General features: G+C 47.2%; 1 protein-coding gene across 5 annotated transcripts; it reads left to right on the top strand.

Moving 5' to 3' along the window:
* The first annotated feature begins 24,302 nt into the window (after positions 1-24,302).
* On the top strand, positions 24,303-139,058 carry LOC135255178 (SH2 domain-containing adapter protein F-like). 5 transcript variants are annotated; one of them, XM_064336006.1, is made up of 7 exons: positions 24,303-25,434; positions 46,526-46,655; positions 107,389-107,604; positions 118,428-118,577; positions 124,753-124,922; positions 125,611-125,730; positions 134,793-139,058. In XM_064336006.1, the coding sequence occupies exons 1-7, from the start codon at positions 24,994-24,996 to the stop codon at positions 135,123-135,125; spliced, it is 1,560 nt and encodes a 519-aa protein (XP_064192076.1). In that variant the 5' UTR covers positions 24,303-24,993; the 3' UTR covers positions 135,126-139,058. The 5 variants fall into 5 exon arrangements, with proteins under 5 accessions (XP_064192076.1, XP_064192077.1, XP_064192078.1 ...); XM_064336007.1 differs by having other exon boundaries at positions 24,304-25,434; positions 118,431-118,577; XM_064336008.1 differs by having other exon boundaries at positions 24,305-25,434; positions 124,748-124,922; positions 134,793-135,119.
* The last annotated feature ends 1,619 nt before the right edge of the window (positions 139,059-140,677 follow it).

Here is a 140,677-nt window from a genome sequence, read left to right as displayed (position 1 = left end):
TGACTCTGGCCCTTCTCTCCGAGCGCACGAGGCGCGTAATTAGAGAGAAACATTTCCGTGCCTCCGTCTCTTTTATTTATATATTTTGCTAAGTTATTAACAGCCTTTCTTCCCTGAACGACACACTTACGCCGCTCTGATTTCGAGGCCTTCCATAATGTCCTCTTTCCCCATTAAGTGTATTTGATTACCACTCAGGGGAGAAGGGTTGGGGAGGGGGGGGGGGGGCGGTAGCGGGGGTGGGGTTGGCAATCAAAGGAGGAGGGGCGAGGGGCGGGGCCAGGATGGTGCCACCGTTGCAATTGGGTTTCGGAAGCCACGACTTTTTCCGCCAGGCCCCAGATGTCATGATGTGCTCGAGAGGAGATGAATCGGAGACAGAAAGGCTTATGCTGTGTGCAAATGGCTGTCTGTCCAAATTGAATTTGTGAAAGTGGTTCCAGGGTAGCCCTTGGAGAATACTTCATTCTCTGGTCTCATTCACTCCAGTGCAAGTAAAGGACGTGATGCCCCATAACTTTGGGAAAGGGAGACGTCTCACAGCGGCAAGTGATTCCAGCTACGAAGCCATTCTTCATTTGCAATAACTGATAACTGAGCCAGGCCATTGAGAGTTCTTGGTATGCATACCCGTCAGGTTCCTTTGAGGCTCGGTTGAAGGACAGTTGTTTATTTTAGAATCTGGTACAGCAAATTGACTGAGGTTGTGAGGAGCTGCGTTCTTATGTTATTTAGCTTCCAGCATTTCAATTAAGTGCGTTTCATGTGTCATTCTACTTTAGCCTGGAGCAGAGCTGTGTGTGGGTACGTGGGGGTGGGGTGGGGTGGGGTGGGGGGGGATTAGAGAGAGCAGAGGGGGGCCGAGAATTAGAGAGAGGGAGACCAGAAATAATGGCACTGATACTGTTCTCCAGGAGAAATGTGACGTGCACAGTGGGAGGCAAACCTTCCAGGGATGTCAGCTTGGGCCGGATGCTAATGACCCAATATGGGTTAGCATGGTATGTTTTTTTAAGGTTAACTCCAAACACGTTTGGGGACGAGAAGACAACGAAGGTGTAGATTTGTGCTGCTGTCATGATTTGGAATCTTTTTTTTAAAAAGCACTAAAGGATGTTTTGGGATGAGAAAATAAAAAAAAGCCAGGAGCAGATCTATGCTGCAGGTTTCTGGAAGTTTCTACATAGCATATACAGCAGGGATGAACAATACACTGAGCAGCTATGGGGCCTGATGGCTTCTTGTTTTTTTTTTACCTCACATCCTTCTTGTTTAACTGAAGCTACTGTTTGTATTGGAAGTGAGTCCACGAGATCCATTAGGTATAACCCAGTTGCTAACTAAGCATCAACAGTAAAGGCTTGCAGGAATTGGCCCTTGTGGATGAGAACTGTCCATAGCCGATATACCATTTGTATGAAGTGGTGGGGTATTGATTTACTGTGAGTGACAGATTTATTTATCTACGGGAATGAAAGAGTGAGGTAATTACACAGCACTTATGGGAAAGGGGATACACTGCCCTCCGCAGTTGCCCATGACATCATGTGATCTGATTTATATGTTCTAAATGGACTTTTAGGCTAGATTAAAATTCTGGTGTCCTTGCTTTTTTCCTGTCGGCTGATACTTTCAAGGTCGTCTTTCGTAGCCGCAATTAAAGAAGGGAAAATATTAAACCGAACAGAGATGGATATGATTAATCAGTCATTACTGATATTCACGGCCAAATTGCCCATTTCATCTTGTTACGTTTTTTCCAGAAGTTTCTCCCCCTGGATTCTGGCAGTTGTCCCTTGCTCTCAATTAACAAGTAAGGTGGGGAGGTTGCACTTTGGCTTGATTTATTCACCAGAAAATTCTTTCTCTCGTGACAGGCTGCATGAAATGAGATTTGTTTAAAATGGCGTATTAAAGCTTTGTCCTTCACCCACGATGCCGTCTGCACCCGATTGTAAAACCGTTATTGTTGGTTTTAGTAGCTGAAGTCAACAGCTATATCTTTTGTTCCCTCACTGAGGGGAGAGACACACGCAGCTGCATTTTTCAGAACTGTGCAGCCGATGCTTAGCCCACAATTTCAACAGTGCAGAAGGACAGGGTAGGAGAGCGGGCGGCAGAATCAGTGGTGCGATGAGGTCGGCACTGAGAGAGGTGCTGGGACGAATCTGGCCTGGGAATTAACAGATAGGACGGCTGTGTCAAGAGGCTGCTGGGAATAAGCATCGTAAAGATGAGCCCAGAAGGACATAGAGGGGCACTTCAGAGCACAAACACACAGAGTACACATACACACACCCAGTACACACACACAAACACTCACATGTGTGGACACACGGAGTACACATACACACACAGTACACATACACATACACATACACTCTCGTGTACGTATACACACACACACACACACACACACTCACAAACAACAAGTAATCACAAACAACCCACGGGTGAGAAAGCTGCAAAGTTGAGAATCCAGGCACAGCCAGACATTACACTGAAAGGCTTTTCACACTGCCCTGGCTTTTACTGCTGGGCTCAGCACAGGTACTTTTTCAAAAGCATGTCTGGCGTTGCAGTGGTGTGGGCTCTTAATTTAGTTGGAGTCGATTTCCTGGCTCGTCTCACTCAGATAAAGTTTGTTTAGACTGAAAAGTTTGCCTGCAGTATAACTGCAAGGTGACTTCTAAGGATATGAAGGCTTTTTGTAGACTGTTACATCTTATTGTACTGAGAAGGACTATTACAACGGTCATTGTTTACTGCAAACAAACATTATGTCTTCCTGGCTTCTGAGGCAGCCTAACTGTAGCTTATTGGCGAACATTTTTGTGGCGAAAATCTGGTGAAACCGAACGCCGTCTAGGCATTCAAATGAAAACCCAGCTATGTTTGGTTAATAAGTGAAAGTTTTCTAGCTGTATAGGACGTTGCCACGCTATATCTGGTTAAAACCTGAGCTATATTGGGGTTAACTGAGTCTGTTTATGTAAAAACATCTTTCAGCCGAGATTTCTACTTCTCTATACATCTGGATTCCAGCTCTTTGCTCTCCAGGTTGACATAAGCTTACTAACTTACAACACGTTTTAATGTTAACTTTATTATTTCATCATTATCTCATGAAAGTGAATCTCTTCACAACATGGCTCCCATACTGTGCCTTTTGACTGACAGATATTGATGAGTCATAGACTTCCCTCCCCGACTGTCTTCCCTCTAGAGTCTGTTACGGCAAGCTTACATAACGATCAGTTGCGTGTATGTTCTGTCTCATCCAAATGATTCTCTTCAATGTTTTTTTCTTTTCTTTTTTTAATGTATTCTCCATTCCTGGCTTCCTGCAAATCCCCACAGGAGCGCTTTTCAGACCTCAGATGCTATCCTTGCAGGAAAGCTTTTGAATTGTGGGGGAAATCAAATGGCAAAAACAGCATTGTCCCGAAGCTAAAATAGCCTAATTAAAGTAATTGGGTGTCAGACATGCTCGCGCCTGATATTGTAGATGCATTGTGAGGGAGAAGGGTGGTGGTTTCCCCTTTAATTTGATTATACAGTGAGTGTTTTGCGCACCTGCCTCTACATGCAGGTGTGATCTACCCTTAACCAAAAAAGCACTTCCTTCCAAACCCATTGTTCCAGGACTGGCTCTAAGGCAAGGGCTTTGCTCTTCGTCGATAAAACAACCCGTAGACCAGCTGCGGTAAATACGCCGGACCGTGTCACACAGCAGCCACTGAAGTTTGCTACTGCCAGAATTCAAAAAAGACGGACAGACTAACTTCTCGCGATTCCCTACCTCGCACTCGCGTCCGAGAGCCAAATCTCTCATGCCGAGAGCAGCTTGTGGATTCGCACGCCTCCTTCCCAAATGGGCATAATTACCTCAGCGTGTTCCCCTCTCACGGTCACCCTCTGTTACCCGCCCCCCCCCCCCTCCATCCCATCCCGGGGGGAAGACGGACAGCTGGCGACGGGCGTCTGCGTGCGATCGGGGGCCAGGACGCGCTGAACGGCGCGACGAGCACGTTTCGCGGGGCATTGGGACGCCCTCGTTTCTCTGCCCCCCCCCCACCCCTCCCCCAGGGTGAGTCGGTATCGCGTCCTCCGCGTGGGGACTAGTCCAAATGGAGCAGAGTCCGCTGCACGTCAAGAGTGCGCGTCTTGCTGTGAAACCTCATCTGTTTGCCAGGCACGGAGAAGGGCCCTGTTAGTTCATGTGAATTTTCATATTAGGCTAATGCCAATGTCGTTTTCATCTTCCCAGCATGCTCAGTCCCACCCACCCAGCATCCCTTTGAAGGCAGGTCTCCTCTCCTGGTTGAGTCTCTGTGTACAGTGAGAACTCCTTTATTATTTTTTCAACCTTTATTTTACCGGGAAGTCCAAGTCGAGATGACAAATTTCCTAGGGAAGGGAGACCAATATACTGTAAGTAATTTACAATAAAACACAACCAGGTGCAATAAAATGACCTAAATGCAGTTCTGTTGAAGGAGAATGCTTGGGGATTTGCTGTGAGGACCGGTGAGCTGAAGTCATCCTGGGGCTGTGTCTTGGGCTGCCTCACTGTGTTTTTCAGGTGGGTACAAAAGCAGTATCAGGGCAAGAGGGCAAAATATCAAAAATAGGTCTTTTAAGGGACCAAAAACAAGTCAAAACTTCTTACTAAACTGGGGGAAAAACCCACCATCAATCATCACCTGTGCTTTTTTTTTAAAACAAATTAATGCGCAGTAGATGTGTGCTTTTGTGATAGTCCCTAATCTCTCTCATGTTTGGATGTCTGCAGATTTTCAACTTGTAAATCATTTTACAGTTACATATTGTGTTTTTATATTTTCTATCAGGATGTTTTTTCTAATACAAAGAATACACAACCGTGGTGCAGGGCTCATCCCTCTACGAGACGTCTTGTACGTTGAAAGAGATCCACTGACTCCTGGTTCAAGGAGAAATTTCTGCAGTTAGGGTGGCTGAATCAGAGGACCTGTCAGGTTCATTTACCAGAGTGCCTTCTCAGCCGCAGTGATTACAGTGCAAACTGGAGAAAATAAAGTCAATGCCAATCTTACTCAAGCCCCTTAAATCCTCCCCCCCCCGATCCCCGCCCCCCCAAAACCTGCCCCCACCCCCATCTCCTGCTCCCTTTTCTCATTCCCTCCCCATTATTCGTGTTCCAGGAAAGGAATCGCTCGCTCTGTTTCCATTAGGTTCGGCATTCCATTCTGTTTCTTAAACACCTTGTTCAGCGGAATAAACTAAGAGATATGGGGACACTATGGTCATAACACACCTGTACTGTCTTAAATATCATAAGCTCAAACTCACACAAACAAATATGCTGCAGTGCCTAACCTGTCCAAGGAGACTTTGGGCTTGATGTGGAAAAGCCTTGAGCTTGTAACATGTAGCTTTTGCTGAATGCTATTGCATGGATTAGCAAAACTGGCTGTCCCCAATTTTAAAGTATAGTTTTTTTTCTTTGTTATGTGAATTTTCGGTGTGATGGCTGTGTGAAACATTCATACGTTTATATTTCAATCAAATGTGGGCCCCCCCTCCCCTGATCTGTGCTTGGTCATCCTGGTATTTAGTGAGGTTGGTCTTTACCTCCCACTACCGCCCCCCCTTTCTCTCACCGAAGGGGATGTCTTTGCCTGCCCTTGGAAGAGAGCAGTTAGGGAGGGTGGGGGTGGCGGTGGGAGAGAGGTTCTTTTTTTTGTTTCAGGGACAGGCATTTATATTCCTCTCTTGTCTGTGACAGAGAAGAGAATGGGGGGGATGAGAGTCACAGAAATGCTAAAAAAAGGGTGCCCAAATCTCTCTCTCTCTCTCTCTCTCTCTCTCTCTCTCTCGGTCTGTTCAATGGTGTCAAGTGCATTATGGAGAGAAACATCTAACTTGTTGGTGTGTGATTACAACTGTATGAACACACGGAGAGCTCATATTTAAATGTCTTCATTTTAAAACAGCAGGATCAAAAGGGCCTTGTTAGCAGAAATGTACATGTCAGTTCATGATCAAACTGCAAGAATGGACCTTCACAGTCACATAACATGTGGATACATAATGCAGATAATTAATCTCTTGAGATTAAAAACAAAAAATAACAGACTTTCAAAGTCTCGCCTGTATGGGCACACACACACACACACACACACACACACAGTATTCACAATCAAATCAGTCTGGAGCCTGAGATAATTAGTCCTCCAAATGAAACCCATGTACGTAAGACTGATCTCAGTCACTAATGAAGAGCTACTGTAGATGCTGATGACATGTAAACATTCTCATGAAAAGGATATTGATCACGGAGGAGCACAGCAAATGAGCTTTAAGTGGCATGGAAGCAGCCATCTGTCTCTTATATTGCATTATTATCTAATCACTTACGCTATCAATGCTCGGCTCTACTGCCGTGGGCCAGAGCTAAGACTGGCACACATCAAGAATGTCAATGCAGCCCTGCAAAAGGCTGAACCGGAGGTCCAGGACGGCTAATGTTTAGCCTTGTGGCGGTATAGGTTGTTAAGGAGAGGGCTGCTGCAGTTCCCAGGTGAGGCTTTGACAGCTGAGGTGGACGAAGGTTAGTTGAAAGCTGAGGGAGTCGGTTGGCCAGCTGGGAGTTGTGATTGGGTCAGCACTTCACCGCAAAATTCCCCTCACCTTCCGCGCCTTCTGGGTGAAAGGCTAGTAGTCACGATGTGTGTGTTTGTATGTGTGTGCGTGTGCGCACGCACCTACGTGTATGTGTTTTTGTGTGTGTCTGTGTACATTCGAGCCTGGGTGTGTGCGCATGTGTGTATGTTTTAGGGATTGTGTGTTTGTGTGTGCGTGCCTGTGTGTGTGTGTGTGTGTGTGTGTGTTTGGCAGGTCAGCGAAGGACACGGGGCAGTTCAGGAGAAGTCCTCAGCTGATCCCCCAGTCTGTGACAGGCCGCGGCGGGCGAACTCATCCGAACGCGGGAGCAACCTGTTGGCGCTCCGTCTCGAAGGGTCGCAACCTCACCCGCGCACTGTCATAGCGGGGACCTCGGCGCAGAGGTGAGTCCGTCAACGCGGGGACGCGGGATGCATTAATACGTGGGTCTGTGTGACCGTAATTGCGCATTCTGTAGTCAATGCACAGAACTGTTTTTTTTTTTTATCTGATGAACTTGAAAATGCGAAATATGGCCTGTTTATTATCTCTGCCAGTAATTTATTTTCCCTGTCAGCGCCACAGTGATTACGCTCGATTTATCTTTCCTGATCTTTCAGTTCAATTAAATATATTGTGAGGGCATTGGTCCCCTGGGCCTTCTCTCTCTGGGCTCTAATTGTGAGTGGCTAGTGAGAGGAGAAGACTTTAAAGTACTTTTTTCCCCCCCAATCCATGTTGTTACATTTTGAACAGGTGCCTCAGAGCTTCATTTGCTGCCTAATGTTGAATACGTGGGGTGTGGAAATGTGGTACTGGGAGAGCATGCGTTTCACAGAACCGTAAGATTAATCTCCGTCTTCTCTGTCTCTGTGTGACTTCAGAACTCCTGGGGCACACCCATCACACACGAATATAGATGCACACACACACACACACACATACACACATGCTCCTGTTTGGTGGGAGGGGGGAAAGAGAGGCATTATGTGTATGCCTATCAGTATATCTTCATCTACTTATCAGTCTGTCTGTCTCTAGTCAACCAGTTTCTGAATTTAAAAAAAAATTATGAGCCTTGTTTGTGGGCTCACACACATCTCTCTGAGACTGAGGCCCAAGCTCCTACAGAAGGCTGAATGGTAATAGGGAGGTAATGGGGAATCTATCTGGCCAAATAATCTTAGTGGTTGGACAGATTACAGCCTGAGGTAACTACCTATCTGAACCATATATAATATGCAGTTCAGCAGAGCAAGGCTAGGCCTCTAGGTTGCATCTTGGCATGGGTTTGAACCAGGAGAGAGACCGGGCTGGAGTGGTATGTGAGTGGGGTAAGGAGGCAGAACAGTAGAAGAGAACAGAAATGAAGATGGGTTAGTATCACAGTGATGTATTTTATTACAGTACTGCATTAATCCTAGCCATTTCAGCCCAATGAACACCCTACCACCGGAGGTGAAGCAGCAAGCTCTCACCCACGGGGCAGTCTTCCATTTAATTAGGAGCTGTCTTTGTCTAAATATCTTTTTGATGTATAATCCTGGACTTGAAAGCTATAATTTCCAGTCAGCAATTTAACATGGTTTTCACATCATTAACGTCAATTTAAATAGATCTTCGGCGGGTTCATTTCCAGCAGAATCCCAGACACCTTGTCATTCATTTCTCCCTCCTGTGTGACGCACCATTCTAAGGAACTGGTGAGGAAGCAAATCTGACACACAAGGAGTATTTTCTCAATGAGTATCTCACTCTCCTAGGAAAAGCTTTCACCTTGGCAGTCGTAGCATTTAGAAACTATTAGCATATTGCTGCTCCCCTTGGACCACAGCTGCTTTTCTACCTACTGAATAGAAGAGAATTTGGAACCGAGGCAATGCTCAATACCATAAGGATGCAGATAGGAACTGTCAGAGAAGCAGGGGTGTAATGTAAGCTCAGATCTGCTTAATAAAGTGCAGCGAGATCTCTTAAAATGGTCCTTCTGAGCGGTTTACACTGAAGGGAGGCTGTGTGAGAAGAGATATTATATTACTTAATATTATGATAAATGGAATGTCATGGAAAACTTACAGTGTGAAACTAATACACCTCCATTATGTTACAGCTAGTGGACTAAGCTGGAATTTGTTTTCAAATGTATTCAGGCTCAATTAAACATTCCTGGTCTGAAATAAAACACCTAAAAAACCTGAGAAAAGTAAGTTTGTTTAAAGTGTACCCATATGTGCATGATTTAGAGAGTGCATTTGCATAGAAGCGCCTTGATTCAACATCATAACTTGCCAGTGCTTATGTTTAAATATTTTGTAAGGGAGCTGTACAGGCGCTTTTATGAGCTGGTCTCAATACGAGTATCTGCTGAATTTTTTATCAGGCACTCCTTATTCACGGTGAAAAATTGAATAAGCTATTTCAGTTACTATTCATGTTCTGATGAAAGCGTAAAAAAATATAAGTACTGAAAATACAGGGTCCAATCTGTTCCAATATCGCGCTCTGAATGTGACTTTGTGAGAACGGGGAGATGTGGAGTTAATTGAAACCCTGTGCAGATTGCTGAGCGGGCGGAGACGAACGCTGAGAAACCCCATCTCTCCGGGCTGTCTCCACACCACTCCACGTTCCCCAGCTCATTAATTTCAATAAGTTCTGCCGCAGACTCCATGCGAGCTGACAGCCAAAGACAGGAAGCCGTGTGTACATCGTCCTAATCAATCAATCCATCTGCGGTACTGCGCGGAGGTGTCCGCCACGCCTTGTCGCAGCGTATGAGCGCGCGCAGGTGATTCATTAGCCGTCCGCGGCCGCGTGGGGAACCTGTTTGTCAGTGTCTCCTCCTGCGCTTCCTGGTTCAGCACAGATTGTCATCTCTGCGAGGAGCGAATGCAACACACGCCTGGCAGTGAATTATGGGATACCAGAGCACTGTTCCGTCGAAGGACAAGTCTTCTCTCTGCCCTGTTAATCTGTGTCACAGGGCTCTGTCTCTCGGGGGAAACCAGGTTCTTAGACGGAGAGGAACTCGCTTTGATTTTGTGTGCGCTTGCGTGTGTGTGTGTGTGTGTGTGTGTGTGTGTGTGTGTGTGTAAGTCCGTGCGTGCGTGAGTGAGTGCGTGTGTGTGTGTGTGTGTGCGTGTGTGTGTGTGTGTATGCGTGTGTGTGTGTGTGAGTGTGTGTGCTTGTGTGTGTGTGTGTGTGTCTGTGTGTGTGCACGTGTGCATCTGTGTTTGTGTTTAATCATTCATTGAAACTGTGAGGCTAAACCTGAGAAATTCAGACATTTTTCAGTTCAAGAAAAAAATAAAACAAAGCTTCAGAAGCACATTTTAATTAGTTTGGCAATGATTCCTGTCTCGTTGCATTTATAAGTAAGTTCATTGTTCATTAAACAAAGAGTATGACAATAATAAAAAATATATATTATTGTTACTAAGCAGCCAGTTCCTTATGCTTATAAATCCTTTAACATTTGCTGGAGGGGCAAAAAAATGATCTCCATTTTATGTTGAGAAAAAGACAAAACGGCTCTTGATGAACACTGCAGATCTTTTATTACTTTTATGAGGCCCATCTATCACGGATGGCTTTTTGCAAGGCCACTGTCAGCTGTTCACTCAAGTTTAGCCTCTCGATGCGTCGGAGTAGTTCTCCGGGAGCTCATTAAACGCTGTGTTCTCATCGGATAAAAACTGATTCCGGCCTGAAGGAAACAAACGACGAGCCTCCTTCCTGGTAGGGCCTTCCCTGCTTCTCAATGACAACTCTGACAAACGCCATTCGTTGGCTCAGCTTTCAGCCCCGCCCCCACAGAAATCCGCGCGATAAACTACCTCGCTGCCGGCCCTCGGAGTTACAGCTTGTGTTCGGTGTGTCATTACATCACATTACAGGCGTTTAGCAGACGCCCTTATCCAGAGCGACTTGCACAACTTTTACATAGCATTTTACATTGCATCCATTTATACAGCTGGATACATACCGAAGCAGTGTCCGTCCTGGGAATCGAACCTGTGACCTTTAGGTGACAAGACCAGTTCCTTTCCCATTATACTACACTTCTGCCCGTGAGGCACGTACTGCTGTCCGGTGTCAACTTTCAGGGTTTATCGGTATCGAACGCGAAACCGTTTCAGAGGCCTCCAGACGGTTTTGGCTTCCACCTGAGCTTGTGGCACGAAGCAACAGTTCTGTTTTTCTCTTCTAGCTGAGGAAATAGCAGCTGTAATTACCTGGTCAAGAGTTTAACCGCCGGCTTCGGAATAGCAGTAATCCAACGCGGGGGCGAACTTCATCTCTGAATCTGCCAGAAATGATAAATTTCACTTAACTGGAAAAGCATACTCTTCTTTTTTTTTGTTCCACCTCTCCAGGAAGGATGCGCCAGTGCAGGAATGGGGTGATATTTTCATCTGGGTTTTGCATATATCCGACTTTAGTCTGCGGGACAGCATTTGAGCCGAAAAATGGTGCAGAGGTCATATGGCTAAACTGGATGAAAAAACAACTAAAATGATGTTTACAGCCATTGATTTTTCAATGCATTACACTTCCCCATTGCAACTGTAGACAGATATGCCACACTATGCTGGCCATTTGAAAGGAGTGCATGGCTGCTGTTGGGTATAGAATTTCCTCTTTTTGTACATGTCGTATTGCAATCGGTTAAAGGAGTCAGGAGCTATAGCGGTGACACAAGACCAATCGGCAATTAGTGAAAGAGGCTCCCTCTGCTACTGTAAAAACGGTTATCAAAACTGACATCATTGCCGCTGACGAACAACTGTTGTGTTTTCAGTCATGGATAAACAATGAATCACTCTGGTGTCATTGTAGCGGCAGCCCTTTTCCAATGCTGGCCTTGTCTGAAGTAATCTATTGCGGAAATAAATGTGCGCACGCACCCAGAGTCAGGTCTGCTGTGAGCGGGCATTAATTAAGACGTGGACTCTTGGGACGCCGCAGAGGATGTAATGTATTTTCTCAGGTTTGAAAAATGAAATGGGCTGGGACAGCAGAGAGATCTGGTCAATAAAGGCGTTTGCCCAGATTGAAGGTTGGGCAGTGTCATTAGACAATTATCAATGGGAGTTTGTAGTGGCACGATTTATTTTGTAATTCCAGGATTGGATGCATACAAGGCATCCAGGGCCAAGGTCTACTTCACATTTTCAAGAACCACTATGAAATTAAATGAGGAAAAAAATTGAAAGTGGACTTAATATGAAGCTGATTACTACAGGCAGTATCACTGATCAGTGACCCTCCCCTTATACAGACAGTACAGACTCTACAGCGAGCTCCATAATGATTGGGACAAAGACATATTTTTAAAAAGCACTAAAATTTATATATGGTTAAAACAAAGTGAATGATAAAAGCTACCAATGTGACCGCATGTGAATTGTTTGATAGCAGATCTAAAATTGTGGAGTACAGAGCCAAATTAAGAAAAAAAAAAAGTGTTTGTCCCGAACATCATGGAGGTCACTGTATATATTTTGCGCACTGAGTATTTCTATTTTCTAACAGAAGTCTTTCAATAAACATGACATTTGCAATGGAGAAAATATGCGGAAGTTGTCCCACTTTTTGAACCTGCTGTTTCGACTCGTTTTCCATGTTTTCTGAGTTTGCGTGAGTGTGTGGTAGTCCTCACTTTTCAAAAACCTATTTTTTAAATTGTGGGCTCTGTCCATCAGAGCCATACAGCCATAGCACTGGGTTTCTCTCTAAATCATGCTTTCACTGAACCTGAAGTGATTCCTTTGGTTTTGACGTCCTGCATCCTGAATAATTCAGCATTCAGAGTCGGTGTCACTGTTAAACTGAGCGGTGAAGATGTCACTGCCACACGTGCCGAGACGAACACAGTTTACCCCACGCGGTGTGCAACGAGCCTGTCCCGTGACCAACGGCAGCGGCTTTTTGCTGAGCGACTCCCGTGTAGGCTCCGGAACCTTCCGCCAGAGCCATCCGTCATCTTCGCCTTCGCCCGCTCCCCCCCCCCACCTCGACAGGGAGCGCCTATTGAGTCATGGAGCTGTGCTCCCCCTGTCCTGGAAATCTCTCCGGGACACGATCAATTTATCATTCACGGCCTGCTGACCGAAGCACGCGCTCACAGGTCCTTCACAGTCGCCGTAAAAGGAATATCCAAACTGTCTCTGTTCGCCCCTGGGCCTTTTCTCTTCACTAAAATAACTCTCCGAGGGTCTGGTCCATTAAATCCTGCCATTGTCTAATTTGTCTTGAAGGGTGTTTAAGAGGTACTCAAGAATGCTGCATTTTAGTATTAAGTGGCAGGGGAAAATATTGCAGCATTGGGAACGTGCAGACATAGGCTTAGTGAAATTTGAAAAAAGGCAGAAAGTGAATATCCGTAGACATGCTTTAGCCTTTTGCATCACCTATCACACTGGTTCAGTTTGTTTACCATTGTCCATTCAACTAAAATATCAGTCTAACTGCACTGCAGAAAATGTGGAATATGTTCATCCATAGTTTAGGAATGTCATTTTTTATTTTTATATTGTTTTATCATATTATTTCGGTTTAATTTTCATTTTTCTCTACCAAGACTGTAAAGGGAGAACAGCTCTAACTGACGCTTAGTCTTCACTAAGTTTGACAGAAGCTCATAAGCTTTTTAGATTACCAAGACCAGCCAACGGGAGACCTGCCCTCCTGGAATAGTAGCAACGATACATGCAATTTTCCAGTTATACGCCAGGAGAAATGAAGACTGCACTGCACTGCGGCCGTAAATCCTTGAAGCACTCTGTGGTCGTGCTACACAGAAAAAAAAAGTGACGCGGCCCCAAATAAATGCGTGAAATCAATAAATAATTACGAGACAAACAAGTTATTGATATATAAACAGGAGGCCTGTTATTCAGCCATCCAGAGCGGGAAAAAAATCCAAGCAAGAAATTGGAAAAATAATGAATAAGCCCCGGGAACAGTATAATATCTTTGCGTCTTCCACCTGCCCTGCTGGGTTCAACGAATCCTCGTGTACACGTGTGTTCAGGCACGCAGACAACAGGCCGTGTGGCGTGGCGTCGTATTTTAGAAGCTAAGGTGACGGGTAACGGTAGTGCGCGCCGTTTGACCGCCCTCCTCTAAAGGAGTTCATCCCAAATGCTGCTGCTCATTTGACACCCACCCTACCGGGCTCACCAGCTTAGCTGTCGGTTTCTGTGGCTCTCATTCACATCTACCTCAGTTTCTATCCTGTCACTTCATAGCGCTTGGTTAGCACGGTGAGGCAATGGGCTGTGCAATCAACACCACTCCACTCTCACAGATAAGTGCATAACTGTGCATCCTGCCTCTGCAGAACACAATGGAGACAATTGGAATTCATGTTTGTATAAATAGAAACACCATCTCAGTAAAAGGCAATGTAATGACAGAATACTTTTTGACTCCCTTTGGCCACTTATCACCGACCATAAGAAACGATCATGCAATGGCAGTTCAATCATTTGGATGACATTGAGAGTAACTAGGTTCACAAAAAATGCTTCTCTTGAATTTCACCTCCCACCATCCTCCCCCCCCCCAAAAAAAAAAAAAAATTGGAAAAAAAAAAATAAATAAACCTTTGAGAAGAGTCTTCCATGGACCTTAGCTTAGCTTTTCTTAAATAAAACCCATGTTTAACATTCTTCCAACGAATATGATTTCCCACTTTGACAGTATAAACGCTTTTCAGAGAGGTGGCAACATTTTAAAATATCAATATAAATGTATTTCAGTATACATCTGACCCATCCTGAAAAATATAAAGCACTTAATGAATTAGATTTTATATTACATTTACACTGTGGTTTACCAACACAGTGTAGGAACTAAGCACGTCAGTAATAGCCCATCATAACACATAGAGTTCAGTGGAGGGCAAGAGCATTCACCCCCAGAAGAGCATGTGATTGTTGCACTATGACAATCATGAACGTAACCAATGGCAATGCTTCCTTTCAGAAGCTACTTGTGCATAAGAATAATCAAATCATTAGACGGGCGCTACCAGCGTAATGGGCCTTGTTTAATTATAATTATGGAGAAAAATTTACATGGAATATGTGTGAAAATTACCCTGGCCTCCTGCTTTTTTGTTCCACAACAGGCATTAAGGTTGGAATACACAGTGGGGGTTTGTTAAACAGCTGGCAGAGGGAACCAAGCGGAATGAAAGTTGGCTGCAAACTTCCATTTGTCAGCTGCTATTGAATGAGTCAGGCTGAGCGGAGGGGCAAGGCCGTGGTCAATGCCGATGTCATCCATCACAGTCAAAAGGGGAGCGTGAGTTACAGTGAGGGGGCGGGGAGCGAGGAGAAGGTCCAAACGCCGCGATACCTTTTCACTGCGGGGAAAAACATTTCCAAGAAGACCTCGAGGCCGTGGCTGATTCACAACTGTTTTACGTTACATTCGTTTAACAGACACTCTAATCCAGTTTGACTTATAATATAGAACAATATAAGTGTGGAGAATACATAGTGGGTTGTATGGTTTGAAGATTGAAGGTATAGTAGAACTGTCCTATTCCTTGCCCTGCAGGCTAATACAAAAGCTTTAAACTTGATGCAAGCGAGCAGCCAATGCAGTGATTTTTTTCTGCAATTTGTATTACCTGCATGCAGACCTACATGGGTTTAGTGGGATGGACAGAAAGACTAGCAAGAAGGGAATTGCAATAGTCCAGGTGGGAAAGCATCAGGGCCCGGACTAGGAGCTGTGTGAAATAGGTGATAAGGGAGGGGCGGATTCTTTGTTTGTTGGATAGAAAGAATCTGCACATCCATCACAATTCCACTGTTTGGAAGGAGAAGGAGACCGATTATATAAGGTTACCCCTGGTCTTCTTACAGTAGAAGTACTCGGAGTGACCTCATAGCACCAAGGCTGAGGGAGAGGACGTACAGTGATGAGACCTGTAGGGAATGTTAGGCATTTCACTTTTAGCCAGGTTGAGCTGTAGGCAACAGTCTACTGCCAAGCATGAGATATCATTCAAGCAAGCTGGGGTGCATACTGAGTGCAGATATAACATCCTGACTGAAGTCACAGCAGAACAAGAGCTGGTGGTCCACTATGTCACATGTTATAGTAAACTCCATTAGGATTAGGAAAGGAAAGAAGGAAGATTCTAAGCTGAATGAAGTGCTTCAGTGATATAGAGAAGGGTAGTCTTAGTGTAGTGAACAGCCCTGAAGCCAGACTGGAAGGGGTTGAGAAGGTTATTGAATGAGAGGAGATCAGGGAGTTGGTTGGAGGCTACGTGTTCCAGGGTTTTGGAGAGGAAGAGAATTAGAGAGGCTGGTAAATAATTCTGGACTGCAGATGGGTCCAGAGTCTGTTTTGTCAACAGGGGTGTGCCTTGGGTCTCCTTGAAAGCTGTCAGCACACAATCAGTGGGAAGATATGTGTCAGTCATGGGGTACATGAATGGGAATATGCTTGGTTAGACTTGCCACTTCTGCAAAAATGGGGAGGGAATGCGATTCAGGGCAAGGGTGATTGAACAATGTTATCAATAGAGAATTGTGGACATCTCTAAGGTGAGAGAACTTTGAAAGAGAAGGTAGGTGAAGGGGTTGTGTGGAATGAGGCAGTAACCTGGGGGGATGGGGCTTGTGACATCTGGAAGGAGTTGTAGATGTCTGCAATCTTCCTGTTGAAGTGATCCACAAAGTAAGCCTGCATTAAGTGCAGAGGGATGTGGAGAAGAGGAAAGGGAGAGTTGAGAATTGAGTGAGGTGGAAAATGGTGCGACTGATCTCATTGTGATCTCATCGTCGACATTGCTGCTTTTCGTCAGCACATCATAAAAAACCATGAAGCACACATACAAAGTGGCCTGTTGTAGATTAATCTGCTTAAACAAAGTGCCTGATGGATGTCAGCTCTTGTTGCTTTAAACATGTCGAGCTGACTCACACAACACAGGAGTCATAAAGGCTAATAAACATTCTCTGTTCAGGATCTGATTCTCTCACTTAAATTAGCAACAGTCCTTTGCTGGTATCTCAAAGCTGGTTTTTGGAACTAGTGACCTGGTGTTCCCTGGCTGGCTTGCCCAGCATCCTTAAGAAAGATTGTGGCAAGGTTCACTGACTTCACCGGTCAATCACTTTTTGTTTTTTACTTATATGTCAGAGTAGGAACTGTATACTTATCCAACCATTAATTTTCAAGAGTTTTGACACAAGACTTCAAATGAAGTCACATCTTTGCAGTTTTCAGGCCATACATATCGACTACATCTCAGAACGGCAACATAAACTGTCATTTATCCAGATTAGTATTCAAGTTGACAGAAGTAGACTAAGACTTATGCGTTTCTTGAAACTGGCTGACATACTTCCAGGGGGTCGATAAGTTGCATATCAGATTCTGTGCAAATGCAGTTGCTGCAGCATAAAAAAAAACATGGAACACCTGCACCAGTGGGAAAATACGAAAATAAGGTCAGCAAGAAATTGTTTTGGAGAGATAAGAAATGCGTCTCATGAATAATTGACTTGATGCCTAGCATAACTTTGATATGCAGTCAAGATGTGAGAAGAAGAAATAGAAGGAGAGAAACTATAGGGATGAAAGCTGGTCGTAAAAATGTAATTTGTACCATGAGCCCAGAGGGGAGTTTAGTTTGTAACCTGAACTACAATACTAAAACAAACAAGGTCCCAGTACCCTAGAGATTAATTTGATGTATTCAGTTTATTATGTAGAACTTAAAAAACTCGAAGTTCCCCATTTTAAAACTTCACATCTCAGAGATTTTTTAAATGAAAATTCAAAATGATGGAAAATCTATCTGCACATTATACACCCTTGAGGCAAATGTGCTAAATGTATTATGTATGCAATAACCCATTAGACTTATGAAATCTATATGTGAACAAATGTTATTAATGGTTGTATCATCTGCAGAAAATGTATTTTTTTCTCAATGAAAATTACAACATATTCAGTTAATGTAATGTTTTTTAAATGTACCACTAAGAAAAATATAAGAATACTTGACTTGTTCTTGTACTTGTTCTCCATGCATCAATATATGCTTTTTAATAAACATGATGCAAGCCTTTAAATTATCTTATAAGTCATATAGACAAAAATTTTAAAAATTTGTTTCATGCACAATTTTATATGGCACATACAGAGATCAACTATCATGTGTTCCTTACAATATATTAAATCATAATAAAAATGTTTTGTTTTCGTTGATTTTGTATATGATGTTGAATATGAAAGTGGTGGAAAATATTTCCATTTCAAACATGAAATATGTGTACATTTTTTGGTTTGAGTAGGACTGGAATGTTGGACACCAGAAAAGCAATATACAGTATCTCGGAGAAATGACATAGACAAAGATTGACTAAAAGAAAGTGATCTAGTTCAGATAAGAGCTTCTGCTGCAGTGGCAGTGTCAGTTTCTTCACTTAGATGCTGTCGCTCACATATAAAGTACGGCCCTCCCGCAATGGACAGTCAGTCAACAAGTACATTTGTTCATTGACTGCCTGTCATTGTGTGTCTTCAGTTTGCACATATTGGCCCAACTGCAATTGCTTTCTATGGATACATTTTTATAGTATTATATTATATTATATTGTATTTTATTAACCTACTATAAATGGAAGCCCATACTGGTGGAAAAAAATTGTTCATGTCCAAAGGAAGGTGGATCACGTGTCCTCTCCAGATCGGCGCTAGCTCTCCTGTAGTGCACTGTGTGGACTGTGGTGTGTAAAGTAGCCTGGCTTTGTGGGTGAGTGCGATGCAAATCCTCAGCATCAGTCCCCCATGTACAGGCTAAGGTGGCAGGCGCTGATGTAAGACGACAATTCATTTGAATTCAGAAAACAGAGGAATAAGAGGGGTATTTAAAAATAGCCACTGCAATTCCCTGGTGGTTTTGTGGTCATCTGACCAATGGCACATGGTTGATTGATGATTGCATGGAGACTGACTTTGAAGATAGTTAATTTTACGGTGGCTGTGGGTCCAGAACAATTAAGAAACGCACTGACCATATCTGAATTTAATTCAGTACTGTGGTCTTTGACGTGAAACATATTGCACATTGGATTTATAATTCCCCATTTATGACTCTGGTCCTCAAATTCTTGAATGGACATTGCAGAGCCACACGCAGTGTAGATCCAGAGCTTCTAGCGCTAAACCTCATGTGCATTCGTACGTGCCTGCACCTGCGTGTGCACTCACGGTTGCATGTCGGTATATTTGCGCATTTCTTGCTGGAAGGTTATGAGTAAACCTACAGGGGCCTGGTTATTTATATGTGCCTCACAGTTGAGATGGCTCCATGCATGAAAAATAGGGAATGGGATTTGTGGGAATACACCCAGAGCGAGGCGGAGGAGCCTGGATCTGAATCGGAATAGCGATCCATCCCACGCCTCTCCCCTCAGGTTGGCAAAACTGTAATATTGCATTTCACTTAATCTCTGGGTTAGATTTTAATGAAAGACTGCAGGTGCCCGGGATGATGGAATTGCATGAACTGCAAGAGTCACCTGCCCTTAACTGACAACATGTGCCCCCCCCCCCTTACCCCCCACCCCGCCCCCCCCACGCTTGATTAATGGGAAAGAGAAGCTAACAGAACCGCACAATCAAACAGCAGGGCCTGCGAAAAGGATTGTCTTCCCGGGCTGAAATAAAAGGTCGGAAATTGACCCCGAATCTCGCCGTACCATTGATGTATCGCCGGGGGGACGCGGGAGGGGAAGGGGGACGGACAGTCCAATCCCGGTGATTTGCTATGCACCCTCCGCATTTTGCACCCTCTCCAGCCCGAAAGCGCGGCGGTGCTTTTTCGGCGACCGCGGCTTGATAGATGGGTTGGCGTTTCGGGGGCCCGGGCCCCGTATAGGGGGGTATATGTTTCAGACGGGGTCCGTGCTTTTGGACGCAGGCCCGTGCTCGGTGACTGATGGGCGGGGTGAACGGGGTGATGTCGACGCCCGACCGAGCGTCTGGGGGCACAGCTGCTGAGGGGGCTTTTCAGCACATTTATAGAATATCTGCTTTCCGCAGCCCCTCACATATTACATTACCGGAACATAACATGTGCAAAACGTATCACGGTTTTTTTTGGACATCTGTATTCGCTGTTACTTTTTTTTTTTTTTTGAGTAACAGCTAATGCAAGTTTTACTCTTACTTGACTGCTTTTGTAAAGGCCCCGTAAGATCAGCGTTCAACCAAACCAAACTTTTTTCTCTATGGAGTCCATGAGTATTTGGACAAAGATAATTTTTGTTGCTTTGAAACCACGTAGGAATCACAGCCCTTTAATACATACTCCCCCTGTCTTTGAAAATATAAGGCATGGCAAGTACTTACATGCATAGCTATGGATTTTGAAGCGTAATACCAGACCCTCATCCAACAGTTGAAGATGCTAGCTGGCCTTGCTTTGAAAGACATACCAAAGTGTCTTAAAATGGTAGTCCCCCAATACACCACATCTTACCGAAAAACAGATTCCTTATTCCTCTGAGGATTTTCTCAAAACATTATTCAATTATAATAGTGCCACACAAAGACCATATTTTTGCCACATATACAGTAGATTGTCAACATCACTAATGGACATCAGATAAGAACCAGCCAAATGACTGCCTCAGAATGACAAGGATGCTCAGCATTTCACTGATTTAAAATATAAATATGAAATGGGCACAATCTTAATGTTAGTTCACAAATTATATGGATAAGCAACTTACAGTAATGTGGACTCAACTGATCCCACTCCGTACAATAACAGACGGGCATTCTTTGGATTTAAACTGTGGATACAGTACAGAGGTATGGAACTGTAAATGTCAATGGTGTGCACATAAAGTCAATGCAGTGTATGCCCCTTGCCCCAAGGCGGAGATGAATCGATGACATTTGCAATACATGGCATAAATATCAGACAAAAGCCAGTCAGCCAGACAGACTCACTCTAAATTTTATCTAAAATGGATTGTTTTCAAGCACGATATCAATCTGAATTAACAGCATTAAAAACAAGTGCAAAAGTGGCCCCTGGGGTCACAGAGTGATAACCATTCCTGGCACAATTCCTTGTCTTGATTCAGCGTCCTCCAAGCCAGTAATAATCGGCATTGTGTGAGACTTCAGGCTGGACATGAAACAAAGTCAGAGAGCACATCTTTGAGCCTCCGGTCAGTATTGTTTTCACAGGACTACCTAACACAAAACAATGGTGTTAAAAGATAAAAGAACAAAATGCACGCTCTCCCTCTTCCTCTCTCTCTCTCTCTCTCTCTCTCTCTCTCACACACACACACACACACACAAACACACCCACTGCTTAAAGGAGATAAAAGGGGGGCATGAAAGCCGATCGACTATTGGATAAGATTCTTCTGATTTATCCCGTTTTCTCCTTCAGGCATCAGCAAGGTCAAATCGAGCTTTGATCTGGCAAACGCTTCCGAGTGACTGCTGTGTGGGCTGACCATTTATTACGAGCCTCCATTTTTTGGAAACACTTTCGTCAGATTCTAAACACTTGGGGATTACCATTTATAAAGCCTCATTAGAGAATCCGGGAACTGATCAATTGCAACCAATCAAAGCACTCTGCTGTGGTAGGCAAAGACTGCTGATTGGCACGAACCAGTCAATGAATGAAGCAATCAGATGAAATTATTGCTTTGTGACATGCCTGTGCTTATCTCGACTTTATACTCTCTATTGATCTGTGAAAGCATGAAAAAGCATGATGATCCTATTAGACCAAAGGATGACGCATCCATCACATTCCATTCTGTCACCATTTGCCAAGGTGATGTGAATAAACCCTTAACTTAACCTGACTGTTTTCTCCTACACTACACAAACTACATATAATAATATGACGACTAAACAAATGCACAAATGCATTTCTGTAAAAACACACCATCTGAATGTATAATCATTCCTAGGATCTGTAACATGGGGATGGTCATTTCGAGAATTCTGTGCTGAAATTTCAAGGACAAGCCTGTTTGTCTCCTCCATACCCCCAGAATCAAGTTGATGCATTTGCATTTAACAAGTACATAAGTTCCCAAACCAATGCCCCGAATTCTGCTTTATTTACAGAGTGAGCCCCCATTTGTCTGTTATAAGCACTTTCTTTCACAAGATGAAGCAAAAGGCCATTCACCTGCCTAAAACCTGAAGGGACTTACCACAAACCACTGTGATGTGGTACAGAACCCATAATCCCTCTCCAAACGTAACCTTTTCCTTTTAATGGACATCATTGCGGAGGCTGGCCGTAGCCGTAGCTCTCTGTCTGTATTGTTTATTTCCCAGTGTCATATTTAGTGGTTTTTGATACTGACGGTATTGCTTGTGCAATGAAGTACAGTGACAGTAAGCCACTAGGATCAGGACCATCAATTCGCTTCAGCCATGACTGTAGGGAAATGGAGGCGCACATCACCTGTTGGCACTTTTATCCATCAATCAAACAGACAGCGACCGCTGTGAGCTCCACGGTAGGCTCCGCCCTACAGCATTGCAAATGTTACACGGAGAGCTCTCACATCGCAAAAAATGCTCGGGAGAGTGAATTATAGCAGCTCTTTATGTACTCCACAGTGAGGCCGTAATATCGAACACATGTTGGCATGCAGTGGAATGCCAGAGCTCTAATTAAACCTAGACTGACCTGAGACACGAGACAACGAAGCACTTCATAGTCCAATAGGCTTCACCCTTTCCTTCGTGTTCATCTTCACTTTGATGTCCTCTACAAAATGTTTAAGGCAGTGGAGTGGGCCTTGGGTGTGCACAAGCGATGGGTATTGTGCACATTTAAGTATTTTGTCAATACGAAAAACAACACGTTGTCATTCCTGTTTTCCCAAGCAAATGTACTAAGCTAATGTACTTCAATCTCTAGGCCGGGTAGTCTTCAGTGCTGCCAGAGCTGTCTGAAATTGCTCACCATCTGCAATGCAAATCTGCCATGACCCAAGTCTATAAAGCCTTCACCTGGTGGCGAACCTGTGATTGATGATGTTCAGCCTTGGCACCCTCGTCTGGAACGGACTCATTAATCTCAGTACGGCTCCTCTTTCTGAGAAAAAGTGGGTAACCATCCTAAGCTAGCCGGTTACGACTACTGCTGCGGAGGATACCAACGTGTCTTGTAGCCCTCTGATGACTAAAATGACTAAACACAGCCAAGTGTGTAGACCTGTGAATGTACACACATGCACACACACGTACACATGCACACAGTGCATTCACAGTTTACTGTTGAAAGCACATAGCATGTATTCGGTGCTGTGCAACTGATTATGTGCTATTGCACCAAAACCAGAGTTATGTGATCCTTTCCCTGGGAGTTGAAAGGATACAGCAGGGAGTTTGCCACTGTTTAAACCTACAAATGCATGCAGAATAGGAACGAATGGAAAAAGCAGTTCAGCCGAGGAAATGATTAATTCTGTCAGGTGCTAGTGTCTGTGGGTCACAACCCCGTAGATACTACAGCTACCCTGGACAAGGCTTTGCTACAAGACACATAATCCTACTCTGAACATGCTCTAAGCAAATAGTACATTATTTACTTAGCAGTTGACCTTATACGGGATGATTTACATAGCTTACATACTTACATGTTCCATTTGTACAGCGGGATATATCATTAAAGCTGTGTTGGTTAAGTAACTTTGAGGGGTACAACAGCAGTCTCCCACCAAGGATTTTCAAGCCCTGTGCAAAGGTAGAAGATGATGTCCGTCACGTGTGTCTGTTCATGTTTTTTTCCATGTTTATATGTGCAAAATATATGCTATGTTCTGTGCTATAAAATATTATATTATTCATCATAAAATCCAAATCCTGTTCTGGAATGTGTATGTTTGTTCTTCACTATGCAATTCTATGAGTCAGCAAATTGTCAGTTTATCGCCTAGCTTCATTATTTTTCTTTAGCTGTAGCCTAAGCGTGCGGCTATTAAAAAGAAATATTGATTCATAAAAGCTAGCTTGCAACAGCCCTGGATTCTCATTTTCATGTAACTGAAGGAATTATTATCGTCTCCGTATAAAGTATAAGAAAATGTAAGTTCCATGGTGAGGCCAACTATTTCTGAGACATTGATGGCACCGATGCACTTGAAGCACACGGTACTAGGCCTTTCTTCCCTATATAATATGCAAGTTATGAATGTAATTGAAACGTTACTGACTTGTCAAAGCTGCTTGGAGAAATTTCATAGTGCTAGGCTAAACATTTTCTGAGTAAATTAGCAAAATCCAAAAATGGTTACATGTACGGCGATTCTCAGCTAATGCAGGAAACACGTTCACTAATTCAGCATCGTAACTCATATACAGGCTAAATATGAACGCAAATACGAACATCAAGCATTTTAGTTATTTTAAGTAAGTTATGCTTTTCACGCACATTAGTTTTTAAATGTATATTCTTATCCATAGTGAATATTCCTGAATTATTATTATTATTATTGTATAGGTTCTTCTTAAAGCGCTGTACATACATACAGATAGTGGCTTAATTAACTTGGGGACCACACCTGTGGAAAAGCACCTGATTTCAATATAGCCTACATTGTGTCCCCCATTTATCCAAGTGATTCCACCTTTTTGGCTACTGCCGGTACAAAATTGCTCTTAATGTGGTTACATCGTCCGTTGGCATCCGAGATGTATTTATGGAATTATCGGTGAATCAAGTGCCTTGCCAGAGCTGCTTCAGTCACGACATAAGGCTTTTATGAAACGTGAGCGCGCATACTCATTGTCCTTATATCGTCAAAATGAATGCATGGAAATGATCCAACCTATAATACGCAGCTGGCCAATATTGTCATTATTATTGATGCCAATGTCATCGTTGTCCACTGCAGCCAAGCGCCTGGACGTTTGCTGTAGCCTACTATACACAGTAGTAGTAGCAGCTGATCTTGTAGGCTGCAACTCGAATCTGTCCGGTAGGTGGCAGTGAATGTGCTCATGCAGCTTGTCATTGAAACCTGTAGTATCCCACAGCCAGATGCCTGCTTTCCCATATTGCTGAGTGGAGTTTGAGCGCAGAGCGGTCTCCCTGTCAGTGCGATAGGGGCAGAGGTAGAACAGCATTGAGGGGCTCGGGCTCTGCGCTCTCCGTCAGCGCGGAGTACACGAACGGAATTTGAGCTGGAGAAACAGGCGGCAGCAAGCCGGGGAGAGCCGAGGACTCACAACCGCGCAGAAAGAGGACCTCGGCAGGAAAAGTGGAACGAAATATTAAAACTGACTTGTGAGCAATGCACTGGCAGCATGGCCAAATGGTTCAAGGAACACCTGGGATTCAAAACCACCAAGGCGCCACCTCCGGCTCCCCCAAAACCCGACTACAGACATTGTCACCCCGCTGTGCCCGGAACGCCTGGGTACCATCAGCAAAGCTCTGGGGCTACTTCACACTACCCAAGCCCAGCTCAACCGGACATTCTAGCTGCCTACAAACTACAGAAGGAATTGGACTTCGAGGACCCTTACACGGGAGGCGGAAACATTTCATTCTCAACAGGCATGAGTTCTGTGGGGTCGCAGGACATAAAATACGTATCCCCGAAGCACCGGCTTATTAAGGTGGACACGATCGAGAAAGGCAACCCTGCAACTGGCACGAACATTATATCAGCGCCTGCTGTTTCTGCTGGGAACGTCAAATCTCCAACTTCGCCTCCCGTGGAACAGGACAACAAGCAAGAGAAGGTAAATGGCCCTTTCTGAGAGACAACTTCCTAGTAGACAATATACGAATTAGACCACGAATATAGGAAACCAGTTTACAAAACGGTCAAAAGTAGCCTAACTTTTCAGATTTTCTGAACTTCATGTCTACTGTAGCCTAAATTAACTTAAAAAACTGAAATAGTTGATAAAGCGTAGACGAATTCGAACTTACTGTACTAAAACAAAAGCTAGTTTGTATCCACGCTGCACATATTCGTTTGCCAACCTCATAACGTAAGAACCGGCAGAACAAGTTATTTAATTGCGCCCTTAACAGCAGACACAAATCCGGGCTAGACAGCGCACACTTTTACCCGGTAGTGACTGACATTCCGCTTTGACACGAGGCAAATGTTTAGGACACGATTGACACCGCGCGCTGAAATGCGGTCACATCTTTTTCCGACGTTCGCCCTTGATCTGAATAAATAAACACGTTTAGAAACAAATAATAATGGAGGGATAGGAGAGATTAAACACCTTTTGGGCCTGTGTCATGACTCATGTCCCTGCGCTCTTAATAGATTCTCTGTGAAGCAACTTTTCATTCAGTCCAACAAGATAACATTATTCAGTACAGCTTTAACTGATAACAACAACAACAATAATAATAATGAAAGTTCAACCGTGATATTCAAAGCACGTTAAGCTTCAGACACCATTTTTATAATTCCTGCACTGAATATGACAGAAGAGCTGTAGGTCAACTTAATGTTACAGAGAGGCATGTACAGGTAGCCTATATCATGAGGTAAGCTTCTCTTAAAATGTGGTCCATGCTCATATGTCTGTCACTGCCCCCTCCAGTATGATTATTAAATGGCTTTCTAGATTAAATGTTGACAATAGTCTATACATGCCAAGCCTTACTTCAGTCATTAATTGTGTGTATGACATTGATCCGAATGGTAGTTTACACAGCTTGTAGGCTACATTTTACCTTCGTATTTCGTAGGCCTCCTTCAAGGAAATTTTCTCTGTGGCCTTTAAAATAATTTTCTTAGATTTGGTGTTCTGTGATAACAATACAAACTTTGAAATTAAGAATAACATTTATGTCATTTGACATGCCAGTTTTTTTTTTTTGCAACCAATTTTGTGTTGTTAAAATAATAGAAATTCATGATAGCCTAATTCTTGAAAAAAAAAAAAAAGATTACATTGATAAGAAACATACCAAAACTATAATACATAGCGCCAGAGCTCACGAAATAAAGAATCAACTTCAAATGTGGGAATGGATAGATAGTTACAAAGATGATTATGAGGTATATTGTTCTACTCAATTTCAAACTGCCAAAATCTGAAGGGACTGGCATGTCACTTGTGATATGCCAAATTTGATATTGTATTCTCTGCAGTCTTGGATGCGTGTTGAATTTGTGGCCTTGCAGTCTTGCATGCAAAATAACTATATTTATTCGGCAGTATACGTTAATCTAATTTAAGGTCAGTGTTCATTGGTGTCGTGGCTTCAGACCTGCTCGTGTCTTTTACCTCTCACCCCACGCGGGTTAAGTGGTGCCAGTGCTGGACAATAATGTGGATTTCTTTTTACGCATTGCAAATGGTGTTCATGTTTCCCTCATAGTACGTTTTCCTTTTCTTTTCAACAGAATTTGAGCCATGCTTAAACTGTCTTGACCAAACATCTACAAAAACAAGATGTTGCAGATTGGTGTTGAAATGTTTTAAAAACGTAACTGAGTGTTCTGCTCACTATCTTATGTTTGTTTGGATTTCTTTCACGTGTATATTTGCATGTGAGCATAGCCCTGTGGCATCTCTGATATCTGTATGCTTTCTGGAGGTTCTGTTGATACAGTTATATGTATATAGCACACAGCGTAATGCACTCTTTCCAATGTGTTCATTTGGAAAGTGAGGAAAAAGAGGACACAGGTGCTACACACATACAATAGGGAGTGCTGAGGTATTGCCCAATACAGGCAACACCCTATCTGTATAACTCCCCACATAGTTGCTAATCAACAGACAGGAGTTGCTTCACCGGTGTTCGTTTGCTTGACTCCGTGTGTCAGAGTTGACCGGAGCAGTTTGAAAGGAGGAGGAACCTGAGTGTGGAATGTTGTCTGAGCGCTGCTGGTCATGTTTAGCTTGATTGGCTGTTTGCAGTACATTTCATCACCTCTACCAATGAAGTGATTCCTTGGTGCTTTACATCCCTCCCCTGCTGCTTCTGCTGCTACAGGGGCAGGGTTAGCAGGGAGCTGAAGGTGTGTTCAATGGTTAAGGCTAAGAAGTGCTGTTTGAGGTAAAAAAAATAAAATCAGGTTTTGCTTTCTTGGAGCAGGCTTGTTTTGTAAATGCAGGACAGTTTTGTAGAAAGTATTTTTGGAAGTATTTCAGTGTTTGCGGTTTCTTACAATTACAGGGTCATTCCATGTTACTGCAAGGCCTTTTTTCTTCTTATAAAGCCAACAGAAGGACAGGACTATTGCTGCATGGTGTTGTTACATTCTCTGAGTGAGCAGCAGCTGTTGTGTTCTGTTTATGTCCCCTTGTTGATTCTGATGACTGAGCAGCATTTGCATTTGCGTAATAAAAAGGTTCTGAAACAGTCCATCAGATAAAGACAATGGGAAACTCAACGCTGAACTGTTTTTCCAGAGCGACTGAACCAGCTACTCGTTTAATTAAAAGGATTACTGCTTCCTCTAGTTAATTGGGGATTATTTCAGTCTCAAAAGTCAATTAGGCATGGCGTATTCTACGCCTCCTCCTCTTCTCCTCCACATTCAACATAGGACTGCTTGCGGACTCTGCTGTAAGATTTGAATGGATGCAACAAATAGGCCTAAATGAAAGCATTTTTAGCAAGAAAGGCAAACCTAATTTTTTAAATGCTGAAAAGTTTGTTTGAGGAGAAAAAAGCAAATGAAAGCACACAAACTGAAACAAACCCCCATTAACAAGATCACACTATAATCCAGCCAGTGTCTGTGCCTTTATTGTATCAACACAAGATTACTTCTTTCAATATCGTATTGCCTGCTTTATTTCCCACTTACGAACATATTAAATTCTTCAGGAAAAATATTCAGCTTGCTTGAGTTTCATTTTCAATGGACCAGAGATGCCTGCTTTTATCTGGCTACACGCCAACACCAGACACTACAGAGTTACATCCCTAAAACACCTGTGTACAGCAGGGCATGCAAAGAGTTTTGACCCCTCACTTCGGAGGTCAAGGCTGGTCACAGAAACTGTAGCCAGCTGAATTTAAGTAGATGTTGTGGTATGAAATGTAATAATAATAATAATAATAAAAAATACAAACGGGCACACTAGAGGCCTTAAATGGATGTTCAGTTCTTACGGACCAAAGAGGACAAGTTCTGTATTAACAGGCAGAGCTCGAATTCTAAAAATGCACGGAACTCAATTTCAAATAAATTTGAGCATAACCGCCAATTATATGATTCATGGTGAGTTTGACAAAAGAGATTGAGAGTCTGTCTCATGCCCGGGGGGTTGCCATGACAAACAACTGTACCAGAGGGGGTCCATCATATGTGACAGCAGGACAAAAATTGATTCCTGAAACCTTCTTTTTTACCCTGTCAGTTCTCAAATGCGGACGGACCCAAACTGAGTCAGTTGTTTTCCTTTAACGTTTGTTTGGCTCGCACAGAGATATGGTCGTGGGGACAATTGAGAGAAAGAGAGAGAGAGAGAGGAAGTGAGGCTATTATTTTGGACCTGAGTGTGGTACCTGGCTCTCCGTGATTCAGACCTCTGATTGCAATCAGGGGGTGGAATTTCAAGCAGCCATCCGCCATCGTGACAGGCGTCAGCCATTGTGATCACAGTGTAGGCGCATATGCCTTGCGCCTACACTGTGATATTTATTTTTAAAGGGTGTCAATTCCACTGCGTAAGCCGAGCATCTCAAACCACCACCGGAGCATATTTTAAAACGCACAGCGGTGTTTCAATTTGGTTAAGATGTTTGAACCATTCCTGTCAGCATCTTCCCTCATCACACATTGAAAATTGGTGTCCTAGAATGTGTTTTCAGTGTTTGAAAAATATTCAGGTATTTGAATATATATATATATATATATGAAAAATATATGCACATAGATAAAAATTTATGCGAATGCACCTGGGAATACAGCATAGAGTAAATCATATTTGTGATGGAATGTAAATTTATTACAATATTCATATATTTTATTTATACAGTACAGGCCAAAAGTTTTAGGCCACCTGTGGTTTTTTAAGGAAAAAAAAAACGTTAGGTAGAGAAGAATTCAGTTAATATATGTGCATTTATTGAATAACAATCCCATGTATAAACATTATAAACAGGGAGGTGGAGGGTTGTTAAATTGACCAAAATCTTATCTACATTAAGTTTAAAAAAAAACAAAAAAACACAAGTAGCCTAATACCATCGATCTGTAGTGTAAATAGAAACACTAAAGCTGCAAGAAATATGGCAGAAGAAGAAGCAGTTTTCAGTACACACTCAGAAGGGTCCAGCTGATGGGCAGTGATGTTAACAGGAGATTACCAGGAAGATCAAGAGGCAGTAGACCAGTATATTCAGGTGACATTTAATCCCACTCACTGGGATTAACCTTCTTTCCGCAATGTTTACTTGGCCATACTTTGCCATATTTCTTGCAACTTTATTGCCTATTTTACTTGCACTACAGGCTAAATGTATTAGGCTACCTGTGGTTTAAAAAAAAAAAACTCTCAATTTAATTACCCCTCCACCTCCCACTTTCCAAATGATTGGATAGACTTCCAAAAATTAATTTAATCATAATAAAAGCCAAAGGAGGCTATTTCGAAGAAAGCCGTATCGAAGATTATTTCTAAGTAAAATTGATCTTGTTGTGTTATTGTAGGTAGAAATTGAAAAAAAGTTTGTGCTTTGGTCTGTTACTCAATGAATGTGTCTATATTAACTGAATTCTTCTCCACCTAAAGTTTCTTTTTTTAAACTCCAGGTGACCTCATACTTTTGTCCTGTACTGTGTTTCCATATGTCCAATGTCCAATGTATTTCATGCATTTTCTCCTCACAGAGGCCCTGCTGCCAGCTACACACTAGGAAAGACAACAGTTTCACTGTTAAAATAGCATTTATGAAATGCATGTATTGCTGTGTTCAGCTCTGATTGTGTAACGGAAGCCGCACATGGCTAGAAGTGACGTGCAGGCGTTTTGTTTAAGGAATACCTAACTGGCTGGTCAGTCGTGAAGAAGCCAACTCTGTTTAGAATGGTGCGGAGAACAAGAGAAGCTAGCAGTCATCTATTAGGCCCTGAGCCAGGCTGATGTTTTAATTACTTCAGCAGCGGATGCTAATTGTATAAGCGCTTACCTAATGCCTGCACTGCCAATAAGTTCGTCCAGTGTTTTGTCGGATGGTTAGCTTCAGAAGCCCATTATTTATTGTTGGGAGTCCTTGGCTGTTAGAACAGCTGCTGTGGAGAATTAGTCCTGTGGCTGTCTTTACGAATGAGTCATTGATTTCATGCGTAGCACGATATGGCTAGCCCGATTTTTTTTAAAAAAAGGCTCCACCCGGAGGCTGCAGTATTTAACATTTTGAACGATGGAAGCTGTAAAATAACAAGCGTGCAGCGGGAGGGAAAAAACGACTTTATTGGCTTTGATTGTTATTGTTGTTCCTTCTCATTTGTATTTTGTTTATAATGACAAGCCCTTCATGGTACAGCGAATGGAGGAAATGATCAATTATTTTCCCGCCGTACAGCTAATTAAATCCTCCCTCTCCTGGCACTTGCTCCCCCCAGAGCAAAGTTCTCAAAGACTTTTGAAAGTGATGAGTAGAGGGAGAACTCTTGATAAAATCTTTAAAAAAAAAGAGCTGCAGAAGTGCCATGACTGAGGACATGTGGGGAAAAAAAGCTACTCTTCACAGGATTTCCTTTGCATTACATGACATTACATTACATTACAGGCATTTAGCAGATGCTTTTATCCAGAGTGTCTTACACAACCTTTTACATAGCATTTACATTGCATACAGTTATGCAGATTTGCATCCCTATAAATGTGCCTACGCACACCAAAGCCTTTATATGAGTCAGAATCAGGTGAATTTATATTTTTTGCGGTGTAGAGTAACAGAGGTTAGGTGAACCAGTGGGAGGACTGAGAGGATGTGGTGGCTGTCGTGGGAGAGCAGCCGTGTTCTCTGAACTTGCCTCGCTTGCTCTTGTATTTCGCAGCGGTGCTTGCGGTATATGACCGACACAAACGCGAGCCGTCTGTATTTTGGCGATGGTGATCAATAAAAAAGTGCTGCTGCATGTCTCTTTGTTGATGAACTGCGGCATTACCTTCGCTTATGTTTCATCTGGTTTCCTTCTCCCTATCTCTGAATAGCAGATCCAACCTGACATTGAGATGCTTCTTTATTGAACTACGCTATTAAATGAAACATCTTAGTTAAGTACCCAGTTGGTTGAAAGACACGGCTCGTCAGTCTGTTTGCATCCCTGAGAGGAACACTGATATTCTGCACTACTCTCTGTCATTCTGGATAAGAGCATCGGCCTACTGATTGGAAAGTAATGTAATGTCTTCTCTTGCACTGTTAGTCTGTGGCCAAGCAAGGCATGCTTGTTTGACAGATTTGCCTCACTGGGATTTTGAGTGTTTCCTTATATCTTTCTCCTGTATCCTTTTTAATTGTTCCTGGCCAAGATGCTTCACTCCTTGGTATGCAGTTGTGGTTAATCACCTTTACTGTTGGTTGTTGGGGGAACAATTCCCACCCAAATGCAAACCCCGTTTTGAATTATTGAATCCGATGGAATCCAAAAGCACTTATTTCCCCCGAAACTCATTCAGCAATGTGCCTCACTGAGGGGAAAAGTGCCAACCCCAAAAGGCCATTTCATTTCTTTGAAAAATAAGAAAAAAAAACATTCTGTCTACCTGTTATCCGGCAGAGAACTATTTCAATTTTATTTTATTTATTTATTTTTTTTACTGTTTGTTCTTTTCAAAATTCAATTTCTTTTGCAATGTTTTGGCTTGCCAAAGCATGGGGCATTAGATTATATATTCATGTGAGACTGTTTTGTCCTTTTCATATCTTCTCAAAATGTATGCAAGGAGCAAGCAACAGCTGCTACACCTTCACTGTCGGGATTGCATCCCAGATAATAGAATGAAAGGGGACGGACGCGCCCAATCGGATTTCGTCTGCCGCAGTCCTTCCCTTGCAGCCTCTCGCGTGTAATTTGCTTACCAGAGCAGTTTAATATCACGTCTGGGTTTGATCTCGTTTGTTTCCAAAGGAATTGACATTGTGGCACTCACAATGGTTTCCATTGTCTGTTGTTATAATCCTATTTAATCAAATACCTTATTTAATTTTGCTTTTCCTTTTCTACCATTGTAATTATGTTAGCCTTATTAATTGTCTGGTTATCGAGTGAGTTATAGTTATATTCCTGCCAATGTATATATTCTCACCTTTCGTAAATTCAAAGGTGAGAATATATGTTTTGAAATGAGCTTTGCCCTTTGTAGTTGATGTCCTCTGCGATCTTGAATTGCGCCTTCTGTGTGTTTAAAATGGAGAATCTTTCAATCATCATTCAGAGTGAATGTCTTTGGTACATTGATTTTGTAATGCCCCCGTTCATCACTGTGAATATGTGCTGCTTCTACAAAGTGACTTATATTAGCTTAATTCCTAAAATAAACATGAATTTGTACTTATAGATAATGCACTGTTTCACATGCTACATACAGCAAGTCTATTTTAGTACTGTTAGACCCCTCTGTAACTGTCGTGTCAGAATTAATAAGCGGTTTTGTTGAGTTTGAAACAAAGCTAGGACCGGCCTTGGCTCTCCACTTCCCCGTGACCTGTCGAAGCCAGGTTACACAATATATGCAAACAGTCAGTCCCGTGCTTCTGGAGAGCAGGTTTACGTAAGCAGGCTAACGCGGCGAACTGGCCTTTGTTCCCAGTGCTTCTGTAGTGGCAGAGCAAAAAAAAAAAACACAGAGAAGGGAGGGAGGGTTTGTGTGGTTCACCGAGTTTTATTTCCTTCCCAAAATTGGGCCTGCGCTCTGCAATTTACCGAGTACGGTTTGGGGTTCTGTGCCGGGGCGGGAAAAAGATTGGTTAGACGGGCAGCGAGGCGTGCACTCTGACACACTCTGACCGCACTGGAACATGGGACTCTTCAGAATGTTTGCCCCAAATCCCAAAGCCTGCTTCGGCAAATTGCAGGCATTTGAAAATACACCAGAATCTTGCACCTGGTTCCTTTGTCGGAATTTTCCAGAAGAAAGCATTTATTATTTAAGCGGTACAGTGCGTAGGGAACTGGCTACATCATCTGAAAGCTATACGTTCAGTTCCTAGGTTGGTGCACCTTTGCTGTTCAACCACTTTCATGACTTCAGTGGATGTGCGATGGATAAATGTGTAACAGTGGATAACATGAAATCTATGCACGTCAGCCAGACTGACATGCCCACCAGATATTATCTCATACATGTTGTATCTGAATCTTCTCTCTTTAGCAAACCCCATGTGAACAACTCTTGTGTCTAATCTTAAAATGTTGTGCACACCTACAACATGGACTGTATGGAATGCTCTTCATTATAGCCCTGACCTGTTGTTATTGGTGTGCTGATGGTCATATAAATATCTTTGTCAGTGGCTTAGGCACGCAGCTGCAATGCTTGACGTCACTCTTCAGGTACTTTGTGTATAAGAAGCTATCAGAGTATTTTCTCTAGCATTCAGGCCATACATCTTTCAAGGTATTTTAGGTATCCCAAATATGTTCCACAAGGCAGGACAGTCAATGTAGAATTTTAGAGTGTTTGAAATATCCTGGCTTTGTAGCCTTTTTCTGTGAAGTTTTGTCTTGTGTTTTCGGGTCCCAGTGCATTACGTGCAAGATATTCAAGCCACCGAATGTCTGCTCTGAAGAAATGTGGGCCTACTCCACTAAGCAGATGAACGTCCTGAGTAAAACTGATTTGATTTGAGGATGCTTAGTCCTGTCAATAACAAACTTTCTATATATATATATATATATATATATATATATATATATATATATATATATATAATTTGAATTAGAGAGGGTGCCAGAAAGTACTGAAAGCCCTAAAATGGTGTTCATGTCTCAGATTATAATGGAAGTTTTGAGTGAAACATTGCTTTGAGATCGTGGAGGATCCCCTCCCTGCTGCTTTTTAGTTCAGCTTGTTAGTGCGCGTCTAAATCAGGTTTTAAGTCCAGGAACTCAGGACATCCTCGCAGGAGGAAGGAATTCGGGCGTTTGCTCAGTCTGCGCCAAATCTGGCCACGTTGTTTACAGCCAGCCTCGGGATCTGGGTGACGTAATGCAGAAGGGACGGCCGTCGGACGCGAGAGAGGAATTCTGCCGGGAAGTGTAGCACACGCACGCACGGTAGGAAAAGGGAAATTTTGCGCGCCGATACTGTGGGCGTCACGTTCCAAGGCGGTGACTGTAAAGGTGGATTTATCTTTGTAATTCCGTGAAAGAAATGGCAGTGCGCCTGTGTAATTTCTGTCTTTTCTCCCGTGGTTCATTTTGAATAAAAAAAAAAAAAAAAAAAAAAAAACAAAGATTTTTCTTCGCGGTGTGTAACCCTGGGTTGTTCTTTTGAGCCACCGAGCCGTGTGCCGTCACTCTAAACTTAGTAAGTGTTTTGCGGTGCAAATGGCGATGTCGGTAACTGCGTTCGGGGAAGCCGTGGACACATGACACAGTTTATTTTAATGACCGAGTGAAATGCCGCCCAAAAAGCAGGACTGCTGGGAAACTAGGGCATCACAGGCTGATTAAAAGGAAACAAATTGAGCCCTGAGGTTTCGTGCCACCCTGGGTAAGTATGCGTAGGCCGTTAAAAAAAAAAAAAAAAGCCTGGGTATTTTTAACTGCTTCCATGGTAAAAAAGTTGGAACACTCTTTGCTCCGAGTACACAAAACGCAAGTTTTCACCCATAATTGACAGTCTTCCTTTCCCAAGACTAACCCTGGATTCTCAAATACTGTTTTAGGTTTTTTTTTTATTCTTCCCTCTGGTGTTTAAAATGCAGGAATGACCTTTCGTGGTTGCGGACACAGAGCAGTAGAATCCATGCTTTCTCCCATGTATCCACGAGGACGGGTCCGAGGCCTGTGGTCTGTGACCCCCACCGCTGGTGCTACCACAGATTTGACTAACCAGACTGTCAACTCCTGTGTTCCTTCCCTCCCCTCTCCTCCCTAACAGGATGTCCTGATTTGTAACATGAGTTTCTGGTGCCGTTTGACAGCACAGAGCATGTGCCGCTACAGTATTGTCCTCGGTCCCGCCCCTTAACGAACTCGTATTCCCAGGTCGGAATGCTTCTGCTCCGACGGGAGGCGGAACTCGCAGGCTTAGGCACACGAGACCGAGCGTCTGCTGGGTCCATAGAATGTTTTTCACTACCTCGTTATCCATTTTAGCTGCTGGATAGCTGATGTTTCCATTAGCCCCATGCTGAGCATGCCTACCCTTTAAAAGGCTCTTTAAACAGCTATGGTCCTTCAGCGGGGCGAAGCGCTGGTTCGCCTTGACATTCCACTGCGGACACTCTCCCCGTCCGGGGGAAGGGCGTCTGGTGTCGGAGGAGGCATCGGGAGCTTTTTATTCTTAACTGCCACTCATCTGAGGCTTGGGTCATTCAGAGTCAAAGTGGTGCTCTTCCTGACTGAGTTTTATGAATGCGTGCAGTCTTTAAACCTTCGAAATTTAACCATGTGTTTTACACACAGTGCGTGGTGTAACCAAATGTTAAAACTAGCTATGAAAGCTACAACTCCACTGTAGTGTTATAGTTGTGATCCCTCTCTACTTCCCTCTCTGCTGCAAAACACTGCTTCTTTTCAGCCTGCCTGGGAAGGGGGGGAGGGGTGGATTTAATCTGTTTAAAACATGTGGGAATAGTTTATTATACAATGAAATCCTATATTATCCTGGCTATGTTTATGCCATATGCAGACCAAGTTCAAACAATTTATTAATTGTATACAAAGCAGAAGTTAAGGGAAAATATCATCGTGGGCTTTGATATGACAGCCAAATTCCATCTGTATTATGTGCAGATAAGGACAGGAAGTTTAAGTAGCCACAGAGAAAGGCTTATTAGCTGCAAACGTGTCTAAAGGTAACTATTAGCATAAGCTCCAGGTGCTGTCACCTGCTGGGCCAGGGGTAGGGTGCTCCACGTAATTTCAAAGAACAGGCCTCTGTCTGTCAGGGGATCAGGCCTGAGGTGGAGAGGCAGGCAGCAACTGCTTTCATTATGCCAAACATAAAGGCCGAGAGGGCTGTTTCAGGATTAAGGAAGTGCTCCCTTCCTGACAGGAAGTGTTTACAACTTGGCGACATTCCCTTTTCGCCGGGCAAGTCTGTACTCGCCACTTGAAAATCTGGGAGCCTTGGTTTGCTTTCTCTTTTTTTTTTGTGACTCTGGTGAATTTTAGAAAAAATTTTTTTTCTTTTTCACGCCTAGTAGTCTGAAAAATATTTTACAGAGGAATTAGGCTCTCACTGGACACTTGGGGCCCCCCCTCCCCTACCTCGGTCATGTGGAAAACCTTGCAGATGACTGCATGATTCTGGACCCCACCTCTCTCTGTAATCAGGGTGGCCAAGAGTCCAGGGTTGGTAGTGCTCTCCCCACACAGAGGCTATCTGAGGAGACGGCGCGTCTGAGTGGCCCAGATTAAACCTTTTTCTCCTCTTCTCCTGTCCTTTCACTGGCCTGCCGCCCGTCCCTCTCGTTGTTTTCCTCTCGGCTCCCTCGCTCATCCCCACTACGAGACAATACTCTGTGGTTTTCTGCCTTTTTAGCGATGTATAATCCAGCCTTCTCTCTGAAATCCAAAGTCTATTTTTGGTTTGTTTGTGTTTTTTTTTTTTTAAGTCGAACCAACTGTGCTTTTCATAACGCTTATGCCTGAGCAATCGAGGATACTGTCTGACAGCGTTCAATTTCCTTTTCAGCTTCCTTTCAGATTTGAGTCTTTGAAGTCAAGAATAAGATGTCAAGGCTCATGCCGAAGTGTGTGTGTGTGTGTGTGTGTGTGTGTGTGTCCACATAAGTGACGTCGTGTCTGTCTGTATTGCTGCTGTTCAAACATAATCCAAAGGTCAAAAAAAGTTTACTGAAGTTTACTGTGCAAAGAACAGATGCATATTTGAATTTGTGTGCTTTCAAATGTCTTCCCCGGCTGAACCCGCCGCTTGTGTAATCTCAGTGCTCTGATAATGTCTTCCTCGGGAGTCGCTGTTTGTTTACAAGTGCGCCAGCCAGCACTAGCTGCAGCATAATGGATCGAAAAGTTGAACAAACCCGGTCCGTGATAATATTACCTATCTATTAAAATCTAAGAAATAATCTTTGGAAAGTATCCAGATTCTGTGCAGCTAATGGGAAGATTCAACAGAAAGACACAGTTGTTTTAGAATTTGAAAAATGGAAATTTGATAGTGCTTGACGGCTACAAAGCTTAGGGCTCACTTGAGTTTGCAGAAATAACAAAGTCAGAGGCACCTGCTTCTAAACAGCCAGGCATGACTGTGTTTTTTTCTCTCCCTCATCCATATATGCAGTGCCTGCTGAACACCCAGAAAACATTGTGCAAAACAAACCTGATAAACGTGTGCATACTGGTTGACAGCGTAACATTTTTAAGTAAAGAATATTCAAAAAGCATTTTAGGGGCGACTGACAGACCTAGTTGTGTATGTAGGTGTAGGCCTGTTCAACTGGTACTGAGGCTCACTTCATACATTTTTCTTTCATAAAACTCTCAACTTCAAAAGCTCATATCTCAGCGAGACCAAGATCAGAAAAGGAAATTGCATTTGGTCGGACGTATCCTAGTGCGCTTAACCTACAGTGTGTTAAGAAGACGTTGATCGGGTGAGGAAATGCTTCAGTCTCAGGTCTCTTTCCAGACGCGTGGTTGGTTGTTAGGGAAAAGATATAAATGATTTGTGCTAGCTGATCTCAGTGGCAATGTTGGTGACAGTGACAGCCATGAGAAAAGGAGGACAAATTCATAATAAATGGGAAATTTTCAGCTGCAGTACACAACTGGCCTCTACCAGGGATAGGGTGGATTGGCAGGGGGGGGTGATGTTATCTGGGGTTAACTTGGGTTGCCAGTTCATTCCCAGTGGGAGACCAGGGGCTTACAGGCTTCTTGCTGTCTTCATTCTGAAATGCACCTTCTCCCTGACCGGTACCAGATTTATGACACCTGTCCTGATATGTGTAAAATAGTCACTGGCTTTTAGATGTTTCATCTGCAGTGCTACTGGTGTAAATGATTGGCACAGTGGCTACTCAATAGCTTCAACAGCCAATATCACATTTTTAGAGAAAAAAGGAAAAATTACAGGAAAGTTTTAGGTAGTAGCATGTTATGTAATTGTTTTTTTGGTTTGAATCACCACCTCCAGTAGGAGCTGCACAGTAGGTTATGGCTTCATGTTAAGAATTAACTGACCACTGGCTTGTAGTAGCAAAGACATCAGAGGTTGTGTTGGCTCATCTTGAATCAGGCTTGGTCAGGCTTGTAGTACCATGTTAGGACCCTTACAAGTGTAGCTTGAGTGGGCCTCATGGAGTCCCATTTGGATTAAAACATTAACTTTGTTTCATGATTATATGTTTTGTCATGGACAATAAAGCGTGCAGACGTCTTATTTTTCATGGAATGCAGACATATAGCTACCAATTACAGTCAAGACACCAGCTATGGTGTGATCTGGTGACCTTTGCTGATGACCTTGGCCGGACTTTTGTTGGATTTAAGGAATTTTTAACAGTGATACTACCTCCTAACCATGCCCTCCTGCGGCTATCCTCATCAGTTCCAACAGCAGATTTTTGCAACAATGTAGAGATATCTGGGGCTGTGGCTACAAAACAAGCATCTCAAATTCTCACCACACATACCAGCTGGCTTTCAGAGCTGCCCTTTTCCCTATAATTCCCTTTATCTTTAGTTGTTTCATTATCTTACCCCAGTGTATATACTGCGCGCCACACTGACACACAGGTTATGGTCGTGTAACTCTTAAGCATTGAGGCTTTACTACCGGCCAGTTTTAAACGATTTTCCGAGTTTGCATTGCAAATTACGATCAATGACTGACCGCTAATGCCTGCTGTTCATTCCGGAGTAATCTTTTCCTGACTGCCCAGGGAACTCAACCCCACGTGGAGCCTGGGAAATGTTCCACCCTCAAAAAAAACCAGGTCTCAATGAAACACAATCGTACGTTACTTTTTTTTTTTTACTACTTGACAAATATCTTATGCTTTGCTTTTACATTTTTGTTACAAAATAATGCAAGCTACCGTCGCTAATGATGAAAGGATACAGACCTTCCGTGTCTGAATGATGATGCTCTTCTCATAAAACAATGGAAAGCAGTACGCGTGAGCGTACGGCGGCAACAGATAAATGGAGTGTGTTAAATCTGGCCAGTGTGACATTCTTGTGTGGTTTAAATTAATTGCCCGAATATCTAACCGAACAAGATAGCAGAGCCTTGAAACTAAATGTGCTTTTACGCCTAAATTGCTGTTCCCAGTGCTCCATATTACCAATTGTTTTTCATCCATGGCTTTCTCTGCAGTATTATTGGCGAGCCATAGCCTAGAATATTGAATTAGACAGCCTTTAATAAGGCTAAAAGCAAAGCTAACTGATGAATTCACCCGAAGACAAATATGCTTTTCTTTTCTTTGGAGATGTGTACTCTAGATTGTTTGTTTGTTTATTTATTTATTTATTTTTGCCGGAGACCCATGACTAATTTAACCCACAGCAGAATCATTACATTAGCTGTGTGACTTATGGGCCTTTTGTGTAGGCATCGAATGCTTATAAATCTTGGTTGAGACCCAGTTTATTTCAGGGAGTAATATTTTGAACCACGGGGGCCGGTCTCCCACCAGCCTGAGCATGAACCTACCGTTTCCCCGAGAGGTTACCCTAATATAAACCCTCCTTCGCCAGTGTTGTCCTCGTACTCGAGACACAACCACACTGTAGGTGCACCGGAAATGAGTTCACCACTGATGAACTGCTTGGCGGAGGCTTCAAGCTGTGCAACGCGCAACCAGGCACTTATTTTGGAAGATGCGTCTCTAAGATTTTCATAAGAACTTTTCCCTCTTGCAAGGGCTCTGGGGGGGTGGTGAAACCTGCCTTTTGTATAATGATATAATAATATAATATGCAACATAATTAAATAATAATAACTACTGAAGTGTTTTTTTCCCCCCTCAGTACAGGCCTGGATGCACTTTCAAAGGCTTAGTGCAGCTAGAAAGGCCCTGGCACCTGTTTCCTTTATGTTTTGCTTATCAACCATTTTCGGTAAAAAGCGCTCAGATGCGCTCCGTCTCCGTGGACACAGCTCTGGAGAGCCGGGGGGGGGGAGCCCCTGTTTTCATTTTCGGTTTGGCACCTGCTGCAGCTGTTTACGCCCGGCTCCGAGACGGCTTTCATTCGTTCCGATAGCGGGCTTTTTTATTAAAGAACAAGAGCAACGGCCACACAAAAAAAAGCCCTTTGAAACTCCGTAATGCAATAGAGCTGCTAAGCCTGCAGTCGTATTAGGTTATCCTGGACCGAAATCCCCCAGTGGCATGAAACATAAATCACAAATGTCAGGTTTTTTTTTTTCTTCCTTTCCCCCTCCTCCTCCTCCTCCTCCTCCTTCTTCTTAGCCCTCATTGTTATCTGGCCGCCTCTCGGGTTTTTGAGGGTACGGTGCAGACACGAGTTTTTCGCCTGCCCCTCGTCTCCTAGGTTGGTTTGGAGCCTGTGAACTGATTAAGGGGAAGGAGGCAGAATATACTTCACTCAGAGAAGCCAGCTTTTTGTGGATTTCTTCCAGTAATGCATCTCCACTGTGTTAATGATTGAAGCAGTAGTTATCTCTATGGAATGATGCAGGTCAGACCTAAGATCACAAAGGTGATTAGAATGTTCTCAACTCAACATTCTAATGCTGAGCACTACTGGTAATTGAAAGCAATGGAATTCTAGAACGCTGACTTAGAATTTAGGGGGGGGGGGGGGAAACTTTCCAGAAAGCCTGCTCTTCCCAAGGGTTAAGATGAAGGATGGAATGCGGAAGCGTGGAACGGATGGAATGTTGAAAGCGATGGGCTCCGGAATCAAACTGGTGCCAGTGACTAACTGGCAACTTTATTACAGAAAATTGAGATAAGGATTTGCATTTTTTACTAAGCCTGCTGCTTTAAATGTTAATTGCGTGCTAGATTCATTCCCCTGTGATTGTGTGTGTGTGTGTGTGCGGTAGATTCACACTGCCTTAATGGACGTCTGGCAGACAATCGAATTTTAATCATCGAGGCTTTGCTAACAGAGCAGAACGCTGAGCTGGAATGGCAGGTGCCTGTTATATTCCCCCCCCCCTCCCCCCTCACCCCTTTCCTAATGCACCCGGTTACCTGGGACCCCATTTTGAAATCGACTTCGTTCCCTGAGCAGCGTAATGCATATTAAACAGCCCCGATGTCTTTCCAAAACGATCGCAGGTTATCTGCGGGCTGGCAGGTGTAAGACATGGCGAGGCTCGGACTCCGAGGGACCAGAATGGAGTAATTGAGAATGTTCTTTTCCCGGCTCTGTGTAGAGAGGGCAGGCAGAAAGCGTCGGGCAGGAAGCCTCGTGGACCCACAGGCCGCCATTGCAGGATTCTTTATCTCCAGTGATTCGCTTACGCTTTTGAGGCACAGTGTGGATGCCGCACGCTGTCTGCCGTCTGCTGTCGGCTCGTCTGCCGAATCGCATTTACCGAGGTAGCCACGGCGGAATCTGCGGCGGACGGAAGGCGGCGGCTCCGGCAAGAGAGGAGGGCCCCAACCAGACCGCGCCGCCGTCGCCTCGTGCAAATCGCTCCCCTCTTTCACCTCCTCCTTCTCCTCCTCCTCCAGCGAGCAGAATCTCTGCTAATGAAGTCCCCGCTCGCCTCTCTCCCTCTGCTCAAGCACAGACGCGCGGCGTGAAAAGCAGATCAGAGCAGCGTGAAACGCTTTGGCGACGACGGTGAAAAAGGCAATGGGGACAGCGAAGAGGCAGGTGATGATGATGGTGGAGATGACGATAACGATGGCGACGATGATAACATTGAAACGTACTGAACCTACACCGTGTCCACTCCCCACCGACGGTGTCCATGCAGCTGTGCTCTAGGATTCTCTAGACACCCTTTTACATGGGCAAAAAAAGAACATGGATGTAGGTGTGGTAAAAAATCCCCATTGTTATGACATTGGATCCATTTACTGGACAGCAGTGGTAACTGTTCCAGCATTAATAGAAAGGTGCCTTTAGACTTCAGGCGCGAGCGCTACTGAATTCACGAGCGCTGTGCGGCCGACGCTCTTTGACGTTCAGCTCCTGGAGGGCGCCTCCGTAAAACCTTAACACCCACCGGGTTACTGAACACTCGCACATGTAGTTGTCAGAAATGTCCTAGAGAAGCCAGGTCAGAAGCTAAGTATGCATTTGATTTGATTCAAGAAACAGGCCTATTATACAAACCATTCCACTTTTACTTGAGTTTATTGAGCTGTAGAGAACCTCACGTAGTGTCTACGGCAGAAGTGAGAATGCTGTAGCTGGTCGACCAGGGGGCTCGAGTTTTACCAGTCCCTGTTAGCTTTCCTCTTCCTCATTTTTATTTGACAAAACTACTATATTTTTTTTACAGCGTGTGCTCGTTACGCAAACAGATGGCTGTCAACACATGGTGCCCTGCGCATACATATTTCATGCAGTCAGACGCACGTGTGTGTTTCCCGTCGTGTGGAATGTCGCCAGTCCCACTCTGTGGCTAATGTTTGTTCAGTTCCTCTCCTCTTTGCTGGCTCACGTCCTTTGTTAAACATTACCCTTAATGCAATTAAAGCATTACCTTTAGCTGTTGAAGTGTTATCTTGAACAAGCTGCAAACTACACAAAGCCAGGGTAATGAATTATAAATCCCATGCAGTGTGGGCTAGAAAGGTATTGTTGTGGTTTTTGAAAATGTTTCATTTTTAAACTGTGCGCAAAGTTGGGGTCTGGCAACTAAAACACTTAAAATTTGAGTGGCTTTAGTTAATTAAAGCTGTGTGTGAGGTACTCACATTTGTGGTACGAAAAACCATTGGATCTATTCCCTTTTAAGTAAAAAGGCAAAACACTGCAATTATACTGTGCTAAAATGGTCATAGTAATTGGGTAGAAAAGCCTGTACAAACTTTTTGCATTTAACTTGCTCATTTTAAATGGCTCTTCTAAGCCTGTCTAATTTGTCTATTAGGCCTATTGAGTATTATGTGGTTTTGTGGAAGGTATTTTAGTTTGGTTCGCCATTTGAGGCTGTGACCTCGTCTTTCCCACTGAGCTGCTTTGTAATGAACGGAGAGGGTTTTATTCTTGAAACAAATGTGCTGATTGAATTGAATCCTTTGGCTATTTCACATTTGTTTGGTTTGCTCACTGTCCAATTATTAGCAGAACAGGAGAGCTGGAGCTTTTCAAGATGAAAGTGAAACCAAGGTGTGCAGCCTACATCATTAAATTTGCATGGGTTGGAGGTGTGGGGTGCGTGGGCATGCGATTCTGCTGCCTACTTTTTGCTAAGAAATCGGTGGGTCGTTACTGGTGGGCTGTTGACAGTTTGGGTTGACCTGTTGGGTTCATTGGCATGTGAAATGCAGGTCATTGGCAGATTTAAAGGTCTGGCCCAGTGCTAGTTTATTGGGTCCTGCCCCTTGGCAGTTGGTTAAAGGCTCCTCATTGGCAGTTTATTAGGCCCCTCCCCTTGGCAGGCTGGTGTCTAACTCATTGGCAGTTTTTGAATTTCAAATTTGTGAGGGACATGCTTTGGGGGGAAGGGGTGTTGGGTGGTCAGAGAGGTGTATTTGGGGGAGAGAAGGGTTAATGGCCTGGGCGAGGGCAGGTAGGAGCTCGACCTCGACACTCCCGTGCCAGCCATTTTGTTTTCCCGCGGAGGAGCGTTGAGCTCTTTGTGAAAAGTAATAAACCCTACTCTCCTTAGATATGACTCACAACGAGAGTAGCGCCCACCTTTTTTTTGTCCCTTCTCTCTCAAAACATTGTTTTTTCTTTCTTTTCCTTCCACTCTGTCTTTCTTTCCCTCCTGTCTTCTCTCCCTCTTAATTAGAGGTTTCTTTTTTAGAGGAACCCGGCGGCGATTTTCTGCCAAAGGTTTTTCGAGATTTTCCGCGTTCTTTAGCCTCCACGGGGCTCGCGCGACGCAAGTCCCCGGAAAAAAACATTTGCGCGGTCTCCAGCTGGTCCTCGATCCGCTTCGTTCGAGATGGCAGCCTTTTAAAAATACCCGCGAGAGAGAGAGAGTGCGAGAGAGAGAGAGAGAGAGAGAGAGAGATAGAGAGAGAGAGAGATAGAGAGAGAGCGATAGTGTCCTCCGTAGCCGCGGTCCTCCAAATCCCCGGTCCCCGCGGTCGTGCTGCAGATCGACTGGCACCGCCTCATTGGTTTTCTGCCTCGCCCGGTCGTTCCGAACGGAGGTCCAAATGGGCCGTATGGTAATCTCCGCGAAGCTGCGGTAGACCCGAACGCGTTCGCAGCTTGTTTGTAACCCTTCCAGCTCCGCCTCCCAGATCGACTGAAGAACGTTCGCCGAGTCACTGGACGTTTCATTTTATTGTTTTTAAAATGTACGTCTTTATGACTTATTAATCGGTCATCTGTCATCATATTCCAAACTGTATTGATTTTTGTATTTGGTGTGTGTGTGTCAATAAAAAAGTACAAATGTTTTGCATTCATCCATGCCTGCTTGGAGGGAAATTAGAAAATTGCCTGTGTATCTTATATTACAGACAGAGGTAGTTTTGCACAGAAATACCATCTGTTACTGTATTAGTTGCTTGTCCTGGTATTCTCAAGGTTTTCATTTGCTGTGCAATTTTCTGAATGTAGATACACGACGGTTGTAATTCTGAACGAATCTGGGTACTAGAAAATTACATTTAAAAAAAAATTATTTGCACATTCTCAGAATGGAATGACTGAATGAAACTGAATGCCAGCTTTTAGTTTTTGTCTTTTTGCCTACTATATATTTCTGTAATGCTGTTTATATCGACAACTCTTTTTTTCTGCTTGGCGCTGTTCTCTTTCTGGATTTTATCTGGGAGCCAGACACAGTCTGCAAGTATGTAATTGCAAAAGGCATCATCAGCTTAGGCAATATTGACAGAAGAGTAGAGATGCAATGGCTTTTTGAAGTGTGTGGAGAAGCTAAGTGGTCATGATGTAAGAGGAGGGCTTGGTGAGCTTTCCTCCTCTCTTCCTTCCTTCATCTTGTCTTCTCCACATTCTGCTTTTCTCCAGCACTCTCAGCTCTGCTGGTCTCCTACCCTCCTTCTCCCCTCCACTCTTCCCTTCTGCCCCTCTGCTTCTCGGCCCCTCCTCCTCTTGTCTACTTTCATTCCTCCACCCTGCCTTTCCAGGGTTTTGTGTTTGCATCAGCTCTGAAGTGGGTCACCCAGTCATCCAGTCATCTGTCCAGCTGAGTCCTGTTCCTCAGTGGTTCAGACTAAGTTGATCTCTCTTTCTCTCTCTCCTCTATCTCTTCACTCTCTGTTTTCTCTCTCTGTCACTCTCTGCTCGCTTCCCTCTCTCTCTTTCTGTCTCTCTCTCTTCTCTCAAATTCAAATAAGCTTTATTGGCAAGACGTATGCATATTTCCAAACCGTAGGCACAACAAACAATAAACATATGAACGGAATAAAACTTTGTGTGTGTGCGTGGTATTTGTGTATGTTAGTCGGTGTAATTTCAAGTGAAAATTAGATGAAACAGTGATGAAATAATAATTAAGAAATGTGTACGAAAATTAATTTGAAAAAGAAAAAAGGTGATTGTGCCATTGCTTATGTGTTATAATTACAGTAGTCTTACTTATTTCTCTCTCTCTCTCACACACCCAGCTTGTCATCCTTGAGGACTATGCAGACCCCTTCGACGCCGAGCAGGCTGGCGGGACCCAGGGTTCCGCAGAGAAGGCCACGGAGAACGACGGTTACATGGAGCCCTACGAGGCTCAGAAGATGATGGCAGGTAGGCCGCACGCCTCGGTGAATCCTCACCTCACCCCCCTCCCTGCTGTACACTGTCTTACGCCTGCGCGTGTGTCTGTGCTGTATATCAGTGCTCGTCTCTGCGACCTCTGCCGTCAGCCGGGTGAGCGCAGACTAGCGTGGCGCTCTCCTTCGAAGCGCTCCGCGTCGAGCGCGGCTTCTCAGCCCGTCGCGGTTTGCGAAGTTTTGCGAGTCGACAGGCGTGAGCCGCGCGTGAAGTGCCGTGTGTGTAGTTTAGCAGGCGGACGTGCGGGCTCCAAATCGAGCAGCGAGGATCCTGAGCGCTTCAAATTAATGTATACCTGTATCAGTCAGAGCTGTATGAGTGAATCAGTTCAGAGATGCTGTTTGAGTGAATCAGTCCAGAGCTGCTGTATGAGTGAATCAGTCCAGAGATGCTGTATGAGTGAATCAGTCCAGAGATGCTGTATGAGTGAATCAGTTCAGAGATGCTGTATGAGTGAATCAGTCCAGAGATGCTGTATGAATCAGTTCAGAGCTGCTGTATGAGTGAATCAGTCCAGAGTTACTGTATGAGTGAATCAGTTCAGATATACTGTATAAGTGAATCAGTTCAGAGCTGCTGTATGAGTGAATCATTCAGAGTGCTGTTGATATCATTAGAGCTGCTGTATGAGTGAATCAGTTCAGATATGCTGTATGAGTGAATCAGTCCAGAGATGCTGTATGAGTGAATCAGTCCAGAGTCTGTATGAGTGAATCAGTTCAGAGCTGCTGTATGAGTGAATCAGTTCAGAGCTGCTGTATGAGTGAATCAGTCCAGAGCTACTGTATGAGTGAATCAGTTCAGAGCTGCTGTATGAGTGAATCAGTCCAGAGCTACTGTATGAGTGAATCAGTTCAGAGCTGCTGTATGAGTGAATCAGTCCAGCTGTATAGTGAATCAGTTCAGAGCTGCTGTATTGAGTGAATCATAGCCCTTTATGAGTGATCAGTAGTGAGTGAATCAGTTCCAGAGATGCTGTATGAGTGAATCAGTCTAGAGATGCTGTATGAGTGAATCAGTCCAGAGATGCTGTATGAGTGAATCAGTCCAGAAATTCTGTATGAGTGAATCAGTCCAGAGATGCTGTATGAGTGAATCAGTTCAGAGCTGCTGTATGGGTGAATCAGTTCTGAGCTGCTGTATGAGTGAATCAGTTCAGAGCTGCTGTGTGAGTGAATCAGTCCAGAGATGCTGTATGAGTGAATCAGTCCAGAGATGCTGTATGAGTGAATCAGTCCAGAAATTCTGTATGAGTGAATCAGTTCAGAGCTACTGTATGAGTGAATCAGTTCAGAGCTACTGTATGAGTGAATCGGTTCAGAGCTGCTGTATGAGTGAATCGGTTCAGAGCTGCTGTATGAGTGAATCAGTCCAGAGCTGCTGTATGAGTGAGTCGGTTCAGAGCTGCTGTATGAGTGAATCAGTCCAGAGCTACTGTATGAGTGAGTCGGCCCTTCTGTATAGGTTTTATTTACCATTAAGCTCCCTTTCTAAATAGTAAAGTCCCTGTAATTCAGACATTTATAGTCGCTGTGTTGATAGTCTGGGGCACTATTTATAGGTGGAAATACCTTAGGAAGGCCACAAGGTCGCACGCACGGTATGTTCGAAAGGTAATTTACGCACTGGCGTGTTTATGAGTTTATACAGCGCTGGCGTTGGGACAGCCAGGCTATTATGTTTTCATCTGCAGCCGTGGCCCATGTGACAGGGGCGGGCTTTGTTCTGGAGAGACCACGGCTCTGGCAGACTTTACCGAGAGCACAGCTCAGCTAACCTCTCGAACTTCTATCGTAACTGCGAACAAGTTCTTACAGTTTCCAGAAGTTCATATAGAGAGGGGAAAAAAAAGTATTTTTGTGTCTGGCAAAGAAGATGTTTTACATCAAGGAAAAGCAAACTTGATATTTGAAGGAGCGCCCTGATCGTCACGGTGATATTCATCTGGAGTGCTCGTACTCGTCTTCACCTTTGTTGTTTTAGAGAGGAAAAGCGATACGTCTCTTCTGCATAGCTGCAGACGCTTCGGGTTTTCTCTGCTCCGACTGGGTTTTTGAGTTTCGCCTTTCGTAGAAAAAGATCGTCGGTTTGTTTTGCCGCGGCTCTTCTGACGAGGGTCACGACCTTCTCGGAGGAGCGCACTTGTGTGCGAGAGAGAGAGAGAATCCGAGGCGTTTGCGGAGACGAGTAGAGGAACGTCTCGCTGCGAGATAATCACTGTCGAAAAATAGATGCGGTTGTGCTTCCGTCTCTCTTAATGAGAACCTAGTTTTTTTTTTTTTTTTTAACACAGCCTCCATCTGTTCATTCAAGATTAACTACATTATATTCCCAGGGCCTACGCTGGCCATCTCAAAGGCAGAGTGATTTGCGTCTATGGTTTATGCATCTATGGTTTATGCGTCTATGGTTTATGCGTCTATGGTTTAGCGACCGCCGGAGCTTTGAAGGCCATGTGGCGCACCGGCGGGCTCTCAGGGACTCCTGTCGTGTCTGCGGCGGGAGCCGCAGCCCGTTCCGCGAGGTCACCTCCCCACGGCTGCAATCGCATCGGCCCGCTCCTCCCCCACCCCCACCCACACCACTAATTCTCCAGTCCGCAGGCACGGCCATCTTAGAGAGCCTCCCGCTAGCCAGGAGAGCGTTAGCGGGCTTTGCGTCAGCCTTCCCCGCTCCCCCGGTCCGTGTAATCGGGTTTGACCTCCGGCCCCTTCCGGACGCTCCCCTCCGATGCCGCCTGTCGGTTTTCGCCGCTCGATACTAAGGCTTAATTGGACGCATCCCAGACTGCGTTGTTTTGAAGTGCCACGCCTTCCCTGGTACGCGCGCTTCGAGCGAGACGCGCTGTCTCAGCCGCTCGCGGAAGAGCCCAGACACCCGCTAAACAAACACATTGTTTCTCCCCCCCCCCCTTAAAGACGCCCCGCTCCAGAGGGTGCTCGAATGCTAGAGACAATCGACTGAAACGCGAGCCTGATTTTTGAAATATGCAAAAGGACCAGCGACATAATGAGGGATTTTCTTTAAACCAACTCGACTGGCCCGCTTCATTATCTGTCAATCATGTGATTGGCAGAAATGTTTAAAGTACACAAAGCCTTTGTCCCTCGTAAGACACACACACGCACGCACACACACACACTCACACACACACACACATATGCAATAGTGGATACTCAGTGTAGCTATTGTTAGTGTGGTGAAGGCTGTGCAGTCACTTAATGATTTAAATTTTGTTGTCACTCAAATGCAGATTTGCTGTCTCCATGCCCATTTTCTCATGATTATCAGTGGTACAGAAGCTAGCGGGAGAGCAAAGGTACATTTTGTTGGCTTTATTTGTTCTGTCAAGCTAGTGCCAAACTGGAGCAAGACCCCCGTGCAAACATGAACACACTACACAGCCGTCTCTCACACACACATGCGCGCACACACACACACACACACACAAAAAATCTCAGACAGAAGGAGAGTTGTAAAATGTTGCTGTTGCCCACAGCCATATTATTTGGTCCGCTAGTCTAGCTGCAATAAAAGCATTTCTCATTACTGACTGTGTCTCTGCTGCGTTGCCGCTGACAGCGTTTGTCTTGCCCAGCCACGTCTTTAGATGGCAGCTAGGCTGAATGGGAGAGAAACGTGGGGCAATTGGCAATGGCCACTACTGGGAAATCTCATTCAACTCTGATTATGGACATTTCCCTTCACCGCCAATAGCGGGAAAATAACTTCGTCATGGTTCCGAACCCCATACTGAGTCCGGAAGAGGGGCAGGAAGTCCTTTGACTTATTTTTTGCAGGCCTTTGCAAGTTGAGTTGGCTGAACTTGCCAGACTGTGAACAGGCCAAATTTAACACACCTGCATCTTTACATTAAAATGAAGGGAAAATGTTGATTAGATCCGGACCACTGTGTAGGTGTTTGTTAATAAGTACTTACCTTTCTTGTGGCTTGTCAGTTCAATCAAATGGAACAACATTGATGGATTTTATTTCTTCTTAACGCCAAAATAAACCGTTAACATTTCCGTGGGAAAATGACTTGTTTGTGAAAATATGAGGGTGGTGATTTCACGGCTCGTTCTGGGGAAAAAAATGGAGCCAATTAATTGTTTCAGGACTGATAATGAATCAAGGTGGCATTTTATATCTATTAGTAATGGTGTATTACCCTCTGTCATAATGCCTTCTCGTTCACAATGAATGATCACTGAAGGGTGAGATTTCCTGGCGATAGCTCATAGTTTGTCATACTCCCCCCGCCCCCCCTCCCCCCCGCACGTCTCAAAAGCTGTTTTTTCTGTTGCTGTCACCTTCCTTGCGATTTTTAAACTGCTTACTGAGACGAGAGGTCAACGGACATATGGATGTCAACGTTTCTATTTCTCTGCCAGCCTTGGCACGTCCGACGCATGGTTTGCAGTTAGTTTTTTCAACCTTGCGGAGGCTGTGTGGTTGGGAGTGGTTGGTTGGTGGGCAGGGGTGGGGGAGGGAAGAAAAGTACAATGCTAAGTGACCGTGTCCCAAACTGCTCTCGTTCAGCCACTCCCTTGATGCTGCACTGATCTCAGATCAGTTTTCTGCACACGGGGCATGCGTGCCCACTGGGTGTGCGTCAGTCATCACTGATTTGAGACCATGGTCAGAAGACAGAACCAGTGCTGTTAAGCACTGTTGTGCTTTGCAACACTGTTTGGCCCTCTTGTGGATTTAAAGCTTTTTTTAAGATTTTACTTTGGTGAATTACAAATTTAGCTATAGCATAGTATAGCATAGCATAGCATAATATAGTGTAGTATAGTATAGTATAGTATAGTATAGTATCAGTTCCCAAACCTTGAAGCTAGTAGCCTGTAGTCTAATATAAAACAAGTTTGAGTAGATTTTTTGCTTTAATTCAGCATACTGAGTAATTTTGTAGGTTTTGTAGCTTTGTGTCTTCATGAACTATAGCTTTGCTTATCCATTCATCAAATCTACGTCTGTTCTTGAATAAAAATGTAGACGTGATGTGAAAATCTCAGCGTCACCATGAATCATTGCACTAAAATCCTCTTAAGTCTGAGCATAGCACGCCTTGAACAGAGCAGCATGTGGCTGAAGGGGCGGTGTCAAGCCACATTTTGAGGAAATGCCATTGGAAAACACCAATGAGGAAATATTACGCTTGGAGCTCAACCACCTGCAGAATGCACCAGTGTGAAAAAAGCAGTTTTTGGTGTGTGTCAGCACTTAAGTTCAAAGGTTATTGGTGGACTGAAGTGTCCAGACACCTTGTTTTCAAGGCCTAGATTATCTGCTGAAAGGAAACCATCAAAAACCTGCTGGTCACATGGTCCTCCAGGACTGGGGTTAGAGATGAGATGTAGCCTATAAGATAACAGGGTCATAGTGACAAGGAAATGAACCATGGGGGAAAATATTCATTTTAATTGACAGACTGTTATTTGTTAAGCGGATAAATGCTGAAGCCATCTATCAAGATCACCGTCCACTCTGTGTAATCAATTTAAACAGCGGTTCTTTAATAATTTATCTCATAGATGGGCATATGGTAATTCTTAAATTGTCTAATAAATTATTGACCGGAATCGCGGGTGGTTCTGATGCATTGTATGCTGCTGAGTTATGGAGAGACATGTAGTATGATTGCCACAATTTCTATCAAAAACAGGGGAACACGGATTCAGGTGAAAACCAGGGCAGAAAGTGAAGTCACACAGAGAGAGAAAGCGAACAGCAGAGACCATGCGAATGGAAGCTAACGTGAGCCCTGGTCACGCAGAGAAAGCTATCAGAAACAACAAGGTGGCAGATTTCTGAAGGGAGGACACATTGCTATGAGGTCACATGCAGCGTGCACTTGCTACATTGTGGAACAGTGATGTACGTTTCCTCCCATGCAATGAAAATAACTACCATTTCACCTCAGTTAGGATAACATTAATATAGGGGTGTACAATGTGGAAATTAATTTCAATAACCAGTATTTTACTGCCCATAGGCTTGTGCTGATACCTCCCTGTATTCCATTATAGGAAAATGCAAACTGCGACCACATTTCCACATTCAAATAGATGAGTTCCGATGGAAAAATGTAAATAATGTAATCTGTGTAAAAACAAATCTTTGCAGTTTTTAGGCAGTGAGCATGAGTCTACAGAGCTACTGAGTCTCTGTATAGTTTTGCTTGTAAGTTTGGGTAACAATAATAAATAAAAATAAATTACAACTCTTTAGATTACTAGATTAGGCTGTAATGTGTGTGGACCCTGTGATCACCTTTTAACTCCTGTTTTTTATCTATTTACTTTATTTATTATTTATGTTTGTTTGTTTATAAATTTTAAATTTTCACTTTTAACAAGGGTTTTACCATATTCTGCCATGTCATGGAGAAGCTTTTCTATTGCACCATCTGCAACATCTGCAGAGACAAAAATGAAGCGTTTTATGCTAATTCGAAAATCCAATGAATTCCTAATAATTTTAATATTAAGAACCAGCAATAGTAATTACCATGCAGAATTTAGAGGAATCGCCTCTTAGTCTGCAACAGAAGGAAGCAGCCCAAGGAACAGTGGCATCCGTCTCTGTCTCCCAGTCCTTGCACTTTGACTGAACGATCGGTCCAACGCGGCGGCCCCCCGCAGGAGGACCTCCTGCCGCTAGGGGGCCTAAAGGGCGAGCGGATTCGTTGCAGGGGGCCCCCGAACCTCACCCAATCACATTTCGCCTCGGTGATGTATGGCCCGTTTGGTCGCGGGCCAAGCGCGTGATGGATCTCTCCTTCTCCCGGTGCGCTAATAGAGTTTTTCTTCAGAGGTGTTCCGTCGGGCTTTGCAGCATGCTTTGCAGCTCCTCAAAGGCACCGTGACCAGCTCTGCATTATGAAAAGCACTTTTTGCCTTCCTGCACATTTTGAGCCAATAGTCCTATTTAAAGGGAAACTCAAACTAAAACTGCGGCACATAGTATTTTTTTTAAGTATGTGTTAAAAGATGCAAATAAACTTTAAACTGTCCATTGACATAAAATGGAAGTGCGGACGTGAAGATGTAATCACCGGAGGGACAGAGTTCTTAGTCCCCCGGGAGGCGCTCAGCGGGCAGGTGTTTGCAGGGGTGAGACTGAAAGGGCTCTCAGTAATCCAGCTCCTCCGCCCGCAGTCAGCAAGCGGAGGGCCGGGGCAGGTGATTTATTAACCTTCTGGAGATGGATGCCGCGACTCGCTAACCCGCCAAGGCCGGCCGATAATCTCCGCGCCCCCCCCCAGGGAGGCGGCCGGCACCCCCCTCCGGGGCCGGGGGACATCGGGACCCGCTGTGACTCTGAGTGCGCTCAGCAGCTCCTCCGGTTTTTATTGCACAACAACCCAGGTGTTCCTTTTCCTTGGATTTCATGTGTGTGTGTGTGTGCATGTGTGTGGGTGTGTGTGGTGTGTGGGTGCGTGTGTGTGGTGTGTGTGTGTGTGTGTGCATGTGTGTGTGGTGTGTGCTTGCGCGGTGTGTGTGTGTGTTTGTGTGGGTGTGTGGTGTGTGTGCGGTGTGTGTGTGGGTGTGTGGGGTGTGTGTGTGGTGTGTGTGTGTGTGTGTGTGTGCTTTGTGTGTGTGGGTGTGTGTGTGTGTGTGTGTGTGTGGTGGTGTGTGCTTTGTGCGTGTGTGTGTGTGTGTGTGTGTGTGCGTGTGTGTGGTATGTGTGTGTGTGTGTGTGTGTGTGTGCGTGTGTGGTATGTGTGTGTGTGTGTGTGTGTGGTATGCGCGTGTGTGTGTGTGTGTGTGTGTGTGTGTGCGCGTGTGTGTGTGGGGGTGTGTGGTATGTGTGTGTGGTGTGTGTGTGTGTGTGTGTGTGTGTGTGCGTGTGAGAGAGAGACATGGGCCAGAATGCCGTGTTCTTCTCCCCCTGTCTGCCGCTGTTCTGCCTGGCTGGTTACTCTCGGTCGCGCTCGTGTCAGAGATCCTGCCCCGCAGCAAACCGCACGGCCGTCCCCTACATCTGTCACCTTTTCTTCAACCTGCCATTTTCTGACCATTCCAAGAACGTCCAGCCACGGTCACCACGGGCGCGGTCGCCAGCGCGGTCGCCAGTGGCGACAGGGCGTCTTTGCCGCCGCCGAAGGCGCCTCTCTTTCTCTCCCTCCTCCGTCCTTCCCCCTCTCTCTCTCTCTTTCTCTCCCTCCTCCGTCCTTCCCCCTCTCTCTTTCTTTCTCTCCGTCGCACGCCTTAGGTGTTCAGACTTGTCAGAAACAGGCGAGGCGAGATGGGGTAGTGCTTAAGGCCAGTTCTGTCCAGGTTCGCTCCCCGTGCGCATGTCCTGGCAACACGGATGGGCACAGGCAGGTCCTCCCCCTGCAGGCAGACGTGAGACTTTTCCCACGATGCGAAGGATGCCGGTTGGCCGACCTTTAAGCATGACGCAGCCCATGTAAACAAACATGGCTGCCCGGTGAATAGTCAGCAGGAGAACCTTCACGTGTTCAGTTCCACCCTTTTCCTGAAACTTCACATCAAGTGGGAGGGGGGGGGAAACCAAAGAAAGGAACTTATGTGCTGCTTAGCTTGGCTGTGAAATTATTTATGTGTGTCAGCCATTCAATTTTAGGATATGACACTGCTTTAATTGATTTTAAGAGACTATGAGTCAACATGCTTTGGAGATGAAGCCGCCGTTTCGCAATTGGTCACAACCTCTGCTTCCTGTTGCCGGCCAGTCATTCCCACTTTATTTTGTCATAAAAGATGGTTTTCCTGAATGAGGGCTGTTGGTATCGGTTTCTGTTTCCTGTGACTCACTTTAGAACTACGTTTCCATAGTGCAGTAACCGTAAAATGTTTTGAAGTGCTGGGAAAGGTTTCCTCATTGCTGGTCTCTGCTGTGTTGCAAGCTTCCTTTTTGCCGTGTGTTTATCAATGTAATTTACTGGGGGTGGTGTGGCACTTCAGACTCGTTGTAGGAAAAATACGAGCGTGTGGGTTTATAGCGCGGCTTAGAGCCGGCGTGTGCATTAGTTAGATTGGGGTTCCTGCTTAAATTTCATTTGTTGCATAGTTTTTCGCTGGCGCTTTTATTTATTAGGGCACTTACTGAGGGCCTCGAGGAAGCAAATTATGCAAAGTGGCTTCTATGCTTTTTCATTTGTGAAGCCGCAGACTGCAGGCTGTGTGTTGCAGGTGCAGACAGATTGCCCACCCCACCTCCCCCCCACCCCCGACAACTCACACTGTAGTGCTTCACTTCACAATAAACAATGAACAAACAGAAAATGCCGTACCGACATCAATAGTTGTAATATTTTTTTTTCTATGAATGGGAAGAGTTGTACCTGAACTAATAGAGACTCCCCTAACCGGCGTCCATTTCAGTACCTCGGGCTGGGGAAGACGCACACAACCTGTCCAGAGTTGCATTCAGCATTGTGCTTACGCAAGACGTCTTCCTTGAATTGAAAGTAAACGGATGGGCGTTCACTGAATCCGTCCTCCCTGAGCCGTGATGCATTCTGGGGTTCGGAGTGCGGTTACGCCGTTCTGAGTCCCCCGTTTATTCCGGCCCTCCGCCCTTTCGCGTAGCCGCCGGCGCTGAAGCTCGAAGCTCTCTCACCCCTTTCACGGAACGTCGACCTTCCGTTAGCATGCAACACGGGGCCGAGGGATTTGTCTCTTTTTTTTTTTCTTCGCCGTCCGCTCCTCGCGCGCCGCACAAATTCGACGAAATCGCCGAATCGAGGGAGCCGAAGGGCCGTGAAGGGCCCGGGGTTTGGCGGTGTGACGACTCTGCCGATTGGACGAGGAAAAGGGAGAGCTCGCGCTGGCGAGAGGCGGCTCGCCTCGGCCCGCTCAATTACCGACGGACCGCTGCGGAGAAACGTCGAAATCTCCAGCCGCCGAGTCAACCCGTAAAAAATCATATTATTTTTGCCGCTCCGCTGTTTTCTCTTACACCGGAACTGTGTGTCCCCCCCACCTATGACTAGCATTATGATAAAATGGCTTTTTATTTCTCCGCACCGCTCAACAGATATTCACGCGTAACCCGGGTTGCCGTGGTGACCGAAGACACCTAAAAGCGCTGCCCTTTAAAGCTGTTTCCTGAAAACATGCCAGCGGTTTACTCTCCGGTTATCGTTTAGCGAGTGTATCTAATTGGAGCTCGGAAATCGATGCGAAAAGGAAATAAGTGCTTTAAGCGAACCAAGGGCGAGCTTTGTGCGACAACCTTTTCAGAGAATGCACGTTTGAATCCGATGCCACGTTTTTTCGGGTTATGCATTTTTTAGTATTTAGTTTATGGAGAAGGCCGCTCGGCGAGTGCGTCTCCTGAACAACAGCACCCGTCTGCGCTGAACGGATAGTATTCAAAAATGTAAGCAACTGGAATCACCTTGGCCAGGAAGTGTGTACGGTTTGAATAAATAATGGAATTGCCCCGCGTTCTTTTATTCAGTGGCCTTTTTGGAATTAAGGGAATCAAGTTCCTATACTCTAAATTCTGCCTGCGTTTTGTTTTTTTTTCCAGAAGCTCTCTCTGTCTGACAGCCGTAGCGCGTTTCAAGGCTGGGAGCATTTGAAATAATGTTTTTTATTTTTTAACGCGTGCGGCGTGTGACCTTGTAGCTCGGAACGCTTGTCGCTGCGCCGTCCCTCTTAACGGGCGGGCCGCCGGGGGAGGGTCCGTCGAACCGCGCCGCGCGCTGTTTCTCCCGTAAAAGGCGGGGCTCGTTTATACGCCATCTGTCCGACCCGCTGCAAGCGGCACGCCAGACCTCCCTGCCGAGCCAGCGCTTCCTGTCGTCGGCCCAAACCGAATGTCCTCCCGTGTTTACGCACCCCCCCCCCTCCATCCGGTCCTCGAGCCCCGAGCCGCTCCAGTAATACCATGGCGATGGCGGCGGCGTCCATCACGATTCGCGGCTCGTGACCTCGGTAGTTTTTGGCCACCTCCGATGGAACCCGCCGGGGCAGCAAATAGCAAGTGCAGCAGAATTGCGGGCGGGGCACGGCAAGCGGCGGCTGGCCGCGGACGTCCGCGGAACCCGGCCTTCGCCCATCCATCATGTAGCCGGCGCGCGGTGGCAGCGCGACCGAAAGCGAAAGGGGAGCGGATCTCCGCCGAGGGGCAGGGGGCGGGGGGGGGGGTCATTAAAGCCCTTCGTTCCCGTTAAAGATTAATGGCTCGATTTTTCTCCCAGTCGCATCTAACTGCGACGCGCGCCACCCTGCAGAATCTGAATCTCCCCTTCAGCTCACCTCATTGGTCTAACGGATTACATTCAGAACAAAAAAAAAACAATGTATGTTCATCTCAAACGGTTGACATACTAATCTCTGCCAGAATTTAAATAGTAAAACTGTTTTGTGCGCCGGTGATCGATACTAAACCATTTCTGCTCTGTTTCGGGCCGGGCTCAGTAAATGTAATAGGAAGGGAGATTTTTAATGCTAATGGATTATTTTAAATTGGCTGCTCTGAAAGATCCATATTTTCCTCTCCAGTCAAGTCTTCTAATTTTGCCACTTGCATACAGAACAAGGGTGACGGCGTGTTCTGCCACATCTAAACGCATTAGCGTGACCTAAAGCTGCTGCAATCACGTTTTCAGTGTAGAAGCATAGGACTGTGTATGGGAATGTTGGGTGCAATGGCAGTCCGATTTTACATTTTCGGAATTATAACTAATTTTCAGAGCCAAGCTCTGTCTGTGGTGTTCATTCAGAGGAAGCTAAATATTAGATCAGTCTTACCAGCGAAAGATTCATCACATCATAGTTAAGTTCATTGCAGTTCATTCTAAGTAATTGCCGGTCTCCTTATATGTGAGTCATAACCACATCCAGTGATGCACCATTTCCCAATCTCGATCCTGAGGGCGGAATGCATAAAGCTTTCTCTTGTTCCAGCAGGGATCTTAGTTAATTAGGTATGATTGAGCTGTTCGGTGCTCATTGGGTTTGGTACCGCTTAACACACAACACTGTTGGTTCTTATCACCGATGTGAGTTGTTTGCAGTCCATTCTTTCAACACAAATCAACGTGTCTCGATGTTATTGATATTAATATGAACTCATGAATGAAGTCAGACAAAATATTGTGTATTCAGTTTCATAGTTTTAAGGGTCATAAGTGGGGCCTAGAGCAGTTAACTGCACTACTAATTGGAAGTATTCAAGTTTATTCAAGGGACAGATTTTAGTAAAGTGGAATGAGCAACTACATATAACTGCAAACAGTTCTTCAGCAGCGAAAGATTCGGTAGGTGTCAAATAAACATTATTGTTCGGTTAGCATTTCAGTCAAGCCCACAAATGGCTGGAAGGAAAACCAGCAGATGTGATGTGCCTCTAGGGCCAGTTTCGGAACCATTACATTTCAAAAGACCGTTACAGGTGGCGCTGTGCGTGCGTGTGAGACGGACGTCCAGGGTTGAGAAAAATGTGGTTTTTCCTGGTGCGTGATTCAGTTACTGGGAGGGAAAGTAGGAAATTGTGAATCATGAGTCAGGAAAAAGGGTCTGACTTAAAGGGCTTCTGGCACTAGGCAGTACGGTGACGCCCCATGCTGCCCTGCCCCTTGTTATTTCAGCGGGCTGGGGCTACGAGGGATATTTGGACACGTCTAATAATCCCAGGCCCCCCCTGTAACAGGCCTGTTGTCTTTTGCGCGTGAGCTGAAGGGCCCCATTCTTTATCTGCCTTTCCATTTTGAGCTAATTTATATCTGACATTTACACAGCGGCGACCCTCTGGGATTCTCCGCTCGCCTGTCACTGTAAAGCGAATCTGGAAAAATCGCTCGGTTCAGGGGACCGAGTAAAAGGATACCGTCGTGCCGACGTGCTCGTGCGGACAATATTGACCCGCTTAAAAAATCCTACATGCCGTACGGGCTGCTCCGTGCGCGGGCCCCTCCTCTGGACGAACGGCGTCCGCGCGGCGCTCCCACCCGTGCGCGGACGCGCACGCACGCACGCACGCACGCTCTGCCAGAATTGGGTCCATTAGCGGCGCGCGCCGGCGGCCAATGACAGGCCTGCGGATGACTTATTTGGCACTTAATGAGATGACTCTGTCAAAGACCCGCCAGTGAGCGGGGGAGGGGGCGGGGTGACAATTGCGGGCACTTCAAAGGCAGAAGTGTCACTGCAGGTGGACCACTAACGAAGCGCGAGAAAGGGTCGGGCTTCGTCACTTTGAGCCGGCGGGCCAGCTCGGCTAATGATGTCCTCGCGAGCGACGCGTTTATGAACGCAGAGGAACAACTCCGCGCTCCGTCGTTCCCTTTTCGCGACAGCGCGGAGTTTGTTTATCTTTCTCTGCGGAAAGTCTTTTTCACGGGCTTGCGCATTTTAAACAACCTGCAAATTGTGACATATAGATTTTAAGTTTAACTGGCAAACAAAATGTTACCCGGACATATTTACAATTATGTTATCATTCCATTGTTACAGGCAAACTGAGCAGTGGACAAAGTCAGGCTGAGTATACAAATGTTCAGGTGATTATCGTTGTGGGGAAAGAGCTCCTGCTGAATTGTGCCTTTTTGCAGTGCGGGCACGGAGGCCTGCGGCCTGAGGCCAGTCTCTGGAAGCGGCGTTTTAGTGGTTCTGAGGCTACGGCGGACGCTTTGCGTGTGACGGCTTGTTCGTCGGGGTCAGCGACGTTTGTCATGAGTATGCCCAAAGAACCTAGTATCTTGTGGCGGTTTGTAGCAATTTTGCTTTTGTTGGTGACGGCTAGCGTTGACGTGAAGCAGACCCATGACATCGTAGCGTGGCTGTGGTTCTATTGTGCGGTGTAGCGGCTGGAACATCTGGGGATGAATGGAGAATGAGCGTGGTTTTTGCATGTGAATGTCAATACTGCCATCGTTTGCGTGATCGTTAGGAAGGCGTGGTCTTTTGGGATTCTGAGGTATAAGTCCACTAGTTCAAAAGCCTCATTTTTTTCGGGTCCTAATCAGAATCACTGATTGCTGATTTATTTTATTTTCATGCTGCTGTTCAGTAGTAATTACACAGTGGTGGGCTAGGTGTTATTGTAAAATAATTCAGTAACTCGGAATTTTCAACAAAATTAACAGGCGTGTGCTTAAGATAATGTTATTAGCATGAGGAATTGGCTTTGTCAGACAATGTATTAGTTAGCCTAATTAATGCAATGTTTTAAATTATGATGTATGAATGTTGAGATTTTATGGCATTTGCATTGCATTAAGGCTAAATGAAAGCGCAACAGAATCGTTTATTCGGCTGAACACTGGGATAGGACCACAAGCCTGACCAATCAGCATGGTGAAGGGCTGAATACACCGCAGGGTAACCGTTAAGAGCAGGGTGCTGTGGGGCTTCTCCTATCATGCCATGTTATTCTGCTGTATCCATCTGCGGCTAAACGCACTCTCTCTCTCTGTTTCTCTCACTCTCTCTCTCTCTCTCTCTCTCTCTCTATCTCTCTCTCACTCTCTCCCTTGCTCTCTTTCTCACTCACACTCTCTCCCTTGCTCTCTCACGCTCTCTCTCATACACTCTCACTCACTATCTGTCTCTTGCTCTCTCTCTCTCTCTCTTCCTCCCACTACATCCCCCTTTCTGCGGGATTTGCCGAATGCAGCGTATTAATCAATAGCGGCGGACCGGGGGCAGCCAGTTTGAGCCTCATCCTCAGCCTGGCCAGTGGGCAGCAGCTGTAATTGCTTTCTGCTGACCGTTAATTTAATGTAGTATCTGACCGAGGGGGGTTATTAGGGACAAGGGGTGGAGGGCAAGGTGCTCTTCCTGCTGAGAGGGAGAGAGGGAGGAGGAGGTGCAAGGAGAGGATGAGAGAAGAAGGGAGAAGAAATAAAGGGTCCTTGTACTGTCAGAGAGGGAAGGAGAGGAGAAACTCCCACATGGAAGTACAATGATCGCTCTCTGTGGATGTCGTAAAATGCAGAGATATAAGTTGTTTATGGGCTGGGTCAATTATACATTTTTAATGTAAACTTTTTATTACTTATTATTCTTGGTCCTGCAATATTAATGGACTCTTGCAGTTATAGTCTTGTTTCATTGCTGAAAGATCCTATGTCGATTTCACTCTTGTACACCATTTGCTTCTTCCCCCCTATGTGATCCACTAGCTTAGCTGATCAGTCACTGTACCAGAGTAGGTCACAGGCGAAGGATTAACAAGAAGACTCATTATTGTCTAACAGTGCGGGATACATCCTGCTTAGAGGTTCCCCGGGAGACCTTATGGCCAATCACACGTCACTTAGTAAAACTCCCAGCCGCGATTGGCCCCAGTGAGCCGGGCCGCGGAGTGCATCGCTGCGCTAAGGGTTCTTGCCCGGATACGCCACCCAGGAGCCCCCCCCACCCTGCTTCCCATTTATAGATATTTAGATGTTTTTCCATAGATATCTTTTTCACAGCAGAGCGGGTTGACGGGCAGGTCAGCCGCGTACGCCTCCGTCGAGCGTAAGGACCCCGGCGCGCTCGCCGTCCCGGAGACGAGGCCGTCCCGCGGCTCCTGCCCTCTCTCCTCCGTAATTGACTCGCGCGGCGCATCGACTTTTCGGTTAGAGTGATTAAGCGGCCCTAGGCTCAGAAGCGGAGCCCGCGTCCGTGGTCGAGCCCCCAACCCCTTCCCCCCTCCCGCGGAGCGTCCGTCCGTCCGGCGCCCCTCGTGGGCCTCCGCGGACGGCGCCGAGCGAACGGGAGGTCGATTCCGACGAATAACTGCCGATCGACGGGGCGCGCGGGCTGCAGCTCGGAGGTGGGGCCGGAAGGGTTGGTTGGTTGGTCGGCCGGTCTCCTGTTCTCCGGCTTCGCTTCCTTTGGAGCCACGCACCCCGGCCCGTCTCTACAGTGGCACGCCTCTTATGCCCACGTGGCGAATGGGCAGGTACCGCGAGCGGCTTCGATGGCGTGGTGCTGTGAATCCTATTGTCCTTTAAAAACTTTATTGTTCAAGAGGGTGCATTGTCAATTAAAGGTTATTTTTTTGAGGAGCTAGGTAGAAAAAGACTAGTAGGCTATTAAGAGGGGGTTGAAAGTCCAGGGGTCAGAAAGTAAAAGTCACGCCAAGTGTTTCTTCTACCCGTGAACTCAGCCGGCTGGTTTGACTAATTAGTTCTACCTCCTGGTTGAGGAATTATGCTAATTAGCAAATCCAGGTGATTGGAGCAAAATACTGGGGCGGACTTACTGAACCTGGATTTGCCTCGTCTAAATATCACGTAAAAGCAGCAGTTGCGGTGACTGGCAGGCTCTGTGTCTCTGACTGACTAACCTGCCCTCCTCTGCCCCCCCCCTCCCCCCCTTGCAGTTTTCTCCTTGCAGGGCAACCCTTGAACTGTTGTTCCAGCCTGAAAGTCTAAACCAGCTCAGCTGCTGTATAACAGATGCAGCATTTAATGCCTCATGACAAGACTTCTAAAAATAGAATTTCGATTTTGATGAGGGAGGGAAGAGAGACACAAAACGACACAGATGCACACAAATACACGTGTGCACACATACATTTCACATTTAACATACATCCACATGCACACAAATACACATGTGCGCATACACACACCTCACATTTAACATGCATCCACATGCACACTAATACACATGTCCACACACATACACCTGACATTTAACATACATCCACATACACACAAATACACATGTCCGCACACATACACCTGACATTTAACATGCATCCACATGCACACAAATACACGTGCACACATAACCTCACATTTAACATACATCCACATGCACACAAATACACATGTGCACACACATAACCTCACATTTAACATGCATCCACATGCACACAAATACACGTGCACACACACACACCTCACACTTAACTCTCATCTACGGAGATACAAACTCACACACAGCTCAGCCCAGGTCATATGTAGGAAGTGTTCATTGCTATCGGACTTGGGAAGAGAGTGACACGGCACCTAGAATTAGCCAGCTGTGCTGACCGCTGTTATTTCACAGAATGGCGTACAGGAGAGTAGCAGCGAATAATATATGTCTTGTACTTGATGGGAAAAGACACGTGAGCGTGTGTGTGTGTGTGTGTGTGTGTTTGCGATAAGCAGCGCTGGCCCACATTGCGCTGGCTGTCCGCGACACGCAGACGGTGGCCATCCAGGCAAACACAGGCATCTCCCGAGAGGCGGAGCGAGAGCCCGGACTTTAAATATCACGGGGGGTGGGGGGGTGGGGGGGTTAACGCAATGACATTTCGGTTTTGTGGCGAGGGGGCGATAACAAGGGTCAATTACGATCCTATTTACAGCTTCCTTCGCGCACAAAAGCCCCCGGTTTCGCGGTTGGACGTAAAAAAAAAAGGGCCAGAAGAACGACGAACCGGCCGCGGAGACGCCGGCCTCCGTCCCCGGCGACCGGGTTCGGCGGCGGCTCCGATCGCGCGTCGCGCCCGACGCTCTTCGCTAGCGAGCCGAACGGCCGGCGCCGGAGGGGCCAGGCCCTTTGTGGAAGCGTGGGGTTATCGCGTGCGGATCGCGACGGCAGGTGACCCCCGTGACACGCCCGTCCAGACGGAGAACATTTGGCCTGCCGGCCCGCCGCGTGTCCTCAGGCAGGCGCTCCGGGTGAACGTCCGTCTCAGCTGTGTAAGCAGAGGGGCGGTGGGCATAGGGCATAACAGGAAGTCAGCTGGTTTGTCATTTAAACAGAATAAAAATGTTCCTTCTGCATTCCAGCGAATGGATTTTCAGATGTGAGGGTATTATGTATACAACGGAAACCTCAGTGTTACAGACTGACCCGGTCAACTGAACAGGGTATGAAGTCGAAGCAGCACGTGCACTCACGCCTTTTCAAGGTTTTTATTATCAATTGTTTGTGACAAGAAAGGGCAAGCAATGCAATTGAAAAGGGCCACACCATCAATAATTTATGAACATATTCCTCCCAGCTATAGCTGTATATATGGGTCCATCTAAAAATCTGCGCATTTGCAAATTCTCTAGGAGCCCAAGTATCCGAAGGCACGTAATAAAACAAAAAAACTGCATCTACTCTACAATAAAACATGTTTTAATGCATTGTTTGACACTTTGACAGGTACATTTATTCTTGAGTGCTACAAACAATTCAAATACAGCTGGGTAGTCAGAAGCCACCTGGAGACTTGGAGACTGTTGCTCCCTTTTTCAAAGTTTTCTCGCTGATGCAGTAACTCCACAGCAGCTGGTACAGGCCTTCAGAGCGCGTACGTGTGTGTATCGCCCTATTGCTCTTCCAAGATTATGTTTAATCTCATTTTCGCTCGGAACTATTTCATATAGTACGTGCAACCTGAGAAAAAAAAACACTGCACTCTGGGAAAATTGTGACATGGCTTCCTTTATCAACATTACAGCGAAGGTCTTTGGAAATGAAGCACTTGTACCGAGAACTGAGAAGGAGCACACAGAGAAAGTACCACGATGTACAAACTTGATATTTATTTATTCTTAGAATTGTGAATAAATGCTGTGAAATTAATCTGTACATATGTACCTACCTCTGGAAAGATAAATTTGCTGCTCAAGCTGCTCTCTGGAGTTAGGCTACTTGAAATGGATTTTCTTGCTTTAAACTGCGTTGCCTAAATGTCCCCATAGCTGCCATGGTATACCTTGCTGGTTGTTAGAAACTGCTGTGAGCATCAGAAATGTTGTTTTTTGAACTTTTGAACAGCTACTAAATATGAAATAATATTAAAAAACCCCAAAAATGATCTCACTTGACCAGTGTTTGTTGTAGAAGGCCAGAACAAAATCAAACTGTTTGCAAAAGAAGGCTAAGAAATGTACTGAAAAGGGGTTGTACTCTAGCCTATTGTTTAGAAATCCATTGAAGAAAAAAAAAACAAAATGAAAGAAGATATAAAAGGTTTGTTTTAAAAAAAAAGGCCAGAATAAGTAGGCCTGTGTGTGGTGAAAAGTTTTTCCTCACAGCCAGAAAATCCCCCCAGAGGTCACCCTGAGTTTTGTCGACTCCTAAATTCTGGGGGTCCCCCGCTCGGCGGGCGGAACAGACACCTGCGCCCACAGCCCTTTTATCGGAGCGGAGGCATCCATCACCCTCGAGGGCGCGGGCGAGGGGCGCAGATGTCTGGCGGCGGGCCGTGCCCAATCAGACGCTGGCGGTCTCCGCGGCAGCCCGTGTCCGCCGGGCTGCAGAGAAAACTCCATCAACACCTCCCGGGTGTGTCCGGCCGCCGACCGGCTATCGTTTTAGCGGGAAAATGTTGTCGTTGGGGGAAGGGGGGGGGGGGACTCGGGCGGTGAGGGCACCGCAGGCTCTTCGTGGCGTCTCCGTGGTGTCTCCGTGGCGATCGGTTGCGCCGCGGGCGTCTGGGCTCTGTCTCGGTTCGGAGCATATGGCCGGAGAGAGGCTGCATTTCTCTCGATTCAATTAGCCGTGAAGCCGGGAGCGCCGAACCGGGGCCATTGTTTCCGCTGGCGAGCGCGCCGGCGGGCAGACCGGCTCACCTCTGCCGATGTGGAAACGGGGCGGTCGTTTCGTTTTCGGAAGGCCGCCGGACCCCCGTGGCTCTGGGGGGGGGGACGCGGCCGGCCAGTACAGAACGGACTGCTGCGGGACGCGAAGCTCCGTTTTGGACGAGCGTCAGCCGCCCCCGCGCGCACACACGCAGAAGGGAACGGGCGGGGGCCAGGGGGCGGGGCTTGGCTGAGGGCTGCCTGCTCCGTGCCTGCTCCTTTCCTGGCCGCTGCCCTGTTCGTGGGAGAGAAGGAGAGAGAGATGGCCAAGTCCTCACAAGATGGAAAAATGGTACATAAAAATAGCTAGCAATTTTAGTTCAAGTTCAAGCAAAGTTCAATTTAAGCAGGTTAAGTGGTAGTGTGTGTGTTTGTGTGCGTATGTGGGTGTGTGTGTTTGTTGCTGGGTAATTAGTTAACAAAGGGAGAAAGGAGTACATAAACTAGGCAACCAGAGATGCCAAGAATGCGGCCTCACAGATGCAAGGCTTTCTTCTGCTTTTCTTTGACCTGCTGGTTACAAAAGCCGTTTCTGAATGTATGTAGGGAAGCGGGTCGTAATGTGATTACACCGTACGGACAGGCCGCCCAACACTTTTTACGAGCGGCAGTCCGGCAGCTTTCCAACGAGATGAGGTGGAAGAGCGAGCCACTCGCTCCGGTTTTTGGGGAATTTTCCCGAACTGTTGAGATGCAGGACCCGCGCCGTATCAGAAATTGAAACGTATTGACCTCCGACTGCCATCTCTGCAACGCCGCGTCAGCAAGCGTTTCGTTTCGAGCGCCCTCCCGCTCGATCGCAATTTTTGCCAGAAATAATTTCGAGCCTCCATTTTGGAGCGGGGACGCGATCGATCCCCCCCCCCCCCCCCCCGCCGGAGCATCGCCAGAAGTGGCGGCGAGCGCTCTCGCGGCGTCCACTTTATTTCTTCGAGAGGGCCGCCCGCTCCCGTCTCCAAATACTCGAGCAACAGGCAATCAGCTTTGAATTGCCCCTGATGGGCCGTTTCCCGGCGTTTGCCGAACGTGCTCCGAAGCGTCGTTGGAATAACAATAAGGCCTCGGCGCCCGCCGGCGCTGCCGCCCGGAGACACGGCGGAGCGCCGCGGCAACAGAGCGGCCCTAAAGCGGGCGGCGCGGGGGGAGGCGGCGGCGCTTTGGTGAATCGGCCCGCTGAGAGATTTCCTATCTGACGGAGGCTAGCTCCGCGCGGCGCGCGCGGCGCGGGGGGGAACGCGGACGCGGCATTGTTAGCGGCCATCTGCCGCAGCCAAGGTCGCGCGGTAATTACTGTTAAGGACGGGGGAGGGCTCTGTTTGTGTGTTTTAAAGCAGGGCCGACGGATGGGTATTGAGTGACGGATTGTTCCGGAAGAGTAAACCGGGGTCGTAAACGCGAGGCCTGCCCCGGCTGTGGTTAAGGGGCTGCAGTCGCGCATAAGTTAGCAGGCGCTAGCTGCGGGACACCTGGGTCCACAGGCATTAGCCTTGTTAGCAGCCCGTATCGAGCTAAATTGGCCAAGGCCTCGGTCCTTTAACCTCCCGGAGTTGTCGAAACTACATAAAACCGGCGGCGGTTCTTCACGCATTCTGAACGAGGCCGCGTCCTCGTTCGGGGTGTGGGGGGGTGGGGGGTGGGGGGGGGGGGGAAGAGCGCTGGCTGAATATTTACGGGCTTTTACCTTTCCCCAGCGTCAGCTCTTCAGCTCATTTGCTTCCCCTCTCTGATGTCTCACGGCCGTGTTGGGAGTTGTCTGTTTATTCACCGGGTTTATGAAAACGCATAAATGTGCGGGCAAACAGGAGTCGGCGGGAGGGCCTGGGAATCGTTAGCGCCGCGCACTTTAATTGTGTTTTAAAAGCTTTCGGCAAGTGGAACGTTAAGGGCCTTCGTGTCTTCTCTCTGGGTGACTGATGTTCGAGGAGCCCTTCATTTCAGTCAGATTCGAAGGGCTGCTATGCTGCAGCTTTTATTTTATCTCTTCTTGTTTCGACATTTTTTTTCGAACAATCATTTTGAATGACAAAACAATCATTTTGAAACCCAACCCCCCCCCCCCTCTCCCCCCCCCCTTTTATTTGCCCTGTGTCTGTTACCTACAACAGAATCCTGATTATAGAAATCTCGGCCCTTCTCCTCTGGTGTACCAGAGCATAATTGAAAAGTAGAACAGGGGACGGAAAGCCATTTTTGTATGCAGGTCTGTCTCCCCCTGGACGGGAATGGAAAAATACTGCGGAGGAGAAGAAAGTGAAATGAAAATCCTAAAAGGCCTGATTAAACAGCGCGGAGGGTGTTGGTAGGGTGCACGGCCCGTCTCTGAAGTTTTTGGGTCGATGCGGACGCCCTCAGATTATTAAAATAGAACGGCTCTGAGACAAAGTGACTTCAGTCTATCGAAATGCATACGCTGAAATTATACTTTTGTTTCTACTGCAGAAGTGATGTTCTCCCCACGTCCGCGTGGTTTTGTCCTAGGGGTACTCCGGTTTCTTCCCGCAGCAGAAAGACATGCAGGTTAGACTAATTGGAGACTCTAAATTGCCCATAGATATGAGTGTGTGAGTGAATGGTGTGTGTGCCCTGCGATGGATTGGCGACCTGTCCCAGGGCGTATTCCTGCCTCTCGCCCAATGCATGCTTGGGTAGGTTCCAGCCCCCCCCGTGACCCTGACTATGTATAAGCGGGTATAGGTAACGGATGGATGGATGGGAGTCGTGCTGCCAGAAGCTGCGGGGGTGAGTTTGTTTGAGTAGAGCAAAGTACAACTGTGTGTGTGTGTGTGTGTTTGTGCGTGTGTTTGTGTGTGTGTGTGTGTAAGTGTGTGTGTGTGCGCTTGTGCTTGTGGTTGTGTACATGACAGCAAGAGAGAGACTGAAGGAGAAAGAAAGCCAAACAATGAAAAGGCTTACGCAAGGTTAGTAGATATGTTGAAGATCTGAATAAAACAGGTCATTGCAATTATCGAGCGTAACAGGCTTAGAAGTGTCTTTGACAGACAATGCTAGATAAGATTATGTGGGACAATGAAACAGGGCTGCGGTGTGGCATTGGTCTCAGGGTGATTTATCGATCTTAAAAAGCCAAAGAGAAGGATTTGCATGCGCGCCGAGGTAGCACCGTGCCAGTGAAAAGCTACTGTATTGCTAGCGCATTAAATGCAGGAAACATACCTGGTTGATATCGCACCACGGTGCTTTTTCCTCATTCATTGATTTTATACCGCGCAATTCTTTTCTAGCTAGACCAAATTACAGTCTGCCCGCATGTCGAGTCGGCGCAATTGACTGTGTAGTGCGCCTCATCTGAGTTTAATTTCCTTGCCCACTCAGGGCCTCTGACAGATAGCCTTTGCAGGAAGCCGGCAGAAGTGCCAGGGTGCTGTTTAACATGTCAAGCGATATCTATCACGGCGTCTGGGACACTCAGCCATGCACAGCCAGCCCAAGGATCTCATCCTGTGGGTGGAACAATCTCGAGGCGGCTTGATTATTGGCTTGAGATCTAGCCAATCACGGCTGTGCACCGTAGGCCACAGTGGAGTCTGCTACACTACATGGCCAAAAGTATGTGGACACCTGACATCCAACACCTCATCAAAAATTATGGGCATACATATGGAGTTGGTTCACCCTTGGCTGCTTTAACAATCTCCACTTTTCTGGGAAGGATAAATGTTGTATGTGTAATGTTGTAGATGTATACTAAATGTTGGAGCAATACTGCAGTTGCTTCCATTCAGCCAAATGAGCATTAGTGAGGTCAGGCACCGATTGGGTGATTAGGCCTGGCTCACCGTTGGCTTTTCAGTTGATCCAAAGGTGTCGGAAGTGGTTGAGGTCAGGGCTCAGTGCAGACCAGGCAAGTTCTTCCACACATTTCTATATGGAGCTTGCTGTGTGCCTGTCATGCTGACAATGCTCCCGGGACTGCCGATGAAAACTAGCCTTTAGGCTAACTCGGGTGCATTTACATTTGTTTAAATGTTGATTCATGTACATTGTCCCTTTTCAAATAAATAAATAAACAGAAAAGGGCCTTCCCCAAACTGGTGGGGAAGCACAGAATCATCTGGAATGTGATTATATGCTGTTGCATTAATATTTGCCTTCACTGGAACAAGGAGCCTTGCCCAAACCCATGAAAAAAATCTCCAGTCCAAGGGGTGTCCAGACACTTTTGGTCATATAGTGTATGTCAGTGGTTACAAAACTTTCTAAGCAAACCAGTTAATGGGTGAATACATTTTCTGTGACTCACTACGTTTTGACGTGTAGCCTGATATTATGTTCAAATATGGAATTGTGTCAAGACAAATGTGCGTACACCCTGACTCAGGTGTTATCTGCAAAAGGAATTATAAACATTTCTCAGAACAAGCATTCACTCATGATTTATTTTTGAGTTACTTTGGCTGTGTGACTTCCATTACAGACCCAAAACTTGCACTTAGCCACGTTTCTACAGTTTTCAACACTATAGAAGATAAGCACACCCCATTTAAGCAACAGGTGGGTGTGCCTATCTGCGATAGCGTTAAAAACTGTAGAAAAGTGGCCAAGTGCTCCATTCAAACCCAGAGGGTAAAAAAATAGATCAAATCCATAGCTTTCAATGGACCACACTGAGAGATTTCACTAAAGAGATAAGCCATGGTCGCAAGCCAGAGAATCTCTGACTCACTGCAGGATTTGCTTGCTTTCAGGCGACTCAGAAATAAATGTATTACCTCGATTAGAAAGGACAAATCAAATTATCGCATGGCTTCTTTATCCAACAGTAAAGGTGATCCATCTAAATTTCGTAGAACTGTTAAATCATTAAACCTCAGCATCACCCTCACTGCCTCTGTTTATTCAGTCTAACTCGGGTCCTGTTGATGATAAACACAAAATTGCAATGTTTTTGATCATCGTTTTATTTCAGGAAGAAATGTGTTTGAGCGAAATGGGTGAGCCGTCATACTAACTGCACAGCCTGATCATTCTTTTAGTGTGACTAAAGATACCAGGGCACAATTCTCTTTTAGGAAATTCACAGAGAAGAAGGTACCATATGCGCCGGTGTCTGTTGATGCAAAAAAAGATATTTAACCACTGGTGAGGATAAGCTAGATCCTGGCCTTTTATGGCTTGTGGCACCACTAATTACCAGACCTTTGCTTAACATTTTAAATGGTACACTTGATGCTGGATGTATCCCGAGCATATGGAAAGCAGCCCATATTTTACCATTATTTAAAGAGGGTGATACTAGCGAAGTGAACAATTACTGTACGATTTCTAAATTGTCCTGCTTGGCAAAGATTCTGGATAATCAAGTATGTGCTTTTTCACGTAAGTGCTTTTTTAATTGCAGATAATATACTGAATCCATATCAATCTGGTTTTAGTCCTGTGCAGAGCACCACCTCTGTTGCATGACTTGTAATCAATGACATAGTGAGCACACTCAACAGGAAACTGTACTACACGGCCTTGTTTATTTTCTTTTCTAAAGCGTTTGACCCAGTAGTCCTTCAAATCTTATTAAATAGATTGGACACCATTGGTCTTGACACCAATGTACGTAATTCCACAATTACTTATCAGGCAGAATGCTAGCTTTGGTGACAGATGGAACACAGTCAGACTTTTTGGAAATCGACAAAGGCGTACCACAGAGCTCCATACTTGAACCTTTGCTATTTACAATTTATATAAATGAAATTGCTAGCAAAATGAGTCATTGTAATGTACATTCCTATGCTGATGACATAGTTTATACCTTTATACCTCTGCCCCTTCTGTCTATGTCCTACATACAGGCTGCATTCAATGCCATACAGAATGCACTGGCAAACCTTGAACTAGTTTTAAATGTTGGGAAAAACAAATACATACTTTTCTCTGAGGCAATGAATTCAGAAACAGCAGGGACACATTCATCCACTTTAAACTGTGATAAAATTGAGCAAGTCTAGCGCTATAAATACTTAGGTATTTGGATTGATGAAATGTTCTCTTTTAAAGTGTATGTTTCAAATTTACAAAAAAAAACTCAAAGCCAAAATTGAATTCTACTCAGAAAGACGTCTTGCCTCACAACTGAAAACCACCAAAAGATTGTGCAAGCTACAATCTCACCAGCTCTTGACTGAGGGGATATATGTTGCAGTCCTAAAAGGCTGGTTTGCAGGGCTCCTCTGCAAGAGAGCCATAGTCTCAGTAGGCCACCCTGCTTAAATAAAGGTTAAACAAAAAATAAATAATTAAGGCAGTGCAGGTAACAGATTCAGAGTTAATTTACCTGATCTAAATGTCAAAGGGAAGGGCATTATATACCTTCTGTTAGTCATTTTTGGCATGTGTGTCTTGCAATCCACCTCAAGCCCTCTTACACCATTTCGTCCCGAACCCAGTTCGGGAATCGCTCTGCTACACTACGCGACTCCATCTCAGGCACCGCGCGGAGAACTCAAAACAGTTAGCGGCTTCTACGAACCTGAGGTCCACTACTTTCATTTGTTACCTTTCGATCTAGAGCTAATGCTGCGCTAATACTGCATAGAGAGGACTCCTCTGTGGGGACGACAACCGAGCGGTTTGGTTTAAAAAAAATGACACGTGGGCGAGGAAGAAAGCGCGACTTTGGCTGAGCTCGTATCGCGGTCTGACGATAGGAAGGGGGAGGAGGGACGGAGAGGAGGCCGAATGGGAAACGGGGGCAATCGGCCAGATGGAAGCCCTTCTGCGCGGCTCGTCTGCGGCGTCTGAAAGCAATATCCGCTCCATTCAAACCGAGGACCCTTCCTTCCCTTTGTCTCTCTGACCATAAGGGAAGCAGAACGGGCTAAGTCACTATGTCAATATGCAACAAGTATCCTGGAAAAAAAAAAAGGCTGGTCGTTAGGAATGCCTAATGAGCGAGCAACTCTAAGGCCCTGTTCTGTGGGACCACAGGGCCATTTGCTTTAATGCTTATGATTTTAAAGATGCCTGCCATAGGGCATCTTTATTTTTGCAATGAAAATGTGCCTATAACAAATATATATTATTAAACAGTATTTTTCCCCACTGTGTCTATTATTCAGACATAGTTGTGGTACGCATTGCTAGTTACCCCTGCTGAGTCTGCTGATCTTCTTCCTCCCCGTCCTTCTAACACCTTCCTTATTAATCTTCGTATCATATCCCTGACGATATAATTGCATTGCGTTATTAGCATCAGCATCATTAGCATCGTTATTAGCATTATTAGCGGTGATATTCAGAGGTCATCGGTGAAACGTGCGCAGGCGGTTCGAGGAGGAGCGGCCATGCCACCGGCCCTTCTCTCGAGCTCACAGCCTTCCTCAGGTTTAGCAAGCGCGGAGGTATCTGCGTGTGGGAGGGAACCCCGGGCTCCCGTCTGTCCTTGGTGTGTGCTGAGGGGAGCGGGGGGTAGGGGGGCGGAAAGGGGACGGACAGAGACGGGCTACCGTGATCAATGGCTGCATTAGCCTCCGGGTCTCGGCCTCGCCGTTCGCTCATCTTAGCCTGCGTGCGCACGTGTCGCGCTCACCTCGCCAGGGTATCCATATTTATGTCCCCCCCCCCCCTTTTCCTCCTACATCATTAACAGGCCTTTTATGATTGGTTGCCTAAAGCAGCGTAGGGCTGCGGGGAATTCGGCACGTTTAATCTGTTTTTGTTTTGAAGTGGGCTTAGCTGAAGCATTCCAATAAAAGAAACTCATTATAAATTGTTATTAACATGCACCGAGACTAAATTCCTGTGGAACTGGCCCATGGGAGGGGAACGTAATGATTCTCCTTCGCGTTGCATTATCAGGCGCCCGTCCTCAATATAAGCCCATTAATTGCGAGCAGCCAATAGTGATCAAGCGCGGCTGAGAAATACATCACAGCCTCCCGGAGTAATATCGCGCGGCGCACGCGAGCGGTTTCATATTCGGCCCAAAAGCGAAAAAAAAAGGGGAAGAGTCTTCTTCTCATTTTTCACTCCTCTACAGCAGTTTACACAACACTTTATCTCTCCTTAGCCTACATTTCAGCCCTGTCCCGAAATGCGGTTTGATGGGACTTGGACGGCCGTCAGCTGGAAGCTGTTCAAATATTGATGTAGGTGTTTCGGCCCAGAGCTGGCGTTTATGCTGGGATCTAAAGGGAGGCTAAAGGGCGGGCTACAGCCGCTCGGCGCCGGGTCCCGTTCCATTTTGGCTTTATTGCAGGTAGAGTCTCGGGCCGCGCGAAGCTGGCCTGTCTTTTCCCCACGTTTCCAGAACCCTTATTCTTCAGTAGCTCCAGACAGCTTGTCTGTGTGTGTGTGCACACGCGTGTGTGTGTGTGTGCACGCGCATGTGTGGATGTGGGTGTGTGTGTCTAGGTGTGAGAGATAAGTGCCTTAACTTTGAAGGTCCCGGTAAAAAGAAGCATTCCGATTTGGAGACAGCCTTATTTATGTGGTTCTCTACTGCTTTCCGAGAAATGTCCCAGTTACCTACAAATCTTTAAAAGAAAGGATTTGTGAATCTGGCTGCGTGCTTGAATTTGTGAGAAGCGCTTTTACTCTGACGGACCGCTCGGTCTAGCGCACTGCAGACGAAGGCCACGTCCTCTTATGCGCCCACGAATGGATGAATTTTTCGGCCGGCGGGCCGCGTGGCCTGCAGACACCTGGCGCTTCACCGGGGGGGAGCTCCCGCCCCCCGGCAGCCCACGGAAACCTGGCCCGCTCGGGCCAGCCCTACCCCTGGCTGAACGAGGCCGGTCACGGTCTGCTGCTGTAGACATTACACTACAGTATTCTGCCGTTTAGCAGACGCTGCTATCCAGAGCATTTTCACTTACAGGTACTGCATGTTTACTGAAGCAATTCGGGTTAAGTACCCTGCTTAGGGGTGCGACTGTAGTACCACTGCTGGAAATCAATCCCCCCCCCCCCACCCTTTCAGTTTCAAGCCCAGGTCCTTAAAAGCGACGCTCAGGATGAGCTTCTTTACCCACTAAGACACGCAGGGACTCCTGCGTTCTTTCTGATCGGAGCTGTGCGCGGGCCTAATTTGGCTCCTAGATTCTGTTTTTGAGGCAAGTTTTTTTCCCGAGTGAAGTACTTCATCTCTCATCTCTCTCCCTTTTAAAAAAACCGATGAACCTTTCTGCAGTTCTGGGCCTTTTATGTTGCAGAACTGAGGGGGAGGGATTCCATCTCAGGCGGTAAATAGCAAGCTGTCTGCGGCGTCGAATTCGCGCTCTCAAATAGGAGATAAACAACGTCGAACGAGACGCCTGCGAAAGATCGCTTTGTAGGATTTTTTATTTATTTATTTTTAAACACGAAGTTCAAATTTGAGGACTGTAGCTTTCATGTTAGCAGGCGGTTAACGGAACTCCTTGCTCTGCGTTCGCAGCTCCGTAACCGTCTTGTGCGAACACACTGTAGTCTGGTTATTTGGCATGCGTGCCAGAAGTACAGCTTCAAATTTGGTTGAGATCCAGTTCTCAAAATGAAAATGAATATATAATGCATTCCCCATGATTTAGCTAGGTGTGAAAGTCACCTTAGTGAAACTTAATACAATTTTCAGTGCCAAGCAAGAACAAGGGCTCAAACAAAATAATAACGCGCATGGCTGTGTACACCTGGATAGACTTTCGGTGTGTTCGAGGAGCACAACAGATTGCCTTTTCTTGTTTCATTAAGCAGTGTGACTGACTATTAAAACAAGAAACGTGTGGAATTAGACTTGCTATTTGACTAAAGATTTTCCAGGGATTATCTTCATTTGCAATGAAAACAGGATGTAGCATTGGAAAATGAGACATCTGAAATGCTCACAGGCACTGCTAATGCAGATGACATTTTGTATATCGCAGTAAAAAGTTGAATGAGATCCAATTAGGCTCTGGCATTCCCTCGCAATTTGAATACGCCATGGGTCATTTCCCTCAGGTACAATTAACGTGATGTGTAAGATTGCAGCAGGTCTTTTTCTGACGTGCCATCATTACCGAACCCCCCCCCCCCCATTTCCCAACGTCGTCCTGCGGTCAATTAAAAGTGCAATAACCTGAACTGAAAAGAGGAAATTCAAGAACATGAATGGAACTGCAGCTACTTAAATTTCCAGTTTGCCCACTACGATCTGGCAAAGTGACATTTAATTAAAATATAAAACGCCTTATTGCTGTGGGAAGCCATTTTAATGCTGTACATTATGCTAGTCAGGTGCACTCAATTCAGAAACAAATAGCAGCGCAAAATGAGAGTGTGGAAAATGGGTTTCATTTTTGTCCTTCCCGGGAGCGTGAAGTCAGGAAGGGTAGGAGGCTGACCAGGCCAAACAACAAGCGTCTTAAATGTGTCACCTTAACAACTGAGTCACGCGTTGCTATGCCATGCAATTGGCATGAGCACTGGCTAATGTGGATAGAATAACTGGCTTGATGGTTCACCTACAAATGGTCACTGACTTGACCTGGGTGCTTCACTGTTCGCTCTGAAAATGTTGTTTTGTTCACGTGAAGTTCTGAACTCAATTGCCGTATGTCCTTAACTTTGACTTTCACATAAAATAATGTCCTACTTTTTTTGTTCTGAAACAGTTTGGTGGGTTCATTTTGGTGATTCCTCTGAAGTCACTGTTTGTTTGTTTTGACAAATTAATTTACTGGTTGTAACAGGTAGAAGTTAAGAACAAATGTTCACTGAATCCTGACCAAAGACCAGAAAGTTATTAGATGCTTACATTTTTTGCTTGATGCCATAGTGTGTTTTTCAGCAAAACATTTGAACACATTCCTAAACCCAAACCACAAATGCAGTAATGGGTGTTGCTTGCCGTCTTGGATCTTGATGCACCCCTATGGCAGCAACAGTATAATGAGGGTAATGAGGACTATAGGGGTTGTTGATATCAGGGCTAGAGGTGGAGGTTCCAGGACTCAGAAAGGCAAAGTCCTGCCACACGTTTCTTCCTCCCGTGAACCGAGTCAGCTGATTTCGCTAATTAGCTCTACCCTTCTGGCCGAAGAACTGTGCCAATTAGCAAATCCAGGTGATCGGAACAAAATACTGGGGAGGACTTTCTGAACCCGGATTTCCCTCCTCTGCTCCGGCCGTACCAGTTGCGTGCGCGTAAAGACAGGCGTCGAAGGAGTGCGCGGGTGACCCCGCCATTGCCGTCGCTAGGCCGAGGTCCGAGCAGCCAGTGTCCTTTCGAGGAGAGCGGCCTGCGCCCAGACCTCATCCGCGGCGCAATGATTTATGGGTCCTGAGCAACGGGCGCGCTCGGAACAGACGGGTGCTTAACCTTCCAGGAACAGTCCCCGTGGGCGTCGGCGCCCGCGCCGGGCGCCAGCGCAGAGGAGGGCGGCCGCGCCTTCTGCTTCCTCTCTCACGCGCGCGCGCCACACAGGCCCTCGGGAACAGACACGCATCAGCGGGCCGCCACAGGAAGTGCAGAAGCTCTCAGATCTGGTTCTTTATTTGGTACCAAAAGAGGAAAAAACTGAATGTTAAAAATTTGAAAAAAAAAAAATTAGCCACAGGTTCCTGGCAAAAGATATTTTTTCTTTCTGTGATACTGTTTTCTTTCTTTAAAGCCATAGCACATAGAACAGGACATATTTCCTAGATGTATTTCTGTATCTTGGAAATGGGTGTCCTCTTTGGACCTCTCTGCTGGTTAAAGGTTAGTACAGTGAATTACTTTTTTTAGTTTTCTTAATGTTATGAAACCGATGTAGGTCAACCGAGGACTCGATGCTCACCCGCAGCAGAGAGTGAAAGGGATTGCATAATCGGGCAGGTGTAAGATGGTGATGATTAGGTGGCCGAATGCAGAAAACAGGTTTGTAGAGGAATTTGACCGATGTATCAGGGGTAACACCCTTCAAAAAAGCACCATGGGTTCTTTAATGACTGCCGTTTGTCAAGACCTCTTCTGGTTCAGAGGGGACAAGTGCTCCATACAAGCCGACCAAAACCTCCTCCAGCGGCAACTTAGATTTCTCCCGAGGTGTCCCATCCAAACACATACCGATCCCAACACTGTTTAGCTTCTTCTGTTTGACATGGTAAGGGTACACAGTGGTGCGGCTGCTGGAAACAGTAAATAGTATATGTCTGTCTCTTCGATTGTTCCCCCCCCCCCCCCAATCCCCAATCCCCCCATTTTTTTCTTTTTGTTTCAAACAAAAAGACTTGTCATTTGGTCTTAAAACTGTATGTGTGCGGGGGTGGGTGGGAGTTTGGGGGGGTTTGGGGATTGGGGGATTGGCTGCCTTGGCTATCAGCTTAGCAGAGCTTTGTCGCGGAACGCACGCAAACCTAAATAGCTGAACTTTTCACCTAAAGAAGCGTATTTCGATATCATCCCCGACTCCTTGTTCAAGGTAAATGGTCTTTCATGCCGAATTAATTATTCACAGAGTTATCTTCCAGCCTCTCACACAAAGCAGCCGCTGTAGTTGAATTTGTGGAGGGTTACAGTGGGCACACTGTCTGAATCGGAAATGCTGAAATGAATCTCTTTAATAGCTATTGTTGGTGACAAAGTAGACTCCATCCTCTGACACAGTTAGAGCACAATGGACGTATTCTGTGAGCAGGGATTATGACTGCACACAGCAGCCTATTGTGATTGACCACAGCCTTGTGTGTGTTTGTGTATATGTGTGTGTGTGTTTGTATGTGGAGGTGTGTGTGTGTGTGTATGTGCGTGTGTGTGTGTTTGTGTCTGTGTCTGTGTGTACTTGTTTATGTGTGTGTCTGTGTGTGCTTGTTTATGTTTGTGTGTGTGTGTGTGTGTTTGTATGTGGAGGTGTGTGTGTGTGTGTGTGTGTGTGTGTGTGTGTTTGTGTCTGTGTGTGTGTACTTGTTTATGTGTGTGTCTGTGCGTGCTTGTTTATGTTTGTGTGTGTGTGTGTGTGTGTGTGTGTGGAGGGGGAGGAGCGGAGTGAGGGTGGGGGTACATTGGTGTGTTTTTTTGCCTTGATTGGAGCATTATCTAAAAAGCTGGCTTCCCAAACTGATAAGTATAAACGGCACAGAAAACGCATGCATATACACTCACACGCACCCACATAAAATCTGCACGCACACGGGCACAGACACACACAAGCACAATTGACCATCTGCATTGTTTCAATAGCAGTGCCACCTTGTCTTTTCAGTATGGCCAGTTAAACATAATGGAAACGCAATAACATATCAATGCTTTCTAACTAATTGAGTGAGGTAATTAAGTAATTTACTCGAGTAATTAAGTGAAATCTTATTTAAAGGTTTTCAGTCAAGACAATTCTCCTACCCAAGCATTGATGAAAGAGCTGGTTATATGAATGCAGGTGTAATGATGATTAAAAAAAAAAAGAAACAGGGCAGCAAATCACTCCGATATTATTGCTGTTGTTTCAGTGCGGGGCAAACTCGCATGTCAGCGTCTGTTATAAATAGTATATTATTCATAATGGTCTCACTCCTCCGTTCTCCCCCTTAGGTTGTTTTACAGCATCTTGTTTTTCTTTGTGGAAAGAGAGGCGCACACCATGCATCCGTCTCCTTTAAGCTGACAACATGAATTGTGTCCCTGTCAGAAAGCGAAATTGGCTGCAAATTTTCCCAGTGTCACTCGCTGGACCGTAACTCTTCGAGAACGTCTGGGAAAAATTATTTGTCGTCGACGCCGCTAAAGAAAGGAGGCTTCCAGGGCTGGCGGTTTAAAATTTTTTTTTTTTTTTACCCCCTGCTTGACTCTGCAACTGCCCTTAACGATTTCGCTCGCTTCTGAAAACGAAACGCTCGGTAAATGCGAACGCGTCCCTCTGCGGCGCCCTGGAATTCGTATCGCCGCGCCTCAGCCCGTCCCGCTCGAGCCGAGAACGCGTCTTTCTCGCTGAGGGAGACGGGAAATCGGCGAGCTGCCTGGCTACCCTCCCGAGCGATCCCGCAGAGACAGCGCGGCAGCCTGATAGGTGTAATCCCTTTAACGACTGCTCTCACAAGTTTGGCGCTTTGGCGTTTTTCCCCCGTTTGCTCATCGTCTTAAGTAGCGCAACGGAGCAAAAACAACCTTACAGCGTGGCCTTGATTTCCAGTGCTGTGGATTTACCTTACCTGTGGTGTCACCAACCTTCACGGCCTTTTCTTGATATATGGCCATAAGTCCATAACTTTGACTCATGGCTGAATGCACTGTGCTTTGTCCTTCTGCACAAACATAGTTTGATGAATTCAGAAATCAGCAAAACGAACACTTCAAAGTAAAGTTAATTGAATCCTGGCTTTAGTCTCTGTTGCATCCAGGGTCTATCTTTCGGGTTTGTTATATCTTATGTTCATGTATCAGAAGTCTGTATCAGATATGTACCAGAGTACCCTATATTTCCAAAAATATGTGGACATCCCTTATAATTATTAGTTTCACCTATTGCAACCACACCCATTGCTAACAGGTGCATAAAATCAAGCATACAACCATGCAATCTCCACTGACAAACGGCAGTAGAATGGGTCATACTGACAAGTTCAATAACTTTCAACATAGCACTGTCATAGGGTGCCACCTTTCCAGTTAATCAGATTTTTTGCCCTGCTAGAGCAGCCCCAGTCAGTTACTGTAAGTGCAGTTATTGTGAATAACTGGCAGTCTGACGGATGAATCAGGTTTTGGCAACTGCCAACTGTACTGACCCGAATAGCACCAACTGTAAAGTTTGGTGAAGGAGGAATAATGGTCCGGGGCTGTTTTTTGTGGTTTGGGCTACCTCCAGCAAAGGGAAGTCTTAATGCTACAGCATACAATGACATACAATAGAATTGTCCACTTCCAACTTTGTGTCAACAGTTTGGGGAAGGCCCTTTCCTGATTCAGCATGACAATGCCCCCATGCACGAAGCAAGGTCCATATAGGAATGGTTTTGTGGGGAAGAACTTGGCTTGGCCTGCACAGAGCTCTGACCTCTACAGCATCAAACACCTTTGGGATGAATTGGTATGCCGACTGCAAGCCAGGCCTTACATCCAACATCAGTGCCCAACCTCGCTAATGGCTGACTGGAAGCGAATCCCAGCAGCCGTGTTCCAAAATCTACTGGAAACCCTTCCCAGAAGAATGGAGGCTGTTACAGCAGTGAAGGGGGGGGTCCAACTCCATATTAATGCCCATGGTTTTGGAATGAGATGTTCAGCAAGTACATGTGGATGTGATGTTCAGGTGTCCACATACTTTTGGAAATGTAGTGTATCATAAATGGTGCAGATTCTTCCGAGAGGATGTTCTCTCTTGCAGGCCTTGATCTAACTGGCTTGGTAGTATTTTTAGCGCATTAGAAAAAATAGTTTTTCATGCTTTAATATGATTTCCACAGCTGTAATGAACAGATGTTCTCATCAGTTCTTCCTATCAGCTTGAGATGAGCTGAATTAACGCTGTTGAAAGTAAACAGTCTTGATCCATTGTCTCCCAGAAGGAAGACTATTTTAAATCATTCAATGTATTCAACCCTGCTGAGTCCTTTTTGTAGGTGTAATAGCTGGGTTGAATTTGCCCAGCTCAGTTCAGAAGTAAGGCTTGAAAAAGTAATAAAAGTAGGCGGTGTTATTTTCAGTGTTTAGAAGCCCAATAGTGTTAAAATTATTTAGTTCTAAAGCAAAGTTGGTCAAGGCTTAGGTCACATTTGCGGTGGAAACAGGACTAGGCAGCGCTTCTGTAAGCTCTAAAGTATTATGGTCAGAATCATACCGAACAGCAGAGTGTCTCATTGTGGTGAAGCGGAGTCTGATTTAATGTGCTGATTTGCGACTTTCCTGCAGAAAATGTCTCCATATCCGATGACAGAAATTGCCCAGAAGCTGTTCTCATTGCCCAAAACTCCCCCGTAATGGCGTGCCGGGAAATAGCAAAGGTCGGAAAGTCATCTTCTCAATTGGAATGGAGAAAAATCTCAAGCGTATCGGTGCAGCAAACAAGCGAACAAATTAGCGGCCGCCTGCATCAATTTGTGTCTGTGTGAGCACCCTACCTTGCCAATTTAGGGCGATTTCTGTATCATAATAACCTAGGAGCACGTACACACAAGCACATCACACACATGCATACACCCACGCGCACACACTCCCACACAGACACACAAGTACACACACACACACACACATACTCATATGCACACTGAGGCTCTAGCACCCCCCACAACCCTGCACAGAATAAGCAGGTATAGATAATGGATGGATGTATATAAGAATGCACATGTGTACACACACATACACATGCATACTCGTACGTACACGTGTACACACGCACACACACACACGCATACTCGTACGTACACGTGTACACACGCACACGCACACACACACACACGCACCCTCGTATGAACATCAAACATAGTTAACATCAGGGGAGCCGCGCTCGAGCGGAAACGCTGGTTTGGGTCTGGAGCAGCGGCTGCGTCTGCGTCGTAACCGTCGCCGCTCCCTTCGCCGAAGCGCTCTCCCAGGCGTCTGCGTGCGCTCCGGGCGTCGTTTCGTTTCTCCGGTTACCCGCCGGTGTCCCGTTCCACCGGGGAATGCTCGCCGTGCGCGTCGAGGCCCGCTCGCTAACTTTCACCTCACAGAAAAATGTCTCAATCTCTCACCTCAGCCCCCTCAAAAACCTTCATGGGCCCTGGTCCCAGTTTGAGATTTGTTATTTCCAGTCAGAGCTCTGTTATATTATTGTTTCATTAATTTCCCTATCAGTGAAAAGCGTCCGGGCCTCCTGACTGCAGGAGATGAAAACAGGCCGGCTAATTCATCCGTGTTCATCTCTGCCTCCCACATCCCAGCCGCCCACCAGCTGCCCTCAACCTCGACCTCTGAGTTACTGGAGGGGGGGGAGGAGTGGGGGAGGCGGTTCGGTTGTCCACCGCTTCCTGTAATTCCGGCTGGGGGACATTCTGCACGGTACGCTGGCTAGCCGCTATCGCGCGCTCGCTAAGATTGGGCCGCGCACCCCGCCGACTCGCGAGCCGCTGTCCACCAACGGGCTGCGCGTCTATGCCCGGCTCCCCCGCCGTCCGCGCGCGCCCAGGGTCACGCCACAGCCCGCCCCCCCCCCCCTCCCCATGACGAGCGGGAGATTAAAGTCCCGGCCCGCCGCGGGGCTTCGGGGCGTCCTGTCGCTCGCATCCTCCTCTTTCCATTCCTCGCATTCCTCCGTCGGGCTGGGAAACGGCGCGGCTCGCTGGCGACGTCCGCGTCGAAGTGAAAGCTACGCCGCGCGCGCGGCGCCACCGCCGAGATCTTCGCGCAACCCGGCGAAGCGTAACGAAACAGGCTCTAAATACGAACGTCTCCTCCCGTGACCTTTTTAGGGGCCTCTCGCGTCCGGTCGTTTCGCCGTCGCCGCGCCCGTTTCGCGAGGGCCGGGGGGAAGAGTAATGGCTCCGGCGACGACGACGAGACGATGAGGTCCCGCGCCGCGCGACGCACCGCGCTAATTTGGCGCGCGCGCACGAAGACGTGACCCTCGCGGCTGAGGAAGCTCCCGGCGTGGGGAGAGACATGCTATTCAAGCTCGCCGCGCGATAACGTTCTCGTTGCGCCTCGTAGTTTAAAAAGCCTACAAACACGGAGGCTTATCCAGCTCCCCTGTGCAATAGCGCACGATAGCTTTCCTTCTTCTTGCAATCATTTTTTAATTATTATAAAAATTATGGACCGGCTTGACGCGTTCTCAGGACGACCATAACGGAAAGCGAACGGAAAAAAAAACGAAACAAACCGCAGGCGAAGGCGCACGGGCGTTTGCTAAACTGTAACCACATCATTTTTACTCCGCGTCTCCTGAAAAGAGCCTGGAGTGTACTTACGGCACTCCGCTACATACCCCTGCAAATGATTTTTATGTTTTTAATCACACTTACAGAGGCAGTTTTGCTAACAGGCCAATTTAATCAGCGCAGAGTGAAATTTTTACTGTGATTTTTTTTTTTTTTTTTCCCAAACGGAGATTGGATGGCGAGATGGGTTTTTACTGGCTTCCGTGCCACGCGGGTGGGCTAGCCCATAAAAAGCGCTGTAGCTCTCTTTAAAAAATTGCCCGGAGGCGTCCCTGGAAGGGACGCGGTTCATGCTGCTTTTTTTTTTTTAAATATACGGGCATCTTCAGCCGAGGCGGCCTGTCCTGCATGGACGGTCGCGGGCCTCCCCCCCTTTAACGCGCGTCCGGCTGTATTAACTTCCTCGGAATCCTGCCGCCGATTACCCAGACTCCCCCGCCACGAGGCTCCCGCTCGTCACGAGCGACTTTATAGGCCGGGGTGAAATAGAGGGGGAAAACGTTCGCCGGGATCGGCAGGAATGGGAGGCGATGGAGACGAGCTAGCGATCCGACGGTGTCGTTTGCCATTCCTGGCAGGGAGCCGCGCTGTCTTCCTGTCGCAGGAAACCGGCGAGCGTTATTGTCGTTTTTTATCGGATTGAGGGGAACGGCTCTCGAGCACCTTCTAAATTTAGCGCCCGTGCAAAATTAATTGGTGCTTTAGCGGGGTGTGAAATTAGCCGAAGTCTGTCTGGTCGGGACTGTAACAGATTTGCCCCGATTAAGCTGCGTTGTATGCATAAATAATCTTCTTCTTCTTCTTCTTCTTTTTTTTAAAGGATATGGTGTTGGTAAAAAAAAAAAAAAAGACAGATAAATATTCTTTCCTCCCATAAGCACTGACATTAAGGAGAGTAGCATTTAATCACGTCGACATTTACTCTCATAGCTGAGAGATAAAAGTGCTTTGGAGTTGAGGAACTGCTGCACAGGAATACAAAACAGGTCCTTTTAAAATTTCTATTAGAGGAAGAAGGTCAGCTGACATAGGCTCAGTGGGTGGGGTTTTAAATTTTGATACATTTTTGGCTCCTAGTCCTCATACTTCCTGCTATAATACTCATTCATTTCATTCATCTCTGAAGTTTATTTATTCGTTCGGTTGTCATATGTCTTTTCTTCATTGTTTCCCAGCCCCGAGTCCACAGACATGGCCCCAGTGCAGTGCAGCAGATGGTGGATCAAGCCAATCAAGCCAGCACGTTACCCATGATTCCCCACTGCGTCTGAGCGCTGTTGAGAGGGGCGGAGACTGTGTGGCTCGGAATGAAAGCCAACAGAGGTCCCGTGGTTTGGAACGAAAAGCCAGTGGGCCAGTTTGGCCTTGTGGAGCCATGTCACAGTCCCTCCCCTGGCTTCCCCATCTCTTTCCACCGCACGGTTGTTAGGGGGTGGGTGGGGAAGGGGGGGGGAAGGGGGGCGAAAGTGTGAAGGGCAAAGCCGTTGTGCACGTGCTCTGGGGGATGCAGTGTAGTGTAATGGGTGAGGAGCTGGTCTTGTAACCTAAAGGTCACAGGTTCGATTCCCAGCTAGGACACTGCCCTTGTACCCAACCTTCATCGCTTCAGTATATCTACAGCTGTATCAATGTAAAAAAAAAAAAAAAATGTTGTATAAGTCTCACTTGGATAAGATCTGCTAAATGTCTGCAATGTAATGGATGGGGGTGTGAGCAAAGAGGGACCCTTAGCTTGCTCTGCAGTGTCCTAGGCTTAAATCATTGGAGAGTCCACAGACTGCTTCCTTCATCCAAACAGAAATGGCTCCATTGTCAGTGCGCGGGCCTTGATTGTGATAGATCGGTCTGCTGCGCGGGGCCTGCACTATCGCAGCCATCAAACGTTTTCGCTTAATTGAATCTCCGTGTTTGTGTTACCTGGGCCGTGTAAGGATATCGTCAGCGCTGCAGTTCACCCCAGAAGGATTTGGCAGTGCTTTCGTTCACTCTTCACTTCAAATGGGCTTTGAATGCCTAATGAAGGTTATTAACGAGGAGTCTGAGCCCCTGTAGACAGCAAACGGCAATTAAAGGTCCGTCTGTTCCCGGAGAGACCGCGCCAGGGGGGAGGACCGCGTCTTGACGGCGGACGCCGCGATTCGCGTCGTGACGCGCGAGGTCCGGGCTCTAATCATCGTTGATATTTTCGGCATTATTTATCGTCCCGCTCCGGCCCTTTGCTCTTTTCGAAAAAACCTCACGCCGCATTAAGCAGCGCCGCTTTGTAAAAGGTCAGCCGTCTTCCCGACAACAAGGCCACTGTCTGACGGTTCCGCGCTTTTTTTTCGCACCGAGCGGAATTCAGACCACCGAGAAATAAAAGAAGGCGGCTACCGGACAATAAGCGTCGCTTATCCTTTTTGAGCCCGTCCAGATCGGTATCTCTGTCGAGAAAAAGGCGTCGGCATGCTAGCCCGCGCGCTAATTCTCCCAAAATTAAAATAAGCTGAAGTGTGTGTAAGTGCTTCCATTGTTTCTTTTGTCACAAAATCAATTTCGGAAAAAAAAAAAAGAAAATGTGGATTTGATGACAAGCGTGCCTTTTTTCAAACTTCTTTTTTTTTTTTACTGTCAGGCACTTGGTGCGCCACCTTCCACCTGTCAGTCTGTCAGTCAGTCAATCAATCAAGTTTTACAGAGCTTGACAATTACTGAAAGGACTGCTTGTGAGCACATGAACACAACAGACAAATGAACACATTGCTTCCAGCTCGTCCTGACAAGCGAGTCCTTGAATAGCGGGGAAATTGAGTAATGACTCATCTGTGCACGGGTGATCTTCTGATGGAACAGCCTTATGTGTCAGGCTGTGTGTCGAGGACCATAACACAGGCTTCACAGTTCACAGTAATACATTCGGGTAGATCAAATTAGATATTGCGTGAAGACGCATCAGATGATTGCAGCAAATTGCACTGCGCTTGTATGCCGAGATCCATGTGGCAGTTTATTATTCCATACTGTTATGTATTTCCAATTATCCCAGTGCAGCGAGTTAGAAAGTTTTCACTTTGTGAAATTATAGTTGGCTCAGGTGGGCAGCAATGGTTTCTGTATGTCCATCCCTTTAATGAATTAAGTGTAGTTACATGCTTAAGTGAACATTTAGCGTACCAGTGAATATTCTCAGATGACATCTTGGTCCTCATTGGTCCTCATAGGATTTCCATTAGAAGCCACTGATCCACTTCAGTGGATGCAGCCAGTTTACTTGCCAAAAAATGGGGAAGTCGTTAGGATTCCTGACAGCGTGGCTCCTCCCCTTCCTGACAGGAATCCTGTAACTTCCTGTGTCTCGGGGGGGGGGCGAGCGCGAGCAGTCAGACGAGAGCTTTCATCTCTCCTCACGGTGCCGCGGATACTGCCACGCCCTCTTCCTCGCGGTAACTCGGTCACACACCAGTAAGTCCGCCCACATGCACACTATATTATTGTGCAAGCGCCTCTCGTGCACACGCACATGCGTCCGGACCCCGGCCTGTGCGTCTTACGCGTCGTTCCCTCTCGTCTGCCTGTGACGGCTGTAAGCTAGCTATTCCTCACTGAGCTCAGCTCGGCCTGTTTTTACCTCGGCGTGAGATAAGCGTGATGAAAGCGCGTCTTTTAGCGGGAACCGCGGTAGCCGCATCCGGGTATGCCTTAAAAACGATTATGACGTTATCGTGAAATTGTTAACACCGGGGCAAAGGTATATCCAAAATGGCATAATCGTAGCGTCTCGAAGAAAATAGCTCTGCTGTTAAATTTCTCATTTGCGGTTAAGTGTGAATATAGCCAGAAAAAAACAAACAAAATAAAAAAAAACTAAACAATTGAATAATAATTGGGTTTGTACTTTACATTTTTTATTTTGTTTGTTTTTATGTTGGTTTGTTCTGTATATGCTGTTTATTGAAGGACACTGACTTAAAGGTTCTAATGGGAAGATTTTCTACAATGATCTTGTATGACTGCATTGATCTTTTACAGTTATTGGAATATACTCCCTTAGCATACAACCAAATCACTGGTGAGGGCAGTTTGTATAAGCACTTGAGTCTGTAGCCTCATCTATACTAAAGAACCGTCAATCGTAGATCTGTTGTGAATGTGAACGCTGCAAATGGAAATGGCCGGAGTTGTATCGTGCTAGAGCGGTGTGAGGGGGCGGTTGGGGTGGGGTTTGTAGGGTAGTCGGGAGAGGCAACAGGTGAAGGGATTTTGTAGCGGCTCGTAGCGGGCGGGTTTCTGTCAGGCCCCAGCTCTGGCACCGACCCTTCCTGACGCACGCTCCTCCGCAGGCTGGAGGGGAAGGCGGAGGGCGGGGGCGTGGTAGTGTGGGGTGGAGAGGTGGGGGCGGGGGTTAGCTGCGGTGTCTGAGCCAGCTGGGAGCGAAGGCCCAGAGACCTGCCGCATATCAATCCAAAACTCACTCCTCTGTCTGCCATTCCTCTCATTCACACAATGCTATTTGAGGCTGGGTTACGAATTCGCCTGAGGTCACGCTGTATTATGTATTAGGTCCCATTCAGCTGTAATTATGAGTCACCAGCCACATTTTAATTGGGTGCGTGTGTGTGGGCGCGTGTGTGGGTGTGTGCATGTGTCCTTTCTGCATATCATTTACGGTGATGATAAATCTACATGAAAAAATCAAGTCACCGCTGTAATCCTCCGGTAGTACAATTTTAGCCTTTCTGACATTCTACCGGAAAAGTGTGTCTGGTTCGATTTCCTGCTTAAGTTGAGGTGTGTGCCAGACTGTCGAGGGAGGGGGGGGAACTCGGAGAATCACGCTGGAACGTTTTTCGGAGGTCGACCTCGCATTGTTCCCGTCCGAGCGTCTCCCTTCCCGCCACGGCTCGTCCCTTCCCGCGAGCTCGGTTCTCTCAGAAAGCACGCGATCGTAAAGCCCGAGTCGTGGATCAGCCGTCGGTCCCGCTTTTTCGCACTCGGCCGCGTTTTCGGTCACGGACGAACTTCAGACTGCCGTTTCTCTGGCGGGTCTGCGGAAAAAAAATCGATACGTTTCTTACTAAAGGGTTAAACCAAAATGCGCCAGTCATTCACATTTTTAATTTACAGCGTCAAGATCCTCTCTGATATCTTGATGCCTGCTGAGTTACGGGGTTGTTGCTTAGGGGGAGTTGGGGGGTGGGGGTGGGGGGGGTCATTTAAGGGTGACTGCCAGTTGGATATTGTGCACAGGAGCAGGTCTGCACAATATCCAGGTGTGAAGCTCGTCCAAGCTCAGGCTTATTCTTGGCCAGACAGGCGGACCCGCTCTGGACAATGTCTTTTACGACAGGGCCTGCCAAATCCAGCTAGATCAAAAAGACTAACGTTTATATGGTTCCAGAGGGAGACGGCTGAGCCAGACCGGTATGCGTTTCGCGTCTTTGTTCTGTTCGTAATGACATTATGACGGCGCGGTGCTTTATGTACCTCACTGCTGCCCGTTGAAGGAGGCCAGATCAGTCTAAATGCATTGCCTGCTGTAGTTAGGGAAGGAGCCCAGTCTTTTTTTTTTTTGTTATGAACTCTGTCATTTTTAGCACCGTTCAGTTATTTTCACGCGGTAAGCGTCTCAGTCCACAGTGCGCAGACTCGCTCGCCTGCTCTTTCTAGGAGGAGCGCTATCGACCCGGTCACCGCGTTTTCCGCCGCGGCGTCGGCGTTGGCGTCTCTTAAGTAAACGACCGCGCGAGGCGGGGGCTTTCCGTTCAGGCCGCGTTATTTACGGACGTGTTTACCAGACCGTGCGGTGCGCTCACTCTAAGCGGCCGAGACGCGAAAACCGAAGCGTGATTCAGCCGCTGCGTGACTGAGCAAGCGACAGGAAGAGGCTGGGGGATGACGTGGCAGTTCCTTCCGGAAAACGCCGACACCTTCCTGCCTTGTGCTCTTGAGTTTCACCAGTTTATTTATTTTGTTTTTTATTTGTTTTTGTAATAAACGTAAAAAGGGCTTCTGGCTGATTTTGGGCCAACACCTCAGAGCTCTGGCTCTTCAATATGGCCGCCGTTATTGCGTTACGTTCCAGACAATTGGCCCAAATGGAGGGAAAATGAATTTGACGTGCTTTTCCCCTGACAGCGCGAGAACTAGCCTCCACTACGTTACGCAGCTTTGCGGTCGCTTCGCATGCGGCTGGGCGGAGCTCCCCATTCAAGCGGCCGTCCCGGTGGTACGTGCGTTACTGTACCGGAAGGGTCAAGGGCGAACACAGTTACGGGCCCCTGAACACCAATGTGGCTGAAAAGGATCCCGGGTCAGGTGTACCAGCAGAGATTCAATGCGTATGCGGACAGCGGTTTTCATTGGCCTCCATTTCACCCCGATGCGGTCTACAGTCCCACTGAATGATACCGCAGTGAAAAAGCCAGTACATTTTCTGTAAGGATTGTGTGCGTAGCCACCTCATGCGCAATCGTTATTCACCCATCTCCCTGGGAATAGCCGAGTATAGAAGGCAATGGAAGGTTTGAGCAACTTTTCAAGCAGGCTTGTGTAATCAGCGGCGTCTCAGCAGGTGATGCGTTTCGCTTACGATACCGGTTATTTATAGGGGGTATTTTTATCTGGGAGAAGAAAGCCGGTGTGAGTGTCAGAGGAATGTTAAATGTTTTAAAAAGAATGGCTGCTCTGCGCTAAGTGAAGTGCGATCCTTCACAGCAGAAAAGGAAGGCCAACCTCACACTTCTCCTCCATTGTGAAAAGCCAAGAAGCTGCAAAAGCTTAAGTAAACCTTAGCTTCATGTAAAAAAGAAAAAAGCATTTGTGATAAAATAATGGCTTTGTAGAACAGAATTTAAAAAAGCACAACTGTGGTCAGTGATGACTCGGCCCAAATGGACATGGCCAAGTAACAGGAAATTAACATGACATTTTCAATGTGGTGTTGTGAAGTAGTTACTCAACACGGTATAACCACGTCACTGCCACCTTCAGTTGTGTGTTGTCATAGCATCACATAAAAAAAATAACTGCAACAGCTATCAAACAAGCTAACACTGATACACACATTTTGGAAATATAATCATCAACAATATTAGACACTGTTTCAGCCAGGGTTTCTCACTCTGGTGGTTGCACCATGGCGGTCAGTACGGCCAAGGAAGTGACGCACTTCATCAAAATCAAAATTTACCCCCTCGCCTTGTTGTCAACGAATCAATGTTCAACAGAGGCAGAGACAAATTGTTATTTTTAATGACGTGTGCCACCTGCATGAAAGAGTCTTCAAATGTGGAGAGCCCACAGACAAAATGAAACCATCAGAAACCTTCAGAACCTCGCCCTCGTGCTGGTGCCGTCTTCTTTAAAACCGCAAGGTTGCTTTAAAGGTCGCCCAGGCTAGCTCGCTTTGTCTTGCCCCTTGAATGCTGTGGAATAATTTGCGGAGACACCAGCGACAGAGTATCAGAGCAAGCACAGCCCAGCCAGCGATCCCTGCAGACCGAGGAAATGGAGCTTGGAACTGGCTGCCACTGGACAGAGAGAGAGAGAGAGAGAGGAGGAGGGGAGGAGGAGGGAGGGAGGGAGAGAGAGATGATATGGAATATATTAGGATTAATGGTCATGTAAACATTCTCAGAACTTTGTTTTTATTTTCTCAGGAAGTATCTAGTGCTGTGTAAATCCAATACTTCCGCCTTGCTGCACTGCTGAATTCCACCCGGTTTCGATTTTCACTGCATGATGGCATTCATAAGCTTTTTTTTTTTTTTTTGACTCAAGCTTGGTAAAACAAATATGCATATATCAATATGCCAAGCCATTGTTAGGTAATTTATAAACAGCGAATTTCCAAAATATTTATACATCAGTAATTTACCACAAGTACTGCAGCAAGTACAAGTGGTTGAGCCAATAATTAATCTCGTTATTATATACCTCAGCGTTTGTGTAAATGCGCCAGTGCTGGTAATCCGGCTTTTCAAACCTAAAATGTTTCAATGCCATGTGAAATTTTTCAAGCAAATGCTCAATAAAAAAAGGGAACTAGGGAATCAAACAGGAAGTTCCTGTTCCAACTCTTTCAACTCTTTCATTGACTCATGGAAGGAGCTCTTTTAAGCATGCTGAATCTAACATCGCACTGCTAAGAAAGCCAAATAGACTTTATTTACACTATAGATATAGCGTCATGATAAAATAGACTTAGGGCTTTGGATACTGAGGCCTGTGTTGTAGCAACAGTAAAACTGCGTCCTTATTCAGCATTCTGTTCAGAATTGAATTGTTTGAAAATGCAATAATATAATTGGATCTTTCTCTGTTTGTGTACAATAACAAGTGCAATTTCATTGCAGTTGTACAGAAAGTATAGAAAAGTCCTTGCTGCAGTTTTTTTTTAGTTTGTCTGAAACCATCCCTAGAACAAACAGTCCACATAATTCCACAAAACTGCAAGTCAAATCTAATCAAATCAATTTTATTTGTATTGCGCTTCCTACAGAGAACTGTCACAAAGATGCTTCAGAGAGTAACAAAAGGAAAATCGAACAAAAACCAGACTTGAACCCCCCAAAAAGCAAGCAAGGTAGATAGGAAGATGGGAAGAAAAACACTCCAACCCTTTTTAGATGGTAACCATCGAAAACCAGTCGGAATATATTGAAAATCACTGTTTATTTTTAATTGCAGTTAACATGGCCACACTGTGGCAGTGTTATATGTGTACAGACACATATCCTCAGTGCTATGAAATAAGTGGCGTGGCTTGTCATTTTGCCATATGGCGTGCTCTCTGAGCTCAGCAGTGCTAGTGCAACAGGCCGGCAGCTGGTGTGGGCTGTCCCAGTCGTACCAATTGACTTCTAAATAAAAACTCCATCAGCCATACCACCCTGCAGCCTTCTCTCGTCAAGCAGCTGCAGCTGCATGGAAGACCTTCTGGGAAGACTGAGTTTCTACTGACAGTGGCGTTGGAGTACCAGTAGGGGGCTTTCTCCCTTTTCCTTTAGGACCAAATGAACTCCAGCGGCCCAGCTCAGTGCTGGGTATACAGGGCTGTCCTTCAGATCGTGACCGTGGCTCACACGGTGAAAGAGTAGAGTTGTTAAGCCCAGCGTGCTGCTCAAAATGCCACCAAAGTCACCTAGTCACCTTGTCATCTGCCCTGCATGCGCTTGCCTGCGTGCTCCCTTTCATCCCTGCCCAGCTACAACGCTCTGACTGTTATCTCCTGCTGAGCTCTTGGTTCGGATACCTGTTTAAGTAAAGCTGAAATGAAAAATGAAATGAGTAACAGCCAGTACTGCCTCAGTGCTGTCGCATGGTAAGAATTCAGCAGCCGGACCGGAATAAATAATCCACTGCAATAGGTAGGCTAATGCAGTCGGTAGCTGCTTTTCATGTGGTCGTATAACATAGCAATGTAGCAAGAACTAGTTGTGTGAAAACTTTTGCTTCTGACTTTAACTCTTCTGAGAGACCCTGATTGTTTTGGAGAATAGAAAGAAAAAAAACATAGAAACACCCCGGAGACCAATTTTTCTTTGTTGTGTACTCCCTTCTGTCTTAAACTTGTCAAGTAGTATAAGCTTTTTTTAATTTATTTTTGGAAAACGAATGTAAATTTAATGCGGAAATAATAAATGCATTAGATGGATAGGTGACGTTTTTAAGAGGAAATATAATTTTATTCTTCGGCAACGCTGACAGATGTGTAAACCATGATGTACGGCCGCGTACTTTCAGCGATCATCGTAAGCACGCGTCCTCCGTGACTCCTATTGTTTGCGCGCCCGTTAGTGTGTATTTGTTGCAACTGTTCTCGCCGGAGTTGTAATTATCCGAGCTGGCGTTTTTACATTCTCAAAGTGGTTTGGGCAGAAAACCAGTACTCTGCAGCCCCTCACAAGGGAGAAATTTCATACAATAATAACCGACTGTTTATCTTTTCTGGTTTAGGATTAACTGTCGGAAGCCTTGAATAAAATCCCATTTCCTCAAAACAAAACCTGTTCTTTGTTCATTGACCTACAGCCCGTTTGCTGTGTTTCTCTTGACAAGAATTTGTAACACTGTATAGACATGCATTTCACACATGTAGATGCATGTCCTTTTCTTTGTGGGCTTTAATAATAATAATAATAATAATAATAATAATAATAATAATAATAATAATAATAACTCTCCACATCAGGGCCTGTTTTATGTGGCTGCCTATGGTCCGGTCAGGCTCAGGGGAGCCGGTTCGACTTTTTTTCAAGACCACGGTTTTTGCCTGTTTACCTCTCGATCTCAATTTGTATCCACCGTGCGCTCGCCCACCAGTCAAGGTGCCTCTGGCCGCCCGCAACAGATGTGATGCTCCTGCCGTTGAGCTAATGGGATCAGAAGGCTACAGGTGCTTCTGTTGCGGAACTTTCCTGTGTCGGACGAGTCCCGTTTCACACCGATTTCGCCCTCTGTTTTAGACATCTGTTGACGTGTCAAGGATTCTTGTGCACGAATAAGTACTTCATAGTTCATAAATGATCATAATTAAACGTGCACGGTGGAATATAGTATGGCATGTGCATTTTGAGTCTGTGGAGTGTAGGAGCTTTGAGCTGAGAGAAACGATACGGATCGAGGCTGAACCGAAATGCCGTTGGTGTACCCAACACATCCACGACAGCATAACCGTTGTACACTGGAAGCAAGCTTAACCACCTCAGAAAAAATGTCGCTTTTTTGGTTATAATACAGATGCTGTTGTGCACTAAGACGAGGACGCTTTCTCGCCGTGTCAGGTGATTCAGTGGGATATTAAAGCCGAAATTACCTCGCGAGGTACGTGAAAGGAAGTCACCGCGCAGACACGCCGGCAAATCGGAGCGCCACCGTTATTTCCGCGTAACCGCATTAGCTCTTACTCGGGCTGATTTATTCAAACCGAGCTGAACTTCGCTTGCTATCAAATGACTCATTTCACCGCGGCACAGGCTTGGCCTCTGGCATTTTGTAGTTGTTTCCTTTTTTTTTTTTTTTCCTTCTTTTATTTTTTTGATACGAGATGCGACAGAGAACGGGTTCCCTGTCGGCTTCCGGAAGGGAGGGGGGGGGAAGTTCGTTCGCCGAAACGTTTCGAGCGTACCGAATGATCATTTCCTCATCTGCAGCCCGACTCCGCCTCTGAAATGCATCTGACAAAATGATCGAATTAGTCTGCCTCTTCCCGTTTGGACCCAAAAGGCCCTCCTGGATCCGCTGCTTTGTCGTTTGTCTTTGTCACCGCGCGGCGGCAGCCAAATGTTCCGCCAGCCCCTCCCCTGACATTGATTTTACGTCCTTTGCTCATTGGACTGTCACTGCGAGACGGCGACTGTTTCTGTCGACGAGGCAGCTGGGACGAGGCCGGCCCGTCCTGGAAGATTCCCCTCGTTTGTTTAGCGTAAACACCGCTCGTCTGCGCCACGTCGCCCACCTCGATTGATGCGGACGTTTTGGCGTTTGCTACGTTTTTTTACTGGCAGTCGCGCGTGAAGGTTTCGGGTGATTTACGTTAGCCTACGCGTTGTTTACATCGTCCGATCCGGTTTTTCGGGGTTAACGATCACGTTTGTAATTTTACCCTTCATTCTTCATAATTGCACTCGCTGGAATTATGCTATAAGTCTCCCAGAATAAGAATGTCCGCAAGGTAATTACAGTAATAATTATTAATAATGGCGGCCCCCCGCTATATTACGCACCTTTATTTCACAGCTCCGCTCGAGCGTCGTTTCTCATTCCCGGCACCCTTTCTTCATTTCACGTTCTCTCCTCTTCCGGTCGAACAGCTGCAGCAGCGCTCTTTTCTTTTTATATATTTATGCGGGTATTTATGTCATAAAGAATGTATTTCTGCGCCGCTGGAAGTGCGCAGTTATCTTAAATTTTATGGCACGTGTTTTATGGTCGGAGCTAAGCTCGCGACGTGTTAAAAACCCCGGAGGCCGGTGAGATCAGCTCCATCGGGGAGGAGCAGAGAGGGAGCCGCCGCAGCGCGGCTTCCTCCCGTTAACGAAGGACCGCGGAGGTCAAGGCGACGACCGCGGCGCGGAGGCTAATCGAAAAAGGAGGCTCGCGGTTATGTGGAACCGGGCCTACGGGCGGAGGCCGCGGCGTAAGTGCCGCGACTGCGCTGCGGCTGCGACTTTTCCCTCCGCGCCGACAGGGGCAGCCAAAGGACACGGGGGGATTTTATGGCGGAGTTTCTTTGGACGTACGGCGTAGGAGCGAGGGAGTTTAATTTTCCGCAGATTTCCCTCTCCGCCGCCGCCACCGCCATCTAAATGCTGCGCGGGAGGGAGGGAGGGCTTATCGGATTATCGCACAATAAGGAGAGGGGCTTGCTGCCGTTGCTCTTTCACTTAAGACGAGCCATTTCCCAGCCGGAGCGAAAGCCTTAATGTTTGCTCTACCGTGGCAGTTTGGGGTTAATTTAGCCGGGAACGTCGCGTGTGTGACCATTAGAGGAAGCCATTACAGATGGAGCCAGATACAAGGGGCATTACAGCCTCTGTCCCTCTGTCTTTTTTTTTTTGTTATTTCTGTTTTCGCCGGCTACCTGAGGTTTTTTTACAAATTGAGTTCTGATGTCGTGCTGTCACCCCGCAATCAAGGCTCTCCCGCGTCTCTCCCTCCAGAGATGTCGCCGGGCGCCCGTCGCCCGGGAGAGATCCCCTAATGGGCTGTTGACCCTCAGCGGGGACGCGGGTCAGGTGGCCATTTATCACTGCCACCGTCGGAGCGTCGTCTGCCGACCGCCGTCGGGCCCGCGGGTTTGGACGGAATTAGCCGCCAGCGCCGAATCGGCTCTGCCTGAAAAGGAACCGCGTGGAATCGGCCTCCCCTCTCGTCCCGCCCGCTCGTTCGGGGGCGAGCGTGAACTCTGGATGCACCCTCCTTTAATCCCAGCCAGTTTTTATCTCAAGCCCAAGGAGAAATTGAATGAAAGGCTGTCAGAAAAAAATGCATTTTTCAAAAAGTAGCTTTGCTAGCGCGAAAGCCGCACCAAGGGTTTTCTCACCAGTCTAGGAGGTCTGCCTCTCACAAGTAGTGCCGCTTGCTAGAACATTCCGCTCGCAGAAACTGCGCTCCGCGCTGTCAGAAAGAATTTTACGCTGCAAAATCAAAACAGTTCTCTGACTTGGTACTAGGCAGCGAGATTAATCAAATCAAATAGCACATAAAGAGACATGCACATAAACACGCATCTGTACGTCCTGCAGCTCATATATAAGACGGGGAGACTAAGTATAAAAGGGCTGTAATTCCTACACAGGACGCCTGATACGGATGTAAATAATCTCAAATTAAAGCTGACAGACTAGACTGTGTTCATATCCGTTGTGTTATTTCAAATCCAGTGTGCTGTAGAGAACCAAAGCATTAGTGTCACTATCCCAATACTTCTGCATATACAGTGTGTATATATATATATATATATATATATATATATATATATATATACACCCAAGGGTTCATTATTGGGGCACGGATGGCCCCAATAATCCGAGCTTCAGTCACAAAGGTAGCTCAACTAGCAAGTGTTTCAATAAGAACAGTGACTAAAGTGGCAGGTGCATTTAGATCTATGGGAAAGAACAGGGTTGGAAATTTTGGTCAAAAGTGCACATTTGATGACTGTGATTATCGTGCATTAGCACGATATGTAAGGAAAAACAGAAGAGCGACTCTTCATCAAGTGACTGGGAATGTCAGTGGTGTAAGTGATGAGACTGTATAGTTGATGACCAAAGAATTCTCACCATTATGAAGAAAAACCCCCAAACACTTGGATGTGTGAGTGACTACTGTCCGCATAACAGCACTTCATGAACTGAACTGGCTACACTGCAAGATACAAACCACTAGTTAGCCAAAAAAACTGGATGGCCAGGTTACAGTTTGGTAAGAACTACCTAAAAGTACCCACAAAGTCTGGAGAAAAAGGTTGTGTGGACAGATAAGACCAAGGTTCACTTGTATCAGATTGATGGCAAGAGCAAAATGTGGAGACCAAAAGGAACTGCTGTTATGGGTGTTATGGTTTTGGCTTGTATGGCTACCGCGGGTACTGACTCTGTTGTCTTCACTGCTGATAGGAGCCGCAGAATGAATTCTGAATTGCACAGAAACATCTTATCTGCTGAAGTTCAAGTGAATGCCTTCAAACTTATCAGACAGCACTTCATCCTACAGCAAGACAATAATCCCAAACGTACTGCCAAAGCAACAAAGGAATTTTTCAAAGCCAAAAACCAGAATATTTTTGACTGCTGAAGTGGATTCACCCAATCTGGATCTAATTGAACATGTGTTTCATATGCGGAATAGAAAACTTAAGGTAGCTAGCCACCTTAACAAGCAGGAGTTGAACATGGCTGCAGTACAGGCCTGGCAGAGCATCACCAGAAGAAGTTAATCAACACCTGGTGATGTCTATGAGTCACAGACTTCCATCAGTCATTGATATGTATAAAAACTGCTGTAATTTCTACATGGTAAAACCAAAATGCATTTAATATACCCCTAATTAAAAGCTGTGCATCTTATCTTTAACCAATGGATTGTTTGATTACAAATTTAAAGTTGTGGAGTACAGAGCCAAATCAAAAAAACTATGTCTTCGCCCCCAATGGAGGGCACTGGATATAATCTCCGATTTATTACTGTAATCAGGCCTGCGTCTGCGTCTCACTTGCCCTCATCAGCTAGTCTTCATGGCCTTCTCTGTCTGCCCGTCATGTTTTTTGTGTGCCTGCGCGTCATGTGGTTCTGCCGTCTTTGGGACCGGAATGGGTAGCGACAGCACGTCTCAGGCCAGAGATCCCATTCGTCTTCCGTTAACGAGCCTTCGCCGGAGCCTTAATGAGCCGTAATGGCCGCTGCAGCTCGCCCTGGGATCAGTCCCTCTGCCCGTGCGGCGGTCAGCGGGGTGAACGTGCAGTTTGGTACGAAGGAGGTTGCAGTCAGACTTTAAAGACCCCCCAGGATCAATAGAATTCCTGACAATTAGTTTTCATGTTTTTTTTTTTTGTTTTTTGTTTTTTTTGATAAGCTTAAATTTGTATATTTTCCCAAAAAATAAAGTGAGAATATGCAGACATGCTGTGCAATTTGTTTTTTTACCAGCAGTGTCATATCATTTTTAATATTCATATGATTTAACAGCCTGACTCCTGCTACTCAGAGATTGCAGTAAATCTCCCGTTTCTGTATGTACCAACTTGATATTTGCCCAATTAACTTGCTGAGTTCAGCCTGGATATTTATACAGGTTTAATTTCTTGTTCACATTAGTTCTCTAGTTGTAGCAGCAAAATTAATTTAGGTGAATTTTCAATTGAGAGCAATTCAGTGCGAGGATGTACGCTGGCTTGGCTATAGCATTCGTGGCAATAATAGAGAGAAAAACGTGCACTTTTCTGTTGAAGTTTTTGACGGGTAAAATATTGCTTTTCGTATCCGGTGTGTATGACACACAACATGATTTCCTGAAGGAAGCTTGTTGTCTTTCCCTCGCCTCAGGTGAGTCGGGCGGCCGTACGAGCGAAGAGGGCACGTCACGACATCGCACTCCGCACTTTTCATTAGAGCCCGTAGCAGATATTTAAGTGCTGCTAGAACACTGTGTTCTTCTCCCCTCGATCTCTCTCTCATTCGCCTCGATGTGTCTCCGGGTTTGCTCTCCTGCTCCTGCCAATAGCCCTGTGAGAGAGAGAGAGAGAGAGAGAGAGAGGGAGCCCATATATACTGTATGTAAGTGCTGTCAGGAAGAAGAAGCGTTGTCATGGAGCCGTCCCCGGCGGCTCCGGGGGACAAAGAGGACTGATATCGCCACCGCCGCGTCGCTGACCGAGAGCACTTAACCTCACCTCTCAGTAGCGACAGCGCCGCACACCCACGTAACGAGAGCGATTTGTTTTACCCTCCCGCACGCCATTAACTTCGGAGCGCACGCGCGCGGACGGGCACGCGCGCAGGTCCCAAGGTTAAGTCGAGCGCGTGTTAAAGTTTATTTCCTGTGGGTAAACGGAAAGCACAGCAAGCTCTGCGTTTGAGCACACGCCGTGCTAACTCCACCTAAACCGAATTAGGACGGGCGGGGATTTTACGCGCACGTTTTTCTCCCGTCGTCTCTCCGCGCAAGCACGTTCCGTGAGGTTGGCGGCGAAGGCCTCCGGGGCGTCTCATCTCGCCACCCGGCAACTGGCGCGCTTTTCCGATTTATCCGCGAACGAACAGACTTCACCGGGAAACGCGTCCCGCAAGGCCCAAATTACGACGTGCTCTGCTCTCGGCCGCGAGCGAGCGGGGTTTGAGACGCCCCGCCTTGCAGATCCGTATTTCTGTCGCAGCGAGCGAGGCGCGCTCAATACCGTCTGCGGCTTGGCACGACGTGGGCCTGGGGAGGCTTTGGAAAGCGGCCATTTTGTGATTCTTCGGAGGAGGAGGAAGCCGGATCGGGACCGGCCAACGCCGTCGGAGGACAGATGGCACGGGTGGCGGGGAAGCGGCGGGTTGCCGCCCGAGTCGCCCTCCCGTCCACGGCGGTTTTGGAGACGAGGTAGCCACGGCGACACGGGACGCCCAGCCCGCGGGGAAATCGAACGAAGCCGTCGGGGGGGGGAAGTGCAGACGGCGGTGCCGCGTCACCACTGCCCTTTTTTTTCGACATTTCTGTTCCTCGCCTCGCCTCCCGCCCGCTCCCCGGCGCCCTCGCCGCGTCTGCTCCCACGAGCCCCCCTGCGCCCCGCCGCTCCGCCTCAGAGCTCCGGATCAGCGGAGCGAAGGAAGACGGGGCCGAAATCGATCTGCGACGGGGTGGAACGAGGGAGGTCGGGCGAGGTCGGGCACGGGAGAGGAAACGGAGAGGGAGACGAGGAAGAGGAGACAGCGCATCCTGAAACCTGCGCCGCTGGTCCCGGCTGCCGCACGCGCCCGCCCCGCACCCGCGATGATGTCATTCACATTCTCCACAAACCTGTGCATTCATGCTTGTTTTTGCAAAAAAAAAAATACTTTTGCATAACTTTATACGAATTGGGACACTGACAAGGGGCAACACATAGAAGGAAGGAACGCGCAGCTACTTGTGTATGTGTCTGGAACAGTGAGTCTGACGGTCGGTGCCGCTCGAGAGAGAGCCGATGTTGTGGCCATGAGCTGTTTGAACCTCCGCTGTGTTTTTCTTGCGATGTCCCCGTTCGTCCAGTTCTGTGAGGGGAATCCAATTAGAGAGAAAGCAGCGGTCTATGAATGCCGAGTGGCGTGAGTTGTGAATTGAGCCATTTTTCAGAAAGGTCTGACAGTCGAGCGGGTCGCTCAACGAAACCCCACCTGTATTAACGGCGGCCGTGACCCCGCCCCCGTCCGCATCGGCGCTCCCCCCCCCCCCCCTCGGTATCGCGCCGCCTGCAGGTTCCATTAATATTAATGCCCGCTCTCTCTCTGATGGACTTCCTCCCCTCCGAAGCCTCCATTTCCCCGGAGGGTCTATCGGGAACAAAAAGAAACGGCGGCGTCGGCGCTTGGTCTGAAAGGCGCTCCGTCTGAACGGCGCGCTGAGCCCTGTCGCCCCGGCGCGTAGGCACGGGGTCATGGGGGCCGGCTCCGGGACGGACGGGGACGCCTCCGAGCCCGAGGTGCGGCGGGTCCGATAGCGAGAGCCTCTCTCTCGCGCGCGCGTGTGGCTGGAGCGATACGGAGCCGCCCTCCGAAGCGGAACAGAAAATCCGGCAGCCGGGGAAGAGAGACAGCTTGGCACCAAAGCCCCCCGCTAATCGGCCCCAGACCTGCTCCCGTATGGCGGGCGGTGGTGGGCGAGGCGTGTTCCCGCTCAACACTGCACAGCGCTTCACAGAGCGTTCTGGAAAGTTCTGTATAAATGCGGTCATTCATTCATTCATTCATTCATTCATTCATATGCTCTCTTTTTTCCTCGTTTGGAGCCTGTGCGGGTGAGGCGTTCTGTAGTCGCTTTTTTGCTTGTCCATTCAGGAGGACAGTCCGGAATCGTATTGACAGGGTTTGTTGGCTGTTAGTAAAAACCGAAGCGTTACAATGGAACGTTCATCGGATCAATGCGGAGGCCTGACCCCTGACCCCTGACCTCTGACCTCACAGACTTCCTCCAGGGCAGGAGTGATTTACGATGGAGTGTGTTAACAGCCTTGCTTGCTTGAGCTCCAGGGTCTCTCTGCATTGAAATCCATTTGTGAAGACCTGCAACGACTGCAGAATAGTTCCTGTCAATAAATTCCTCTTTTTAGTCCTCTGACCTACTTTAAACATACACAATCTGGAGCCGCTGGCAAGTTTAAAAATACATTTTCTCCCTGTGTGCGTCAGAAAAAATGGCACGTAAACAGTGTGTGTGTTATGTAAAAGACTTTTCTTCCATAACCAAGTTAGGTTACAATGCAGTTTTGGATGATAAAGTAAATCTGGAATGGAATTAAGACTCATCTACTAGGTGGGACAGAACATCAGCAGGGTCTGTTTGAGCAGTTGTTGAAGGTTCATCCCTGACAGCTATCAACACCTCACACATTTCAACACAATCCTGAGGTAGTTCTCAGAGGTGTCAACACTGCATATTCTCCATTTCCACACAGCGCAAGGTACGGTATACCATAGGCGTCGCTCTCCTGATAGATACGTCAGATAAGGCTAACGTGGCGGTAGTTGTGACTGAAAGGATGCAGGTTCGAATTCAGGAGAAGCGGTTGTACCCTGAAGCACAGTACATAACCTGAATTGCTAAATGGAAAAACGTAAATACGGCACACGTTAAAAATGTGAACTATGCGGGCTGCCCTAAATCACCTGATACGTATTGTAACGTGCGTGTGTGCGTGTCGTTTCTGTCTGGCTTCGGAAGCGTCACTTCTCAGATGTATCGCGTATCGTGGGACGGCGCGGCGGAGCTAGCGGGACGCGCGGGCGACCGTCGACGGGGCGCGGAGCTCCCCGCCGCCGAATTCGATTCAATACCGAGCGCCCGTATTCCCCAAACGCGCCGCTGCTGGTATACCCAGAGGGGGGGGTACCTAAATGGGACAGGATCCTCTTTAGTTTCGCCACGAGCGCTTTCTCTCTTCTCCCGTCGCGCGGGATTAGCCCGCGCGGGATTGAGCTGCAGCCGCGACGGCGAAGCGCTCAGAGGGAGCCAAACCGCGCGGAGCTCTTCAGAAAACAGACCGGCGCTCGCTTTCAGCGTCAGCCTCCAGCCCGAGTCTTCAGCGGTTGAGGTTGAGGAGCCGCTTCAGCTGCCGGCTGCTGTGTAGTAACGCCACGATAGGGAGTCTTCTGGGAGTCATCGAGGGTCTCTTGGTGATTGGCTTGCACAGCCAATCGGATACAAGCTGTTGAACGCCATGTTGCTATGCTGTAACGTAGAAAAGCCCTTCTACGACATTTAATGCCCTATACATTGAAATATGTATAGGGCTTGTAGGTGTGGTTACTCTGAACCTGTTGGGTTCAGCAATGGACCAACAAGGCACTGAGGGCCAAGGACATAAAATAATCAATCAGTAGATCAATATGTAATTATCTATTTCCTAGAGTGCAATTTATTACATTACATTTATTTGGCAGATGCTTTTATCCAAAGCGACATCCAATAAGTGCATACCAAAGATCATTGGAACAACTTCAAAACCCAGGTCCAATAAGGTACAATACTCGTTATGTAGCAGTTATTCACAGCCATGAACACATTCAGTCCAGTTCACACAGTAAGCATGGGCTAGGTCAGAGATTAATGTTCAGTCAAACTAGGAGGCATGACAACAAGCTTCAGAATTAAGATGACTAAACAAGTGCAATATTATGTGCTGGATGGAGGTACATGTAATATGAAAGTGGTACAGGAGGTACATGTGTAACACGGAAGTGCTGCAGGAACAAATGGGAAGGATATGTGATAAGTGGGATCATGTATTAGAAGTGCTCTGCAGAGTGATGATAGTTAGTCCAGGTATAGTCTGAAGAGATGTGTCTTCAGACCACGGCGGAAGATGGGCAGTGACTGAGTGTGCTGTAAACAGGGAGTTTGTTACACCAATGAGGAGCTAGGGTGGAGAGGCTCCATGGTAGGGATGACCGAGAACCATTCACCCGGGTGGCTGGGGGTGGAAGTCGCCCTGCTGCAGCATAGTGGAGTGCTCAAGCTGGCATGTAGGATTGAATCATGTCCTGTGGGTAGGCGGGGGCTATCCTGTTGGCTGAAGTGTAGGCGAGGGTCAGGACTTTGAACCTGATCCTGGCAGCGACCGGTAGCCAGTGGAGTGACCTCAGCAGAGGAGTGACGTGAGAGAACTTAGGAAGGTTGAAGACAAGTCGGGCAGCAGCAAACACATGCCAGGTACCTATTTGATTAGCAACGAGGAGGATTGTTGCAAACTGATAAAGAAACCTCAGCTGAAGTTGTAAACACTGGGTGCTGATTACCTAATTGCAGTGAGCTCATTAGGGCTGAATACCTACAGGTGAAACTACTCGAAATTAGCAAAACAATATGCTGCAACTTAAATCAGTTACTGAGTGACTACACACAACTAAGTTCTCTAATTAACAAACACAAAAACAAACAGCAAAAACAAAATTAAGAAAATTATGCGCTTATCTGAACGCTGCGAGTAGAAGTCAGCAACAACACTAACAGATGCACACACATTTATAAACAGGATGCCACCCTGTGACAAGTGTAAATTTTGATCTCCTCTGAACAACAACCAAATAATTGAAGAATTAAAAATAGCATTTGATCCATTGTGTAAAAAACTGTACAGTTTTCCCCCGACCCTTTAAAAGATGATTAAGACATCTGGTGAGGGAGTGTGGGTGGCAGGGAGAGAGGGGCGTAGCTGCTGCCTGGCGCATTTAGTCTCATTAATCGCTCGCCCCCCCCCTCCCCCCCCCCCCTCCTCCAGACCCCCCAAAACTCTGAACCTGGTGGGTTCAGCAATGGGCCAAAGACATGAAATAATCAGTAGATCAATATGTAATAAATTGCATTCTAGGAAAGAATAATTACATTACAATTATTTGGCGCTTTTATCCAAATCGACGTACAATAAGTTCGTACAAATAAGGTCACTGGAACAACTACAAAAACACAGGTAGTTACGGTACAATACTCATTTTGTAACATTTTGTGTCCAAAACGAGCGGGAACCGTAACTCGGCAACAGGTAGGGAGGCGCCGTCCCGGCGGACGAACCCGCCGCAGCCGGAGGACGTCGCCCCGCCGCGCACCTCTTAATTCCTCGCGAAAAAAAGAGCGCTTTGCTCGGGGACGACCTGCCGGGCCTCTTAATCCACCGCAGCGGGCTGTGTTAGAAATCACGCTCTCAATTAGAGGCCCCCCCCCCCCCCCCCAACAAGCCGCGTACACTTCCTTCGCTTCCTGAACCTTCCGTACTCCTCCTCCTCCTCTTCTTCTTTCCTCCTGCCGCTGACTTTTTTCCCCACTCCCTCCCCCTGGTTTTTTAGCGCGCCCCCCCCCCCCCCTTTACATGCCCGTTTGCTCGCGGGGGCCGGGGGTGGCGGGGGCCCGCGACAAGAGAGGCGCTCCCGGAGGAGAGATCAAAGGGCCGAGCGTCGCCCCTTCTGCTGGATTACTTAAAGGCACCCCCCCCCAATCCCCACCTCCGCCCCGCCCCCCCACAGCGAGGGTCCATTAGGCCCGACACTTTTCTCATTTTTCTGCAAGAGCTCCCCTGAGCTAAGAAGCAATTATGCAGCGGCGTGGCATAATATTTCATTCCGCTCGCATCGCGATGCTGCGCGGCGGCGCTGCCTGCTAACGGCTTCATACCGCCGGGCAGGGCGGGCAGGGCGGAGTGCGCCGGGCGGGTGGAGGGGGAGAGGGGGTGGTGGTGGTGGTGGTTGGGGTGGGGGTTGGGTGGGGGAGTGGGTGGTTGGAGGTTGCTGCCAGCAGAGTATGGATTTCTCTCTCCCTTTTCCAGCCCAAATATTGCAAACTGTGGGTATTTGTATGCGTCTCTGTCTCGTCTGGGTTCGAGAGATAGAGAGGCAGCGGAGATGTATAGAGAGATAATCGAATATATTCTGTCTCGCTCCCACACGCGCACGCACACAGAGACGCACACACTCACACCTATACACACACGCACACACTCACACCTATACGCACACGCGCGCACACACACACACACACAAACAGTACTTATACAGTATACGCATATACTGTACATCTGCAGCTGTTTGGCAATGTCTGCCAGAAATTCTACCTGTCAGCAGGTTGCTGAAATTGAACCGGGTCTCGCAGACGCTCCAGTTGCGGTCGCAGGCGGTCATCGGTGGTCACCTCCGCGGACTCGGCCCCTCTCCGCCCTCCTCTCTGACGCTCGCCGACCGGGACGATCCGCAGGAGCGGCCTCCTTCCCTCACGGGGTCCCAGCGAGCTCCGGAGGGGCGGGGACGAAAGTCGGGACGTTTCCCAAAAGAGCCGCGGGGGGGAGGGAGCGGCGTAGAGCGGCAGCGATTAACGCACGGGAGACATTTCACTCGACGAGGCGGTGGGATCTGCGCATCCGGAAAAAGACGCCAACTTAAAAAAAATAAATAAATAAAAAATCGATGACTCGACTCCTCTGCTCTGCGGATCCTTGTTCATAAACCCGCTTTCCCGCGTCACGGCAGCTGTTGCCGTTTAAGGAGTCGCGCCTCGCAGGTAGTTTTCCGGCGATTGCCGCAGTACAGAGATTCATCACAAACCGCAAGGCGCTAATCGTCGCGAGCCTTTTATTTTACCCAGGAGTCGCGTCGAGATTAAAGCCTCTTCTCGAGTAAGGCCGTTCCGGCGCGGGGCAGGGGCAATTAGGCAGGCGACAGAGTCCGAAAGGTAACGCGGATACCGCGAAAAAAAAAGCGCCATAAAAAATCTGCTTAGGCCGCTAATAAGCCGGTCCGGGGTGCCAGCTTGGATCGATCGCCCAGGCGCATCTGGAAACAGCAGCTGTCGCCCCCGGTGCGGGTGCGTAGACTAGACGCATCGGACCTGTTTCCGCGGTCGCTGTAAAGGCATCTCTTCCGTCTTCGGCTGCACCCGGGAGTGTAGCTTCCGTCCAGAAACATTAGCGTTCATTCAGCAGGTGCTGTCATCCAGAGGGACCCGCGAAAAGTAGAAGTGCATAAAATATGAATCACGTTAGCATTTTCACAGGCCGTCGCGGTGTCGAATGCGTCAGGGTGGCTAAACCAGGTTGACGCACGCGTGCGTCGCTGCCAAACTGAAAGTGAACCGTCTGTTTGTGATGAGGTGGCGCGGCGGAGTTCTGGGCCGTCGCCGGCGCGCGGACGCCGCCGCGTTGCGTCCGTAACCCCGAGCGACCCTGACGCCGACCCCTCCTCTCCTCTTTCCCCTCGCAGAGATCCGCGGCGGGCGGGCCCCGAAGGACGGGCCGGTGCGGCAGCTGCCCCTGTACGACACGCCCTACGAGCCGGAGGAGAACGGGGGGGACTCGGACCCCGAGCGCCCCCCCTGCCCCCGGGAGAGCCGGCTGCCCCAGGACGACGAGAGGCCCCCCGAGGAGTACGACCAGCCCTGGGAGTGGAAGAAGGACCGCATCTCCAAGGCCTTCGCAGGTACAAGAGCAGATCGTGAGCGCGGGGACGCCTGCGCAGTCACGGGTGCAGAACGACTGCGTGGGTGCAAGCGCAGGTACGATAGCTGAGACACCCGCGCAGTTACGAGCTCAGGGATGCCTGTGCAATTACGAGAGCAGAAGCCTGTGCGGTTACAAGCACAGAGACAAACAAGCACAAAGGCAGGGCTCTTAAGGGATGGTCTTCACAGCTCAGAGATGCTTAAAGCACTACCTTCACAGGTAAGAGCTCAGAGATGCTTAAAGCAGTACCTTCACAGGTAAGAGCTCAGAGATGCTTAAAGCAGTACCTTCACAGGTAAGAGCTCAGAGATGCTTAAAGCACTACCTTCACAGGTTAGAGCTCAGAGATGCTTAAAGCAGTACCTTCACAGGTAAGAGCTCAGAGATGCTTAAAACAGTACCTTCACAGGTAAGAGCTCAGAGATGCTTAAAGCAGTACCTTCACAGGTTAGAGCTCAGAGATGCTTAAAACAGTACCTTCACAGGTAAGAGCTCAGAGATGCTTAAAACAGTACCTTCACAGGTAAGAGCTCAGAGATGCTTAAAGCAGTACCTTCACAGGTAAGAGCTCAGAGATGCTTAAAGCAGTACCTTCACAGGTAAGAGCTCAGAGATGCTTAAAGCAGCACCTTCACAGGTAAGAGCTCAGAGATGCTTAAAGCAGTACCTTCACAGGTAAGAGCTCAGAGATGCTTAAAGCAGTACCTTCACAGGTAAGAGCTCAGAGATGCTTAAAGCAGTACCTTCACAGGTAAGAGCTCAGAGATGCTTAAAGCAGTACCTTCACAGGTAAGAGCTCAGAGATGCTTAGTGCAGTACCTTCACAGGTAAGAGCTCAGAGATGCTTAAAGCAGTACCTTCACAGGTAAGAGCTCAGAGATGCTTAAAGCAGTACCTTCACAGGTAAGAGCTCAGAGATGCTTAAAGCAGTACCTTCACAGGTAAGAGCTCAGAGATGCTTAAAGCAGTACCTTCACAGGTAAGAGCTCAGAGATGCTTAAAGCAGTACCTTCACAGGTAAGAGCTCAGGTGCTGCAGGCCTCACTGAAAGACGCTCAGGATGCAGTGCAGTAACCCACGTAGAGCCAGAATGTTTAAAGCAGACCTTCCGTAACTCCTCTTTCTCCTCGCAGGAAGATCCAGGGCTTAAGGCAGGACCCCAGGAAGACGGCCAGAGTGCGGCAGTACCCTGCACGGACAGCCGAGAGCCAGGAGTACTTACAGGGGACTCAGAGAGCGCACTCCTGCACGGAAGAGCCGGTGCTTACAGTACTCACAGGAAAGAGCTCAGAGAGTTTAAAGCAGTCCCTCAGCAGTGGGAAAGCCAAGATCTTAAGCGCCTTCACAGGTACAGAGCAGATGCTAGCCTACCTTCGGAGAGTCAGAGATGCAAACGACCTTCTGGTTAAGCCAGTAGATGCTTAAGCACCCTCCAGGTAGAGCTCAGGGATGCCTTAGCAGATTCACGAGAGCAGAATGCCTGTGCGTCTCACAAGGCACAGAGAGCAAACAGCACTCACAGGTAAGGCTCAAGGGAGGCCTTCACAGGAACTCAGAGATGCTTAAGCAGTACCTTCACAGGTAAGAGCTCAGAGATGCTTAAAGCAGTACCTTCACAGGTAAGAGCTCAGAGATGCTTAAGCAGTACCTTCACAGGTAAGAGCTCAGAGATGCTTAAAGCATACCTTCACAGGTTAAGAGCTCAGAGATGCTTAAAGCAGTACCTTCACAGGTAAGAGCTCAGAGATGCTTAGACAGTACCTTCACAGGTTAGAGCTCAGAGATGCTTAAAGCAGTACCTTCACAGGTTAGAGCTCAGAGATGCTTAAAACAGTACCTTCACAGGTAAGACTCAGAGATGCTTAAAACAGTACCTTCACAGGTAAGAGCTCAGAGATGCTTAAAGCAGTACCTTCACAGGTAAGAGCTCAGAGATGCTTAAAGCAGTACCTTCACAGGTAAGAGCTCAGAGATGCTTAAAGCACTACCTTCACAGGTAAGAGCTCAGAGATGCTTAAAGCAGTACCTTCACAGGTAAGAGCTCAGAGATGCTTAAAGCACTACCTTCACAGGTAAGACTCAAGATTCTTAAAGCAGTACCTTCACAGGTAAGAGCTCAGAGATGCTTAAAGCAGTACCTTCACAGGTAAGAGCTCAGAGATGCTTAAAGCAGTACCTTCACAGGTAAGATCTCAGAGATTCTTAAAGCAGTACCTTCACAGGTTAGAGCTCAGAGATGCTTAAAGCAGTACCTTCACAGGTAAGAGCTCAGAGATGCTTAAAGCAGTACCTTCACAGGTAAGAGCTCAGAGATGCTTAAAGCACTACCTTCACAAATACAACCACAGACTTAACCCATGGCCTACAAAGGAGTACAAACTAAGTTCTGTCCTAAGTACTACAGATATTACAGAATTTTTTTATTCTGTGTTGCATGCACGCGTGTGTGTGTGTGTGCGCGTGCGTGCGTGTGTGTGTGTGTGCGCGTGTGTGCGTGCGTGCGTGCGTGTGTTTACCAATTATTCTGGATTTTTTTTGTTCCCGTAAGGTCTGGGTCATTTCCATTTAATTACATTTAATGAATTGAATTCATGAATCAATCTCAATGTCAGATGAAGATTTCTCAATGAGATAAAATGAGTCGCAATTTCAATTCATTTCCCTAATTGACAGAATTAAACGGACTTGACCTCGGCCCCCGGTTCCCATTACATTACGGTCGAGTGATCTGGCTTGTATTTTGAATTATTTATATTCTACCCACCACCCCCCCCCCCCACCCCCCACGCCTGCTCTTAAAAAAAAACCATACAAATTTAGCATTTGTGAATTACATTTTAGACTCCTTCTGTTTTGTGCATCTCTGGCGTGACCGTTTTCCCAAACAGGCCCGCGCCTTTGTGCGGATGTCAGTGTGTCACCGGCGCATAAAACGCAGAATGCGTGGCGGCGGCAGCGGCGACCTTGCTTGCGGAGCCAGCGCCGAACGCGCCGGGCTGTTTGCGGAGAGAGACGGGCTTTGTGTGCGCCGGGAAGAAAACTGACGCCGAACAAAGCCCGCCTTTCATCGATTTTTAAAAGCGTTTTTAAACGCGCGAATCGTTTCCGTTTTTTTTTTTTTTGTTTTTCCTTCTTTTTTTTTTTTGCCTTGTTTTTTTTTTCCGCGAGCAGCTCTGCTTTTTTATGTATTGATCTGACTGCAAGGTCACTTACTTCTCTTTGTAAAAAAAGAAAAAAAAGAAAAGGAAATAGCTTCTGTCTCAAAAAGGTTCCTTGGGACAGAGGTGAGGGAGGGCAGGGTGGTATGGTGTGGTCACCCATCTGTGTGTTTGCATGTCTGCTGGTGCATCTGTGTGTACTACTTTAGACCACTATGGATGTGTGTGCTTGTGTGTGTGTGCTTGTGCTTGTGCGTTCATGCGCATGCGTGTGTGTGTGTGTGATTCTGTTCCTGTGCTTGTACGTATGTGCACACACGCATTTGCATGTGTTAAAAGATAAATGCATTTAGTTTGTTTTTTTGCTCTTACTTTGTGATAAAAAATTTCTTCTGTAATTTCATCCTAATTTATTTATTAGCTTTGCAGTGGTGTTTGATTGTATATTAATGGCTTGACTAAGACTTTCTTTGAAATGAATTTATGTTTTGCAGAGTTTCCTTTTGACTAATTCTCCAGTGAATGTGTGGTTTGTTTTGTATTCATGAAAGATTTTTGCTAGTGATGTGCCTTGATGACAACTAATTTGATGTTATGCAAAAATGATTTCAACACATTACAGAGGTAATGAAGGCAGGTTGTTCTTGAAGTTGGAGTCTTATTTGTGTGCTTTGGTTTACCTCAGGCTTCTCGTTCTCTGCTTTCAGTGTCAAATTGGACCGTCTTCTTGATCACATTGCCTATTCGAGAAGGGCTGGAATATTGATTTGGTTTTTTGTTGTAAAACGGAATATTCAGCATTCTTCCAGACATCTGTCCAAAAAAACCACTGAGCTCTTCTTTGTTTCTGACATGTATAATTATTTCTCAGAGAACTGCATTCACATTGGCTCCGGCTCTGTCGTTGCTTTTCTAATCAAATGTGTATTTTATTGTATTTTATTTTTTATCAATAATTTAACAAAAGAATTACACAAAAGTCGATGTGGTCATGGCACAGTGTTGCATCTGCCCTTTTGCCTTTTCAGTTAAAGCCCGTCGAAGCAGCTCAAGGTGAATAGCTCGCTGCATCAAATGTATAAATTGCAGTTCCTGCCTCTGTGTGGTGGTCACCCGCCCATGTTGTGGTACTCCTTTTCACACTTCTCTGTATTACCTCTGCATCATAGTCGTCTGCACCATGCGGCCGGCAGCCATGATGCTGCTTTATTGGTGCAGTGACGGCCACTAGTCAAAGCAGAATTTCACAAATCTCAACTTATGACTTAAACACCTTAAGCCCTTTGTTGTTTCTGGGAAACACCTTAATCGGTTTGTTTCGTTTATGGTTTTTTATTCTTGAGGGTTCAGCACTTTAAAAAAAAAAAAAAAAGATTGGTGTTGTAGCACCAGCTAGTATAATAGTTAGCTAGCCGCTGGTTGGCTAATGTTTTGTGTGCCTCCATATTTGTCAATGTTCTGTAGTGTCATAACTATCTCTTTTTGCTTTTCATGTATTGATAGGATTGCATGGACGGAGGATGCCTTTGGTCATTCTCCCCTGTTTGTTAAGCTTGTATTCTGGCCCGATAACGGTTTTTGCTCTATAAATAAGAAGCATGAGTGTTATCCCAGATCCGCCTAGTCTTTGGCTCCGGGCAATCGGTAAAATGGCAGCTCGTAACCCTGTTATAAAAGCCTTTGGAACATTGCCCAGGAAATGGGTGTTTAGCGGCACGCGAGTACAGCGAAACCTGCCTTGGCTGTCACCTTGGCTGCGGCGTCCACCTGCACAAGATGGCCGGCGTCCCTAAGCGTACCCCCTGCGGCCATGAACAACACCTCCCGTGCCTTTGGTTGTACCGGCTGCGTTCTCAACTTGTATGGGTGTCACCTGCATGTGCCTGCAGTGTCGCGTCCTTATCGTCCAGTCCGGTGTCATCGCCAGGACGGCGCTGAAGAGCCAGCTCTCGTCCAGCCGCGGAAGAGCTTCGCTGTTGCGATGTTATGAATCACTTCGGGCTTATCTCCTGACAGCTATGCAATATAATGCAAATCCCCTCTCCCGTTGCGGCTTGCCGGGGTTGTTTACACGCGGTTACTTTAATCACTCATCTGCCCGTTTGACCCCCCTACCATCGCGCACCCCTCCCCTAAGACCCCCCCCCCCACTCCCCCCCCCCACCCCAAATGCGTAGATGGATGGGAGAGAGAGAAGAGGGGAGACAAAGATGCATTAGAATGTGACACTGTGAACAAGCGCCTCTCTGCAGGGAAGGGGGGGGGTGTGTGTGTTTCTGTGCGTGTCTGCGTGTGTGCGTGTCAGTCTGTGTGTCTGTGTTTCTGTGCATGTATATCTGTGTGCGTGTGTATTGCTGTGTGCGTGTGTCTGTCTTTGTGTCTGTGTGCATATCCGTGTGCATGTTTTTGCTGCGTGTGTCTGTTTTAGTTTTTGTGTGTATATCTGTGTGCGTGTGTATTGCTGTGTGTGTGTGTTCATGTGTCTGTGCGGGTTTATCTGTGTGCGTGTGTATTGCTGTGTGTATGTGACTGTCTGTCTGTCTGTCTTGGTGTCAGTGTGTATATCTATGTGCATGTGTACTGCTGTGTGTATGTGTGTTTGTGTGTCTGTCTGTCTTAGTGTCAGTGTGTATATCTGTGTGCGTGTGTATTTCTGTGTGCGTGTGTCTGTCTTTGTGTCTGTGTGCATATCCGTGTGCATGTTTTTGCTGCGTGTGTCTGTTTTAGTTTTTGTGTGTATATCTGTGTGCGTGTGTATTGCTGTGTCTGTGTGTTCATGTGTCTGTGCGGGTTTATCTGTGTGCGTGTGTATTGCTGTGTGTATGTGACTGTCTGTCTGTCTGTCTTGGTGTCAGTGTGTATATCTGTGTGCATGTGTACTGCTGTGTGTATGTGTGTTTGTGTGTCTGTCTGTCTTAGTGTCAGTCTGTATATCTGTGTGTGTGTGTGTACTGCTGTGATTGTGTCCATCATGTGTAGCACAGACAGGCAGGCCAGGGAGGACATTGTGGCTGAGAAACGGCGGTGCTTAATCTGCCCTGGCCTCTGGCTGTCTGATCCATTAACTTGGACCCAGGCCAGCAAGATCCACGCTCTTAGCCTGGGGCCATATAAGGGCCAGGTATGTAGTACACGCTCCTCTGCCCCGGTCCTGGAGCGCAACACGGCTTTTTTAAAATTACACTTCAAGCGCTTGAAGTCCCAGGAGCTGGAGCGCGCCTCGTTTGAGCGAACGACTCAACCGGGCCCAAATTCTCCGAAGGTCGCGGCGCTGCCTTGAAGTCGAATCACTGAGTCAGATCGTTGTGCGCCGAAGCGATTTCTGAGAGAGGAAGACTGACTGCCCACGTACCCACCTTCAGCCCCCCCTCCCCCTCGCCCCCCTCCCCGCCCCCTTCAGAACCCGGAGCCGTCACCGCGCTGTCACTTGGAACCTGTTTTTAATTTCCCCTGTCGTCTCGGAGTTGATAACCTCCCTGACAGGCCTCTTTCACGGGGCCGTAAACAATCCTCTGCCTTTTTTTAAAGCCCGGCCTTTTTCTTCTCCTGCTTATCTTCCCTCGGACACATTGGCTGAACCCGAGACCCGCAATCCCTCCCTGCAGTCTCGGTCAGTCTCCCCAACGCCCCCCCTCACCCCCCACCCCCCCGGAGATGGACTGACCACCGCTCCGCTCCTGCTCCCTGCTGGTCTTCCACCGGTCAACTGCTCCTTCCTGGAGAGCTCGCAGAACATGATGTCACGACCCCTCACGGGCCGGGCACGTCTGACACGTGGGGGGCGACATAGCTCAGGAGGTTGTCTGGCAGTCGGAGGGTTGCTGGTTCAATCCCCGCTCTGGGCATGTCGAAGTGTCCCTGAGCAAGACACCTAACCCCTAATTGCTCTGGTGAATGCGAGGCATCAATTGTAAAGCGCTTTGGATAAAAGTGCTATATAAATGCAGTCCATTTACCATTTACCATTACACGTTTTTATTTGTTTATACAGAAGCAGTTTTTTTTGTACTTCGTCTAAAGGACCGACATCGTATTGGGGGAAACTTGCGGTGCGACGGAGATTCTGCTGAAACCGGCATTTGCCTCTTGTCTAATTGTGTTCTGGTTATTGTGGCGTCCTAATCCAAGTCGGGGGAAGCAGAAGTTGTCGGAGCAGCTGTTTTATTATTCAAAGCTATTCTGTTTCTTGCGAAACTCTGCATATATATCGCCATCCGGCAACTTATTTTGCATATGCATGCAATTAGCCGAGCTGAATTAAGCAGAACAAAAATTAAATGCCAGTCAGTGCAAACAAGCGTGCGCGTGTGATTTATTTGACGACATTATTACCAGTAATTATTTATTACTGACTAATTAAAAATTGAAACGGACGATCGTCTCCGAAGCGAAAAAACAAAGGGAGAGGAGAAACAAACTCCCCGCTCGGGTTTTCGGAGGTGTCTTTGCGTTCGCGGCGGGAACGTCAGCCCGTCGACAGGCGGCGGATGGGGCCGGCAATTAGCCGCAGGCTCGCGCGCGGCCGCCCGTTAATGCCCGCCCACCGACGGGGCCCTGGATACCGCCGTAACGCCAACCGTCACGGGGAACCGGTGCGTCCATGTGCCCCCCCCCCCTCCCCCCCAAAAAAAAAACGACACTGTCTCATTTTTCACATAAGTCCCTGAATATTGCAGCCGGGAAACCATGAAAGTCTACTGGGGCGAGATGTTGGAAGGCTAGTGTAATGAAAACCACTCAACTCCTCAACCGGTCAACCCCCCCCCCCCGCCCCCATTTGAAAAGTGGTGGGGTCATCTTATTCTTAAAACCCCACGGTCTGTTGGTTTGGGCGAGGAGGTATTAAAACGTTAAAGCTGACTGCAGTAACAGGCGGCGCGTTGACCGGACGTGCTTTAATACGCCCGTGGACCCCGCCTTCACCTCTGCCGTAATAAAGCCGTCTCATATTCAGAGACCTCGAGTGCGTCCGCTCCCGCTTTCTTAACGGCCGAAGGTGCCCTGCAAGACAGGACGCCGCGAAGGCCGGTAAAAAATGTGTGCAATTCGCCCAAGTCCGTTCGTTCGTTGTGTCACATCACTCCGCGCGCTGTTTTTACGGCTCTGTCCACTCAGGGGAAATAACAGTGTAATGTCAGACCTGCCCAACCGGAGGTCCGCCCCCCCCAACCCCCCCAACCCCCCCAACCGGCTCCGCGCGGGAAGGAGCGGCCCGGGAGGGGGCGGTCGAGCGGCCCGGGGCGACACGGGAAACCTCGCCGTCGCGACGGGGGGGGGGGGTCACGGTCCCGGGTCGACCATGAACCAGCGGAGGATGGCACGCTAGCTAATAGCAGATAATGGTTGCGCGGGGGGGTGGGGGGGGGTCGTTCTTTGACGAAGCGCGCGGGTCGCTCAGGGTTCACCGACTGGGCAGCGTTGCTCATTGGCCGATCCCGCGAAGGCTGGTGTCAGGCGGGGTATTTCTGCGACTTTATTAGTGTATCACATCAAAGGCCTCCGGAGGGCCTCGAGAGACGGGGGGGGGGTGGGGTGGGGGCGGGGGTCATGTTATGTCTTCCGAGAGATTTCCCCTGCGTGCCTCAATTATTTCCACTTCTGCCCGGAGTTGAGAGGAAGATATTACCTGGAGCTTAGGCGCGTCTGCCTTTCACTGCGCGATTCTGCCTCGGCGCTCCCGAATTAAAGGACGCTCTTCCGAGCTTTAACAAACGGCTAAAGCCGCGCCGCTATCGCGCTTGCTAAAGCGCCCGTTCGCTAACAAAAAAGAGCAACGTGCTCACTGAATGACTCAAAGGGAGGCGGGGGGAGGGGGGGGAACTGGCGAGCTCCGTTCGACGCGGGCGTCGTCGCTCGACACGACCGAGCGAGGCTTCGCCGCGGGCCCCCCCCCCTCTGCGAGAGAGAGAGAGAGCCCGCGAGCGGCTCCCCATCTCCCGAAACAGCTACGCGCTAATCTGCTGAGGGGAATGTGAACGAGGGCAGTGATCGTGGCGGCCAAAAAAAAAGCTCCCGGCTATACATCCTCCCCCCCACCCCACCCTGCTCCCCCCCCCACCCCTCCAGAAGCCGGAGTTATTAGTTTAGCTGTCAGAGCGCTCGAGCGCTCTTGGCAGCCTGACCTCGCCGCGACTCCGCGCCGCGGTCTCGCTGTCACCGAGAGGAGCCCCGAGCCGATGGCGGCCTCGGCGCCCGAGGCACCCCGCTTTCTCCTTATCCGCTCGCCGTCGCGTAATCTCTCATCCCCCCCCCCCCCTCGCTTCGTCTCGCGAGCCGGCGTCTTCCTTCGTTATCGTGTTCCGCCGAGACTCCCGCAAATTCCTTCCCGGGACAAAAAAAAGAACTAGGGCGAATTTTAGCGCGCCGCGGCCGTCTCCCGAGCACGCCGTGGACGCCCGTTCGCGCCCGACTCTGCGCCTGTCAGTTCTGAGCCAGCGGCGGCGGCGGTGGCGGCGGGCTGCTCTCGTTTGAGCCCCGTGGCGAGTCTGGCGTAGCGCTCGACTCGAAATTGAGTGGCGGCGCTGATTTCAAAACGTGCGTTTTTTTTGGGGAGGTTTTTTTTAACCCTCGGGTTTAAGTCCGGTGGCGTACGGCGGATACGTTGTTTGTCTGGCTGTCACTGAAGCGAGGCTGGTTTACGTTCGGGTCAGCCAGCTTTGTGGTGTTACCGTTTGTTTCCCCTCGTTCTAGAACATTCTTTATTTGACCGAGTTAAAGAGTGAGTGAATTGTAAGTGGAGTTGATTTCTGGACTCTTGTTTGACTCGATAGCTTGACTGGGTATCCTGTTCCCTCCGCAGGTCTCTCTGCGCGCTCAAAGCCTCGACTCCCGCTGCCTCTTTATTAGCCGCCGCCGCCGCAAACGCGTTCCGGGCCGGCGAACGAAGAGGAGCCTTCCTCTATCTCCGTCTTTATTTACGGGCGCTTCCTCCTCTGTTTAACCGGAGTGCGACTTCCAATAAAAGACGCGCGGCGTAAACCAAGTCCCCGGGCCGATACCCGCGCCGATGCCGATGCGGACGCCGGGCGGGGCTCTGAGGCGGGAGCGCCGGGCCGAGGCGCCGGGGGGGGAAGGGGCGGGGGGGAAGGATTTGACAGGCGCGCCGCGTCAGGATTGATTGCGCGGCCCCTCCTCGCAGCGGAGGGCCCTGCTCTCCGTGAAAAGCCGCCGTCGCGGTGTCGCGTCTCGGGGTGACGGCGCTCGTGTTTCCGGGGAAACGATCGGCGGCGTCGACTCTCGGCCCCTCTCCGAACGCTCGCGGCTAATTGGCCGAGGCTCTTTTATGATTAATTAGAAGCACTTCCTTTGGAAGTCATTAAAAATCTGCGCGAGGTAATAGTTAATCACTTAGCATGACACCTTGTAAAAGGGGCTGTGTAAGAGGAAGGGATACAATGGAAAACAATAGAAATGAGTGCAAAGCTTTTTCTTTTCCTTCTTCTGTCTGGTTCTGAGACCTTTGTTGTTCCTCAGGCGACGCTGAAGTTCTGCCTTTCTGGGTTGGTCCTTGCCTTTCTGTTTTTCTCACTCTCCTTTCTTCCCCTCCCTCCCCCTCTCTCTCTCTCTCTCCCTCTCTCTTTCTCCCTCTCTCCGTGTCCCCCCCCCCCCCGTGCTTTGGGACCTGCCGACCCTGTGCCGCTAGCAGTAGAGATTAAGGTCATCAAGGACCTGCCCTGGCCCCCACCGGTGGGGCAGCTGAGCAGCACCTCCCTGCTGGCCGAGGGCGTGGAGGTTCCCACCCAGCCGGCCCAGCCCTCGCCCGGACAGCCCGCCTGCGACCAGCACCATCACGGTGGGTGTGTCCCGGAACCCCCCCCGGGATACCGGATTTCCATGACGACGACCATTCGCTCCGACCTTCCCCTGTCTCTCATTAGCACTTAGCTCCTCCCCCCTCCCCCCCCGTCCCCCGACCCCGTCCCATCACATGACTGCACGCGTCTCCCCGCGTCCTCATCTCACTCCTATCTCCTCCGCTCATCTTTTCCGTCCCGTCCTTTTCCTTCCGCACCCTTTTGTTCCGTAATTAGGATATTATTCATTGTCACTTCCCCGTGTCTGCGAGAAAAGAACTGGGTCAAAGAAATGACACGTTGTATGACTTTCTCACTTGAGAGATGTAACCAAATGTGAGATCAGTCCTGCGCTGCTCTATTATTATAGCCGACTCTGGATCCGGTGGCCATGTTCCCTCCATTAACCGAAGAAGCTTTTTTTTTGGGGGTGAATATAAATGGCGCATGTTAGCGCTCCTGTGTCCTCCGTACGTGGAGGAGGTGGCGTTTCCGGCCAAGATGAGTGCAGTTCTCCATCTGGTTTGCCCCGGGGTGGGAAATTAGTCACACCGGTTTAGGCCTGCGCAACAAGGTCGGTTTAGCGTTAATTCAGCTGAGCGTTTCTCCGCGTTGCTGCTTTCTACTGGAAGCCGCCCACTTTCTCATACCCCGCACGCGCTCGTAAAATTTACCAAACCTTCGCGGGCACAGCCCAGATACGCAGTACGTGCAGTCGGAAGGTCTACACCTTCTACTTAAGGCGCCCTGTTTAGTCGTGGGTTCGTGTACAGGTTTTGTTGTTTTTGTGTTTGACCGAAAGACTGTATAACCCATTTTCATGGAACTACCCTACGTGCTTATGTGAATTTATCTGCAGTCCAGTTTGTGGAGGCTAAGAGAGAAAGACGCACACGCACGCACACACACACACACACACACACACACACTACACTCAGAGGTGTACATGCACAGTTACGGTTTCAGTTGAAGGGTATTGGTTTGAATATAAGCGGTAGGTACATGGAAACTATTCTTAAAACTGAACAGGCTGTGTGTGTGTGTGTGTGTGCTGCATAGAAGGCTGTTCTGCTGGAGACAGTGCAGCCCCAGGCAGAGGTAAGTTTCATTAGAGAAATTCAGAGTCTCACTGACTGTTTTCATCACAGCATGCATCTCTACTCCCACTCATTACCTTGTTTTTGGTTCAGTTGCAAAATCCTCAACTGTATCATTCAATATCCTGCTGCTGTATTTATGAATGGCACCATGATTATGAAAATAATGAAGATTACCTCTCCATGAAACATCAGTTTATTGAAATTCCTTTATACGGAGTTATAAAGCAACACACACGCGCGCTTGTACTGTACCCACGCATATACACACACACGCCTGTGCGCATGCACGCACATGTACACGCACGCACACACTTGCACACAAACTCACGCGCAAACGCTCGCTGCACCCTGGCCGAAGGCGGTTTACCAGGTCAAAAGTGGTTTTTCTGACCGCAGACGTTTGCGCGGTCAGTTTCTAGCTGAGTCGTCCCGCCCAGCCGAGTGTAGATCCTGTTGACGCCCTCGGTGGAAGTGTCAGAGCTCACCTCGATTTCGGCTGGCTCGTGAGAGCTCCTGAGCGGTTCAGGGTTTCGCCCAAGCTTTAGTGCGGCTGCCGTACGACCCACCATTACATTACATTACATTACAGGCATTTAGCAGACGCTCTTATCCAGAGCGACTTACACAACTTTTTTACATAGCACTTTACATTGTATCCATTTATACAGCTGGATATATACTGAAGCAATGCAGGTAAAGTACCTTGCTCAAGGGTACAACGGCAGTGTCCTTACCCGGGAATCGAACCTGCGACCTTTCGGTTACAAGCCCAGTTCCTTAGCCGCTGTGCTACGCTCCGTCAGCATCAGAGCAGCGGAGGCTCCATTTAAAAGCAACGCGTTTCTCACGACCTGGTTTTTACCCACGAGCCACCACTTTATTCCAGGGAGAGATCGTCTCTCTCCAACCCGACATCCCGCCATCCATACGTTATCTGTACCCACTTATTCCTGGTTAGGGTCGTGAGAGGTGCTGGAGCCTATCCCAGCGTGCATTGGGTGAGAGGCAGTAATACACCCTGGACAGGTCACCAGTCTATCACACACACCATTCGCTCACCATTCACTCACACGCTCATGCCTGTGGGCAACTTAGAGTCTCCAATCGGCCTACCTGCATGTCTTTGGACTGTGGGAGGAAATCCACAGAGACACAGGGAGAACGTGCAGACTCCACACAGAAAGGCCCAGGCCGGGATTCGTGCTACCCACTGCACCAACGTGGTGCCTTTCCAGCCTGACATCATCAGCATATCTGAGCATCTCTCATCAGAAGAGAAATCACATCTGCATATAAATTGGAGGTCCTTTGTTTGGGTGTGATGAAGAGCTCACGCCTTTTTATTTTCTGACATGAGCTAATTGTCCATTTCCAGGCGTTTTTTTTTTTTCTTTTTCTTTTTTCTTTCTCCTTGTCTTTTTTTTTCCATTCCGCGGATGCAGAAATACTGTAATTAAAAAAGCCCTGATCTGATCTGGCAGCACGCATTGGGGGAAGTTTTTGTCCCCCCCCCCCATTTGGTGGCTCACTCCCTTTCTCTTCAATAATCAGTCCGACACCGCTGCAGGGAAAATGTCTTAATGATTGCAGATTCTCACCCGCTACGTCAGTCAAGGCGTCAAGGGTATATTTAATCCGTAGAATCAAGCAGAGGTCGCTTTTTCACAGGGTTAAGGAAAATAAGGCTCTTTAGTAGAACAACCCCATACATCGCCATGGCGTTAACTGCTAGTCTAGAAAATGAAAGAGTCAATTTTCGCAAAACTGGTAGGCTTTTTTCCGAGAGCTTTTGTGTTAACTGTCACAATGTCAGACTGGAAACATGAATTCACATTTGACGGCACAGCAATCAACAACGAGGTTTCCCAATTGAGAAGTGAGCTGGTATGATTGAGAGGTCATTTGCAAATGAGAATTAATTAGATGGATTCATTATTAAAACTGCTCTGAATTTGTGCTGCGTTTTTCTTTGTGATTTTGGAACGCGAGCGCATTGGCTTTTGATGCTTTGGGCTTCTGAAGCCTTCTTTCGGGACTGTTTTGGAACGGCCAAAGTCACAGTTTTGCTGTGTCTGGAGATCTTTTCTATTAAAACTGGGGAGAGGAGCTAGGTAAAAGACAAACACTCATTCACATGCACATACACACACACACACCTGTTTGCATGGATGCACACACACGTGCATGCACACAGTACACAAACACTCATACACATACGAATTATACTCGTTGATACAATTGCATTCACACACACACACACACACACACACACACACACACAGAACGTCACTATATAAACGCAAAAGCTTTGTTAGGCACACACAGAGCACAAGCTCTCACCCACCACACAAACAAAGTCACACGTGCTCAGACGCAGCCTCACACACATGCAGCGCGCGCTCACGCGCACACACACACTCAGAAAGGCTACGTTCTGACAGGAAAGGTTGAACGGGTGAACCTGCCCAGGATAACCATCTGCCCTGCGTAGGTGGGAGAGAGAGAGTGAGACGGAAAGAAATACGAAGGGAGGGAGCGAGAGAGAGTGAAAGGCTGAGGGAGATGTAGAGAGATAGAGAGGAGGGGGTTCAAAGGGAGAGTGGGAGAGAGCAAATATTTAATCACGTTCAGAGAAGGGCTGGGCCTCCATGTTGAAATTTTGTTAGGTGTCAAGGAGAGTTTAATTACCTTGTTGTTTCAAAGCAAAGCCCTGGAATTTCCATATTTCAAAGAAAACGAGAGCGGGAACGGGGGGGGGGGGAGGGGGGGGAATGCAATTAGTTTGTCGGATAACCTTCAGTTTTCGCCGGCTAACCTAGAGGAAATCGCGAGGATTTGCCGTACTGCCTGCCTGTCTCCTAAAAAAAATAAATAAATAAAATCTAACGCAGTCGAGAGAAATCGAAAAGGCTATCACCTGCGTTCCTGCCGAAAGCAAGCGGCGTGGACACAGAAGAGGGCCCCCGAGCTTGTAAACGCAGCGGAGCCGGCGACCGTTCGGAGCTCTCCTGACCCTTCCCTTGCGTGCGACAGGCTCTGCGTGCGTGCGGGCGACGCGCTCGCAGCGGGAGCGAAGGTTACCGCCGAGTTTGAGCGCTGACAGCTTGTTTTACGTTGTGATCTGTCTCAGCCCCCCCCCCATGCGAATGCGCCTCCCCTTGCCTGAGATGTTGCCATAGAAACTGACCGCTTCAATTATGTACAAATATACACATACAACGCACAAATACAATACACATATTTCCTTTCAACCAGACATTTTGGAGTGTGTGCGCTCACCTTAATTGGGTAAATACGCAGAACATTAGTCAGTATTATAAGATTCATTAAGATAAGATTATAACATATTTGAGAAGATTTTTATATCTTTTCTTTAATGAAACCTGAGGGGAAAAGGAATAATTTTTTTATCTTGTTGTGACCATTACACTCAACTGAGCTCTAATGCATTTCACAGTAGTTGAAAATTAACACCGAAATTCAACTGGTTCTGAGGAGGTACAGGGGAGCCCCTGGTGGTCAGTGTAGAAATAGCAGATTTCTTGTAGCCGCGTTTTGCTGTAAAGCTGTTCACTCATTGTTCCCCTCTGTTTAGGTAGTAAACGCGCCATTGAAATACATAGAAATGTATAGATTCTTATAGATACTATTAAGGTTTGTGCATATTATATGTTATATTTTTTCAGTAACCAAAAAATTTTAAATAAAGCAAAATCCCCTGTGAGTCATATAAGCATATTTGCCATTTTGACGGCCTCCAGTTATCAGGAAAGCTATATTCCTGAGTCCTGATCGGCTCTTGCCAGCAGAATTTCCGTCCAGATCAATATTTCGCCGTTTGATTGCCTCGCTGTCTGCGGTAGCTCTGTCGAGTCAGTGTAATTAAACCCTTCCAACAGGACGATCCGTTAAATTGCGGTGGGAAATGGGAAGGACGGCGGAATAAAAACAAGAATAAAAAAAAAACGGCAGAATAAAAATAAAATATAAATGGCTGTTTCTAAACACCGCCTTTCCATCGAGTGCCACGCTTTGGTATGATGAAATTACACTGTAAAGCAGAACTGAAACGGGCAGTGCGTACGGTGTGAAAGACAGGGCCCCCGTTCACCTCTGGGTGAACCCACTGTGACTAAACCTAAGCCTTGCTCCATGCGTGACTGAATAGAGGCTTCGATTAAAAGCATTCTGGGAGCCACTCGAAACCCGTCTTTCTCCTCCTATTTTCTTCCTTCATTTTGAATCTTTCAGTTTTTAAGACGGAAAAGGGGGGTGTGGAAAAGGGCTTTTTTGACAACACTTGCGCGTATGTTTCTCACAGCGAGCCGCTGGTCTAGTGCAGACTGCCGGAGGACTTATTGATCGAGAGGCCATTATCGCTCTCGAGGCTGAACCCGTACTCGTTTGCATTTTTCTCATTCTTCTTCTTGGATTCATTCTTCTTCTTGGATTCGTTCTTCTTCTTGGATTGTGAGGCCAGGTTGATTTCTGCTCCCCCTTCTTCCCGACCTGCGGTTCTGAAAAGGAATTCTCGTTTTCAGGAACAGCCGTGTCTCCAGCCATGTGCACACCTCAGAGCTTACAGGGCCTTCCTCAGAGACAGGGGGAGATATCGAGAAACGGAGCACGTTCCATTAAGATGTCAGAATCGCAGCTAGACAAAAACGTGCAGAATTTTGGAGGAAATGGCAGAGAACAGCTCTGCTTTTCAAGGAAAAATGAGCGGTGTTTCTCATAAAAAAAAACAGATAATCCAAAACGACTACTATCGACCTGTAGGCTGGTGGAAGACAAAGTCACTTTAAAAACTCCCCGTATCTTTATTAGTATTTCAAATGCAAATTTCAAACAGAGAATTGTTCTACGGGTGATATATTTATATTGCGTTAAGGAAACGCTTTTCTTTGCCCCCGGGCTTGTGGTGGTTTTACCATTGTATCGGTTCACTTTCACAACTGCCTCTTCGCATAATTATTATCAAGGGCGAGTTGGGAGGAGAGGAAAACTTGGAGTGACCCCTGTAGTGACTCCCCACCCCTCCCCGCCTGTGCCTCCGTCCTCCCTCACAGTGCAGTTCGACGGGGCGGAGAAGTCCAGAGTGTCGCCCACCAAGGAGGGCAAGGCGCGCCCGGTCCAGCGCCACTCCAGCGGCTGCCTGGTGAACACCAAGCAGGGCTCCCAGGACCACAGCGGCCCCGCGCTGGGAGAGCGCATCGACCCCTCCGTGCCTCTCGAGAGCCAGTTGTGAGTGACGCTCCGCCCGCCCGCTCATGAATTATTTAGCGGCTAACTCGCCTCGCCCTGCTTTCTTGGGTCTTTTAATGCGAAAGCAAAAAAATCCGGTGGCTCTCCATCACCAGGGTTGAAGACCCCCCTGCTGTTACATAGAAATAGCAATATAGCAATATAACTGTATATTGCATCTCAACATGCCTCATAAGACTGATATGCTAGCGGGGAATGTGAGATCATTTTGTGTCGAATGTTGTCTCTCAGGCTGGGAGCAGCACTGCGAAACCATGTTCCTCTCTGAGGAGCACGAGTAATTTATCAACAGTATTCCCTACAGAACAGGGAATTGTGGGTAAACATGTATTCTCTCTCTTTACGGGGCTTCCTTGTACTGTTCACACATCGCGACGACGTGCGGCTCTTTATCTTTCTATTATGGGCTGTGACATAACCGTGATGCTGGGATTTCTGGCAGGCAGGCAGGCTCGCCGGTGTTGGCCAGTCTCTGGTGTCGGTCTGTGTTCACTGAGCTGATACGCTGTCAAAATATTTATCCGTTTTACGTGTCTCCCTTCAGAGAGAGAGCCAGGTACAGCATACTGCTCTGTCCTGGTAGCACTTCGCCTAGCTTTCTACTTGTCATGATGTAATTTGGTTGCTCTCTTCCTTGACTCCCCCCCACCCCCAAATCTTGTCCTAGCTGGTACCATGGAGCAATCAGTCGGATAGATGCGGAGTCCCTCTTGAGGCTGTGCAAGGAGGCCAGCTACCTGGTGAGGAACAGCGAGACCAGCAAGAACGACTTCTCCCTCTCCCTCAAGTAAGGCTGCACATGCCCAGATAGCCATTTAATAACATTCAGCAAATAACATTTTTATATTATTATTATTTTATTATTATTATTATTATTATTATTATTATTATTATTATTGTGAATAATTGTGCATTGTTTTCCTGCTGCTTTCCTGCTGTATTATTCCTGTAATCAAGACCTATTTACAAGATACCTGGAAAGTTAGGGTTTCTGGGTGGTAAAAAAGAAAAGAATATTGTAGTGGAAATATTGTTAAAACATTATCAACCCCAATCAATTCAGCCATGAGGTAGGCCGAATTCATGAAAACAGCATGAGTTTGTGGGTGAAAGAAAATGGCAGGACTTTTAATTTTTTCTCTGGGACTTTCCACCTCTGGTTTGTACAAGGAAATAAGATTGCAAAAATATTTTTTAAATATTATTAACCCCAATCAAATTGTCTTTGTGCAATTGTGTAAAAGTTACAATTACCTTTTGTGCTAGCTTGCCACCGTTTTCTGTAGTGTCAAGGCATGTTAAAAGTTTAAAAGCATCTTGAGGTCTCTCCCTTGCAGACAATTCATGGAGTACTAATTCTTTTCATTTTTAAAACTATAAAAACCAGAGCTTAATTTGGTCCATTTTATCAGTATAGTTGGATTCATTTTATTCTATTACACTTCAGTGGCATTAGTGTTATCGTGTGAGGTTTTGATAAACTCGTAACTGTCCCTTTTATATTCAGATTAAAATTTTTCAGGCAAGTTTTTTCTTCTACAATATGACAACTGTCATTTGACAGATGCTGAACTGTCATCATAGCAGACGAGCTCGCATCTGAAAAGCAAGTGCTGGTTGACAACGCGTCAGTCCTCGCCACCCCTAATTTAACATGGTGTCTGTTGGCGGGAGAGAGCCCGTTAGCCCGTTAGCCCGAGCCATTTGGACCGGCCTACGAGCGGCCAGCTGAATTAATTTCTTTCGGGCCTCCGCTCAGTCTGAGTCTTAATTTGGGAGGCAGACCTCAGCGGGTGGGGGGGGACCACCGGTGGGTTTGTGAGGGGCAACCTGTCGGCCGGTGACAGTCACAGCGGGAGCTCGGAGCCGGCTGCGTTTTTGCGTCTTTTTGCGACAGCTCTCGTACGTCCACTTTTTTTTCCTCTCCTCGTTTTCCCGCGCAAACCCCTAGGGTCTGCCGAACTGACTGGGGAGAACGCGCTGTGGCTACGAGGGGGAACGTTCCCTCCTTATTATTAAAACCCTCCTGCGCCGTACAGCTGCTGCACTGCGGAGGTGACGCTGACACGTCTCACCAATCAACACCATCTGTCCAAAGCAGCGGTCTTTTCCCCCCTCTAGTTTCACACAAGGGTTTGTTTCATCAAACCTACAGCTAGGTACTCAAAAACTCAATTGCTTTGCTTCTCTATCAGTTCTGATCGTGCTCTCGAAATGTCCCGATGACACGTGCTCGTGCGTCTGAATCTTTTTGGGATTACCTTCCGAGGCAAGGGTAAGAGCTCTGGTTCTGTCATTGCTGTCTATCGAAACTCATTCGCTCCGCAGACGAAGGAGAGAAACGCAGTGCTTTTCCACCAGCTTGATTGATTTGGGGGGGCAGTGCTTCTGGGCTGCATGCTTCTGATTGGTTTTATAGTACCACAGAAGGACGTGTTTGGAAAACACTGTCACTTGGCAGACAGTGGGTGGAATGTGCTGTTGTACAGAATATAGCCCGACTAACCTCTCCACCAATGTGTTGTAGCGCTCTTATCCGTTTTCCATTTAACACAAACATCTCCCGTGATCCAAAGAGAATGCGAAACTTTCCATTAGTAACATTTTAATCTAGGTCAGCAGTCTGGCATATGTTGCCGAAAAACCCATTCCCTTCGAACACCTCAATTCAGCGAATATTTCGGATTTTTACAAGAGTCACCTTGAAAACATCTCCATGCTGGTGAATTGCAAGGCTGTTTTCAGCCCTTTACACAAGCTGTACCAAGTGGGGGTAGATCAATATGGGAGTAGGCTTCAGGGAGATGGGTGGACGCAGAAACTGGAGGAGAGACGTGCAGGAGATGCAGAGACGGAAGGAGGAGGTCTTATGTGTGGGTGCATGTAATGAAAAATCACCCTAGCCAACCAAATCTATTTTAAGCAATCGGTTTCCACCAATCAGATTACAGGAAGTGTATGCCAGAAAAGTTCTTGTCAGAATGCAATTCTAACAGCTTATGAATGCGTGTTTGAGCAGGCTAATCAAAGTCAAAGGTCAATTCTCTGTTATTTAGTAAGATTAAAAGTAAGATCCCTTTGAGTCCCTCGTGTACCCAGAACAACATCTGCCAGAGAAATCTTTGAATATCATTCAGTGTGCTTGTAGCAGCCATTTTTAGTTATTATGAATGTATTTGAATAGGAAAACTATAATAGTGACCAGATAACCCAAGATGTCTGAAAGTGATATTTTGAGATATCCTAAATTGTTTCAATACCCCGACCAATCAGGGTGCACAATTTCTGTCCTGGAACGCCAGGGGTTTCTGCTCATTTTTGTTCCAATGAATTATTCTGGTTCATTTTTTTAAACAGCTGTATTCACCAGTGCTGGTTCAGTTATCCACCTAGGATACATGTGCAGTCTGTTGTTAATTTCTTAAAATGTAAATTCAACTGAATGATTGGGTTGCTCTCATAATTAAGTGCTTAAATTAGAAATTGGAATGAACCAGAATGGATCATTGGGAGCTCTGGGGTTAGTATTCTCCCAGTTCTACTTTTTAAAAAATTAATTAGTTAATTAATTAATTTTTTTTGATGGAGTAAAATCTCTTTATCAGATGCCTCATTCTGTGAAAGCTCAGAATTAAATTGCACTTTCTAATATATTTTCTCAATAATTAGAACCTATGAATTACTTTTTCAGACAGATAGATAGATGTTTAGAGAGATTTTTTCTTTTTTCCTCTGGCAGATTTAAAGTTCTAGGTAAGAGCTCCGTGTGTGGCCTTGTGACCGCTGAAACAATAATGTACAATATTAGCGCATGTGTTCGGCAGGTACGTATAATGGATGAAAGCCAAAGACACTTTTTGAATCAGTGGGTAAAATGTCTTACTTTTTACCAATAGACTGCCCACCATCAAGATATTTCATGCTTCTCAGCGATTGGTTGGCCATGCCAAAATCACCAGGCGCAAATAATGAAAGTTCAAATAATTTTATTTCATAGCATGCTACATGATACCGGCCTAGCTTATGCTCGTCTATGCCATCCTTTCCACTGAAAGCAATGTGGCGTTTCGCTCCTTTCTGTGTGAACGACCCATGATAATTTTATGCTTGCCCTCACAGGCAGCTGTATAAATATCAGGTTGTATTTGCATGTTATTTGCATTGTATTTTTTTGCGACTCAGACCACTTTACAACAACTGAGCAAAGTGCAAAGATTTAGATAAAAACAACGAGACAAACAGATTCGCTGAAATTGGGGGTACAACGCAGGGCATTTAAAAAAAAAAATAAAATCCGGAGCCTGCTTCCTTTCACGCGCGCCACGGTGACAGGCGACCCGCGTTCGACGTGCCGGAGGACGGGGCGACGGCGCCGCTTTGTTGCTTAGCAAAGACAGAAGGTCGGAAGTACGAGTTCGACCCCCAACGAGCCGGGGGGGGGGGGGGGGTAGCGCCGTACGCCGACCGCCATGGCGCCGAAGGTTCAGCGTGCCGATGTTCTACACGCTCTTTCCCGCCCCCTTCGAAACCGCTCACGCGGGAGGCTCCGCGCGCGGACGCTTCGTCCCTCTCGCGACTGCTGAAAAATTCATGGCCGCCGGCGAAGTGGCCGATTGCGCTTCGCATCGCTGATGAGGGCCGGCCAGCCGCAAGCTTTTAGTTCAGGTCTGACCTTCGGCGGAGGGCTCATCCCTCTTTTTTCTCCCCCCAGCCTAAGCTAATGCCCTCTTTAGTTGTGTAAAAAGGACTCTCGGGGGCCTTTAATGTGATTGCCTTTTTTTTTTTTCTTTTTTTTTTTGTTACTTGCGCGGCTAGGGATTTGTGTCGCGGGGTTGAAGAATAAAAGTAAGTTGCCGATAAACAAGAAACCTGGAAAAAAAAAACCGCAAGGGGAAGGGGGGGGGAGATTGTGGGGGCGATTGGAAAAAGCAGCGCTTGGTGCCTTTTTAAAGATTGGTCGGTTGAACCGGCTTGCAAGCAGAGGTGTGAAGAGCAGTTTCCTCTCCTATAAAATGTGTGTGGGTAGCGTGTCTCTGACAATTGTAATCTGGAGTCAGGTCTTGTGCAAGCCAACGTGGGACTTCTGAACAAATGCACTTTAGGTGTTCTGACGTCTGCACAGGGAACCTGAGAAAAGACAGAGAAATACAGTGCGAAGGTTGATTAGTTTCGTTTTATGAGTTTGTATCAAAATGCGCTCACCTTACCTGCTGGAAACATTCTGTCATCCCCTCTTGTTTATTTTGTGTACAGATAAGGGCCAAGCATGTAGTCACACGCACTCACACACATTTACACCCGTGTACAGACAACTCCACTGAATCGTAGGAGCAGCAATATCCTCCAGTCCAATTACTGCTGTTGCTTGTCGTTACGAAACGCAGTATGGGATTCGAGCATCCAATATCAACTGAGCGTAATTAAACATGCACTGTACTACTTGTGAGATTAATGTGTGACAGGCCTGCGTGTGCGCGCATGCATGTCCGACTGTGTCCGTGTGTGTGTTTGCTGAAAGCAATGCCACGCGCTGCTGGGCACAGAAATACTTCAGGTTGTTCAGTAAAATATCCGTTGCTGGATGTTTAGATAAATGCTAAAATATAAGCCATCGTGCGCAAATGAAGATGAGGGGGCCCATTATTAGTTTTTAATTCAATTGCAAGAACCCTGCTGATACTGATGTTTCTTTTCCTCTTATTCATCATTAGCTGCATTACCGCAGCAGTTATTAGATTATAGCGATGTCCCTGAACATATAGCAACACCACGCCAGATGTGTTTACATTGTTTACTAAGCTAATTAAGGAATCATCATATGCAGGCTACCGCCGCCCACATTTCTACGGCAACAGCTATTCTGGAAAATTCCAGTCAAAGGCCCTGGCATCAAAGCGAGTTCGATAAGTTAATTAGCGTCGGTTTCCTTTGTTGTGTTTGGTTCGCGTTCACATGGTTTTTTTTGTAATTTATTCAATTTGTTGCTCTTATGGAAATCATTAATTGCGGCACAATCTAATAATCTTTTTACGGTTGATGATAAGCAGGCTTCTCTGTCAGTCCCTCTGTGCGGATTATGGGGTTCAAATCAAAGTCACGAACTCAGACGGGAACCAGCCTTAGGCCCGAATCACGCCCCGTGTGAGTACGCGAACGCAAACGACGACACCAGGCCGACGCGCTGCGAACGCGCGGCCAGGCTGCGCTCGTTCAACGTGCGTTCTTACGTCCCTGTGGAGATAATAAACCCGAGTCCTCGAGGGGGCGATCTAGGACAGTTGGGTAAAGACCGAGCAAAAGAAAGCGCAATTTGAAGACGGCTTCATCCTCTTTTTTGCTTTCTGTGGCGCTCCTCGCTGCGACGCTTGACACTGCAGCTCGCGCTAGTGTTGCGCTAAGAATTTCAGGTGGAATTCAACAATGCATGAAATGGACTTTGCTTAGCTCGAAGAATCTGCTTTTGCGTACTTACGTAGGGTATGTTTCCAGCCTAACTGTGTGAAATTTACCCGAATAAAACAAACACAACACTAAAAACTTGTTCATCTACCTTTTTGAGAGCTTGCAAATGAAATTTGACATCCTCTCGTATTCATAGTATGCACAGAGTTTCCTAACCAGCTGTTCTTGGCCTAATTTACTGTTGTTTTCTCAATATGTTACACCGTGACAAGTAGAACATAGCTGGCAAAAAATCAGCCAGGATTTAAAAATGCTCATAGACAATGCTGTCCTTGTCAGTGGCCGTCTTTGGAAAATAGCTTTGAAAGTTATTCGCCGTTTTTGAGAGCTCCTGCTGACGTGATTCTGTTATTGCATTACAGTTTAAAGATAATAAGTACACCCTGTTAATAAAGGATAGTTGTTTAACAGGGCATTTTTATAACTGGTGGTAGTAATGGCACTTTGTGGTTTAATAGCTATTTATTTAATATGAGTGAGGATCTTGGAGTATTTTGGGACACAATGGCTGGATGTTTGCGGCAGTGTTTCTGTTAGCAACTAGGGCCCCCTCCTCTTCTTCTCTCCCTCCATCTGTTATGCCTCTCCTCTCTCTTATCCCTCTCTTCCACTAATTCCTTCTTGGGGCTTCCTCTTTCTCTTCCCTCCCTATCTGGATCTCCTGCATATCTTCCCTTCTCTGTCTGAGTAATCTCTCCCTCTTTCTTTCTTCCTTTTCTCCTTTTGTCCTAGCTCCTCTCACTCCATCTCCTCCTTCCTCCATGGTTGTCCCTCCACCTGGCCTACCCCCCCCCCCCCTTCCCCCCAAGTTTAGTCTGGCTAACTCAGGTTATAGGAAGTGTCCGTCAATGCACTGTCATACTGTCGGTGACGAATGCACCACCATGTGCCAGATCTGGTCCTCCTTGTCAGGAGCACTGTGCGGTCACCAGTTCCTCTGTTCTCAGATCAGTTTTGCGTGGCCTCCGGTCTCGCAACCTGGGGAACACCGTGAAGACAGCGTGTTCCCAGATCAGGCTCCCACATTACATTACATGCATCACAGGCATTTAGCAGATGCTCTTATCCAGACACATTGCATCTATTTATACAGCTGGATGTATACTGAAGCAATACAGGTTAAGTACCTTGCTCATGTGTACAACAGGAGTGTTGAACCTATGCCCTATGCCCCAGTTCCTTACCCACTATGCTACACTGCCGCCCGCGCTGTGCATTCACCAGCCTGCTTGCCTGTGTGTCCAGGTGACCTAGCCCAGGGTACACTGGGTCGATGGGGGCTTTAGCGGGGTAGGGTGGCCCTCGGGCTTGTGAGGGAGCTCAGCCCGTAAGCGACGGCATCGGGAAAACGGGCCGACAGTTCGTCCTCACAGTCCTCGCCGTTCAAATGTATTATCCCCCGTGCTTCGCCAGTCAACAGAAACCGCCTCTGTGCACTCCCGGGGGATTATCAGCAATATGACACGGAGATGCAATCTGGCCTCCGGCGAATTTACAACAGGAAACGAGCGCCGTGCGATCGCGGGCAATAAAACGGCGGAGCGGTTCTGGGGGGAGTGACTGGAATGAGAGCGGCGCTAATGAGCGGCGTTGGCGAATGGAAGGGGCGTGATCGCGCGCGCCGAGCGCGTTAAGCGGGTAGGGGGCTTTCGCTCGTTTCCCGAGGGGAAAAAGGGGCGTCTTCGGGGGGAAGAGGATTCCGCCCGCACGCGACGAGGCGCGGTTAACGTAAAGGACGAGACCGGTTTCAGCGTCCGCGCGCCGCCGCGTTCGCGTCCGAGCTAATTGCGCCGCCACCGCCGCCGCCGCCGTCGGAGTGGAGATCTGGGCTCTTCGGTTCAGTGGAAATTCATCGGAATCTGTAATTGTGTTCTTCCCCGCCCGCGCGCGCCATTATCTCTCTTTGTTTTGGCTTCTTTCCGCATCAGCCGGTGTGACTGTAGGCGGTGCAATTAGGAGATAAGCAAAGGGTGGACTTCCCTCGCCTGGCTCTTATTGCTGTTTGGAGCCGATAGTACACACACATACCACACACACACACATAGACACACACACGCACACGTCTACATGCATACATGGACACATCCACACATGCACAGGGATGGGCACAAACACACACACAGGCTAAAAGGTTTAAAAAAAAAATGCATACATACATACAGTACTCGCAGACGTGTGTAGACACAAACACATGCACGTGAGCGGATGTGCTCACACACCGGAACGTGCACACACACGCGCGTCCCCTCCGGTCCTATCGCTTCCTTCAAAAAATCCGCGTTTTAAATCCGCCGTAATGCCTTTCCCTCCGACAAGTCGGGCTTGGCCCCCTGTCAGCGCCGTGTGTTCCCGTACAGCGTGTCTGCTGTTGACAGGAAACATTAAATGCGCGCGGCGGAAATGTCACTTACGCTCCGGGCCCGACTGTATAAGTCACAGCGCTGATGTGATTTAGCGGAGCCCTGGGGCTCGCAGCCTATGGAAGGAAAGAAAGGGAAGGAGCACGCTTGCCCGGCCCCGCGGTCGGTGCCGTCCTGCGGAACGCTACAAGGACCCAATCCGGTTCTGACCGACCGCAAGCCTGGGAAGCAGAGCTCTGATTCACGGTTTCCCACCCAAATAACTTTATCCAGGCGGTACGAGACTCTCCTCCGCCCGTTATCGTCTGTGCGATTTAAAGACAGCGTCGCTCCCTCCGCACGCTGGTACTTTCGCTTCGTTTCTGCAAATCCGGTTTGACAAAGCGGGGTCCTTCCTTGCGGACGAGCCCCCCGGAGCGGAAGCGCGTTCAGGAGCGCCGGAGGCGGGGCTGCGCGACGCGCCCTCTGGGCCATCTCTCCATGGAAACGTCCGGGCTGGCGGAAGAGCTCTTAATTTGCGGCGCGGTTATTAGCCGTTAGCGTCAGCGCTCTCGTTTGACCGATGGCCTGTCGTCTGCGTGGAGAGCCGCTCCGAACGCGCTTCGTATACCAGCATCGGGCGCGTCGCCAAGGAACAGCGCTGAAAAAATGCATTTTTAATAAGCCCGTTTGTCTTCCTCTTTCATTCCTCTTTTATTTTATTTCTTTTCTGCACTCTTTTTTTGCCATGTGCCCCCCTCCCAAATCGCCATTCTTTACTGGCATGCTTTAGTGACATCATGTAAATATTTAATATGCGTAAGCGTTACATATTATTGGTAGTGCAGAAAAACAAGTATGCATATAAAACAATGATGACGGTTATGATAATGTATTACGTTTATATTGCAGGTTTTCATCTCCAAGCCCATTACAGGCAAAAAAGTAAATATAATAAACATTCTCTTATCCCCATATTTCTTTTTGTTCCTCCCTCTCTCTCCCCCTCCCTTTCTCTCTCTCTCTCTCTCCCTCTCCCTCTTACCAGGAGCAGCCAGGGCTTCATGCACATGAAACTGACCCGGACCAAAGACAGCAAGTACATCCTGGGCCAGAACAGCTGCCCGTTCGACAGCGTGCCCGAGATCATCCACTTCTACTCCAGCCGCAAGCTGCCAATCAAGGGGGCCGAGCACATGTCCCTGCTGTACCCCGTGGCCATCAGGACGCTGTAGCGCCCCACCCCGAGCCGCGGAGGCCTCAGAGGCCGGGGGGGGCGGGGGTCCACCTCCTCAGCCCAGGGTCTGGTCCCATGCCCACTCCCTCTCCCTCACCTGGGTCCGAGGAGGCGAGGGGTCAGAGGTCGAGTAGCGAGGAGTGAGCGGAGCGGAGCGGAGCGGGGGTAGCGAGGGGGTCGGAGAAGATCAAACCCATGCGTCAATCAAAGATGGCCGCCCCCCTTCCCCCTTCGCTCTTGGACCCTGTCGCCATGCCTCCTCAGTCTGTCAGCATGTCGCTTGTTAACACAGGTCCTGTTACTGATCTCAGACCTGTCACCCTCCACCCCCTCTCTTACATCAGTCACTCACCTAGGTCACCTCACTGATCTCAGACCTGTCATCCTCCACCCCCTCTCTTACACCAGTCACTCACCTAGGTCACCTCACTGATCTCAGACCTGTCATCCTTCACCCCCCTCTCTTACACCAGTCACTCACCTAGGTCACCTCACTGATCTCAGACATGCCAACCCACCCCTTTCTCACATCACTCAGTCACACAGGTGACCAAGTGCTACTCTGACCTGTCACCTTTCCGTCCACAACACTCAACCCAACAGGTCACCTCTGTTGTGTCTCTCATTTAAGCGGAAGTTCAGTCTGGTCTTCTGTAGCCCAGTATTGTACGGAAAGTACCTTCTCTTTCTGCGTTCTTCTTCCCCTAAAGCAACGGAAGGCCACGTGGCAGAGAATGCAGCAGCTGCATTGATTGTGTGAGAATGTATAAGTTAATTTAGATGTTCGCTGTTGTGTGGCCCACACAATCAAGTCAGGTGCTCGCTCATCTTCAGAAGATGTTTTGCCTCTTCTGCCGTTCGAGCTGACAGCACGAGTCGGCTCTGACAAGTGGCTTCACGGAACAGACGATTGACTCTCAAGCGAGCGGAAAAAAAAAAAAAATCAGCCGATCTGTTTTAATTTTCTCCTGCTTCTAGTCCGTTACTCGTCTGTCACAACACCCTCGTCGTTATCGCCATCGTTGCTTCGTCAGCCTAACAGTTCCTCGGATGGATTCGGCTGCCCGAGCACATTTACCTGTTAAATGTAACAAAATAAAGACTTTTTGTTTTAAATGCGGGGAGAAATCGACCAATCAGGCACTGCAATACATTTTTAATTCTTCAATTCGGGGCCGAAGGTTTAAGTCAGGAGGAAAGTGTCTAGGACGGGAGCCATTGGTACTGCGCGTCGAGGCTGTTTATGGAGACGTTCGTCAAAAAACACTAGTCAAGGCGCTGCTTGAATTCAAGCTTTTGGCCAAAATGTCGGCACTCGCTAATGAGCTTATCGGTATCTCGGCTCGGTTGTGTAAAATCGGGCTGCTCCCATTGGATGGGCATAATGGCCACTTTGTTTTCCTCAAGAACAGGAGACCTCTCAATCCCAGTGCATTAGCTGTTAACCTGGGACGTATAGTATGAGCAACAGTCCCTTTGCACCATATCCTGGCGATTTTACAAGCCATCGCCGTGCCGCCTGCTTTCGACTTCCAGTTTTTAGTAGCCTATTTATAGCCCACCAGGTGAACGTGTTAAAATAGCTCAGCAAGCAGACATAGCAGCTCACTCCTGGTAGCGCTAATTCGAAATATCCACGGACTCAGACTCTCCCTGAAATTAAGGAGAATGTTCCCACCCCTGTACCCAGAATCCACCAGAAATTAGCCAAAATATCTTCCTGTTTTCATGGAACGATGTTATTTGGGTCAGACTTTTACCTAGCGGTTAATGTGTTTATAGCTGTGCCGGCAGTCCATAGCAGGCTCACGTAGTATTCTGGTGTAGTGTTCTTAGAAAGAGTACTAAGCGCACTAGCATAGTATTCTGACAAAAAGAAGGTCAGAAGTCGGTTGTGGATTGGAGTTTGTATGAATCCCAGTCCCTTAGCTGGTTTCCTGCTTGCGTTGAGGACCATACGCCATGTCGTATGTGTGGATTCAGCACCCAGCCCACACTGGGTGAATCAGCAGGCTGAGGCCGATTAAATGGTCCGCTGTTTTACTCCCCCTGCATCTCCCAGATGAGCAATGGGCCATCTTTAAATGCCAATTGATGCCCCCCCCCCCCCCAAACAAAAACCTTTGAACAGAGGAACAAAATATACCTGCATTGTCTACCTCAGTAAATCAATTTAATTTACCCATCTTCAGATCGATAGGTACTATGGGATTACAAATATTGACTCCCTCCCCCCCCCCCCCCGCCCACCACACTACTGCTTCATTTCCAGTATTCATAAAATTGCATCATTTGTTTTGAAATATATATATTTTTTTTACACTGAGTTGACGTTAATCAAATGAGGGTCAAAGTTTTTTAAAAAGCAGTCTTATGTTCCATCATTGGTAAGTGTACGTTAGTCTGTAATATTGTGTGATGCCAGTAACAGATGTTTGGCTAATGCCTTATATTGCATGGGTAAAATCAGCAAACGATGTCGGCTGATTTCCAGAGTTCTGCTTTCAAAAGATTGTTCTGTAGTTGTAATTTATTATGGGGGGGGTTATCGCTGACGCGTTTCTCCCGGATTTAAGGGAGACACCTCAGCGCTCCTCGCTATATTTGTGCCAGTGTGATCGTGTTTGGGCAGAGCTTGAAAAACCCCTCTAGCTACATCTACTGTAGTACTTCGCGGTTGTGTTTAGATTTCTGCTTCTCATCTCGGCCTCCATGGCCTGTTGCCGAGAGCGACAGTGGACAGGAACGGTGGCTTAACTGTGTAAAAAAACCTACGGACCGGAAAGAGCAAGGCCCGCTCCCTCTGAAAGGACTGCGTCAGTGGATCACACCGACCTCCCGCAACAGCGCCACCTGGACTTGCATTTCTTCAGTGCCACTTTGTCTATCGATTAACTTCTCTAGGACAATAATTTTTTCCTCCCACCTGTTTTTTTTTTTGCATGCTCCCCTGCTCCAACACAGGCTTCAAGCTTATGGAGGTGTACCGTAGGTCTTTCTAATGTGTCTTTCAGGCCACCGAAGACCAGAATCGGTGGACTGTGACGGCATGCCCGTGCGGACCAGCAGTGTTCATTTGCGCTTTGAGGGGAGGAGGGGTGGGTTTGGGGGCGGGAGTCGGAGAGCAGAAAGCACCCTCACCCCTTCTGCTGGCGGTGATTGTTCACAGAAGCTGCTACGGTTCGAACTGTAGCTGTAGAAATCTCGATTCTCAAATTGCGACCCATCCCCAGGCCCTGTTGAAACAGAAAAAACAGACGACCACGCCTCCCTGGCTGGAGACCGTCTCTCCAGTGGACAGAGAGAGGTAAAAAAAAAAAAAAAAAGCCAGGCGGTCTTGGAATTGTCATTATTTGAGAGCAGGTTGAAGAGAGCGTAGGTTTGAGGCGATGGCCGACCCCTAGCCTTTAAGAGAGCATTGCAGGGTGCTCCCAGAGGCCACTGGACAGAGAAAAAAGTAGTTTGAGTGTACACAAAAAAACACAGCAAATGAAATGCATGACTGCACCCGTGTAACAGATTAATGCAAAACACGCATGTAGCAAAGTTTGCTGAATGTCTGATTCCATTGAAGGGGGGGGGCTATCTTTTTTGTCTTTCCTTTTTTTCTTCTTCAAAAGGCTTTTTGAGGCTTTTCGTACAAACTGTCACACAGGTAGTCGTTTGAACAGAAGTTTAATTCCCCCCCCCCCCCTCACTCTACCGACTGCCTGGAGGAAAAATTCAGAACCCAAAATTTTGCCTATGCCCGTGGACGTGCCCCTCAACACTATGCATGGGTGATAGGGGGGAGGGGGGAGGAGGGATGGGCTCTGAGGGAGCCTGAAACGACCCAGCTGCCCCTGGGAGCAGAGTCGCTGTATCTACGCTTGCTCTTGTCTTTAGCCTTGAAGGGTTACATGCTGTGAGTGAATGGTGCGTGCGTGAGCGCTTGTGTTACATTCTCCTTCTCTAGTGTATGCACTAATCTAACACGTACGGTCCCTCTTCGCCAAATGTATATACTGAATGTATTGTGTGGGGACGTGTAGGCGTCGGGGATGCAACGAATATGGAAATAAAGTGAAGTTTATGAGTCTCGCGCTCCAGAGTTCATTCCGTTCGATCCCGCTTTACAATGTTTATATCGGGCTCTCTCTCCGTCTGTAAGAAGGGCATTGGAAGTAACGATAACCATCAGATCTCACCTGTACAGAACTGCATACATGTAGACAGATGCTGAGATATTTTGTGGTTGTTAATATATCGCGGAGGGGGCTCGCGTTCCCTTAAATGTTGTTAAAATGTTTTTTCGAAAGCCATGCTGTCAGGCTCGGTTATTTATTTTTATCTTAGCACCGCTGAGGGGATGTGGATTTTTTTTTTCTTTCTGAGGAGATAATGAGGATTCATGATAGTAATCACAGTGATCCACCAAAGCGTCGCTGGAAAACGCGGCGGTTGAAGCCCCAGCCGCTTACAGCTGGCGGTGTTTGGAATATCTGTTGCCATGGTGAGCCATTAGTCGAAGGTAAGTGGTGCACAGAGACTACAGGATGTTCCTGGAGTCAAGGGCGGAACAAGCGCAGGATGCTTTATGGGTGGAGAGGAGAAGAATAAAGGAATGAAGAGACGCGCTCAATGCGAATGAAAGTCGGCTTGAGTAGCACGAGTCTCTTGCCCTCTCTGCTCCAGCTTCTCTCAGGGGGGAAAAACCACAGCCAAACCTGCTTCAAGAGCCCCTTGGCAGTGTTGTTATTAGAAATTTTATTTGCTCTTACACCTTAATACTCGCCACATTTCACCAGAGGGAGGGAGTTTATTTAGTGTTTTAAACTGGAGTTGATTTGATGGCCAGATTGGGAATTTTCCAAGGACACCAGGAATCCTTGGCTTGTGCCATGGGATCTTTTATGTCCACACTAAATTACAACAATGGGCCTCATTCATAAAACATGTAAAATCACATTTGATCGTAAACAACATCTTTGAATGTTTCCAGGAACATTTCGGCATTTATCTTTTTTTCTTATCTGTATTTGTTCATGGCTGCTTCCTTTAGCAAATCACATGAACAGCATTGCGCATAAAATTTAAAAGCAGCCAGCATTCATTATCTCGTACACCTGAGATACACACATCTGCACAAGGTCTGCACGTGTGTCATGATTCTCATATTTTTTTGTAGGAACATTTTTAAGAACAACAGTAAGAATAATTTTTTGTGAAAAGCCCATTGTAGAATCACTATACCATAGCATTTATTTTCTTTCTTCTTCTGATGAAAAATAAGCCCCCTAATGGCCAACCGATGCATCTTCCAGCAGCAGGTTGGTTTTCCAGTGAGGTCATCAGCCTTGCCAAGTACTGATCAAGCCTAGTACCATTTATCTTCAACCATCGTGTATAAGAAGACTAGAAGTTGGCAGGGCTGTTGCAAAATGGCGGGAAGTGAGGCAGTTAAGATGGTTGATGCCAAAACTCAAAAGAAATAATATTTTGTGACTGCTGTGATATCTGTTAAGGCTGATGTAGGTGTGGCTGTGTCACCCGAGTCCCATTTGTTTCACAAAGAGGCCTTAATTTTAATAATTGATGTGTAGTAGATCTTCAGATCCTGTCAGGAGAACATGTCTTAATGAAGGTCCCTCACTGGGATATCTATTATTCATTTCTGTTTGCTGATTTTTTATTTATTTAATAATAAAATACATTCT

Source organism: Anguilla rostrata, chromosome 5 (assembly GCF_018555375.3).
Source record: "Anguilla rostrata isolate EN2019 chromosome 5, ASM1855537v3, whole genome shotgun sequence".
Taxonomy (NCBI): domain Eukaryota; kingdom Metazoa; phylum Chordata; class Actinopteri; order Anguilliformes; family Anguillidae; genus Anguilla; species Anguilla rostrata.
The sequence above is the reverse complement of the archived record's forward strand: the minus strand, read 5'-3'. Positions and strand labels throughout refer to the sequence as shown.

Excerpts from the sequence above, each read along its gene's own strand:
- LOC135255178 (XM_064336006.1), top strand. The coding sequence starts at position 24,994 with ATGGCCAAATGGTTCAAGGAACACCTGGGATTCAAAACCACCAAGGCG. Across the intron at positions 118,578-124,752 it reads CTGCGACCAGCACCATCACG|TTCGACGGGGCGGAGAAGTC; the intron begins GTGGGTGTGTCC and ends CTCACAGTGCAG. Across the intron at positions 125,731-134,792 it reads GACTTCTCCCTCTCCCTCAA|GAGCAGCCAGGGCTTCATGC; the intron begins GTAAGGCTGCAC and ends CCCTCTTACCAG.